General features: G+C 45.3%; 8 protein-coding genes across 8 annotated transcripts in view; 3 read left to right on the plus strand and 5 right to left on the minus strand.

Annotated features, from left to right (window-relative positions):
• Positions 1–38,944: 38,944 nt before the first annotated feature.
• On the plus strand, positions 38,945–49,680 carry LOC308172064 (MAM and LDL-receptor class A domain-containing protein 1-like; the record flags this gene model as incomplete). The annotated part of the gene is made up of 13 exons (XM_080546975.1): positions 38,945–38,968; positions 40,181–40,265; positions 40,731–40,871; positions 41,554–41,633; positions 41,838–41,999; positions 44,542–44,650; positions 45,201–45,413; positions 45,633–45,814; positions 46,365–46,596; positions 46,832–46,991; positions 47,339–47,453; positions 47,641–47,719; positions 49,580–49,680. The coding sequence occupies 13 exons, from the start codon at positions 38,945–38,947 to the stop codon at positions 49,678–49,680; spliced, it is 1,683 nt and encodes a 560-aa protein (XP_080403101.1).
• A 2,383-nt stretch (positions 49,681–52,063) lies between these two features.
• LOC308171385 (N-acylneuraminate-9-phosphatase-like) lies at positions 52,064–53,883 on the minus strand. The gene is made up of 2 exons (XM_080546226.1): positions 53,760–53,883; positions 52,064–52,985 (listed from the first exon to the last, which is right to left on the minus strand). Exons 1-2 carry the CDS (start codon positions 53,847–53,849, stop codon positions 52,335–52,337), a joined length of 741 nt encoding a protein of 246 aa, XP_080402352.1. The 5' UTR covers positions 53,850–53,883; the 3' UTR covers positions 52,064–52,334.
• A 3,975-nt stretch (positions 53,884–57,858) lies between these two features.
• On the plus strand, positions 57,859–64,967 carry LOC308172065 (plexin domain-containing protein 2-like; the record flags this gene model as incomplete). The annotated part of the gene is made up of 11 exons (XM_080546976.1): positions 57,859–58,098; positions 58,294–58,437; positions 59,133–59,202; positions 59,853–59,975; positions 60,264–60,382; positions 60,699–60,798; positions 60,935–61,030; positions 61,193–61,274; positions 62,206–62,279; positions 64,368–64,531; positions 64,734–64,967. 11 exons carry the CDS (start codon positions 57,859–57,861, stop codon positions 64,965–64,967), a joined length of 1,446 nt encoding a protein of 481 aa, XP_080403102.1.
• Positions 64,968–66,213: 1,246 nt separating this feature from the next.
• On the minus strand, positions 66,214–101,035 carry LOC308172066 (rab effector MyRIP-like; the record flags this gene model as incomplete). The annotated part of the gene is made up of 19 exons (XM_080546977.1): positions 100,905–101,035; positions 94,500–94,660; positions 85,609–85,830; positions 81,065–81,201; positions 77,585–77,665; positions 76,420–76,517; positions 74,175–74,255; positions 73,465–73,635; positions 72,913–73,066; positions 72,080–72,660; positions 71,756–71,864; positions 70,943–71,062; positions 69,549–69,859; positions 68,725–68,910; positions 68,009–68,170; positions 67,193–67,264; positions 67,046–67,106; positions 66,602–66,778; positions 66,214–66,224 (listed from the first exon to the last, which is right to left on the minus strand). Exons 2-19 carry the CDS (start codon positions 94,607–94,609, stop codon positions 66,214–66,216), a joined length of 2,844 nt encoding a protein of 947 aa, XP_080403103.1. The 5' UTR covers positions 94,610–94,660; positions 100,905–101,035.
• Positions 101,036–113,819: 12,784 nt separating this feature from the next.
• On the plus strand, positions 113,820–114,947 carry ackr4a (atypical chemokine receptor 4a; the record flags this gene model as incomplete). The annotated part of the gene is made up of 1 exon (XM_080546777.1): positions 113,820–114,947. The coding sequence occupies one exon, from the start codon at positions 113,820–113,822 to the stop codon at positions 114,945–114,947; it is 1,128 nt and encodes a 375-aa protein (XP_080402903.1).
• Positions 114,948–118,932: 3,985 nt separating this feature from the next.
• Positions 118,933–128,591, minus strand: e2f5 (E2F transcription factor 5; the record flags this gene model as incomplete). Its single annotated transcript, XM_080546978.1, has 8 exons — positions 118,933–119,051; positions 119,203–119,241; positions 119,342–119,512; positions 119,699–119,987; positions 120,252–120,371; positions 120,790–120,940; positions 125,300–125,409; positions 128,463–128,591. The coding sequence occupies 8 exons, from the start codon at positions 128,589–128,591 to the stop codon at positions 118,933–118,935; spliced, it is 1,128 nt and encodes a 375-aa protein (XP_080403104.1).
• Positions 128,592–129,202: 611 nt separating this feature from the next.
• Positions 129,203–139,127, minus strand: lrrcc1 (leucine rich repeat and coiled-coil centrosomal protein 1; the record flags this gene model as incomplete). The annotated part of the gene is made up of 19 exons (XM_080546979.1): positions 129,203–129,320; positions 129,628–129,763; positions 129,874–130,011; positions 130,320–130,528; positions 131,066–131,229; positions 131,500–131,674; positions 132,130–132,315; positions 133,216–133,417; positions 133,589–133,728; positions 133,864–134,056; positions 134,897–135,045; positions 135,333–135,405; positions 137,003–137,229; positions 137,358–137,585; positions 137,704–137,870; positions 138,014–138,181; positions 138,396–138,461; positions 138,702–138,907; positions 139,084–139,127. 19 exons carry the CDS (start codon positions 139,125–139,127, stop codon positions 129,210–129,212), a joined length of 2,982 nt encoding a protein of 993 aa, XP_080403105.1. The 3' UTR covers positions 129,203–129,209.
• A 3,008-nt stretch (positions 139,128–142,135) lies between these two features.
• LOC308171512 (RNA-binding Raly-like protein) overlaps positions 142,136–144,179 on the minus strand; it is a gene marked incomplete at both ends in the record, with an annotated part of 14,803 nt that continues 12,759 nt past the window's right edge. Inside the window, 4 exons of the mRNA XM_080546383.1 lie at positions 142,136–142,168; positions 142,446–142,603; positions 143,056–143,169; positions 143,572–143,768. Coding sequence (XP_080402509.1) covers positions 142,136–142,168; positions 142,446–142,603; positions 143,056–143,169; positions 143,572–143,768 — 502 coding nt within the window. The remainder of the gene's footprint in view (positions 142,169–142,445; positions 142,604–143,055; positions 143,170–143,571; positions 143,769–144,179) is intronic.

The raw sequence follows: 144,179 nt of genomic DNA on the forward strand, positions 1-144,179 counted from the left end.
GCTGGCCTTTGGCCACCTGATCTTGGGTTTCCGGTCTGGCTTCTCTGGGGTTTCCTTGGTGGATTCTCTACCTGGCGTTCTGCTCTGATGCTCCTGTTGTGGGTCGTGCAGATGTGGTTGCAAATCCTGCTGGGGAGGCTGTTCTTGCTCTCTCTCACCGGATGCAATGGTGGGATCAGTAGCACTGTGGTGCTCAACCTGGCTCTGATTCCTCCTTGTCTGACCTGCTGGCGCAGTGCAAGTTTGCATCTGATAGCTGCCGCCGCATTTTGTCCTCCCCTGGTGGATCCGCAGGCCCAAGACACTATTTAGACAACCATTTACAGTAGAAGAATACTGATTTCATAATGTCATTCTGAACTCTAACTAATCACTTGTTTTACTTACATCTGTTCTGTCAAAAAGATGAAAAACATTATTTTCGTTCTTCACTTCATTGTCAATTAGTTCAGGTTCGCTGCTGCTGTGGATACATTGATACATGATCTATTATTACCTCCATCACCATCACTGCATACATCAGAATAACCATTAGTACTTTGCAAACAAAAATATCATCATCGTCATCAACAACGACATTACCATCAGCATCATCATCATCATCATCATGAAAAACATTACTAAAAACATAATTAAGAGCTGCTTCATCATCATCATCGTCATCATCATCACGTACGTGATTGAATATTTCCGAAGGACATAGAAGACCGCGACGATGATACATCCCAGCAGCAGAGGGAGACACACTCCTAACCCCACAGCCAGCTTAACTGTACACAGAGGAGCCCACCTGAGGGTGAAACAACACTAGCAGTACCAACGTCAACACCGCCATCAAATTCCCATTCATAGTGACAACATTTGATACTAAAATATGAATACTGTGGATGAATTAGTTCAAGCTTGAGGTAGCACAGAAGAGAAAGGGGGATGCCTACCGTCTATTGCAGGGGGAGGGGGAGGGGGAGACAGAGTGGGAGACAGACAGGGGCCCGGTCGGACTTTGATGTCATCCAGAGCCACGTCCCGACCGGGACCGCGGCCCTTCTGGTACACAAACACAAACTGTGGAGAATGAAGAGGTCAGAGGTCACAACTACACATCACACAACTCATAAACATAAAACCAGGAACAAAACATAGAGGAACAGTGCATAGGTAGGTATATACAGTAGTTATGGTTTTATATCTAGTGATCATTCTATGTCCTAAGGAAAGCCAATCATAGACTTCTATTTTGACTACATATGTGTAGGTATGTGCAATATGTCTAGCGTATATGTGTACAGTTTGACCTGCTGCTCATTTTGTATTGTCATAAAAACTTCAATAAACACAGTTGTGAAAAAAAATCAATCGATCAATACCCTTCTCATTCTAGGACCACAAGCAGACACTTTACCCAGAACGGCTCCTCTGTGTCCACCGTCACACTCCCCTCCAACCAGACGTCCCCCTGGCTGCCTGACTGCGTCCACAGCAGGATCCCTCCATCATCTCCGCTGGCCTGCAGTTCCCTGTGTGTCCGGAACAGAGGAGGGGAAGACAGACGGTCTCCTTCATTACACTGTGTTTGGTCACTAATAATATAACATCTATGCCTTTTGGCTGATGCTTTTATCCAAAGCGACTTACATGGCAGTGAGTGCATACGTTTTCCAGTATATATGGTCCCAGCAGGAATCGAACCCACAACCTAAGTGTTATTAGCATCATGCTCTACCAAGTGAACCACAGAGGACCAGTGTCAGCCTACTCCAAATGTCCGGTGTCATGAGGCGACATTATGTGTTTTTCCACAATAAGAACGTCCGATCTACTATGATACGCGGTCTAGAGCGTTGTTCCATCGACAGTGTTAACGGCGTACCTGTTGTTTCTGTAGAGGTTCAGAGTTCCGACGTGAGGGCCAAACATGTGGTACCAGAATGTGACACAGTGCTCCCTGCTGGTGGGCTGGAGTATGTCACTGAGCAGCATGGCCCTGTCTCCCAACATGCCGACAGAGCTGTCCACATAGAGGTAGTAACCTGGAGGTGGCATTAAACAGGGTCACATTACACCCCACCGAACACAGTCACCGAATCCTAATGCAAACTACAGAGCTGAAGTGGCCGGTGGGGTTATACACCCAGAACAGTTGCTGAACGTCCGTGTGCTCGTCTGACATGTTTTTGCTGAGCTATGCTGCAGTGAAACATGGAGACTCCACGTGTCTGAGAAAAAGCTACGCTAGGCTCACCCACTGATGAGTTGGTGGTGTGGTCCACGCTGGGGCCCGTGTTGGGGTTAGCAGAGGCCCCTCGGCCCCTCAGCCAGTCGTCCTGGTCCACCCCCCCCAGGTTAGTCCAGTCACACAGGTTGGTCTGGAAGTCACAGTCTCCAGGCTCCCGTCTCCAGCACCGGTTGTTGGTCACCAGCACGTCATCAAACGCCATGACCTGGCCGGACCCCTTCACCCCCTCCACCACAATCTGAAAAAAAGAGAAGAAAAATACCTTCCCTCCTTATGAGCATCATCTCTTGAGACAGATATTGGTTATTGGCTACGGAGCAGAGACGGCAGAATCTCATAGTGGATGAAGCAAAGAACATTGGCTTTGTGAGTCACAGTCGACAGATAAGATACAACGATCAGTGACAAAATGCTGATTTCATTTCACTGCATGTTTTACTTTGTATTTCTGTGCATGTGACAATTAAAGAAACCATGGGCACTTAGGTGGCGTAGCGGGTTAAGCGCTGATCATGTAACCGCAGGGTTCCCGGTTCGATTCCGGCCGGGGACATAACCTGCGTGTCATCCGTCCTCTCTCTCTCACCCATCCTTCCTGTCTAAATCTTCACTGAAACTGTCAATAAAAATGAAAAATATGAGTGGGACTGCCCCACTCAGAAAATAAATAAATAAATAAATAAAAATAATAATAATAAAGAAACTTTTGAATATCTAGGTGTTTGGCTGAAATCTTATAGGAGGATGCTAGTTAAAGTGTTGACACGTGTGGCCCAAGGAGGGTCCCTCACCCTTTTAACCCCTACGAACGGCAGACTGGCCTGGGCAAACCTCCACACATTCCCCTGGTCCCCTGTCTGGGAGAACCGGAGCATTATGGTGCTCAGATGCGAATCCTCCATGTACACCTTCAGGGTTCCACTGCCGCTCCCAAACATGTAGTACCACAGCTGAAGACACCGTCCACCGTCATCTAAAGGATGAAAGATTACTCATTTATTGGGCCATAGTGAAGGAGATGAAGAGACAAAAGGCTGGTGTACTGTTAACAACAGGCTTAGATGGTGCTGCTGTGGTCAAATAAGAGTGGCATCCACGCCATTTTATCAATACAACAACAGGCTATTCTACTTCCAGAATTCCGTCTTTGTTATCTGTAGGGGATGGTCACCTTTCTGGCTCTCTCACCTCCAGGAAGCCATGGGGAGACCATTCTGGCTCTCTGGCCCGGCTGGTCAGAGGATGGGAGGTAGAAGTAGTGTCCACTGGGAGTGTTGGTGGTGTGGTCGAGGACAGGTCCTGTGTTTGGGTCAGTGGTGGACCCAGAACCTCGGACCCAGTCATAGTCTGTCTGCTGGGTCCAGTTACAGTTACCCTCCTCAAAGTCACACAGAGCTGGAGGACAAAACACACATGTACACACACACACACACACGCACACACACACACACACACACACTCACACACACACACACACACACACACACACACACACACACACACACATACACAAACACACACACACACACATACACAAACACACTATTACTACACACACATGTTAATTATATCTGGAATAATAATATGTTTCACAACTCCTCTTGTCGTTGCTGAGCTCTCATCATTTATCAGCCTTGGCGAGGAGGTGTGTGTCCCCCTCCGCTCCAGGAAGTCCTTCAACAACGACAAGCCCTGGTTTTCATCCCAACTCAGGCGTCTGAGGTCAGAGAAGGAGGTGGCTAGGCGCAGTGGGGACGTGGACCGGGTCAAGCAGGCCAAGTACAGGTTCGCCAAAGCGGTGAAGGAGGCGAAGCATCGCTTTTCGGAGAAGCTGCAGAAACAGCTCTCTGAGGGGGATTCCGCCTCCGTCTGGAAAGGCCTAAAGACCATCACCAACTACAAACCCAGGTCCCCGCTGATGTCCGACAACCTCCCCCTCGCTAACGAGCTGAACGAGTTCTATTGTAGGTTTGAGAAAGAGAGGTTCCCGCCCACCCCCGCCCTCTCCCTCCACACCCCCCGGCTACAACCACCACCCCCGTCCCCCAGGGGGGCCAATGTCCCTCCTGCTACCCCCACCCTCCCCCCTCCCCCCCCCCTCCCTCCCCCCTCCTCACCCGCCCCGCCCACCCCCACCCCCCTTTCCCCACCCCCTCTCTCTGTCACAGTGCGAGAGGTAAACAGACTGTTTAAGAGGCAGAATCCCCGGAAGGCAGCTGGTCCGGATTCCGTCTCTCCCTCTGTCTTGAAGCACTGCGCCGACCAGCTGGCCCCGGTGTTCACCAACATCTTCAACGCCTCGCTGGAGCTGTGTCACGTCCCAGCGTGCTTCAAGGCATCAACCATCATCCCCGTCCCCAAGAAGGCCAAGGTCACAGGCCTCAACGACTACAGACCCGTCGCTCTGACCTCCGTCGTCATGAAGGTCCTGGAGCGCCTTGTCCTGGCCTACCTGAAGCTCATCACGGACCCTGTGCTGGACCCCCTGCAGTTCGCGTACAGAGCCAATAGATCCACGGAGGACGCCGTGAACATGGCTCTGCACTACGTACTAGAACACCTAGACACTGCAGGCAACTACGCCAGGATCCTGTTCGTGGACTTCAGCTCGGCCTTCAACACGATCCTCCCACACATCCTGGAGCACCAGCTATCCCTGCTGCAGGTGCCGGTCTCCACCTGCAGGTGGATCACGGACTTCCTGACTGACAGGTCTCAGCGGGTGAAGCTGGGGAAGAGCATTTCCAGCTCCAGGACCACCAGCACGGGCTCCCCGCAGGGCTGCGTCCTGTCTCCAGCACTATTCTCCCTCTACACCAACAGCTGTGTCTCCCGCCACCCCTCGGTCAAGCTCCTGAAGTTTGCAGACGACACCACCCTGGTGGGCCTCATCTCCGGGGGGGACGAATCTGCCTACAGGGGTGAGATCGAGGGGCTGCAGAGATGGTGCAGCTTAAACAATCTGGAGCTAAATGCTCTAAAAACAGTGGAGATGGTGGTGGACTTCCGAAGGAAAGCAGCCCTGCCCCCTCCCATCACGCTGGGAGGTTCCCCGGTGGCCTCCGTGGAGTCATGCCGCTTTCTAGGCATGACCATCTCCCGGGACCTAAAGTGGGAGCAGAACACCGAGGTCCTCACAAAGAAGGCCCAGAAGAGGATGTTCTTCCTCCGGCAGCTGAGGAAACTCAGGCTGCCGAGGTCCATGATGGTCCAGTTCTACACGGCCATCATAGAATCCATCCTCACCCACTCCATCATCACCTGGTTCCCTGCTGCAACGACCAAGGACAAGGCCAAGTTGCAGCGGGTGCGACGTTCAGCAGAGAGGGTGATCGGCTGTCCCTTGCCCTCCCTCAACTCCCTGCATGACACCAGGGCTCTGAGGAGGGCAAGGAAGATCATGGCTGACCCCTTCCACCCCGGCCACGGCCTCCTCACCCTGCTTCCCTCTGGAAGAAGGTTGCGGCTGCCTAAGGCACTTAAGGCCCGCCACAGGCTCAGCTTCTACCCCTCAGCCGCCAGGCTGTTAAATGACTCTGGCTTCCCCCCCCCCCCCGCCCCCAAGTCTGCCCAGGACTGAACTGGACTCACTGAAAAAAACTCTGCACTGCACTTTACTTTATACCGCACTATACAATGCACTGTTGTCTGTCCTGTGTTGTTGTTGTGTTGTCCTGTTTTTTGATATGTGAAAAAAGTATAAACGCACTTGCTGTGGTGACGAAGCAAATTCCTATATGTGTAATGCATAGTGGCAATAAACGTTATCTCAATCTCAATCTCAATCTCTCGACAACCTGATGGTGACTCTCCAGTGAGCATTTAGCTAAAACATAATTATTACATAATTTATTGTCACATGTTATCTGTCACCCTGGATGTACTATAGCCTACTGTATACCTGTACAGGGCATGAGTCACATGACATCAGATCACATCAAATTTACCACAATCAGGGTTTTTTCAAGTTGCGGCTGCAGTGTCGAAAGTGACACAGATGCTCTTGTCTGTCAAAGACAGTTTTTGATACTACCACAAACTGTAAGAAGGTTAGGTCAGGACATGAGGGAAAGTGAGCTAGATTTGTTTCTCTACTGTTTTTCCTGCACTGTGATAGAAATGTGAGAGGCAGCTCACCGCAGTTCTCCTCGTCCTCCCCTAGGGGGCAGTCTAGACGGTAGTCGCAGTGACTATAGGAATAAATACACACCACACCCTCTGACCTCCAGCAGAGAAACCCGAAAGGCTACAAGGAAAACAAACACTCAGGCTTTAGGACAACACAAACCTCATTATGTGTCTCTTATAACAGCAAAACAACTCTGTCAAGAGTTACTATGTCAACTAGAGAGGAGGTTGGAACTAACTAACTCTAGAGGAGAACTAACATATTCATCCACACTCATGTCGATCTCTGATTGGTTAGTGATAGTGTCAGTTATGTCTATCATACTACTATGGCATAGAAGAACTCACCCCACAGGGACCAAACGTAGGAGAGGGTGCCGGTGTGGTCTGGGGTGAGGATGTGGTTGTGGTCTGGGGTGTGTGGAGACACCCCTTGGAGAAGGAGATATCGTCCACGGCAACCAGCCCTTTAGGCCCTCCCTCTCCTCTCTCATACTGGAACACAATCTATTAACACACACACACACACACACGCACACACACACACGCACACACACACACACACACACACACACACACACACAATCACACACACACACACACACACACAAACACACACACACACAGGCACACACGAGCACACACGCATACAGTGTGTGTTTCATCCTTATCTGATTTCAATCATTAACTGATTTCAAATCATTAACTGTCTCTAATCATTAACTGTCTCTATTCATTGATGTATAACATATAAACTGATCTATACAGCACTACATCATAAACCAGTGGTTCTCAACCTTTTTTGGGCCAGCGCCCCCCTGTCCATTATCCAGGGGGGTATTCCATCAACATCGCTAAAGGAAAATCCAGGTTTAGTCTTATAAGTCTCGCGAGAGTTCTTAAAAATATCTAGGCATATTCTGATAAGTCTCGCGAGAGTTATCAAAAATAAGCCAGGATTTTCCTTTAGCAACGTTGATGGAATACCCCCCAGGTCTCTTACCGCCCCCCATCAAAAAAAGTAGGCTTATTTTCTTCCCTGAATATTAATGTTGACTAATATTCTGTGTTATATCACAGAACAACAATAACACAGCAGTGATTTCACACATGTCCGGTGCAGAACAAACAGTAGGCTACAAAACTGTACATTACAACTAACATTGTTTGTTTTTTAAGTGTGCTGGTGTTGCATTTCGCCAAATTGCTGTTTTATGATGCTAATATTTATTCATTTTTGATTGGACTTTGGGGGGGGGGGGGGGGGGTATCACAATATGGCGGCAAACGCTAGGGGGCTATTATTTAAATATTTTATTTAGTATTCTATGGTATTATTTTCATAAACTGACCACTTAGTTCGAATTTCTCATATCAAAACATAACAAAGTTCCAAAGTTCAGAGCTCTGCGCTCTGAGTTTTTAGCTTCTCCATCTTCTTGATGACACTCGCTTTTATTTTTTGGGGGCGCTGCGCTACATGTGTCTGCGTCACAGAGCCCGGCCAAGTTCAGAGCGCTCAGAGATGGGTGCTCTGACTGAAAACACGGTTTTGCCCGAGCAAACTGACCGTTCGTGCATTTACGAACGTACCGGTAATAACACTGCTGACAGCTGATCAATCGCAAGCAGAGTAGTGGTTTCCTATAGCAACAAAAGACGCTGACAGCTGTTCGGAGTGCTTATGTGTTCGTTTCCAGGACATCACAAGAGGAGCAACATATCACAAAAAAGCGATCGTATATTTTAGTTTGTAAACGTTAAGACAAACACATCGCAATGCTAACCTCAGAATGGCACTAGGGATAACATCCACAACAACACTTAACAGTAATACATTTATGTAATATACTGTAATGAACCTGCGAGGGGAGGGGACATTCGTAGCTGATTTCTCTAGGTTCGATTATTGGTAAGCGACAGAGAGCTTTCCGGACTGGTTACAATACGATCGCTTTTTTGAGATAGGTAGTTCCTGCTGTGTTGTTCTGGTATGGTGGTATGGTATTAGGCATTAGCACTCATTTTAACTAAATTAAATAAGCTGTATTGAAAGGAAGCGAACGCATAAGCGCAGAGGGTAGTGTGTATACGCGGGGAGTGAGTATTTGGCACGTCACTGGCGGGGACATGGACTGAGTATCACAACAAAAATAAGAAATGTTTCGCTTATAGCCAACAATTACAATGAGCCCACAAACTGAAACATATGTCACTCAAGCATAGCCTACAAGGAAAACACTCATAGAAGTTGGGCATTGAAAGTTGGCTTGTGCTAGCATTAGCTATGGTGCATCCATAGTCAACATGACGTTACAGATGGGATGAACCGGGGTTCTTTCTATCGTAGCATAGTATTGCAATTTCTGCACTGTACATGAACTGTCAAGATTCTTCTACAATGCAGCTTACCTGAGAGAAATAGAAACCAGACAGACTTCAAAGCTCCCGGGAGAAGAGTTGAACGCTCGGCCTGAGGCCAGTCTGAATACTCCCTTGATTATAAAGGGGAAGATCTGATTTTCGTTGACTCTCCTGGAATTTTGCGACCATAATAACAGTCAGTGTCAATGTCATCCCACTCATGATTGTGCACACAGAGGGAGGTAGAATGAGTGTCAGGGAGCAATGAATTTGTATTGATTCTTAGTTTATGCGGTTACCAAATAAAAAGAAAGGGTTATGGTCATGTATATGCAATAATGTGCTATTCCTCCTGTCCCTACTCAGGTGAACGTGGACTACACAGAGAAGAATGTTTCCATCAGTAACTACCCACTCTCTGCTGCTCTGACCTGTGCCAAGATGTGCTCTGCTTTGAGGAGGTCTGGGGCGTGTTGTGATGAGGGAAGTCGGTACCATAGCGCCGCTCCAGCAGAGACGGCACACAACATGGACACTGTTTTCATGGACTAGGAACGGATTGGACTGTATTATAAAGGAACACTGTTCAGAGACTGTCTTAACTCCAATGATGTCCTGTGGACTATGGTTTGACACCCTACTGTGGGTGTTATTGTCTGCAGTCTTTTGGGTGTAAATGTTGCTAAAACTTTTCAGCCAAGGAAATGTATGAATATGTATACTGTCTGTGTACACAATGTTAGGACATTTCACCAATTATAGACTTCTTCTTCCAAATGCATATGCATTTCCTTTTTTACATGTATTTACTATGTTTCCCATAAATATACAGTGTGATTAAACTGTATAGCCTAGTTATGGTTAAATTGTAATGTTTTGTGGTCCTTGTCAAAGTCGGTTAAGAGTATACAGATTCACATTAGCAGGAAACAATATCATTGAAGGCTCATGGACTATCCTAAAAACAAACTGCAAACATTCAGGGATGAGAATGTGCAAGAGGCAGGGAACACAGAATACTCCAAAACACTCAGAGGAAAGTAAAGTTTAATGTCACAGATAGTAGGTTAAGAGTATACACATTCACATTAGCAGGAAACAATATTGAAAGCTCATGCAAGGGCAGTTTTTTTTTTTTGAGTGTGTGTTACAGTGGCTTTGGGGATTATTTTATTCATTCCTTTCAAGGCCTTTCCTACTGGTTTTGGGGATTTTTTTTTGTGTGATTTGGGTGCTGTTTTGCCACCTTTGCCCACTTGTTTTGGTTCATCTCCCATTGCCTTCTTAGCCTTTCCTGCTACTTTTCTGCCTTTGCCTGCTGGTTTTGATGCCTTGCCGACTGGTTTTGATGCCTTGCCGACTGGTTTTGATGCTTTGCCCGCTGCTGTAGGTGACTTGCTCACTGGTTTGGCTGATTTCACTCCTGGTTTCAAAGCTTTTGTTGTTGGTTTAGCAGCTTTCACTTGACCTCTCGCTGGCTTCACAATCCGCTTTGGTTTCTCTGCTGCACGGTCTCTTATCCTCACTCTCTTCTCATCTGTCAGTTTCTTATAATTTTATAAAGACAGGAGAAACATTAATGACATTAACTGTTGAAATATGATAAGATAAGATGTTGATTGCCAGTGTACCTACATCACAAACACATTCAGCCAGCACCACCAATATGGCCAAACATAGAACACACTAGTCTCTGAAGGGTATACCGCCTGTCCACTAGGTGGCAGTATTTCTTCAGTCTCTACCTTCTTGTTGAGTTTATATGACCCAGAAGCTCCAGATCCTGTGGTCTGCACCAGTGTCTCTTTGCTCACAAGACCTTTCACTGACAAATTGACACGTTTGTTATTCTTGGTGACATCGTAGCCACCAGCGGCCAGGGCACGCTTGAGCTCCACCATGGAGATGCCACCTCGGTGCTTGCACTGTGAGACCACCCGAAGAATGAGGGTACTTCCAGAAGGCTTTGCATCATTGGTCTTTGGTGCAGACGCGGCATCCGCCTGGATCTGGTACTTGAACAGGCGGACTGGTGTCTCTGGATGCAAGATAAAGAGATAGAGGTATTTGGTTAGCCATAATGGAATATGCTTTTTAAAAAATTATTATATATTTTTTTATATAAAGATCTTCATTTAATAACAAAAAAACTATTTAAAAAAGAAGCTTATTCCACACTAAATGTATGTTTCTTGTAAGCCAGCAAGCAAACAGCATCTATGCAGAGAGGTACAAGTGCAAATCAGAATTTGACAGCTGTCTCTCGTTGCAAACTTAATGATGGTACAAAGGTAGATCTGCTAACTACTAACTTGGCAACAGCACTTTTTCGTTCCCTGTGACATTCTTCTTGTCTTGGATGGCACGCATCAACAGCTGACCCAAACGTTTGGCCCCTGCTTTACCAAGGCCTTGTCCTCCTGGGTTTTTGACTGGTTTCGCTGCCTTCTTCACCACCTTCACTGGCTGCTTCACCGCCTTCACTGGCTGTTTCACCACCTTTATAGCATGAATGAATGGACTTTATTGTCATTGCTACAGTACAGGTACCAAACAACGAAATTTAGGAGGGGTGGCTCCCCTGGTGTTAGGAAAAGAAAAGAAAAAAAGAAAAAAAAGCATAGCATAGAGTACAGCACAGTGTTTTATTTGTATAGTATAGTATAGTGGATAGTGTACATAGCCTTTATTTATGTAAACCAGCTATTTTCCCTTCTTGTTTTTAGTAAAATAAATAAATAATCCTAGCACCAGGGGAGCCCCCCCTCCTAAATGTCGTTGTATGGTACCTGTACTGTATCAATGACAATAAAGACCATTCATTCATTATTCATTCACCTTCACTGGCTGTTTCACACGTGGCTTAACCGGCGACTTGACCGGTGATTTTACCGGCCGTTTGCGTTTCTCTGGTTGTGGCCCGTTGATTACTGTTCCTTTAGATTCGATATTTACTTTCTTTTTCACCTGTCGTTTGGCATCTTTCCTGTTGCGACCTTTTCGCGGCATATCGTCAACCTTTTATTAGATATAAACGTTGAGGTCGGCAAGTAGCTAAAGATATTTGGCTGACTAGCACGTTGCTAGGGAAAGCTGCGATGTAAACATTGATTGACCACGTGACGTGTCATCGTATGATCGAAAAATAACAATTCTACTTTTCCAACGGTTGATCGAGAACGTTTGAACTGAGCTGTTTGTTCTACGCATGACCCCGGAGGCAACGTGATTGGGCACATTCATATTTACAATGTACATTTCATTTCATTTATTTTAATTTTTATTTATTTTTTACAACATACCATGATCAAAAGCCTAGGCTTCATGCAGCATTTTCAATGAGAAATGCTCTCCCATAAGAATGACAGAAAATTACTTTCACCTCAAAATTAACTTGATTTTTGCAGAAATATCAGCCACACGTACAGTTATACAATATTGTACATTGATGTTCATTTACATATTTACACACACACACAGGGCCGCTGCTGGACATTTGGGTGCCCAAATGGATAGCGCTAGCACTAATGGTGGTCTAAACATTTTCTAATGGTGCCTATTGTAGTTGTGCTTCATCTTAAATGTAAATAATTAATCATTAAGATTATTATGATGATCATTAGGTTGTTTTGGTGCCCCCTCCGGGCACTTGGTGCCTTACGCACAGCGGGTAATCATAGGTGTATTTATGAATGAATGAATGAATGAATGGTCTTTATTGTCATTAATATAGTACAGGTACCATACAACGACATTTGGGAGGGGTGGCTCCCCTGGTGCTAAAAACAAGAAGGGAAAAGAGCTGGTTTACATAAATAAAGGCTATGTACACTATCTACTATACTATACTATACAAATAAAACACTTTAGCACTCCTATATGCGGTATGGGCTGACCTGTATATGTCCTGAGTCTCAGCTTTGATGGGCTGATGGGCGGTAGGTTAGACCCCCATGTCTTCCTGTAGGTCTCCTCACTGATGACCGATGCAGTAGCCCCTGAGTCAATCTCAAACTTAACGTCCTGTCCCCTGACAGTGACAGTGGCATAATAGGGTTCAGGTGGCTCCTCATCTGTCTCCACTCCGAACATGTTGTATGCACACGCTGCCTCTTCGTCTGCTTCTTCCAGGTGGTGTGTGTCTGCCTGAGCCTGTCTAGGTTTCCCCTGCCACGGCTTGCCCTTGCTCATTTTATTGTCTTTTGAACTCCGGCACTTCTTTGCTAGGTCTCTTTTTATTACAATTATGGCAAACAGTCTCTTTAAATCTGCAGTCATTAGCATAATGTGATCCTCCACACCGAAAACATTCCACCCTTTTTGCGAAACTCTCATTTTTACCAGTCTCTTTATGGGTATGATCCCTCCTGACTTGGTGCACTGTCGCTGTCTGCGACAACCCACTCCCTCTCTGTATGTCTTTAGCATTGTTAGCAGCCATCACCATACCTTGGGAAATCTCCAGGGCCTTTTTGAAAGTCAGTGGTGGGGCTTCCCCCAGCAGGCGGCGCTGTATGGGGTCATTACTAATGCCGCAAACTAACCTGTCACGGAGCATAATGTCATCCAACACTGCCCCGAATTCACAATGCTCCGACAGCTGCCGTAGCTCGGCTACAAAATTGGCTACAGACTGACCTGTCTTCCTGAACAGACTGTGACATTTAAAACGTTGAACTATCACAGAAGGTCGTGGATTGTGGTGGTTCCCCACGAGCTTGACTAGGTCCACGTATGGAATTTCCCCCGGTTTCTGTGGTGTGGCTAAATTCCTTATTAGCTTATAAGTCTTTGCCCCACACACACTCAGGAGAATGGAGCGCTTCCTAGCCTCCTCATTAATTCCATTTGCAGAGAAAAGGTGTCCCAGCCTTTCCTCATACTCTGTCCAGTCTTCGTTTGCCTCCACAAACTCACTGATGGTCCCGAACGTAGCCATCTGAGCACGAGGCTCCTCTTCCTCACTCAGCTCTTCCTCCGATGCTCCCCCGTCCACGAGCGAATCCTCTGCAGTACCACTGCCGGTTAGCTGCCCAGCTAGCTACCGTTAGCCTAGCTCACACTAACAAAAACAAAACCGGGACGACTCGTCGAAAATCCAGTTTATCCCATCCTTGTCGCCAAAAATATGTGGTAAGCTTTAAACGTAATAAAGCCACATGACGTTTGATGTCCTTTCGGTTTGTACTTTATATAGAACGGGAGCATGGAGTCATACCTACATGTCTGTGCGTCTACATGACTGCGCACCTATAATGCTATATCTGAATACCGGATACGGAAACACATCCTGCCTACATCTCAGTGTAGTCCTAGAAATAATATCCCTTAACCCATAACTCCCCCTGGTGGGAAAACATAGATATTGCATCTCAATATAAATCCTAGGTATAATGCTCACATTATAACAATACGTTTCCGATGACACAGTATACCTAGGCTCTGTTACATTGACTGTGGCAATTAGCTGCAGTGTAATGCTGCAGTGTAAACTAGAAGACGTATTTAACAGTGTGTTTACTTGCATATGAAATATCAACAGCTACACAATAAAAGTGTGAAATTAAGTTGGTTTGGAAAATGACAATGTTTTCCGCAAACTCTGTGAAACACAACTTGTTTACAGACATTCAACTAGTTCAATGTTAAATCATATAAATCTGAAACATCCGCAAGTATCGGTCTTTGAGAAAGCCCCACTGGAACAGCATAGGCAATCGACGTTATCCCAGCTGCTAGTGCACGTAAATGCGACTCAGCTCGGGCAGAAACATAACGAACTAGGCCGCCGGGATGTTTTAAGTCAGGTGAGAGCTTCTCTTAAAGTTGAGAAGAAATTTGAGAAGAAATCTAAGAACTTTGTTTTTGAGAATCTCATTTGTTCTTAAGTTCTATCTTAGGACAAATCTTAAGAAGAAAGTTAAGAAAAAACAAAAGAAAAGATAAGATTTTTTTCATGAATACCAAATCTTCTTACACTTTGTCTTAAGAACAAATTTTGTTCTTAAGAACATTTTTTTTCTTAAGAACGCTTTGTGAATCCGGGCCCAGATTACCAAAGGACTGAAACTTACATTCGACACCACATTCTCACCAAATAGTGGCAAGAAGAGTGGCAAGGTGAAGGGCCAATCCCAATTCACCCCTATGACTTCGTTTTCACCCCTATGGCTTGATTTGCGCGTTCACGTTTAGGGGGAGAGCTGTCCCAATTCATATTTCATCGAGCCATGGCTTCATTTCGAGGGCTAACTATGACTTCGTTTCGAGCGATTCCAGGACCAGACTAGCTTTGAAGCCGTTGGGGTACGCTACCCCTTGATTCCAGGATGCATTGCGAATCATCTACAGAAATCTTATGTCGCTCTATTCAATGCGAAAATGTCATTTTACTTTCTCTGTAATTACTTATTAATAAAGATTTTAAAAATTATGAGAACCATCTTATTATCTTAGTTTAATGTCATTACAATGCATTATAGACCTTTTATTTATAACAAGCATAACCCAAAAAAAAATCGCTTTTATGTTGGTGCTGTGTCTAACGTTACAGTAACGCAACGCTGCATGCCAGTCGAGCATTTCAGAGATGTACAATCATAAATCAATTATTACCTGTGGCGTTTGACAGCGGATGATGGTACACATATGTAAAGTTATCTGTCAAACGTTCGGCTGACTTGTACATGATGCGTATTTTTACCTATTTCCATGTAGAGGCACCCGCAATCTAATCTGAGCAGTTGTTATTATGTAATATTATTAATGGGTTGTATCATTCATTTAAATGCATTATAGACCTTTTCTTTAACAAGCACAACAACAACAAAACGTTATTATGCCGATGTGCTGTGTGTCTAACGTTACAGGCTGCATGACAGTCGAGCATTTCAGAGATGTACAATCATAAATCAATTATTACCTGTGGCGTTTGACAGCGGATGATGGTACACATATGTAAAGTTATCTATCAAACGTTAGTTTAATGTCATTACAATGCATTATAGACCTTTTCTTTATAACAAGCATAACAAAAAAATTGTTATGCCTGATCACTTCCATTAGACTACTAAAGCAAGACACCGGAGCAATCATATCTGCGCGTTTGTCACAGGCTGACAGTCACCCAGGGGGCCATTCCACTAAAGGTGGATCAGTATAGCGGCGATTGAAATAAATGCGGCGATCAGGCAACTCGAGATTGGAATTCAAGCCTCAGGTGATTCCTCGAACGAGGATCAGCCTTGTGTCATCAGTGTTCACAGAAGACCGGCTTACAAATCTTCGATATGGGCGCGTGCACGCAGACATAAAGAGCCCCGAAGAGTCGATCTGTCGAAATGAAGATACTCCACTCTGCAGGGGTTCTACATTTGCGCAGCATTCCGAATTATAGATTTTTATGAAGACGGAAAAACAAGATGTAAAATAGTGCAATACTGCCGCAATTAACAAGGCGAGGGAAATGGTTTGGCAAGAAATTGCTGACCGATTAAATGCGTAGGTCATACTAGCCCCAGTTATTGTTATATGTTCATATTTTAATAAATGAATATTTACTACTGTGGTGATATCAGCAGCAGGCTACAAACCGTCATATCACCACAATGGCCTAGTGGTATCGACCGCTGCCATAGGATTTATTCGTCATTTTATATCGGTGGTTCAAATCCCTCTTCAGACGCACTATTTACTGCATTTCGTTGTCTGAATCTAATCTAAAATCTCATCTAAAAAAGTATGTAGGCTATAAAATTATGGTGCAGGCTAATTTACAAGAACTGACACGATTACAATGGTGTTTGAAACCTTTGCATGAAATCTTCGGTAAAATGTAAAAAAAAAGAAAAAAGAATCACTTAGTCAAGTCTCGAACTCGCAACCTTTGGAACTCCAGCCGGCTGCCTTAACCACTGCGCCAGCCAGACCGCTGTGATGACAGCAATGCAAGTTGAGACAATTACTTTTTTTTTTTACACTCTTTTCTTTATTGATCTATCGATCTATCTATCACACTTTCCAAATATCAAGTTATCTATCACACAATCAAACTATCTATCGATCGATCACACTTTCAACATATCAAATTATCTATCTATCACACAGTCAAACTATGTCATCTATCTATCTCGTGTGAAGTGGGAACTAATATTTCCTAAAAGACACGAGGAACTGTCGTTCGGGGATGTAGTTTCCGCCTGTGAGCCTTTTTTTGACGCACGTCTTACTTTAGCCTGTGTTTTAGCCTGGTCGCGACCAGGCTAATTATATCGGACTCAGAAGGAGCTCAACCAAGCAGCGAATTATTTGAGCCACATTGATGGAACCGAACGCAAGCTAACATTATCGAGGCTTAGAACTTTATCGAGCTTCGTGGAATAGCCCCCTGGTGTTCCTCTGCCCCGACAACTGACCCATAGAAATGTGCGCGATTAACATTTCAGAGATGTACAATCATGAAATAAATTGTGGTGTTTGACAGCGGATGATGGTAGACATATTTAATGTAAAGTTATCTCTCTAAAGTTTTCTATCCACAGGCTGATAATAATAATAATAATAATAATAACTTTATTTATATAGCACTTTCCGTCAAAGTGCTTTACAAGTACAATAAGTAAAAAGCAGCACATTTTAGACTATATAAAAACAGCTATTTCAATTTTAAAAACACACAATTTCGCACCACAAATATAATAGGTAAAAACAAAAATGTTAAACAAATTTAAAAACAACTATTTCAATATAAAAACACACATACATTACAACAGCACAAAGAACAGCCTATGACATGTAGACAACACAAAACAGGTGGGTCTTTAGCTTATTTTTAAACACTTCCACTGATTCTGCCTGTCTGATATCAAGTGGAAGACGGTTCCAGAGAGTTGGTGCCCGGAAAGAGAACGCACGCTCACCGATTGTCTTTCTTCTAACCCTAGGAATAGTGAGCAGGGCAGAGCCTTGTGAGCGCAGAGCCCTTGAGGGCACATATGGGACGAGAAGGTCCTTTAAATAAGAAGGAGCGGTGCCATTTATCGCTTTGTAAGTTAGCAGGAGCAACTTGAAATCCGCTCTAACATGGACAGGGAGCCAATGAAGGGAGGCCAGCACTGGTGAAATATGGTCGTATTTCTTGGACCCAGTCAAAATGCGAGCTGCAGCATTTTGGACCATTTGTATGCCATGGAAGCTCTTTTTTGGCAATCCCGACAAAAGGACATTACAATAATCTAATCTGGATGTCACAAAAGAATGGATCAGAACCTCAGCATCTTCAAAAGAAAGGATTGATCTAATCTTGGCAATTCTTCTGAGGTGAAAGAATGCTATTTTTATCACCCCCTTTATGTGAGGGTCAAATGTGAGGCTCTGGTCCAGAATGACACCGAGATTTTTAACCTTGTCCCTGCACTGGATGACACAATCATCCAAGGTCAAGACAAGACCATCACCTGGATGAGTTAGTCTAGCTGGACCGAATTTTATCATTTCAGTCTTGTCTGAATTTAATAGCAGAAAGTTCGCTGATAACCAGCCCTTCACAGCAGCCAGACAGGTCTTTAACGTACTTAAGTCTGAGACATTTCCTGCTGTTATAGGCATATATAGTTGTAAATCATCAGCATAACAATGAAAAGCAAGACCAAAAGAACGCAAGATCTGACCCAGTGGTGCCAGGTACAGTGAGAACAACAGAGGGCCCAGAACAGACCCCTGTGGGACTCCATACTTCACTGCCCGGGATGCAGACAATATGTTATTGTGTAGAACACATTGGGATCTATTTAACAGGTATGACTCTAGCCACTGGAATACTTGGCCTGAGATGCCAAACAGGTTCCTGAGCCTATCTAGTAATATGTGATGATCTACTGTGTCAAAAGCAGCGCTCAGGTCCAACAATAAAAGAACAGATGTTGAGCCTGAGTCGACCGTCAATAGTAAGTCATTTACCACCTTAGTGAGTGCTGTTTCAGTAGAGTGGTTGGTGCGGAATGCCGACTGTAGTGGCTCAAACAGATTATTTGAAGACAGAAAATTTACAAGCTGTTTTGAGACCACTTTTTCAAAAACCTTAGATAAAAAAGCCAAATTCGAGACAGGTCTATAACTTGCCAGTGAGAGTGGCTCTAGACCCGGTTTCTTTAATAGGGGTTTAACCACTGCAGATTTAAAACAGGCTGGGAAAACTCCATTTAAAAGAGATAGATTGAGGATAGCTAAGACATAGGCTCCTAGAGTTGACCAAAGATCCTTAATAACCCAGGCTGGTAGCGGATCCAGGGAGCAAGTTGTGGATCTAGAAGCCACGACCACCTTAGTCAGATCATCTAATGAGATGGACTCAAACTCAAAGAAAACATTTCCTGAATAAGGGGGCAAAATGGCACCAAAAACTAATCCCCCCATGGATGGCTGTGGTATCCTGGCTCTAATAGCCTCTACTCTGTCATCAAAAAAGTCAGAAAAATCATATGCTGACACTTCAGTACAGCTCTTTTTCTGATGGCCTTGTGTCAACCGAGCAACAGTGTCAAAAAGAAGTCTGGGATTGTGCTTATTTGTAGCTATCAGATTCGAATAGTAGGCTGCCTTCGCCGCATCCATCCCAGACTGATAAGTGATCAGATATGTGCATGATAGGCGCGAATCCCCCCACCATGGTGGTATAAATTGTATTGCGGCATACCAAAACAACTCGCAATCTAATCCGAGCAGTTGTTATTATGTAATATTATTGATGGATGTGAAACTTTTAACTAAAGTTCAGCCGCGAAGTTGTTGCACTGTTGTCCTAATCAGTGCAGACTGGCAGGGTAGGAGCACAGGTTTCATACAGGTTAGAGCGCGTTATTCTGTCATGGTCTGACAATGAAGCATTGTTCTTTTTTATTTGATGACTTGTTTGATCGATTGATAGCGTAAAAATTAAGTTGTGAATGAGTCGCGAGCGTCAATGCTTTTCTATGATATTCCTGATGACGTATCAGTCTTGAAGGGTTGTCCCTCTTCCATGATTTCTCAGGTGTGTTGATAATAAACGAAAAAAGATGCTTATAGCACACGTAACAGAAATAAACACAGCTGAAGAGGGCATTGCGAGATGTGAGAATTCGCCGGCAACATAACGCGTCACCCGTACCGCGTCTATTTAAACCACTGCTGACGTAGACGTCGTGAAGGGCTGTCCCAATTCATAGGGGTAGATTTGCTGCATGAGCTAACTACAGCTACATTCATGTCAGTGTGTACTGTATCCAAGTCTACTGACATTATAGTAATAGCTATTGTAACCAGGGAGTAGCTAAAAGGACTGTAGAATTTAGGAAGGGCTGGTTATCTAACTAACTCTGAGCTAAATAGGCAGTGTAGAAGGATAGAGGCAGGGGGCGCCAGCAAACCGTTAGACTAGCAGTACTATCGTTAGCATTAGCATTAGGATTAGCATTAGCATTAGCATTAGCGTTAGCTAACAAACAACTAAACACACAGCAACGGTATCCCATATGAACAAACACATTTATTTACACAAAGGATATATACATCCCCATATATATACTCCCTCCCCGCCGGCCACACACACACTCAATCACTCACTCACAGTACCTAGCCTGGAAAAGGCTTAAAGTCCCGGACTGCAAGGAGCGCGTTGAGGCCTGGTTGGAGCTCCCATGTGCTTCGAGGAAGGCAGCAGACAAAGGGGGGGGTGACGTAGCAACGCGAAGGGAAAGGGGCTTCTTCCTAGTCCACGACGAGGTGCTAATGGCTCAGGTCCGGTGGTCCACGGTCGGTCGCAATCCACTCGTGGAGGCGACGGCTCTGTCCAGCTTGGGTCTCGCTTGGTCCAACGTTCGCAGCCGGCTGCTGGCAAGGCTAGCTAACGGGGACACAGCTAAACGGGCTATCACAGTTGTGAACTCAATAATCACTTGGCGTCTTCAGCTTCAGCACGGTGTGCGTTTTACTGACTCCGCCATCTTAGGTCGACTTCTCGTTACTTCTCTCTCGTTACTCTCTCTCGTTACTCTCATCACTCTGATTCTCGTCACACTGACTCACAGAGCACTTCCGAACCTAGCATCCGGGTCACGGACACACCCCGGATATACCACGTCATTAAACATATACATACACATTACAATAACAATACATACACCTTCATAAACGTACAGGAATAGTATAGAAAATAATAAAGTAAATAACAGGGGCAAAATAGGGCTGGTTTGGGGAAACTAAACTGGCTCTAAACTGTGGGCCTTCACAACAGCCGCCCCATGAAACCCTCGGTTTCAGTTAACTAGGGAAGGCACACTGGCTAGGCTGCTCTAGCAGCGTGAGGTAGGAGGTGATTAGTGTCCTTCGTAATTTGAGGGAGCTCAATCAGGCGTGCCACAGGTCGGGTGTAAGTGCGACCACCAACGTCCACGATGGCCGTCCGCACCCTTCCATCCGGACCCGGCAGGACCTTGGTCACTCTGCCTGTCTGCCAGGCGGCGCGTGGAAGGGACTGGTCGATCACCAGTACCACGGCACCTTCGGACAAGTTGTCTCTCTCCCTCGTCCACTTCTGCCTGACTTGCAGGGTCGGCAGGTAGTGCAGTATGAACTGCCTCCAAAACTGGTCCGCGAGCACCTGGCTGTGCCTCCACCATCTTCTTCCGGTGAGCTCTGCAGGGTCGTAGACTACCTGAGGCAGTGCAGAGTCTCGCCGCCCCATCAGCAAGAAGTTGGGCGTGATGGGATCCAGATCTGCTACATCACTGGAGGTATAGCCTAGGGGCCGGGAGTTCAAGATGCCCTCAATCTCTGCTAGTACAGTCTCGAGCACCTCATCGGTAGGCACCTTCTGTCCGAGAATGGTACGTAGGACGTTCTTTACTGAGCGAATCTCCCGCTCCCAGGCTCCCCCGAAGTGTGGAGCATTTGGGGGGTTGAACTCAAACTTTACTTGCTGGGAGGCGAGTCTGTCACGGGCCTCCTCAGTCATCGCAGCGTAGCTCGCCCTCAGCTCGGCCTCACCACCGACGAAGTTGGTGCCTCTGTCCGACCGGAGGGTCTTAGGGGTCCCTCGCCTGGAGGTGAACCTCTTGAAGGACATGAGGAAGCTGTCGCTTGTGAGCTGGTGCAGAACTTCAAGGTGCATTGCTCTCGTCGTCAGGCACGTGTAGATGATGCCCCACCGCTTTTCGGAGGCTCGCCGGTTTCGGACTAGGAGTGGCCCGAAACAGTCGACCCCAGTAGAGTGGAACGGAGCCTGTCTCAGTCGCAGCCGGTCCTCGGGCAGATCGGACATCATGGGCTGCGGCGGCGTGGCTCGCCACCTCTGGCAGTCCGAGCAGGACCTTTGATATCTCCGTACCGCCTCCCGTCCATGGAGTATCCAGAATCTCCGTCGTACCTCCGCGAAGACACGCTCTCCACCCGCGTGCTGCACTTTGTCATCATGGTGCTTGATGACCAATCTGGTGACCTGATGCTTAGTGGGAAGCACGATGGGATGCTTCGTGTCTAGGTCTAGATCTTGGGCGCGGCGCAGTCTGCCACCCACGCGAATGAGAACACCGTCGAGCTCTGGAGCTAAGCCGCGGAGTCTACTGTCCGAGGGGATCGGCTTCCCTTTCTCGAGACACTCCCGCTCTCGGGAGAAGGCATCCTGTTGGGCACTCTGCAGCACCAGGAGCTCCGCCGCGGTGTAATCTTCGGCGCTGAGCGTAGTATCTAGGGGTAGACCGGCCTTGGAGCAGAACATCCTCTTCTGCAGCTCTTCGAGCGTCTCACACTCCTCTCCCGGAGTAGTCTCAGGGTCTACGACCTGGGTGACTCCGCAGAACAACGTCTTACGCAGCTCTTTGTCCTCTCTGTCTTCTGCTAACGCCGGCGTGGCTGGCCACTCTGACTCCCGCTCCTGTAGGAAGTCTGGTCCCGTGTGATACAGGTGGGGCTCCGCCAGATCCTGGAGAGTTGCCCCTCTCGTGATGACGTCAGCAGGGTTCCTCTTGGTGTCTACATAACGCCAGCAGTTCACCTCAGTCAACTCCAGAATCTCTGCGACTCGGGTGCCCACGAACACCTTATACCGACATGAGCTGGACTTCAACCACTGGAGGACGGTAGTGGAGTCTGACCACATGGTGACGCTCAGCAGAGGTAGCTGGAGCTCGTCGAGCAGGAACCTTCCCAGTTGCGCGCCGTTCAGGGCAGCACACAGCTCCAGTCTTGGGATGGACTGTTGCTTTTTCGGCGCCACTCGGGAACGCGCCAGGACAAACGAGACGTGGACTTCACCTCCAGGCTCTGCCGCTCTGACGTATGCCACGGACCCGTACGCCATCTCCGAGGCGTCGCAGAATACATGTAGCGTGATGACACTCCTCTCTAGGTCCGTGGAGGGAGGGAAGTAGCTCCGCTGCAGCTTGATGTGCTGGAGAGTGGGAAGTTCCTGCTCCCAGGCCTTCCACTTCTCTTCTAGGTGACGAGGCAGAGGATCGTCCCATCCTCGTTCTTGGGCCCACAGCTCCCTAACAAGCACCTTGGCCATCGTCGTGAAGGGAGCGATATATCCCAGTGGGTCGTACTGGCTCGCTAGAGTGCTGTATATCGTTCTCATCGTGACGCGTTGGGGCTTGGCAGGCTTATTGCGATAGCGTAGAGTGTCGGTCTGGAACTGCCAGATAAGTCCGAGCGTCATCTCCTGAGCATCATCTGGTGAGTGCGAGACCCAAGCCTCGCTGCTGGTCGAGGTGGCCCCCTCCGGGAGGTCTCTGATGACTTGCGGGTCGTTGCTGGCCCACTGGCAGATCTCAAATCCACCCTCCTGGAGATGAGCACTCAGGTCCTGGACTAGCTGGCGGGCTTCCGTGGCTGTCTTCGAACTGTGGAGGCAGTTGTCCACGTAAAAGCTCTTATGGACGGCGTCAAACACTCCAGGAGGTGCCGTCTCCTGCGCGGCGTGAGTCTGTAGCGCATAGGTGGCGCAACAGGGGCTGCAGGTTGTCCCGAAGGGTAGCACCTCCCACTGGTAGATAGAGGGGTCGGGGTCGCTCGGGTCCTCTCTCCAGAGAAACCTCATGAGTGGCTTGTCTTCCTCCAACATCCTGACCTGGTGAAACATTCGCTTAATGTCACCACTGACTGCGATCGGCTGCTGACGGAATCGCACCAGAACTCCCAAGAGGGCTGGGGTCAAGGTTGGACCAGGGAGAAGATAGTGGTTGAGGTTGAGCTTCCCCACCTGGTAGCTACAGTTGAAGACCACTCGGTTCTTCCCGTTGTGGTGAACATTGTGGTGCGGGAGGTACCAAGACTCGGCACTCTGGTTCGCCTCGGCTGGCTCAAGCTTCTTCACCAGACCGGACTCCGTCAGTTTCTTCATCTCCGCTCTGTAAGAAGCAGCAAGGACCTCGTCCTTCCTCATACGCTTCTCAGTGCTGGTCAGACACTGTAGGACGGTTCGAGGGGATACTCGAAACTCTGGCATGAGTTCTCTTCGGAGCAGTGGTGTGACGTATCTCTTCACGCCCTGGACTTCGATACGCACTGTCTTTGCTTTAAGGAGGTCTATGGCGTAGACGTCCTCCTTTGACCGTACGTAGAGCTTCTCATTCTTGTAGGGCGCAACGTCTAGCGTCCACAGCTTCTGGACGTTGTCTAGTAGCGCCGCATCCATGGAGTCCACACTGGTGTGAAGGCAGTTGATGGTCTGCACTTCTTCGGTGCGGACATGGAGGGATGACGTAGCTCTCCCGTCTCTATCTCTCCACTCGGTAGCGCCTTGGAGGGCCCACCCAAGCGCAGTCTTAACAGCCATCGGGCAGCCTCGTGGTCCTCTCAGCGGAGGACGGAGCGACACGATCAGTGCAGCGTTGTCCGAGCCGATGAGAAGGGTTGGCTCCGCTCCTTCTATCGGATGTAGGTCTACTCGCCGTAGGTGGGAATATCTTGCGCGTAATCTCTCCAGGGGGTAGTCGTAGCGGGAGAGCGCTAGCTGGTCTGCGGTGAAAACATTCTGAAGCCGATATCTATCCGACGGCCGCCCCGCCGGGGAGATAGAGAAGTTGATTCTCGCCCCGGTGACCTCTTTAAGGTCGCGACGTATCGTGCGCAGAGTCAGCTTCTCCTCAGTCCCGTGGAGCCCCAACTGGCGCACTGCCTCCTGGAGGAGGATGGTCCGTTCCGACCCGTCGTCTAGAACGGCGTACGTGTCGTACACAGCGTTGTTGTGGTGCAGTCGGACCTTCACTACCTTCAGTAGGACCTTGGAGCCGCTGCTCTGGGTTGGGTCTAGATAGTAGACAGGTGTTTCCTCTTCCGGTGCGCTACCGGACCTAGGGCTTCTGGTGCCCTCCGTGGACCTGGCGAGGGAGACCTCGTGTAGGATGTTGAGGTGGACCTCCTCACAGCGGTTGCACTTTCTCCTCAAGGTGCAGTTCTTAGCCAGATGGTCGCGCCCACAGTTCCAGCACCTCTGGTTCTCCTCGAGCCACCTCTGCTTGGCCTCGGTACTCAGGTTGTTGAAGTCACTGCACTCATTGAACCAGTGCTCGCTGGTGCAGTACGGACATGGCGGTGGACCTCTCCGTCCCCTTTGAGGGGGTTGAGAGGAATCCTTTCCCTCAGGTCGGGCTTTCCTCTCTCTCCGAGGCTCCTCCTCCGTGTGCAGCACTCCTACTGGGCGTCCTCGGTTCGAGCTCGGCCTGTCCCAGCGGTCTCCCTTCTCCCTCTCCTTCTTCGGCTCAGCGTAACCCATGGCGTCTACGTTGGTGTCATGCACTTCCTCCAGTAGGAACTCCGCGAAGGCAGCCATGCTCAGACCCAACTTCCCGGGGTTACGAACGCGCTGCTGTCGCCGGAACCTCTCCTGCCGGAAGCGTGGGATCTTGCGGAGCAGCCGCTCTACGTTGGAGGTGCTGTTGATCTCGCTGGCGCCAGCTGGGCCCTGCGTCTTCAGCATTCCAACCAAGGTGTGCACGCGGAGCGCGAAGTCATCCAGCGCCCGTTCATCCTTGATGGGGGCCTGCTGTTCGAGGGCTTGCAGTTCAGCAAGGGCGTGGTTCCAGGGACGACCGTAGCGGGCATCCAAGTCGGCGAGCGCTCTGGTGTAAGGTGTCGGTGCGGAGGCATGGGCCAGTACCATGTTGTGGGCTCTGGGGTTCCTCACATGCTGAAGGAGAATCGCATATTTGTAGGACTCTGAGCAGGAGTCGTCCAAGAGCGTGTCTAGGCAGATGCGTAGTTCCACATACTGGCTCCTGTCCTCGTCCTTGAAGAAGGGGAACTTGGGTCCCTCCACCTGGGGAAACATCCTGTAGTGGATGATCGGGGCTGGAGTGACGGTCTGGGTGTCCGGCCTGCATGCCTTTTGGTTCACTGGAGGACCTAGGGGTGTGCTACGCTCTTGGGGAATGGCTCCCCTCCCGGGCAGCGACGCTGGCTCCCTCTGGGCCGCGTAGCGGTCGGGTCCCTGGTCCTCTTCCTTCAAGGTGGTCAGCTGGGCCTGTAGTTGGACAGTCATGGCGGGGGTCATGGAGCCATCGGCGGGGGGTTCAGGAGATGGCACTCGAGAGGGCCGTGCGGATGATGCTCTGGAGCTACGGGCCGACGGAGCTCTGCTGATGCACACGTCGCGCATGGTCTGCATCACTTCCGCCATCGTCTCCGCGTGCAGGTGCTCTCTCTCCATCTGGAGGCGCTCGCTCCTCTCCGCCGCGCGTTCCGCCCCCTCCATCTGGAGGCGTTCACGCTCGAACTGGAGGCGTTCCCGCTCTAACGCCATCTCGGCCTGTTGGCGCATACATTCTGACAGCGCGGCACTACTCCCTCTGGAGTGCATGCTATCCGCCCCAGAGGCAGAACTGCCCACGGAAACCCTGGACCGGGAGGAAGCCACTGAACGGCAGGAGCTAGGTCTCGAGCGCGCCGTACTGGGAGGCAGATCGTTAAGGCTGAGGCCCTCCCTCTTCCGCCCGCAGGCGCTGTCAGACCGGGCCTCTCCTTCCTGCTCTTCCGTTTCTACGGCAAAACCCTGCTGTTCTGCCATCTCATCCTCAGGCTGGTGCTCTTTGATGGCTGTCTCGGTGCTAGCCACCCGCGCGCCGGCGGACACCTCGGCCTCTCCGACCACTGTATCCCGTGGAGTGCGCTCCTCACTACCACTCAGTGAGCTTTCGAGCTCAAGCTCATACTCTTGTAACCTCGGAGGCAACCGCGGGACTCTCTGTGGTCGTGGCTCTGGCTCAGGGGGCGGAGAAGGGGGGGTAACTGTCTTGTCTGGTTGGCTGCGCTCAGCCATGCTATCACTACACTACCTATCCGGCTCGAAGGACCAATTGTAACCAGGGAGTAGCTAAAAGGACTGTAGAATTTAGGAAGGGCTGGTTATCTAACTAACTCTGAGCTAAATAGGCAGTGTAGAAGGATAGAGGCAGGGGGCGCCAGCAAACCGTTAGACTAGCAGTACTATCGTTAGCATTAGCATTAGGATTAGCATTAGCATTAGCATTAGCATTAGCGTTAGCTAACAAACAACTAAACACACAGCAACGGTATCCCATATGAACAAACACATTTATTTACACAAAGGATATATACATCCCCATATATATACTCCCTCCCCGCCGGCCACACACACACTCAATCACTCACTCACAGTACCTAGCCTGGAAAAGGCTTAAAGTCCCGGACTGCAAGGAGCGCGTTGAGGCCTGGTTGGAGCTCCCATGTGCTTCGAGGAAGGCAGCAGACAAAGGGGGGGGTGACGTAGCAACGCGAAGGGAAAGGGGCTTCTTCCTAGTCCACGACGAGGTGCTAATGGCTCAGGTCCGGTGGTCCACGGTCGGTCGCAATCCACTCGTGGAGGCGACGGCTCTGTCCAGCTTGGGTCTCGCTTGGTCCAACGTTCGCAGCCGGCTGCTGGCAAGGCTAGCTAACGGGGACACAGCTAAACGGGCTATCACAGTTGTGAACTCAATAATCACTTGGCGTCTTCAGCTTCAGCACGGTGTGCGTTTTACTGACTCCGCCATCTTAGGTCGACTTCTCGTTACTTCTCTCTCGTTACTCTCTCTCGTTACTCTCATCACTCTGATTCTCGTCACACTGACTCACAGAGCACTTCCGTCCCTATATATACACCACCGAACCTAGCATCCGGGTCACGGACACACCCCGGATATACCACGTCATTAAACATATACATACACATTACAATAACAATACATACACCTTCATAAACGTACAGGAATAGTATAGAAAATAATAAAGTAAATAACAGGGGCAAAATAGGGCTGGTTTGGGGAAACTAAACTGGCTCTAAACTGTGGGCCTTCACAACAGCTATCAAAGTTCTTATTCACAGTTAGCTAGCTGGTTAAACATTTTAAATGACGAAGTTGAGAGAGCTAGTTGTCATGTCCATGATATTTCTAAGTTATTTTCTAACCCTTTTAAGGGAGAATGCCTTTTGTTTTTGGTATTTGTTATAAGTTGGTTTTAGGTGTTTTTTATTGGTTTTTATAAAAACACAACACCATGTATACAATCAATTAATCAATCATCAATCAATCAGACATTTAAGACATTACATTCAACAACGACCAACATTAACCTAACTAAAGTGCTCAGTGTTCAGTGTATTGTCCAGTGTAGTGTAATGTTCAGTGTTCAGTGTTCAGTGTCCAGGTTCCAGTGTCGGTAGGAGGCAGGGGTAAAAAACCTGTTCGCTGTGCATCCGGGAAAAAATTCCCCTGCAGCCCTCTAGTTGTAGAGCGACTACTATCCAGTTTGCCCACCAGTGCAAAGCCGTGGCTCCCCCACCTCCCTCCCCCGAGGGACCCCACACACCCGACTCACCCGACCCGCCCCACCACCGGCGCATCCGGCCCAGCCCACCAGGCTCAGGCTCCTGTAGCCCTTCACGAGGCTAGCCGGACCAGGCGCCCCAGCGGCGGAGCAGATCGAGCACGCAGGCCGACCGGAGGCCCCCGAGGAGAGGCCCAGAGAGCTCGGCGCATGGCAGGCAAGCAGAGGCGAAAAACCTGTACACAGCTTATCCAGGAAAAAAGCTCCCTGGCTCTTCTCAGCTTGTTCCGGGCTGGGGGTTGGGGGTTGGCGGGTAGGGGACTGGGCCTGTAGCTGGGGGCCTGGAGTTGGGGGGGGGGGGCCCGGAACAGGGGGTTTGGGGTCGCTGAGTTGGAACCTGGGGTTGGTGCTGGGGTGACGTGGTGGCTCCAGCCGGTCTCTGCTCCTGGGTCTGGAAGCCTGGGTAGGTGTCAGAGCTGGATATGACCTGAAAAGATAGGCGAGTGAGAGAAGGGAGGTGTGCATGGTTTGTGTAGTGTGCATTTTGGTGTCAGGCGGGTGATCAGTACTTCCCTGTGACCCAGTGGTGTTGGTCATCCTGGTGCTGGTGGTGCTGGCAGAGACGGCTGGTTCGGCTGTGGGTTGTGTGTGGTGATATTCTGGTGAGGGTAGGAAGTGGGTCAGTGCTGTGTACATGTGTAGGTGGTGGAAGGTGCAGTAAACTTCCCTGTTGGTGTTGTGCGCTGCTCCTCTCCTGGTCCTTGTGATGGTGATACTGCTGACCAGGGCTTGTGCTGGAACGGTGGTGAAGGTGATAGTGCAGGAACTGGTGGTGTAGTGAGGTAGGCCCGGGGTGGGGGGGGGGTTGGGCGATGCGGCGCGGCATGGGGGGCGGTTTAGAGGATGACGTCCTTCCATCTCTCCACCCCCCACACCTCTCTTGCTTGATCCGGGTTATTTTTAAAGTCAATAATAGCATGGTCCCTGAGGAAGAGGGTGATTCTCCTCCTCAGGGTTGTCAGGTCGACGCTCTGTTTCTGATAGACCCTGATGTTCCTCGTCTCCCAGAGTACCTGCTTGACGGCGCTGATGATCCTCCACTGTTGTTGTAGTTGGGGGGGTTGTGCACCCCCCGGGAGGACCATACAGGATGTTCTCGGCCGTCAAGCGGGGCAGGGTCAGCAGGCTGTTTAGGGAGACAGAGGGAACAAACAGGGCCCAGACCCGCCTGGCCACGGAGCACTCACAGAACAGGTGGTTAATGTGTTCTGTGTCCGTGCATCCGTGGGGGCATTTCTCAGTCTTTGCGATGTGCCGCCTATGCAAGAATTCCCTAGTGGGGAGACAACCATGAGCAGCCATCCAGGCAATGTCTTTTTGTTTATTGTTAGTACATTTATGATTAATGTTTTTCCATACCTGTTTGGAGTCCACGGCTGTGCTGGCCTTGGGGTGAGTAATGGTTTCCTTCGACCTTATGAAGGTCATAATGTCTTTGTATTTCCATGAGGCCAGCCCAGCCGTGGACAATCCTGTCCTGAAGGCAAAGTCCCTCCATATCTTGTAGACTGGAGGGGGGTCCCAGCTGTAGGGCACAGTGTGATTTATTAATGCGGTCACCCTGAGTGTCCGGAGGATGGGTGTGGCATAGAATATTTCAAAGAACCTGGCTTTCCTATCGTTGTTGATGTTGTTGATGAGGTTGGAGAGTCCCTGTGCCCTAATGATGTTTAGGATGTCTGGGACCCCTTTCCCCCCATTCTCCACTGTTTTGTACAGGGTGGTGCGTTTTAGTTTTTCCATCTGGCTCCCCCAGACAAAGGTAAACATGATCCTTTCGATGGTTTTGGATACTGCTCTGTCTGGGGGAAACACCCTGCCCAGGTAAAGGAGAATGGGAAGAACAATAGCCTTCAGGACCAGGATCTTGCCTGTCAATGTGAGGGGCCGTGCACTCCACTCACAGATCTTCTTTTGGACCTGGCGGATGGTCTCCTTCCAGCTGCCGGAGGCCCTTCCATCTTTCTGGTAGGTGATCCCCAGCAGCTTAATGTTTTCCGTCTTTACAGGGAAGGAGGTTGCCAGGTTCTCCTGCCAGTGCTGCAGGTTGCAGTGCTATAAGTTGGTTTTAGTTGGTTTTATGAGACTGTGTTGGCAGACTGAGATGTTGATGTTTGTTTCAAATGGCAATGTCTAATGGTTTTAATAGTCGTTTCTCATAGAATGCATGAACAGCTGCGCACGCGGGTGGTGCGCCATTGAACACCTTACTGTGATTGGAGTAACAAAATCCTTCAAGACTTACCAAAAACCTATAGGATCCAACAGGAATCTGATAGAGGGGGTGCAAATGTAGGATGTATAGACTCCTAAGATCCAATAGAACTACTTTTGATTAAGTTTAAATATTTTGAAAGGCCTTGATTTTGTTGGTGGTGGTCAAAGTGTATTTTGGGGGGAAATGTGTGTTTTCAATATATATTATATGATGTCATTATACAGCTATATTCACTGTGTTCTGATCTGGAAAAAAGGTGTTGCAATGAGTCAATGTTTCTGGCATTCTGAAGTTGCTGATCAAGCAAATGACATGGCGTGCAATATTCTGTTTTTGAGCAGAGGTATTGGATCTTGCTGACAGTTTGTCACAACTCTTCCTTTTCAATGCAGTCCTTTCATTTCCTCTTTTCTTCTTGTTTTCTGGTCTCTATTCCCCAAAACTCACCTCAACATTAGTCATCTCAAGTTAGACCAATGTTCCTCTCATAAACAGTTCTCACAGTTTTTTTTTTTTACATACCTGTAGTTTCTCCTCTCTTCCATGGAGGATTAGCTGGTGTTTTACCTCTTTCCTGCTGGGATTCAGCATCCCTCTTTAACAGGTGATACATTCTATTGTGAATGAAACGTTTTAGAAAACTGCCACATAAATGTTTTTGCCACGCACATCTTTACACATCACATTCTTTATTACTTTTCTGGTTTTCCTTGTGGCAAGGATCTTCTTAACCACAGACAGGCAGCCTAGAAGCCAGAGAGAGCCTCCAGAGGAGAGGCAAACTCAGACCTGTTGGACGGGAGGCTTGGATGATCTCAACACGGGCGAGAGATTAGGGGAGGGGGAGAGGATCAGCTGAGGAGGTGCCATGTGTCGGTACTCTTAAAAAAAGAAGGAAAAAAAAGATACAAAGAATGATAGACTTACTCCTGACTGAGTGACTGATGCATTGATAATACACTGACTTCCATTGTCCAATAGGAGAGGGAGGGCTTTCATCCACTCACCTAACACTGGTCCTCTGGAGCCATGTCTCTCTCTGTCATCCAATCATGAAGGAGTATCTGCTCCAAAACAGGCCTCTTGGTGGGATCTCGCTGCAGACACCAGCCAATGAGCTCCTCACACTCTGTTGTTAGGAAAATGATTGGGGAATGAGGGGTTAGGGGGGGCATCCTTGCTGACCCCGTATATGTTTTGTACATCATAGAAACCGAGAGGGGAGGCACAAAACTATCAAAGTCAATGCAACGTAATATAACAATTCAGAGCTAGCAAACTACAACATAAACAAAATCGCACCATTAACCATGAAGCCTCATTATGTAGCCTCACTTGGCTGTGTGCACCTTGTGCATATCTCTCATACATCCATAATCAGACATGCCATGGAGGCTGGTGGAGGTAGATATCAGAGGATGTGCTCATAGTAATGCATAGAACAGAATAAGGACTGGTATCTAACACAGGTTTGATACCATTCCCTATTCCATACCATGCGTTAGTGTGCTTGATACCATTCCTCATTCCGTTCCATGCATTACAATGGGCCCGTCCACCAATCTCTACCTCCGCCGGCCTGTACTGTACTGTACACGCCCACACATACCAAAATAAAGTCTCTTGTCCTCCCTCCCCAACCGATTTCCTATAACACTTCTTACCTTTACTGAGTCCTTTTCTGAAGCGTAGGCGTCCTGCGATGATGTCAGCTTCCTTTTTGAAAGGGAGGCGTCCACACACCAGGCCGAAGAGCAGTACCCCCAGGGACCAGATGGTGGCGTGGCGGCCCTTATAGGTGCCACTCAGGAACCACTCTGGAGGGCAGAACTCCTCTGTGCCTGAGGGCGAGGACAGTGTGAGAGGGATTTGACAAGGATGGACAGCAAGAGGGAGGACGTAAGGGAGGAAGTAGGGAAGGAAGGGAGGAAAAAAGGAAGACAATAATGGAAGGTAGGAATAAGGGAGGGAGGGAGGAAATAGATCATTCCAACAAGATGTTTTAAGTCATCATTATGAAGTATAACCCAAATGCATTTAGTAAAAATAAATAAATAGTGGTAGTGGTGGTCTGGTCTAGGGGATAGTGGTGATGGGTCATGAGTTCAAGTGCCACCTGGCAACACCACCACTAGTGTGGCACTAGTAAGGCACTTAGCATCTGCTATAATGGTTAAAATGTCAAATGAATTCCCTATGTTCCTAGCGCACCTGAATACTCTCTGTAGGAGGATGCTCTCAGCAGGTCCCCACAGCCAAAGTCAATGAGCTTGATGCGCAGGTTGTCCATCTGCACCAGCAGGTTCTCAGCCTTGATGTCGCGGTGCAGGACACCGCGGTCACGGCAGTGACGCACCGCCAGCACCACCTGGAGCATGAAGGCCCGGGCCAGGCACTCATCCACCCGGCCCCCGAGCCACTGAGTGAATTCAAACAGGTCCATGCAGGGGTAGGGCAGCTCCAGCACCAGGATAAAGTGCTCAGGCTCCTCAAACCACTCCAGCAGCATCAGCACGTAGGAACAGGCAGGAGGGCGACTCACGATCTGCATCAGAGCCACCTCCACGGGCAGGGCTTGCCGCTTACCAGGCTGGAGAGCGAAGTGTGTTGGGGTTGGGGCAAGAGAGGAGGAGAGGATGGTATGAAAGGAGAGGGGTGGAGGGGAGTAAGGTGTAGTTTCAACAATGTGCTTTTTTTTAATGGTTAATATGTAGGCCTTTGTTTTGACTTTTAAGGAATATTTCAATATTTGTAATATTTCAAACTCAAAACCTGGATACTCACAACCTTTACATATGGCTCTGCCATGCCTTTGCTCACATACTTGATAGCCACCTAAATAAAATAAAAAAAACAGCATTAAATGGCCTGTGCCAGATGTGGGAAACAGGTACATAAACAAATGCAGTCCTTTCTATTACTGTGTGCACTGATTGGGAGTTTCATCTCTTAAATTATGGTAACTAACTATGTATGACCAGAAAGAAAAGAAAGAAAATTATATATTCTTCCAAAGTTCACCTGTAGGCCATCAGTTTGGCGGATGGCGGCATACACTACCCCACACCCTCCTTCTCCTAGCATGCTTCCCAAGGTGTAGAGAGACTCAAAGCTGTCTGTAAAAAAAAGTAATCAATGGAGCACAAATAATCATAGATGAAAGATATCAATATGTCATGACCAGGGGAGGCTGGTGAAGGGAGAAATAGGAAGACTGGTTGTCATGGTTGTCATTGTCATTCATAGAATGGAATTAGGAATGGTTGAAATCCATGGAATGGAATAAGGAATGGTTGATACTTTCTTCCATTGCATTGAGAATGAGTGTTGTGAAGCCTTACTGTGGTTGGGCCCAAGGTTAAAACCACTGGAGTTTTGGGCTCTGGATGGACCCGCAGTGTTTCCGGTTGTGGGTCCTTCACTGGATCGAGGTCTCGATCTACCTTTTGCTGCTCTCCCCCTTGGGTAATAGGCTATTCTGTTAGTCCTCAATCTCAACGAGTATGGAAACGCTTGAGGAGGAGCTGCTGGCGTGAGTCTGTATTTAATCCCGGTGCTGGACGTTTCGCTTTGGCTCCGACTCTTTTTGGCTCTGGGCTCTTCGTCTCCACCGTCATCGTCCTCATTGCCTCTCTTTCTGGATCTGTCTTTGATGTTCAGCTTCTTTTCTCTGGTTTGGGCTCTGGATGGACCCGCAGTGTTTCCGGTTGTGGGTCCTTCACTGGATCGAGGTCTCGATCTACCTTTTGCTGCTCTCCCCCTTGGGTAATAGGCTATTCTGTTAGTCCTCAATCTCAACGAGTATGGAAACGCTTGCGCCTCTGTCTCACACTCACACTCCTGAGAGAGCTCTCTGTCTCTTGACACTGAACTCACTGTAGAAACACAGGCCTGATCCATCTCCTCCTCCTCCTTTTCTGCTCCTTTATGCTTTCCTCTCCTCCCTCTCTCTCTGGTGGTGGGGGTGGTGGAGGTGACAGCATCTCTATTGGTCTTATGCACAGGCTGTCCGTGAGGAGCTGCTGGCGTGGCTCTGAGTCTGTATTTAATCCCGGTGCTGGACCTTTCGCTTTGGCTCCGACTCTTTTTGGCTCTGGGCTCTTCGTCTCCACCGTCATCGTCACTCCCCGCCAGCTCTCTCACCCTCTTCCTGTTGCTCACAGGAGTTGGTTCATTCCTGATTTGGGCTCTGCGCCTCCTGATAGGGTTAGCTATCCTCCTGCTTCTGCGCTGGGGGGAGCCTCTCCTCCTTCTTTGCTTAGAGGCCCTTGATCTCCTAATGCGGTTGGCCATCCTCCTTTTTCGTAGCTCAGAGGCAGCTGGTGGAGATCTGCGTCTCCTGATAGGGTTGGCCTCTCGCCTTCTACGCTGAGGAGGGTCTCCTCTCCTCTCTCTTGGCTCAGAGGCTGCTGGTGGGCAAGGAGGAGCGTCCCTCCTCCCTCTCCCCTCTCTCCCCCTTCTTAACCTGGTCAGATAGTTTCTGGCCTTGAAGAGACGTCGTTTCCTGCACCCCCTACGCCTCTGACACACTGGGAGGCAAACAGATCAAAACTTGTGTAGACAGACAGACAGACAGACAGACAGACAGACAGACAGACAGACAGACAGACAGACAGACAGACAGACAGACAGACAGACAGACAGACAGACAGACAGACAGACAGACAGACAGACAGACAGACAGACAGACAGACAGACAGACAGACAGACAGACAGACAGACAGACAGACAGACAGACAGACAGACAGACAGACAGACAGACAGACAGACAGACAGACAGACAGACAGACAGACAGACAGACAGACAGACAGACAGACAGACAGACAGACAGACAGACAGACAGACAGACAGACAGACAGACAGACAGACAGACAGACAGACAGACAGACAGACAGACAGACAGACAGACAGACAGACAGACAGACAGACAGACAGACAGACAGACAGACAGACAGACAGACAGACAGACAGACAGACAGACAGACAGACAGACAGACAGACAGACAGACAGACAGACAGACAGACAGACAGACAGACAGACAGACAGACAGACAGACAGACAGACAGACAGACAGACAGACAGACAGACAGACAGACAGACAGACAGACAGACAGACAGACAGACAGACAGACAGACAGACAGACAGACAGACAGACAGACAGACAGACAGACAGACAGACAGACAGACAGACAGACAGACAGACAGACAGACAGACAGACAGACAGATAGATAGATAGATAGATAGATAGAACTGAACACATCAACATTTTGGAGTGGAATGCAGTGATTGAAACAGGAAAAAAGTATTGAACACACTAAGAAAAAGCAGTACACCACCATAAGGAAAGGCAAGGAACCAGCAGAAAACCATAACTAATTAGGAGACAACTCTACCTCCAATATGTGCTAATTAATGTCAGCTGGGTTAGAATATATTGATGGGCTATAAAAGTTTTTTTTTGTTACTAAGGTGCCACACAACAAACATCTAATGATGGGTAAAAGCAAACTGTCTCAAGACCGCAACCAGATTGTTGCAAAACATGAAAATGGAATTGGCTACTATACTATTTCACAACTTCTGAATCTTCCAGTAAGCACCATTGGGGGAATTATCCGTAAGTGGAAGCAACATCACTCCACCATCAACCGGCCACGCACCGTGTGCACTGTGTGTTCCAACAGTTTACCGCACAGCTGATTAATCAATTAAACCAATAGAGTGAGACAGGATATGTTCATCCCAGTTGCCTTTCAGGAAGTAGGGAGATTGTGCACCTAGCCTATTGGAAGCATCTGAAGATTCACCAGATTCACAAGAGGGCCCCCCGCAATCTTCAAGATTTAAAGACAATCTGTGTAGAGGAATGGGCCACAATCACACCTGAATACTGAGGGCGATTAGTTACTTTATACAGAAAGCGCCTTGAAGCTGTCATTACAAACATAGGATTCTCCACTAAGTATTGAATTCATTTCAGTTAGTGTGTTCAATACTTTTTTCCTGTTTCATTCCACTTTATTACACATACCTTTATTTACATATGGACTTGAAATGTTTAGTTTTTGTCTGGATTGTTTGAGTTAATAACAACGTCTGGTGTAAATTTCATTTGAATAGGCTCATTGGAAATACATTAACTGGACAAAATGTTGATGTGTTCAATACCTATTTCCCCCACTGTAAATGCTCTGTTTACAGTTTACATTGTAGCAGTTGACGCAGCAAGCATATAGTATGCTTATAATATGCTATGTGTACATGAAAATTCTTATTTGTTTTTCTTCGTTTGAACCTTGGAGTAGATATGTCCATGAGTATCAGTATGTACTTGTTATAATGTAGCTAAAGTATCAATTCTAATTGTTGAGTTTCTATTTGTTGTTTTAATGTTGTTAACCTCTCAACTTAGAAGCTCATTCAAGCATTCAGGTGCCCTAGGCGAGAGTATGATTTGATGCCCCCCCCCCAAAAAAAAATAGGACAAAAAAGGACCCCAAAAAAACGGTTTACCATGATTTAGCTAGCTGAAGTGAATTAGCTAGCATCAAGTGGGCTAAAACCATCTAAATTAATATCATACAGTAATAGCAAGGTGATTTGTTTGTTGTGAGCAGCAGGGACAAGCTAATATAAAATAAACATCATTATCACATCAACAGAGCTAGCTAGCTATGTTGCAGTGCAGCAGTGGGTAATGGAATGATGCTAGCTAGCTAGCGATTAGCGAATGTTTGCATAGCTTGATATTAACCAAAATAAGAAACGAAAATATTAATAAATGGACATGACATAGCCTACCTCTGTTATGTGTACGTTTCTCCTTCTCCTTCTTTCTCCGCTTCCTCCCCTGTGCACCCGAGGGCTTAGGCCTCTTCATTCTTGCTGATGTTTAATTTGCTAGCTGCTAGCTTGTTGTAATTATCAATGAACGTTCAGAGAGGGCACACGTTAGTTGCGGGGGGGGGGGGGGGGGGGAGGGGAGGTTCGCACGAGGCGAGTGTCGCGAAGCGTAATAGAGACAGTAGGCTGAGACATGTTTTCATAGAGACATAAAATTCATTTCATCAGAGACAAAATTATTTAAATTAAAATAACTTGGGGCATTTGGCGCCCGACCGCCTAGTTCGCCTATGCCTAGGGGCGGCCCTGCATTCAAGTTTACGTTATTCCTGCTATATCCTATGTATCCATACCTTGTTTCAATGTAGCCTACATGTTCTGGTTTACCTACCGGTACTTACCTGGATAATTACACAACATACTACCTGCCACGGACTATTGGTGAATTCGACGTCCTCCAAGGTGCCGCACCTCACGACTCACTGTCCCAACAGCCTCGGCCTTCTGTCTAGAACCCAGAGACATTCCGGCGTCACAATCAGCGACAGGTGCGTATAGGCGATTGTACAATCACCATAGTAACATCTTCATTGTTTTTAGAGGTCCATTCATTGGCTGCGTTCGTAAATGTGATCTGAGAGCGCCGGAGCGCACACTGGGTTCAACGTCATGGGACCAAATAATATGATTGGACAAGAGGCATTCCATGAGTGCTGATCAGATTTATAGAGCGTATTTACGAACGCAGCCCATTATCAGAATTGGATGTGTAATAGGCTAAAATGCGCGTGTTTAGACGAAAGTTGAAGGGCCAGTGTTTTTCTAAATAAAACAAGGGTTTTGGGCACGTTATACAAATTCAAAATGCACACGCATTATTCCGAAACGAGATGTAGGTCTACACTTTCCATTGAAATGGTTCACTGTGAACTTTACGTCGTGGATGGATTCGGACGCTCGGTCGAATTTCACTGTCCGTATTTTCAAATATCGTACGGAATCGATCAAATGCAACATTACGATATACTCGTGTTCATGCGCAGCTGTGTACATCGTGCAAATGGGGCGTAGGCCACTGTAGACAGGAGCTTATCGTTTATACTGCAAGGTTTACCTCTTGTGTGTAATTCAGTGTGCACTCAATAAATAGTGATACAATGTCCTAATCAGAGAATTAATGGTCATGATGACTGTGACTTAAGTTATCCTACACCTACAGTATATTAAAATAATATTACATTTGCATTTACAATATTCGAAATTATATTTGACTGGCATATTTTGCCTACACATGGCTGCATTTGTGTCCATACAAGTTAGTCTCCTCTACATTCAGCACGCCATCAAAACACGGCCCAAACCTTCTACAGAAAATCTATCAATGACTGCTGTTCAGTGTATGTTGCTGGGGGCATTTAACTTGGATCAAAAACAGTTCCTGCGCTGTTTTAAATCAACATATTTACGATCAAACTCTAGGAAAGTGCATGATGAAGATAAACAGATGGGATATCAAGGAGCAGACTCTACGGTTATGTAGTCCATACTGTAGTGATGGCATGCATGATAAGATATGCACGTAATACACTGTGGACCATAAAGCCAAGAAAAGGAAGTGCACTGTAAGTTGTAAGTGCAAGGTGTCACTGAGTTGACTAAGTGCACAGTGGACTTTACATGGTACATGATGTTGATAAGAACAAGCTGGGGCCTTGAGCTGCCATTCATCATCAGAGTTCATTCTGTCAGTAGAGTTCATTCTGTTAAGCAGCTTACCCCTTAAGCCTCTTTTTCTTTTTCTTGTTTTCATGTTTTGCTCAAAATGAGAAGATTACTGGTTCTCCTATCAGGTAAGGGATGAAATACCTTTCCTTAATGATTCGCCATATTAATCTGTTTGTACTGTCCTTGACCAGCTGATCATACGCACACATACACACATGGTGATGTGAAGGAAATGGTATTCAAGGGTCATCAGTGAAAGGGGCTTTATTTGATTGACAGGTGCATAGTGGGAAGTCCTGTGTGATTAAAGGAGGGAGGGTGGAGGGGCTTTCAGTATTCAGGAGATTTGAATGGATACAACTGTAATGCATTGATGGACTTTCCTTCAATGCATTTGAGCAGGACCTGTGTTCCTGTCTTTCTTCTCCATGTTTCATGTTGACATAATACAATTATAAAAGAGCCATAATTCTGGAAAGATCCACACCCCAACACAAACTTCCAGTAATTATGAGAATTGAATGGCTACAACTTTTAATGGGCTGCCCTTGGTAGAGGTGCAGCAGTACAGTATAATACACGTGTGTACAGTATGTTGGGAGGGCAGCATTCAACAGTATGCTTATAACGGTATTTTTATTCTTTGCATATTAATGTTTCTAGAAGACATACAGTAATACCATTGTGAAATAGCCATAATGGTGGAAAGATCCACATCCTTACACAAACCGTTCTAACAAGCATCACTCTGTTTTCAGTCTCTTTGGTCATTGTGTCCCCTTGTCCTACTGGACAATTCCAGTGTGGGACTGAGAAATGTGTCCCCAATGACGTTGTCTGTGATTTCAAGAACGACTGTGACGATGGCTCAGATGAGGACTTTTGTGGTACGTCAGTGTCCCTGGAATTGATTTCTATATCTGTAGGCTGTATGTGTCATGTGTTTAATGTTTTATATGTTGGTGGGAATTAAATTCCAAAAGACTTTCTGTCTGATAATCAAGCACATTCCCATTCCTTTCAGTCTCTTTTGTTTCTCAATTTATGTTTGTGTGTGTCTGTGTGAGTGTGCATGTGTGTGTGTGTGTGTGTGAGAGATTATCACCAACATGTATAATGCGCAGTATACACTGTACACTGTATTCTGTATGGTATGTATAGCCTATGGATATGTGGGCAGTTTAGGGTTTCTTGTGTTTGCATGTTTATGTGTGTGCTTTTCAGGAGGCCTCTTATAACCTGGAATCAATGGTTTAGGAATCTTGAAATGAGCCCTCTCTCTTTCTCCCTTCCTCCCTCCCTCTCTCCCTCTCTCCCTCCCTCCCTCCCTCCCTCCCTCCCTCCTTCCCTAGAGGAGCAGGGTTACGGGGAGCGCTGCAGCTTTGAGCAGGACCTGTGTTCCTGGGAGTCTAGTGAGTGGACCCTCCAGAGGGGGCAGGCCGTCTGGCCCGACCACGGACCCCCCAGGGACCACACACAGAACACTGCAGCAGGTAGGGCAGCTGAAACAGTAGCAGAATTACAGTGTCAGGAGGTCTGATTAGACATTTCTTTAGTAAAGAGCCCGGGGGATAATTAAGCAATATCACACGAGAGGTCATGCTGTTATACTGAATATCAGCACGGCTGTGATTCGGTCGTAGGTACAAGGCCACCGGCCCGAGTACCGAAGACAATCACAGCCGTGCTGATATTCAGTATAACAGCATGACCTCTCGTGTGATATTGCTTTTATACAACAGTTCTACGGCGCCATTTATTACTAAGCGACAACAGATTATGAATTGTTTGTTTATTTAATCATGAAAATAAACCAAAAATAGTTCCGCAACTGAACTTTAAATGGACTGCTGCCTAGTAACCTGAACACAAACATGTAGTCTAATTAACGGTCATTTAGTAGAACATCTGTGCGGCGGAGTGATACATGTAGTTAAAAGTCCCAATGCTGTTATACTGTATATCAGCACTCATGGAATGCTTCTTGTCCAATCAAATGACTTGGTCGGAATGAACTGTTGTATAACACGTGATAACATTATACTGTTGTAATGTTATTATAATGGTATTTAATGTTATTTTATTTAGTCCAATTGCAATATGTGCCACGTCATTGATTGTGTAGCTGTTTGTTTTTTGGGGTCTAACATCCCTTTAATGCTGGCCATGTTTTAGGTTACTATATCATTCCTGGGACTCAGGAACAGACATCAGAGATCCTCTCCAACACTCTACTACCCAGCTCCAACTGCACAGTGAGTCTTCATTCCAAACCAGTCTGTGAAATGTGTATTTATATGGTTTGAGAGTGTCATTCTCCCCCACTAGTTTGTGCCCACGGGCAGCTATTCTTGCAGAACCAGACAGTGCCTCAGGGTATTGCCTACTCTATACTCCAACCTCTGGGATCGAGGATGGTGAACATGCAGCAATACGGTGTTCTCTGTCTCCCCCTACAGGTGAGGTTCTACTACTACACCAAGGATGAAGATGAGACGTCCAGTCTGTCTGTGAGGCTGCGGACAGGGAGTGATGACACGGTGCTGTGGGTCAGGGACACGCCATCGAGCTTCAGCTGGCAGAGGGCAGAGGTCACCTACTCCTCCTCCGTCAACAGCAAGGTCAGGAGGGGGACTGTTTATGACATCGTTTCTCAACGGGGGCGTTCAGACAACATCGGGGGGCGCTGGAGCAAATATTTTTTAAAGGGGGGCGTTGAGGTGTTCTTGGGGGGCGTTCACGCATAAAGTATTTTTCTCATGAAAAACAGCTGTCAGCAGTGTTATTACGGGTACGTTCGTAAATGCACGAACGGTCAGTTCGCTCGGACAAACCGTCTTTTCAGTCAGAGCACCCATCTCTGAGCGCTCTGAACTTGGCCGGGCTCTGTGACGCAGACACATGTAGCGCAGCGCCCCAAAAAAATAAAAGTGAGTGTCATCAAGAAGATGGAGAAGCTAAAAACTCAGCTAGCAAAGGCAGAGCTTTTGATAGTTTCCAATGTGTCTGGGTAAGCTGCATTGTAGAAGAATCTTGACAGTTCATGTACAGTGCAGAAATTGCAATACTATGCTACGATAGAAAGAACCCCGGTTCATCCCATCTGTAACGTCATGTTGACTATGGATGCACCATAGCTAATGCTAGCACAAGCCAACTTTCAATGCCCAACTTCTATGAGTGTTTTCCTTGTAGGCTATGCTTGAGTGACATATGTTTCAGTTTGTGGGCTCATTGTAATTGTTGGCTATAAGCGAAACATTTCTTATTTTTGTTGTGATACTCAGTCCATGTCCCCGCCAGTGACGTGCCAAATACTCACTCCCCGCGTATACACACTACCCTCTGCGCTTATGCGTTCGCTTCCTTTCAATACAGCTTATTTAATTTAGTTAAAATGAGTGCTAATGCCTAATACCATACCACCATACCAGAACATCACAGCAGGAACAACCTATCTCAAAAAAGCGATCGTATTGTAACCAGTCCGGAAAGCTCTCTGTCGCTTACCAATAATCGAACCTAGAGAAATCAACTACGAATGTCCCCTCCCCTCGCAGGTTCATTTCAGTATATTACATAAATGTATTACTGTTAAGTGTTGTTGTGGATGTTATCCCTAGTGCCATTCTGAGGTTAGCATTGCGATGTGTTTGTTTTAACGTTTACAAACTAAAATATACGATTGCTTTTTTGTGATATGTTGCTCCTCTTGTGATGTCCTGGAAACGAACACATAAGCACTCCGAACAGCTGTCAGCGTCTTTTGTTGCTATAGGAAACCACTACTCTGCTTGCGATTGATCAGCTGTCAGCAGTGTTATTACCGGTACGTTCGTAAATGCACGAACGGTCAGTTTGCTCGGGCAAAACCGTGTTTTCAGTCAGAGCACCCATCTCTGAGCGCTCTGAACTTGGCTGGGCTCTGTGACGCAGACACATGTAGTGCAGCGCCCCCCAAAAATAAAAGCGAGTGTCATCAAGAAGATGGAGAAGCTAAAAACTCAGAGCTTAGAGCTCTGAACTTTGGAACTTTGTTATGTTTTGATATGAGAAATTCGAACTAAGTGGTCAGTTTATGAAAATAATACCATAGAATACTAAATAAAATATTTAAATAATAGCCCCCTAGCGTTTGCCGCCATATTGTGACACCACCCCCCCCCAAAGTCCAATCAAAAATGAATAAATATTAGCATCATAAAACAGCAATTTGGCGAAATGCAACACCAGCACACTTAAAAAACAAACAATGTTAGTTGTAATGTACAGTTTTGTAGCCTACTGTTTGTTCTGCACCGGACATGTGTGAAATCACTGCTGTGTTATTGTTGTTCTGTGATATAACACAGAATATTAGTCAACATTAATATTCAGGGAAGAAAATAAGCCTACTTTTTTTGATGGGGGTCGGTAAGAGACCTGGATAATGGACAGGGGGGCGCTGGCCCAAAAAAGGTTGAGAACCACTGGTTTATGATGTAGTGCTGTATAGATCAGTTTATATGTTATACATCAATGAATAGAGACAGTTAATGATTAGAGACAGTTAATGATTTGAAATCAGTTAATGATTGAAATCAGATAAGGATGAAACACACACTGTATGCGTGTGTGCTCGTGTGTGCCTGTGTGTGTGTGTTTGTGTGTGTGTGTGTGTGTGTGTGTGATTGTGTGTGTGTGTGTGTGTGTGTGTGTGTGTGTGTGTGCGTGTGTGTGTGTGTGCGTGTGTGTGTGTGTGTGTGTGTGTTAATAGATTGTGTTCCAGTATGAGAGAGGAGATGGAGGGCCTAAAGGGCTGGTTGCCGTGGACGATATCTCCTTCTCCAAGGGGTGTCTCCACACAACCCAGACCACAACCACAACCACACCCCAGACCACACCCTCACCCCAGACCACACCGGCACCCTCTCCTACGTTTGGTCCCTGTGGGGTGAGTTCTTCAATGCCATAGTAGTATGATAGACATAACTGACACTATCACTAACCAATCAGAGATCGAAATGAGTGTGGATGAATATGTTAGTTCTCCTCTAGAGTTAGTTAGTTCCAACCTCCTCTCTAGTTGACATAGTAACTCTTGACAGAGTTGTTTTGCTGTTATAAGAGACACATAATGAGGTTTGTGTTGTCCTAAAGCCTGTGTGTTTGTTTTCCTTGTAGCCTTTCGGGTTTCTCTGCTGGAGGTCAGAGGGTGTGGTGTGTATTTATTCCTATAGTCACTGCGACTACCGTCTAGACTGCCCCCTAGGGGAGGACGAGGAGAACTGCGGTGAGCTGCCTCTCACATTTCTATCACAGTGCAGGAAAAACAGTAGAGAAACAACTCTAGCTCACTTTCCCTCATGTCCTGACCTAACCTTCTTACAGTTTGTGGTAGTATCAAAAACTGTCTTTGACAGACAAGAGCATCTGTGTCACTTTCGACACTGCAGCCGCAACTTGAAAAAACCCTGATTGTGGTAAATTTGATGTGATCTGATGTCATGTGACTCATGCCCTGTACAGGTATACACTACAGTAGGCTATAGTACATCCAGGGTACATAACATGTGACAATAAATTATGTAATAATTATGTTTTAGCTAAATGCTCACTGGAGAGTCACCATCAGGGGTGTGATGCATTTGAACAGTCACGAGAGCTCAGCAACCACAAGAGGAGTTGTGAAACATATTATTATTCCAGATATAATTAACATGTGTGTGTAGTAATAGTGTGTTTGTGTATGTGTGTATGTGTGTGTGTGTGTGTGTGTGTGTGTGTGTGAGTGTGTGTGTGCGTGCGCGTGTGTGTGTGTACATGTGTGTTTTGTCCTCCAGCTCTGTGTGACTTTGAGGAGGGTAACTGTAACTGGACCCAGCAGACTGATGATGACTGTGACTGGGTCCGAGGTTCTGGGTCCACCACTGACCCAAACACAGGACCTGTCCTCGACCACACCACCAACACTCCCAGTGGACACTACTTCTACCTCCCATCCTCTGACCAGCCGGGCCAGAGAGCCACAATGGTCTCCCCATGGCTTCCTGGAGGTGAGAGAGCCAGAAAGGCGACCATCCCCTACAGATAACAAAGACGGAATTCTGGAAGTAGAATAGCCCGTTGTTGTATTGATAAAATGGCGTGGATGCCACTGTTATTTGACCACAGCAGCACCATCTAAGCCTGTATATTGTTAACAGTACACCAGCCTTTTGTCTCTTCATCTCCTTCACTATGGCCCAATAAATTAGTCATTTTTCATCCTTTAGATGACGGTGGACGGTGTCTTCAGCTGTGGTACTACATGTTTGGGAGCGGCAGTGGAACCCTGAAGGTGTACATGGAGGATTCGCATTTGAGCACCATAATGCTCCGGTTCTCCCAGACAGGGGACCAGGGGAATGTGTGGAGGTTTGCCCAGGCCAGTCTGCCGTTCGTAGGGGTTAAAAGGGTGAGGGACCCTCCTTGGGCCACACGTGTCAACACTTTAACTAGCATCCTCCTATAAGATTTCAGCCAAACACCTAGATATTCAAAAGTTTCTTTATTATTATTATTTTTTTAAATAAGTTCTTTTTTCTGAGTGGGGCAGTCCCACTCATATTTTTCATTTTTATTGACAGTTTCAGTGAAGATTTAGACAGGAAGGATGGGTGAGAGAGAGAGGACGGATGACATGCAGGTTATGTCCCCGGCCGGAATCGAACCGGGAACCCTGCGGTTACATGATCAGCGCTTAACCCGCTATGCCACCTAAGTGCCCAAGGTTTCTTTAATTGTCACATGCACAGAAATACAAAGTAAAACATGCAGTGAAATGAAATCAGCATTTTGTCACTGATCGTTGTATCTTATCTGTCGACTGTGACTCACAAAGCCAATGTTCTTTGCTTCATCCACTATGAGATTCTGCCGTCTCTGCTCCGTAGCCAATAACCAATATCTGTCTCAAGAGATGATGCTCATAAGGAGGGAAGGTATTTTTCTTCTCTTTTTTTCAGATTGTGGTGGAGGGGGTGAAGGGGTCCGGCCAGGTCATGGCGTTTGATGACGTGCTGGTGACCAACAACCGGTGCTGGAGACGGGAGCCTGGAGACTGTGACTTCCAGACCAACCTGTGTGACTGGACTAACCTGGGGGGGGGGGACCAGGACGACTGGCTGAGGGGCCGAGGGGCCTCTGCTAACCCCAACACGGGCCCCAGCGTGGACCACACCACCAACTCATCAGTGGGTGAGCCTAGCGTAGCTTTTTCTCAGACACGTTTTCTCAGACACGTGGAGTCTCCTTGTTTCATATGTTTCACTGCAGCATAGCTCAGCGAAAATATGTCAGACGAGCACACAGGCGTTCAGCAACTGTTCTGGGTGTGTAACCACACCGGCCACTTCAGCTCTGTAGTTTGCATTAGGATTCGGTGACTGTGTTCGGTGGGGTGTAATGTGACCCTGTTTAATGCCACCTCCAGGTTACTACCTCTATGTGGACAGCTCTGTCGGCATGTTGGGAGACAGGGCCATGCTGCTCAGTGACATACTCCAGCCCACCAGCAGGGAGCACTGTGTCACATTCTGGTACCACATGTTTGGCCCTCACGTCGGAACTCTGAACCTCTACAGAAACAACAGGTACGCCGTTAACACTGTCGATGGAACAACGCTCTAGACCGCGTATCGTAGTAGATCGGACGTTCTTATTGTGGAAAAACACATAATGTCGCCTCATGACACCGGACATTTGGAGTAGGCTGACACTGGTCCTCTGTGGTTCACTTGGTAGAGCATGATGCTAATAACACTTAGGTTGTGGGTTTGATTCCTGCTGGGACCATACTGGAAAATGTATGCACTCACTGCAGCTAAATGGCATAGATGTTATATTATTAGTGACCAAACACAGTGTAATTATTAGTGACCAAACACAGTGTAATGAAGGGAGTCCGTCTGTCTTCCTCTCCTCTGGTCCGGACACACAGGGAACTGCAGGCCAGCGGAGATGATGGAGGGATCCTGCTGTGGACGCAGTCAGGCAGCCAGGGGGACGTCTGGTTGGAGGGGAGTGTGACGGTGGACACAGAGGAGCCGTTCTGGGTAAAGTGTCTGCTTGTGGTCCTAGAATGAGAAGGGTATTGATTGATATTGGCTTTCCTTAGGACATAGAATGATCACTAAACCATAACTATACCTACGCATTGTTCCTCTATGTTTTGTCCCTGGTTTTATGTGTATGAGTTGTGTGATGTGTAGTTGTGACCTCTGACCTCTTCATTCTCCACAGTTTGTGTTTGTGTACCAGAAGGGCCGCGGTCCCGGTCGGGACGTGGCTCTGGATGACATCAAAGTCCGACCGGGCCCCTGTCTGTCTCCCACTCTGTCTCCCCCTCCCACTCCCCCTCCCCCTGCAATAGACGGTAGGCATCCCCCTCTCTCTTCTGTGATACCTCAAGCTTGAATTAATTCATCCACAGTATTCATATTTTAGTATCAAATGTTGTCACTGAATGGGAATTTGATGGCGGTGTTGACATTGGTACTGCTAGTGTTGTTTCACACTCACGCTCCTCCTCTGTGTACAGTTAAGCTGGCTGTGGGGTTAGGAGTTGGTCTCCCTCTGCTGCTGGGATGTGTCATCGGCGTGGTCTTCTATGTCCTTCGGAAATAATCACGTACGTGATGATGATGATGATGATGAGGAGGATGAAGCAGCTCTTGTTTTTAGTGATGTTTTTCATGATGATAATGATGGTGTACATCTTACAGATGTAAGTAAAACAAATGTGGCAGCGACTGGTGAACTTGCAAACACGCTCACTCAAAGGGGTCAAAAAGTGAAAGTGAAACTATCAACAATATCTAGTTTCTCAAATACCCACTCGATATAATAAACAACAGTTTAACGATCACTAAATACTTATAGTTTGTGGATTGGATTCACTATTCTCGTTTGCTGGAGGCTACCGGTAAGTTTTTAGCATGTCAATGTTCTCTCAGCATGTTGTGATGTTATTAAAATACAGTTTTGACCTTCATAGCGATGTGTTTTGTTAGCCGCTAGCTGTTAGCAGCGTTTGTAGTTGTGGCTGCGTTTAGAGTCACTTTTCTCCCATTCAGTGTTTGAGGTGTACCAACATTCAAATATGCCTGTCGTGAAATGACTTTAGCTACTGGTTGCACATTTCACCGGCAGCTGTCACAAATGATAAGTTAGAGTTCAGAATGACATTATGAAATCAGTGTTTTTCTACTGTAAATGTTTGTCTCTAAATAGAGACTGTAGAGACACTAAGCTTTTACATCCTTTTCCAGAGTTCAGAACGCATAGGAGAAGATGACATGTCGACAGGAGTGGAAACCTCTGCTGCTTAAAGACTATAGCTATATAGATTTTTTGGTTTTGTTTTTATCAAGGAGGAAAAACAAAACACACTTACAGTACTACAGTGTAAACTGAAGCTTATTATGTGGAATATGTACTGTACTACTGTAGTTTGCAACATCCATATAATGGACATGGTGATAACTATTCATTTAGGTTCATAACCATGAAAATAACAAACAACATAGTAAATTTTAATTTAGCAAAGATTAACCATAGATCATATCTGTGGTATTATCTTTGTAGATATTTGTTTGTATTCCCATTTGTGTATAATAAAGTCAGGCTACATTGTATACATTTGTCAAATGTTACATTTTTATTCATTCATAATAAATAAATGGTAAATGGTAAATGGACTGCACTTATATAGCGCCTTTTTTGCTGCTCCAAAGCGCTTTACAACGGCCTCTCATTCACACACCAATGGCGGCAAGCTGCCATGCAAGGCGCTGGGCCGCTCACTGGGAACAATTTTGAGGTTCAGTGTCTTGCCCAAGAACACTTGCCACACGACATGTGGCCAGCCGGGGCTCAAACCGCTGATCTGCCAACCTTGTGATCATTAGACAGCGACTCTACCTCCTGCGCCACAGCCGCCCCCTGGCTAATTTATATTTCTGGTACATGAACCAAGCATTCATTACACAATCATAGTAACAGATCACTTTCTCATTGGCCTGTCACTCGTGGAGGTTACTATAGTATTACTACGGTACCATGCAGACAAAGGCCAGCCGGTGTAGAGAGAGGACTGACCCCAGCCAGGCGATGGCAGATCCAGCATGGACGTGGTAGTAAACACCCTGACTTCCTCTGGCAGTGTGGTTCTCCCTGGCAGATAGAGGCCAGGAGGGACAGAGACAGAGGTCAAAGGAGCTGCAGGAATGTAGGAAGTGTATGGGAAGGGAATGGTTCGGAGACGCCATGAGAGGAGAGTGATGTATTGCAGAATTGATGAATTAGTGCAGTGTGGTGTGCATTAAAGATGGTAGAAAATAGAATATAATTAATTGTCTGTGCAATGTGGACATTTTCCTTTGGCTTCACCGTTGCATAGACATAATCACACAGGTGTATTTCATAATAAAAAGAATGTTCACGAGTACAAACTTCTACTACAAACTTAAAGTACTTCTCTTATCTGGAATTATAACAAAACACAAATAACTTGACACTTGACCACCCCACCAAACCCACTGTCGTTTGACATTAGACCACCAAACCCCTATGTATATTCAGTGGCGGCTGGTGGTGATACTGAGTGGGGGGGCTAATAAATCCATTAGGCCCAGGGTCTATATACCCATCAATAGTTCACACTGCAGCAACACATCCGAGATACAGTGCCGACTAAGTTATAGTAATAATGCTCTACAACAAAACTAGAGAAGTAGGCTACCTACAAAAGCGCTCTCTCTCTGTTTTCTTTCTCTCTCTCGATTACATTGTTTTGAATGAGACAATGCACACGGCGTGCGATGCAATATTGTCGCACGACAACATTCGGTGGTGTGAATTGAGAATCAAATGTTGACGTGCGACAAAATCGCACGCCGTGTGCATTGGGCTATAGGCTACATGACAGAAGAGACGCTCTATCATAGCCTAAGCCTACAATATCAGAAAAGTTCCGCTATGCACTACCAAACGTGGTCCAATTGTAACATCTGCCAACAACTCAATTGGTGCTTGGGCCTACCTTATTTGAAGAGAAGCTCACATTGCCTTTCTAGGACGCAAACAGGTTAATCACCATGTCATTGAAGTCCGGTGATTTTTGGATGGAGTCCCACTCAATAGACAGCATAGCCAGGGCGTTCAGCCTATCTTGTCCCATAGTACTTCTGAGAAATTATTTGATCCTCTTAAGTGTACTGAAACACCTCTCTGACTCTGCCGATGTCATAGAGGTTGTGATGGCTATTTTGCATCAATTTCAATGTCTCCGAAAAAGTGTTCTGAAAGTGTTCTCAGTAATCATCCTCAAAAGTGACATTGCAGATGTTAAACCCACAAACTCCACACTACTGTACATCACCATCAGCTCCCCTATTTCTCTTTGCAGATCATCGGGAAATGTTCACTTGCACTTAGCTACACTTGCCGTTAGCCAGTCCTTTCGTTGAAACCGAGAAACACAACATTTACGGTTTTGTCGTTTGACCTTTTGTGTTATTTGAACACTGTTTGGACGATGTCTCTTCACTTCCAATTTTTCCTACATAAACGAAAATGGATGAGAAAGTAAATAATCCACCTCGTTTAGCATGCTGATACCCGCAATTGCCGCTTCACTTCACTACTCTTCTCCCCCCTACAGTCGGCCTGCCCTCACTGTACTGCTATTGTACTGCTACGCCCTGTCATTGGTCAAAAGTCAGCCTGGGCTGAATTAATTTAGCCCACATTTTCAGGAAATCAAGGTGGCGCCAACACACCTGTCAATCACAATATGACAACAATGATTGGAAGATGATGCTAGGAGTTTGGGCTGTAAAAAATCAGCCCATTTATATATATCCTGAGTTTTTGGTGCTGTTGCTGCTCTAGGTTCCACCAAAATCAATCAGTTCTAAAGTTAACAATGATTATATATGAATTATATTATTCAACAATTATTATATTTTAATATGTGTTTAATTGAATAACTTTCTCATATTTATTGTAAAAGATAGGGGGGGCTTAGCCCTGCTGGCCCATTGATACCAGCCGTCCCTGCGTATATTACAAACACATGTACCACATATTAAATAATACCCAATGTAAAACGAGCATGTTACATGACACCGTGTGTGGTACGCAGAAGAAACATCCCAGACTTCTGTGTTTCAGTTACGTGTGTTGCTTAGTCTAGTCAAACCTAAAGGCTAATTGGAAATACATTTACTGGACAAAATGTTGATGTGTTCAATACTTATTTCCCGCACTGTATATTACCAAAGACACCTAACAAAAGGAACTAATGTCCCAATAATGTATAATCACTACCACATGACTCATTGATTGTACAGCCACGTACAGTGAACAGTGGACTTTGATACTGAATATTGACATGATAATAAATTCAAGGAGTACTGACATCTAGAGACCAACCAGACTAGAAAGTCAACCAGAAAGTATCTATATTGTATAGCTAATTGCAAATGAATTACAAATTGATTATGTAAAACACAAGTTATTCAAGTTAGCCATGACGCCCTTTTAACCCATCACCATTGAAGATTCAGTGAAGTGAAGTGAAGTGAAGTGAAACTTTATTTATATAGCGCCTTTCGTACATGAATGCAACTCAAAGCGCTTTCAGTAAGAAAGAAAAGCAGGTCATTAGACATTTGCAATCAAATGAGATTCAGGGTTTTGCCAGAGGCCTTCACTACTTCACCAGCGTGCTGCTCCTTCTGGTCAGTGGACTTCATATTCTTGAAATATTGCGTTGTATCAAACGAAATGATATCACTTTCATTTTCATGTATGTTGGTTCTAAATATGACAATATCACCACCAGGTTCCCAGTCCAAGGCCTTCCTTGACAACAGTACTCTTTATCTGATTGGTTGAGATCCCCTTTCCACCACTCGTAGAAGTCAAGAGCCTCATTTCATACTGGCTAGAATACCAGGTAAGTCCAGCACTGAGGGAATGGTATAGTCTGGTTTGACTGCTCCCTCAGGCAGAGAGCCCCCCCTATTGTTGATCCACACTGTGGCGCGTACCCCTGCGTCGAAGCCCCCGAGAACGTCTGTGTCCAGTGAGTCTCCCACCATCACACAGTCCAGAGCCGTCACCCCCAGCAAGCTGAAGCAGTGGGTGAATATTGAGAGTGCTGGTTTCTCTTCTGCATGTTCTCCCCCGACCACAACAGCGTCAAAGAGCTCCTCGCACCCCAGCGCCACCACCTTCTCCCTCTGCGTCTGGGTCTCTCCGTTGGTCAGTAGGAGCAGCTTGTGGTTGGTCCTCAGCTCTGTCAACAGGTCGCGTACCGGGGGCGTTATGGTCAGTTGCTCCAGACGGCTGTTCTTCCACAGGTAGTAACACTGCCTCCCCAGTCTAGTGGATGCTCTCCCATCCACTGCCTCCTGGATGCTCATCTCCCAGTGCGCGATCCGGAGCTCGTCTATAGTTCCTCTATAGTCTCCTGCAGGGTCAAAGGTCTCTCGAAAGAGCTTTCTTTTGAACCCGTCACAAATGTCACTGATGCTAGAGTGGTCGTCGTGGTCCAGTCTGGTCTTCAACAGCTCACTGACCTGTGGGAGACAAGATTTGAAAGTCACTGAATCTGAACATGATAGCACACACATAATAAAGCTAATCAAATATATAATAAAAACATATAATAATAACAATAACAATAACAATAATAATAATAATAATAATAAAAGTGGAATTCGAGGAGATCAATGGTGGCACGTGTATAACCGAGAATGAGGGGTTAAACTCGTTTGCAAACTATGCAGTAAAAATGTGGAACGCCCTTCCTATAATCTTAAAGGAGTGCAAAACACTGCCCACCTTCAAAACCACTCTCAAAATTTTTTTACAGGAGGCTGCAATCCGTAACTGGACCCTCTAAATCAAAAATCAGATTAAAAGACCCGAACTACCCACTGTACATACTTTGTGTTTTGTCCCCCGCCCCCACCTGTGGTGTATGTCCCCACCTGTCCTACCCGCTGTACATACCTGATGTTTTGTTGTATTGTTCTTCCCATGATGGATGTATTTTTATCTTGTAGATAGTAATAGTTATTTGTCTGTATTATCTTGTAGATAGTACTAGTTTGTTTTGTCGGTCTTACATGTAACGATGACTTGAGAATCAAGGACCCCAATTGAAATAAGCCAGTGGCTTTCTTGGGTTTTTATCCTGTTAGTTGACCTTGTATGTAATATGTACTTTCATGTACCTACTTCTGCAAATCTTCTAATAAAGTTTTCAATCAATCAATCAATCAATGTTAAGTAGAATCCAACGTTTGTTTGAGTTTAGTGCATAAAGTAGGCTACATTAGTCAACTCACTTTTTGTATGGCCACTCCACCGGCACCCGCTGTGTCAATGAGTGTGTTATCCAGATCAAACAATATGGCCTTGATATCTTCGCAATTCATTGTAGCAACAGTTATCAATATATTGTACAGAAATAACGAGTGGCAATGTTTTATAAATCGTAGACAGGGACGGTTCCTGGATACTTCCCAACGCGGAAACGAAACGGGCTTGTCACGTTGGCGTTTAAAAAAAAACTGCATGCATTGTGGGAGCTGTAGTTTTTGATAGAAAAAAAACATCCAATGATTTCGATGGACTCATTCATTTGATTGATTGATTGAAAACTTTATTAGAAGATTTGCAGAAGTAGGTACATGAAAGTACATATTACATACAAGGTCATCTAACAGGATAAAAACCCAAGAAAGCCACTGGCTTATTTCAATTGGGGTCCTTGATTGAGAGGTTTGTCTATGTTGCCCATGTTTAGATTATCATTCAATACATCCTATCAACGCTGAGACAGGACATGTGTAGGCAATGTGTATCTTATGTAGCCTACAACTGGAGGAATTGGAAGAAATTAAGTATTTTGAACATTTCCAACTGAAACTGAGAGGATCCTTGAGGTTGACATTTCCAGCCTGGCATCAGACTTTCATGCCTTTTAAGGCTTTTAAATGCTTTCCATGGTAACCATAAAACCCATGTGGTCCTAATAAATGTCCCACAGACACATTAGATGTATTTACCAATCCTACCATATCACAGCGAGATACAGTACATCCCCTCTCTCTGTAACAGTATGTGTCTGGTTGACTGTTGGTGGTCTGGAAAAGGGCTTTCCCCCTCAGCAGGCATCTATGTTAGCTTATCAGTATTTCCACTGTATCTATCGATTGGAGGCAATAACCCAGGACAACTATTTATGGACGGCACTCCATCTCTTCAGGTTACATCTTAACTGCTCCTCCTGAGAAATCTTCTGACCCTCACCACTACGTCTCCCAAAGACACCCGCTTTCCCCTCTACTGTGTCCCTAAGAACTTCTATTGCCCCCCTTGTACTGTTTCTCAGTTTCTCCAGTAAAAAAAAAAAAAGGTTTTAGCAGAAGGCGATCGGGAGAAGGTTTTTCCTTCTATCAGTGGCCCCGGGCCCGAGCTAGATTACTCTTCCTGCAACGAATGGTGGATTGCTGATTCACATGCTTAGTATTCAAATGTATTGATTGTAAGTCGCTTTGGAATAAGGCGTCTGCTAAATGCCAAAAATGTAAAATGTAAATATACGTTGCACCTTATTCCAAAACGCTTTACAATGACCTCTCATTCACACACACATTTACACACCATGTGTGCCCGCCCGCTCATTGGGAGTAATTTAGCATTCAGTGTCTTGCCCAAGGACACCTTGACAGCTGGGCATCAAACCGCCAAACCTCAATCCTTGCGATCATTAGACACCGGCTCTACCTCCTGAGCCACAGACACCCCACTATTGTGGAGGTGATTGGTGTACCCAACAGCCATGACAAGATGTTGCACATGAATGCTCTGTGCAGAATCATGTCTGTCAACACGACAGCAGGGTTGGCTACAATGTCTTTCATATACATCTTTAACGCTCGTACAAATGTATTTGTATTTGCAGTTGTTTTTATATTATATATTGCAACAAATGTTCCTGGTAATGGGATCTAACCTACAAAACCTGAATGAGGCTAGTACTTTCACATACACACACACACACACACACACACACACACACACACACACACCACACACACACACACACACACACACACACACACACACACACACACACACTGTAGTTGGACAGCCCTCTCAGCCATGTGAGACATGTCACACTCATCTAATCCATTGGATTCTCACAGGAACCAGCTCCCAAGCAGGTGAGCAAACACACATATGGTACAGACATACAGACAGTCTTATAGGCTAGTATGGAGACCAGGGGAGGCTGGAGGAGGTAGAAATCGGAGGACAGGCTCATTGTAATGCATGGAATGGAATGGGGAATACCAGCCTCTCCTAATGGGGACATCTCACCACTACAACTGCAATGCACTTACTGGCTCTCACAACGAAGTCAGCAGCACACATGCAAGCACACAACTCAAAGGATAGGCTACAGTATTGATATTATTTCTCCATAAAATGACATGACTTGATCGGGATTGTCTTGTCCATACAGTCATTAGGAATGTGAACAATAAAATACAAAAATACATAAATGGCAACAGGCATATTTCCACAATGTTCATGATTGAGAAGGTCCCATGATGATGAGAATCATGAGGACAAGGCGACATCAATGCTGTGACTTAGTTACACCTAGATACCACATAACTTCAGAAAGAGGTCAAATAAATAAAAGAACGGAGAAGGCATCGAGATACGCTACATTTTGCCAGGAATAATCGTCTTCTATCCACAAGCCCATGCTCTTAGTATCAGAACCAATTAGACTAATAATACAGTGTAGGCCTACTCACTGCGTGTCCTAATAAAATCCCCACAATATTATGCAAATCCGAAATTGAGGGTGAGTTGAGCTGAACTCACCGACAGGGGGCGCGTAAAACCGACTCGCAGCGCAGCGCCCCAGCCAAACTCCATCAGATATGAACTGAGAGTAACGGGGAAAGGTAGGATGATCGAGAGACAGACAGATATACGCTTTGCAAAGTGAATTTATTTAATGTATAATTTATCTCGGGACATTACATTAATTAGGTTTTAATTTATTCTGCATAGATATATAAGATTCTGATTCTTAGAAGTTTTGTATTCGTTGCAACAAGTTGTCATCATCATACCTTGATCGTTATTTTGGGTCCGAAAAGAATGGAATCTCCATCGTTTTGAAATACAGCCCTTCTACAACCCTTCGGAACCATAAACAACTGTTTTTCCACACATGACTTGAAAGCATTGTTTGAGAGGACATAGGGTGCTTTTCTGATAGTGGTCATAGGGGATTAATAGGCAACCGACTATGGTGAACACTCTGAACTTCTTCACTGGAATGCTGATCGTTTTCCAGGCTCAAATAAGCTCTGTGGAACGGATGTCTGCTTATGGTAAGTCAAGTCATTCTGACACAGTTATATGCACAGTAACAACAACATTGTCATTTGATAATTGTATGCATGGTATATGGAGTTCAGTGTGTGCCATCATCACACAAGTCCTATACCAAAAGGTTATATGTGTTTATTGTGGCAGTTGATGATGACAGGAGTCTTGCATGGTTAAATGGAGATATCTTTGGCCCTATCCCATTTCCCTTTTTTTTTTTACCCCTACCCCTCGTTTTGGAGTGCCACTCGTTTTTCGGCTTGCCCCTCGGGGTAGTGGTTGAAAATATTCCCCTATGTAATGGGATAACCTTTCAAGACCCTGATACGTCATCAGTAGTATGTATTATCATGGTCAAATGTTAATTCTACGATTCCTCATGGGTCTAAAAGACGAAGACTTGCCTGCTTTGAATGCCACCTTAATTTAAAGGCCTTCAGAAAATCAATCTTTTGAAAGCTCATGTTCCTTAAATGACTCCCCCGGATGGAGCCTGCTATCCATTAGATTGGAACGCTAGTGGAAGAGGGGAGGTTCTGTTATGGTCTCCATGACTGAATAACACTTAGGATTCTCCTGTAGGCAAAAAAGGACACATTGTGTGTGACATACTTTCTGTAATGTAGATACACACCCACCTACCCCATGTAAGAACGCCCCCATGCCATCACTGGGCCAGCTAGTGTGAAGAATGTGAGGCATGCTTTCACTGTCCCCTGTGAAAAAAAAAAGACTTTGGAACCCTCTGCCGTGACGTCACTGGCAACAGGATGGTGGGGTGACTCTCTTTTTTGTTTGCCCCCAATGGAAGAGATTGTGCTGGATGTTGTTTGTGTCCATCACATGTGGACACATAGCGATTGATTTATTAGTTGTTCTGTTCAACCTGTTTCTGAGGACATTCGACGTGTTATTGTGAAGCTAACATGGCAGATTCATGATCCAAATACTTCAGCTCTTTCAAACGCAGACACCAAAAACAGGGTACAAAATAGCAAAACAAGGCCCCGTCTGCTCTCCTCAGGGATGTTGTATGCAGACCTGCAGGGGATTCCCACTCAAACCCCTGCAGAGGAGAGCGTGCCTGTGGACCTGGCCTTGTCCAGACACAGGTGGAGGAGGTGGCTGCCCAGGCCCAGCCCCGGCCCCAAGCTTGTGACCCCCAGCTGGGCCAGTGACAAGCGTGGCCACTACCGGGATGGCGACCCGGATGCTGAGGAGTCTCCTGACCTGACCGAGGAGGGGCATGACAGCACCCAGATTGAGGTAGGAATCACAGCTGTGTGAAAAAGACCTTTTGTCTTTTAAGCAATTTAACTGGTTTAACAATGTTTGTAGTTGTTTTACAAATAAGGAACAACTGAATAGTATTATTGACTAGAATTAGCAAACCATTCCATTCCATTATTCATTCATATCATTGTTGTGTTTATGTTTATGTTTAATATTTTTCTACTACAGGACATGGATCATAGCTACTACACGTCCAAAATATACGGGCCGGGGGATTCTGCCAGCAGAGACCTGTGGGTGGACATGGATCAGATGGAGCAGGGAAGGCAGAGGGTCCATGGGCTCCTGTCCAACACCCACAGACAAGCAGCGGTAGGGACTGTTAGGGCAAGCCATGGTGGGGGGAAACAAGAGGTGAGAAGGGGGTAGTTAAGCTCCACATGTGTTGACCATGCATGTTAAGTAGTGGATTTGCTTGTCTCTCACTGACATTTTTGGCATTTAGCAGACGGCTTTATCCAAAGCGACTTACAACAAATACATTGTCTAAGTAAGTGAATCATCTGTCCATCAGTCTTCGCAAGAAAAGTAACCTCTGCTCCGGCCAGGGGCCATTGGCAGTCAAACATGCTTTTTACATTTTATTTTATATGTGACAGCAGCTGGTGAAAGCGGGAACAAGTCGGCAACCAATCAACATTTTTGGACATTGGTTGTTGAAAATCAATGACACACTCGTTAAGCCAAAATATTGCAATGCAATGGATTCGGTGAGTTATCCCCACTACTTCCTAGTTAGTTGTGGAGTAGTTGGGATTACTCACCAATTGCATTGCAATATTTTGGCTTGACTAGCGAGTGGTGTCATTGATTTTCAACAACGTTGACATTTATTAAAAATGTTCAGAATAAAAGTCCTAAAAGTTTTATTGGTTGCCGGCTTGGTTCCACTTTCACCAGCTGCTGTCACATATACAGTAGAGAAACTGAACAGGGGGATGGGGAGGTTTCAGGAGGGACAGTTAAGGTGTAGCTGTAACTTTAACCTTGTGTCTCTTGGCTTCCAGAGAGTGACTCTCTCCTTTGATTTCCCCTTCTACGGTCATGTACTTAGGGAAATCACTGTGGCAACTGGTGGTAAGTCAACAGAAGATACATCCTTTGTCCAGAATTACACTCTTGAAACATTAACAGTTCAGACATTCCCTTCAGATTCGAACACTCTCATTCTTCTTATTTTATCTGAATACGTCGGAGTAACATGGTTAAAAAAAACATTATCATGTATATAATTGGGGTGCTATTACTTTGACGTATTCAGACTGCCAGATGAGTAGTAAACGGAAATCTTACAGGTGTGTGTGTGTGTGTGTGTGTGTTTTAGTTGTCATATTTGGCAGCCTGGGCCATGTTCATAAGTTTGTTGTTAGAGGCCTTCAAATGGCTAGTCTATCTAAGAGAAGGGCCAAACAGTTAGCAAAGTATTGCTCACTCAGTATCTGCTGTTATTGGTAGCCGCTCAATATGGAGAAGGCGGTGCTTCTTGTACCCATGAGCTGGATACTGTCTGTTTTACAGTATTGATACTGGATCTGTCAACCCACTGGTATCATCATCTGGTGTGAATAACATCCTGTGTGTAGCATAACTGGTCGTTGGCTCAGCACTACTGTAACTGACTGTTTCCATAATGTGAAAATGCACTGATAGTATTTATGTCCTTTAGATATTGTAACATGTATGTGGACATAAATAAAGCATTTCAAATGTGTTATGCTTTCCACCAGGTTTCATCTACACGGGAGATGTCATCCACAGGATGCTGACAGCCACTCAGTACATCGCCCCCCTCATGGCCAACTTTGACCCCAGCGCGTCCAGGAACTCCACTGTCATCTACTTTGACAACGGTAAGACAGAGGGCAGTGTGTTGAGTGTGTTCCTCATAGGGTGACAGAAGGGGTTCAAACCCAGGTCTCCTGCGTGTGGAAGACCCAAGTGTCTACCATTAGACCAACAGGATATCCTCAGTATCTGAGGGCTACATTTGAGTGTGCACGCCCCAAGCACATGCGCTTTATTAGCATTTCAACTTTTTTGATTGAGTATGGCTCTAAGCCTTATTAATCATAGAGAGTGTAATATTAGAGGCTTCGTGTGGTTCTAACCGGCCCGGTGTCTCTGTCTCTGTCGGCCAGGCACAGCGCTGGTGGTCCAGTGGGACAATGTTCACCTGCAGGACAGTTTCAACCAGGGCAGCTTCACCTTCCAGGCCACTCTGCACAGCGATGGAAGGATCGTCTTCGCCTACAAAGAGGTGATTCTCATCTTCATCATTGTCTTCCTCTTCTGATAAGTAAACGACTCCCAACTACAACTACTAACCTGTAGTAGCCACACTGTATTAGTGGATGTTTTTTTTCCAGCAACTGTTACTCTGCGTTAACTGTGGCTCAGTTGGTAGAGCACTGTGCTAACCATATATTTTTTTTTTAAATGATGCACTCACTGAAAGTTGGTTTGGATAAAAGCATCAGCTAAATGGATATATTATTATAATATTAGAATTAGAGACAGTTGGCTCTGAACGAGGTTGCATTCATGTTGCTCTCACCATCTCCTGTTGTGTTTAGGTTCCCATTGACATCAGTGAGATCAGCGCTGTGCATCACCCTGTCAAAGTGGGCCTGTCAGACGCATTTGTGGTGCTGCATGAGATTGAGCAGATCCCCAGTGAGTACTGTAACAGCTTGTTTCCACTGTGTACACTAGGAGGACTTTAATGTAGGGCTTTAGAACATCTGAATGTTACCATATGTTGATCTATTACTGGGGAAACTCAAGAGCTACCATGTCTGCCTGGTCCTAGATGTTCGCAGGAGAACAATCTACGAGTATCACAAAGTAGACATCCTGAAGTCCAAGATCTCCAACTATACAGCCGTGGAGATGCTACCTCTCCCCAGTAAGTCAAACTCTACCCTGCTCTTTTCATTGCTTTATTTACCTTCAGCAGTGGACAGTAGATGCTAATCGCCAGTTTCCCCCTTATGCTCTCCCTTTCTAAACATCTCTTTTTTTCTCTGGCTCCTCTCCTCTCCTCCCTCCCTCCCTCCTCTTTTCTCAGCGTGTCTCCAGTTCTCAAGCTGTGGTCCTTGTGTCGCCTCTCATATCGGCTTCAATTGCAGCTGGTGCAGCCGACTGCAGAGGTGATAGGCACATGTGACAGTTCTGGTCGAGTTCCACTGTTGTCTCTAACATAATATGTGACACGTTCTAATGTTTTGGTCCGCATGTCGGCGTCTGATGTAATGTTCTGACTTTTCTTTCGAAAAATGTGAATACATTTCCGCATTGTTGAAAATCAATGACACGCTAGTCAACTAACACAGCTTGTTTTGTGAACCTGCTAAATGTTAAGTAGTGTTATAGTTAACTAGGTAGCAGTGGGGGATTACTCACCAAATCCATTGTGTTGCAGTATTTTGGCTCGACTAGCGAGTTTGTGTTGTGATTCTCAACAATGTTGAAATGTAGTTCTGTATTTCAAAATAAAAGAACATTTTGATTGGCTGCCGACACGTGGACCAAAACACTAGAACGTGTCACATATTGGAACCATGCCCGTCAAGTTCCACTATTGTCTCAAACATATTGGAACCAGGCCTGTCAAGTTCCACTATTGTCTCAAACATATTGGAACCAGGCCCGTCAAGTTCCATCAGATGTATTATATTGGATCGGCAGAGACCATGCATCATTTCATATCAATCCTACATCATCAATGGAGACAGATTCATTCCCTATGTAGATTAAGTATGCAAAGGGGTCCTCTCTCTGTCCCTCTGCTATCGAGGTTGATTGATGTACCAATTACCTCCTACCCACACTGCGGCTGTCAATAATTGAATGAAGACAACTGCCTATTTCACTTTTATGGTAGAACGCATTTGTGGAACAGAATGGGCCGAGGCTTCGTAATTTGTCATGCCCAACCGTTAAACTTTGGTCCATGAATCATTTGTCTTCCTCAATTCATTCACAGTTTGATTCCTCTGCCTTTTAGCGTCTAATTTCAGTGAACGGTGGTCATTTTAAATATGTATTATGTGCTTATAGTGATTGTTCTTTCCTTGTCAGGTGCTCTAGTGGTTTTGACAGGAATCGACAGGATTGGGTGGACCAGGGCTGTCCCGAGGAGGTGCTGTCATACAGTATCATGATCTGTCTATCATTTATGACGGCAGCAGCTGGTGAAAGGGGGAACAAGTCGGCAACCAATCAAATGTTCTGACTTTTGTTCTGAAAAATGTAACTCCCTGAATCCATTGCATTGCAATATGTTGGCTTGACTAGCGAGTGTGTCATTGATTTTCAACAATGTTTCAGTAAAACAATGTGTTTTTGAATCAATACTGTTTTAAAAGTGATTTGAAATAAATTACGTTTTACTGAAACATTGTTGGAAATCAATGACACACTCGCTAGTAAAGCCAAAATATTGCAATGCAATCGATTCGGTGAGTTACATTTTTCAGAATAAAAGTCTGAACATTTGGTTGGTTGCCGACTTGCTCCCCCTTTCACCCGCTGCCGTCACATTTGTATAGTTCAATATCAATAGAGACGCAAATTGCATTGCATCAGAAAAATATGGACAAATGGGATTCCATCCCCCCCATTGATACTTATAACATACTTATTTTGTTCCCCCTCAAACTAATATTGTCTTGATTTTGCAGGGCAAGGCACTGAGCTGTAACACAATAGTTAACGCCACAAATACCACACCTTACAACTACCCTCATACAACCACTCCGGTTGCCACAACAACAGTCAGGCAGAAGACACATCGGACCGCCACCTCCAGCCCCACAACAACGACGACATCAACAACAACAACAACAACCACCTCTACCACCACCACCATGACCACCACAACCACAACGACAACCAGAACAACTTTCTCCACCACTCTCTCTTCCAGCAGCATTCCAACTAAGAGTGAGTACTTACCGTAACTGCAGGGGAGGATGGTGAAGATTAGATTAGATTAGATTCAACTTTATTGTCATTGCAGAGTACAAGTACTAGACGAAATGCAGTTTAGCATCTAACCAGAAGTGCAAATAGTGATATAAGTACAAAATATATTTAAAAACATGATATAAAAACATGACAATGATAGTGATAGGTACAGTAAGGCATGTTTAGAGGTATATACAGGTATGTACAGTTAAGGACGTGTATGTACAGTATGTAATGTACAGATGTATACAAGAGGCTACATCAAAGAGGTGTGTGCAATGTGCAATATACAGTATGTGCAAAGGTAGTATTGTAAACATCAGTAGTGCCAAGGTTAAAGATGATCACATCAGAGTGAGGCAGAACTAGAGACAGCTAGCGTCATGGTTCATATATGAATTGAATGTAGTTGCTTCAATGAGAAAGCGTGCCGCGCTTGAACTCTGCACTCCTTTGATCAGAAGACATTTGAGGTGCTTGTTCTTATTGCTTGTTACCCAGTCTAACATCAAACACATAACTGACACAGTGACTGTGAATCCTGTGAAGCTATGCATGGTGCCCATGGACGTCAGGAGGGTCAAGCCTTTAGATATTTCCCAGCTTGCTGTCAGATAATTGTGCATCTTATACAACGCAATGACAAATACTACATACTGTCCTCACTCACTGAATCAGGCCTCTAGATGTATGTGTGTGTATGTCATACACTGAGTTAGACCTCTAGATGTATGTGTGTGTATGTCATACACTGAGTTAGACCTCTAGATGTCTCTGTGTATGTCATACACTGAGTTAGACCTCTAGATGTCTCTGTGTATGTCATACACTGAGTTAGGCCAAATGGGTCAGTGTTGGGTCCAGATGAGCAGCAATGGGCTGTAGTATGAAGCTAGTCTCTTTGGCTTGCTGTGGTCTTCATTAGGTGACTTACTGTTGTGCTTCAGTCAGGATTCATCATTGTCTTTTCTTAGACATTGGAGGGTGATTTTTGTGTGTGTGGGGGGGGGGGGGGCATCAGTGTAAATGTTCACCAGACAATTTACTGGATACTTTTGTCAAACTGCTTTTTCAGATGATACAAAGATGTCACTGCATATTAGAGAAAGCGCACGTAAGTTGTCCCCTGGCATTAATATAAATGTATTATCTCAAATCTAGCAGCTCAGTGTTTTAGCATAGCTTCTTATATGAAGAGATCAATCAAACTAATAATACTAATTAATTATTATTATTATATATGATAATAAAGTATCCATTGACTCCCTGTCTAGCTGCTCAAGTGGACAACAGCACAGAAGAGCAGAGCGAAGTCCGCGTGCAGACTGGTCTTCTGGTGGGGATCGTCCTGGTGATGGTCGCCATGGGAGCAGCTGTCCTCCTTACCGTGTACATGTACAACCACCCGACCTCAAGCGCCAGCCTCTTCTTCATAGAGGTGAGCAGAGCGCCCCCTACTGCTAGAATACATGTAAAATAGATATGTATGTGTAAAGATGAGGTTGAGGTCTTTGAGTTGAAGTTTGGGGTCAGGTCACGCAATAATGAATGAACGAATGAAATGCTTCATTCATTCATTCATTCAATCATTAATTTATCCATTCATAATCCAATATTTCTTCCTCCCTTCATTCCCTCAGCGGCGTCCCTCCCAGTGGCCAGCTATAAAGATGATGTTCCGGCGTGGTTCAGGGAACCCCGCGTACGCCGAGGTGGAGGCCGCCGCAGGGCAGGAGAAGGACAGCATGGTGGTCATCAACCCCGTCGAGGCCTTCATCATCATATCTGACCGACGGGAGAGCTTTGTCATGACCGACAATAAGGACTGCTTCATCGTCCCCGACCAGAGAGAGTGCTTCCTGGACCAATGCTGACCAGACCTGCACTCCAAGAAGCCTGTGATTGGCCAAGAGCTGGCTCTTCACCATGGAGAAACGTAGCATGAGTAAGACTTCCTTGAGAGAGATGATATTTTTATTCTGCGTATGGAACTTTTGGGGGTTTTGATCATTGAGCTGTGGACTAAACTAGCTTATTTATAAAGGACACAAGATGTTCTGATATCTGTGAAAAAGATCAAAAGCGAAATATGTCAGTAACGTATTGATCAGGTTTTTTATTTATCTAGTGGACGACGTACAGACTACAGCTGACTGTAGGTTGATAACCCAGCATCTCCTCTGCTTTGGAGAGGTTTCACAGAGTGACTGACCCCTATGACAATAGCTCATTGACTTCAATGTACTTATATGGCTCATTGACTTCAGTGGACTTACAATGACTTTAGCTATGATAGTTACAGGTGAAACTTGAACAGTAGACCTACCATGAAATTAAGTGCTACTGTAAATATGCTCTAATGTGTCAGTTTTTATCACAGATTTGTGTGAGGACCACAGGGCTGGATGGATGTTTAATCCATTGAAGTCACATGACATTGCATTGATAGAGTGGAAGAGAGGGGATGGTCTTGAATGTGTTTGTGTGGTGTCTTTCCATGAAGATGGTATATTTATTTACAGAATCCCTATGTGCAGATCCCAGCCTCAACACAGAGGAATGTCAGACATTGGTGCCATTTCCTCCCCTCAAAGATCCTAACAAAATTCCTCTCCATCTCTTTTACCTATTTGGATTTGCTGCTAGCTTATTGGATGCATGTATTGTACTCCATAAAGAATTAAACTATTATTTTATTGTACTCCATTTACAATGTAAAGTCAAACATCAGATGTATGCGGATACAAAGACCTAACAACCATAGACCTTATGGTGGGACTTTCTGTTTACCTGAAAATACATTTCAAATTCTGTATTAAGCATATTAAACAGATAATCAGTATGAGATGAATCACTGATGACTAAATAAGTTATTTATAACTTCTTGCAATAATAGTCTATCACTTCTTGCAACAACAATACAGATATGTCTATTTAGTGATTGTTCTAACCATTTAGTTTACTCAAATATGTTAATCACAGGTTAACATCGTAAATCAGTATTTATCACAGGTTAACACAGTAATCACAGGATTCAGATAAGAGCCACATAACATGTTTGTATTATCTTAATGATGTTCTCTTCTCTATTAGATTGCATACTGTAGATTATGGCTCTAGTCACCATTTGGCTGTAATGAGGAATAAGAAATAGGATGATTGACCCTATGTTTCAATGAACAACATAATAAGATAATACTCTATACAAAACCAGTTGAGTTCTTATTTTAACATACAGTATGCACTCAATTATTTTAATCTCCTCTTCAATCTCATCATTAGTTACATCTACAACACTTTTGTCCAGTGTCAACAATACTCGTTATACTGTCAACAATACTCATAATACTGTCAACAATACTCGTAATACTATCAACAATACCCATGATACTGTCAACAATACTTGTTATACTGTCAACAATACTCATAACAACGCCAACAATATTCATAATTCTGTCGACAATACTCGTAATACTGTCGACAATACTCGTAATACTGTCAACAATACGTGTAATACTGTCCCAAGGTCTTTGAGGTGTCTTTTCAGTAATATACTGGTGGTGGAGTGTAAGGCAGATAGCACCCATTGTGTAAGTGTGTTGTTGGGACACCGTTGGCTGAGATGGCCCCGGGGCTCCAGGCAGACAGCAGGGGCTCAAGGCACTGATGTGAGCGGGGGCAGATACTGTTGGGGAAGGAGCATAGTGGGGTCTCTTCAGTCAGTCAGACCAGCTTAGGTTTCCTTGTCTAAAACAGCATGTGGGTGAAGACACACTTTGCATTAAAACAGCAGGTAAGGCATGTTGCTTACAATTCAGTGGTCTTCAACCAGGTGTCTCTCGTAAAATAGATTTGATTTCTCAATAAGATTAATCTGGATAAATAAAGTAAGAAATACAAATTAAGATAGAAGATGAGACACTTAGTAAAAAAAAAAAAGGATAATTTGTACCTTTCAGTGGTGGTGCTGGTAGCCTCCTCCTCCGTTGCCGAGACGAATCCAGGGTTTGTGTCTGAAGTGAGACATGATTGATTTGTTTTCATTACGTATGAACAGTATTTGTTTTTTAAAAGGGAATTGAAGGACCTGGTACTGCACCTTGCGAGTCCGTGGCACCACGTTTAGGCCAGCGTTTTTCAGAGCGGCGATCCTTGCTGCAATGTCTGTCACCTAGAAAAGAGTCAAACACCAAGTAAACCATGATATTTTGAAACAAAGTACAGCCATAACCAAACTATAGTTTTGAAATGGCAGGCATTTCTGATATGTCATTACATGAGAGCTAAAATGCAAGCCTATATGCTTGATCAAGCCTGAAAGAGGTCATCAAGGGCAGCCACATTATCACACCATAATGTGACAGCAGCTGGTGAAACTGGGGACAAGTTGGCAGCCGAACAAATGTTCAGACATTTTTGTTCCGAAAAATGTACATACATTTCGACGTAAATCAATGACACAATCGCTAGTCAATGAACACAGCTTGTTTTGTGAGCCTGCTAACAATTATAAAGTAGTGTTATAGTTAACTATGTAGTAGTGAGGATTACTCACCGAATCCATTGCATTGCAATATTCTGGCTTGACTAGCGTGCCATTGATTGATTTTCAACATTGCTGAAATTGATCAGAAATGTTCAGAATAGAGTCCGAACATTTTGATTGGTTGGCGACTTGTTCCCGGTTTCCCCAGCTGCCGTCCCGTATAAACAGGGTTGTTGGCTTGAGTATAGGAGTCAGTGACGTGTGAGCTGTAAGAATCCCCAGAGGAGACTACAGACACTCAGAGGAGACTACAGACACCCAGAGGAGACTACAGACACGGGCCTCCAGGCTGAACAGAGGAGACTACAGACACGGGCCTCCAGGCTGAACAGAGGAGACTACAGACACGGGCCTCCAGGCTGAACACACCTGCATCTCTGACTGCTGCACCTGGGCGGCTGCAGATGCCATCTGGTGCTCCAGGAAGGACAGCTCCTGGTCGGAAGTGGCACCGCTGATGCCCCTGGCGCACGCCTCCAGGTCCCCCAGCTCCGCCTCCAGCCCAAACACCGTCCCCGCCGCCACGTACACCTGGGACACGTTCAGAAGACACACACACACAGGTGAACAAGGTTAAAATGTCTTGCTTGGTAACAGAAAATACTGCACAGCTAAGAGTGGCGAGCACATCTAACGAGCAATAAGCGTGATGGATTGGTCTTCAATTCGTATGCGACAGCGGCTGGTGAACAGGGGAACAAGCCGGCAACCAATCAAAATGTTCAGACTTTTACTTTGAAAAGCGGAAATACATTTCAACGTTGTTGAAAATCACAACACATACTGACCAGTCAAGCCAAAATATTGCAATGCAATGGATTCGGTGAGTAATCCCCACTGCTACCTATATGAACTATAACACTACTTTACTTTGTTAGCAGGCTCACAAAACAAGCCGTTAGTTGCCTAGCGAGTGTGTCATTGATTTTCAACAACGCTGAAATGTATTTACACTTTTCTAAATAAAAGTCAGAACATTAAATTGTCTGCCGGCTTGTTACCCCTTTCACCAGCAGCTGTCACATATTACAGAGGTTCCACATCACACTACAATGATCCCACTATGAATCTGAATCCTGACTTACATTCTCCTCCAGTCTGCTAAGCTGTTCATCCAGTTTCTTGGTGTCAGTGTTGGGGGTCAGTGAGGGGGGTTTGGGCTGGGATCTGCTGTAGTCGTACCCCTCCTCCCCCTGGAGGAGATCCTCAGTGGCGTTCAACACTTTCAGCACCTCAGTGGTGATACTGCGCAGTGACACCGCAGAGTACCGCTACACTCACACACACACACACACACACGTACACACATTGGGGAAATACATAAAGAACTATAAAACATATACACACTGTTGACTCATCAACGCAAAAACGAATTATCTTTACTCTCTCGCTCAGGTAGACACACCCTCCTACTTAAAAAAAGTGAGTTAATGATGAGTGTGGCCAGCCATTCTCTCATTATGAGTAACAACACATCCATTCATGTGCAAAGAGAGAGACCAGCAGCAGGGCTCATTATCATGTCCTGTATAACAATCTAAAAAGGGCAAAAACGTAATGATCGGTGGAGGCTGGTGGAGGCCGAACTCTGAGGATGAGCTCATTGTAATGAATGGCGTGGAGGTAGACATCCTTAGATGTTTTACCTCCACCAGCCTCACATTCACCCGCTCACCTGCTGTAACATAGTGGAGAAGAAGTGTAGTGTGTTCTCGAACTCCACATCGACAGGTCTATCCTAACCACAGACAGAAAGAAGGACAAAGGGAGAACGACAAAGAGACAAAGAGAAAAGGGATGGAGAGTACAAGGGCAAGGTGGCGAGCCGAAAGTTAGTCGATTGTTAAAAGCTGTGAGTTGCATTTCAGGAAAAAGAATCTCAGAAAGGCAGAGAGATCATGGTCCTTACATTCTGGATCTCCTCTGGAGACAGTATCGCCTCCTGAACAGAGGGGGCGCTCTCCTGTGGCTCGGCAAGGCTGTTGTTCTCGGTTTCTTTTTCCTCCTTCCCACTGTTCTCCCCGGCACTCCCTTCTACTTCTTCCTCTTTTTCTTCTTTTTCTTCTTCACTACCCTCCTTTTTCCTCACCTTCTCCTCGTCCGTCTCCTGCTTCATCTCTTGTTTTGTCTCATCTTGCTTTTCCTCTTGTCTCTCCTCCTCCACCTCTCCACCTTCATATCCCCCTCTTTCTTCCCTCTCTGTTTTATCCTCTGTCTTATCTATGTCTTGCGGCATCTCATTGGTTGTCACATCTAATGGGCGTTCCACTGTCTGATCTGGGTTCAGTAGTAGCGTTTGGTCACCAAGATCTGTTTCTGTCTCACTCTCCTGCCTCATCTCTCTTAACTTGTATCCACCCACCTCTTTTTCTCCAACCAACTCTCCATCTCTCTCCATGACACACTCTCCCGACTTAGTCCAAGTGATTCTCTCTCTATCCAACTCCACTGTATTCTCTGCGATGTTTCTCACAGGTCTCTCACCCCTCTCTGATAACCATTCTCTCATCTCCTCAATCTCATTCATTTTTATTGTATAATCACAACAATTGATATCCTCCTCTTCCTCTCCTTGCCAAAACTCTGGTTTGCTACGTGCAAATTCATTACCATCCTCATCTCTTTCCTCCCTCCCTCCCTCTGTCTCCCCATGTCTCTCCATCTCTGAGTCTTCCACTAATGCATCCTGCATCTCCTCCATTGCCATCACTAGGCTACTGATTATCCTGTCAAACTCCACCTCTCCTTCCACACTGTCTGTTCTCTCTCTCTCTTCTCTTCCTTCTGCTATCTCTCCCCTCCTCTCTCCTTCCACCATTACCACTGCTTCCCCTGGACTCTTCTCTTCCCTCTGACACTTCTCTTCCCATAGACCCTCCTCTTCCACATCTCCTTCTCTCTCAGTTCTTTTCTCACTCTCCGTCCCAGCGTCTCTCTGTGTTTGTTTCTCAGCTTCTATCTCCTCACCGTCTACCTTCTCGGATGTCTCTACCTCCCTGTCTCCTAATCCCTCAGTCTCCATCTCTCCCCCTCTCTCCCCCGTCACACACTTAACCATCTCTGCTCTTACCTTATACTCTGATATATCTCCATCCACCACTGTCTCCACCTTTGTGTCTGTCTCTCTCCCCTTATCCTCTAAGTCAAACAGTCTCACGTCTAGGTCTCCTATGCTGTCTTTCCTCTCCTCTTCCTTTACCGTCCCTTCTTCCTCCGTCTTAATCCCCATGACCCATGTAACCATCTCTCCCCGTCTCCCACCATCCAGTAACGTTCCCAACAGCCCATCCCCTTCCTTCCCACCTGTTCTCTCTTCCTCCTCCTCCTCTCCCACTTCGTCCAGCTCATCGTCTGTGGATGAGAACTGGGAGGCGCTGACTAGACTGGCCAGGTCACGCAGTTTAGAGTTCCGCTCCTCTTTATCTGCCTCCATCTCCCATAGGGTCTCCTCCTCTATCTCCTCCCTCACTCCTTCTCTCTCCTCACCTCCCTCCTCCTCCTCCTCCTCTCCCTCACCTCTGCCTTCTCTGTCCAACTCGTCCTCAGTGGATGAGAACTCTGCAGCGTTGACCTGATTGGCCAGTCTGCATAGTTTGGAGTTCAGCCCTTCCTTGTTTCTCTCCACCTCTCTTTCTCTCTCCTCCCTCTCTCCCTCCATCTCTCTATCACTGAGACCAACTCTGTCCATCTCCTTCCACTCCTTCTCACTCCTGCCAACTAGGTCCAACTCATCATCTGTCGATAAGAACCCCATCCCACTAACCTGGCTAACTAGCTTTAGCAGTGCAGATTTCAGCTCATCTCCATCCCTATCTCCTGTCATCTCCTCGTTATCTTCCTCTTCCACTTTCCCTCCCTCCATATCAATGTCCATCCCCCATGACCTCTCTTCCTCCTCCTGATCTTCATCCCTCTCTCCCTTGCTCCTTCCGTCCCTCTCTCTGTCGTTCCCTCTCATTCTGTTGATTTCGTCGTCTGTAAAGGAGAGCTGATTGACGCTGACTCGCAGCTTAGAGCTCAGTTCCTGGTCCATGGAGTCAACCAATCCTGGCCATCCAGGGGTTCCACAGCTAGGCTCCTCCACCTCAGGGCCCAGGGGTTCAGGGGTCGCCACACCTGAGGTCAGGGCGTCTGAGGTCAAAGTGTCAGGGCTCACAGCCTCAAGGAAGTGAAAGGATCGGCTTTGCTTGTTCACCAGTTCATCCAGTAGCCTGCTGCTGTACGCCTGTGGATGAAAGAGGACAGAATAACTTGGCAAGACTTTACATTAAGTTTCCTGTGTAGTAACGCTGTGATAGAGTAATTATTAGCATGTTGTTAAATAGAAACAATGTCATCCAAGATATGGAGAATGTGTCCGGTTTTGCCATGCCTATGCCATACCTAAGCTACTCCCCAATGGGCCTAGTCATGGCTATGGCTGAAATCTCTCTTTCTTACCAGTACACATGAAGACGGCGGCACCGTTTTGCCTTGACCACCCGGTGGCTCCTTCTTACTCCTCCTCCGTTTGTGTGACCTCCTGACCCTGCCCTCCTCCAGGTCCTCAGCACCGCTGCTCTCCGCCCCCTCGGGGTTAAAGTTCACATCCATGATGCCGATCCTCCGTGGTCCCGGGGGACGCCGGTGCTCCACCGGCACCTTCCTCTTCAGGTGGGAGGGCAGAGGCTTCTGGGACTTGGACCCCGGACCTCCATCGGAGTCGGAGTTGAGGGTGCCTGAGCTGGCGCCGCGGTCCGGCGTCGGGGAGACGAGGGTGGGTCGACGGCTGTAGGAGGACTGGGTTTGGTCTGGAATGTTCTGGTCGGAGTTGAATTTCCTGCGTATCTCCCGCAAGGCGGCGCCCCAGGCGTCCTCGGCCTCGGCCTCTGTGTCTGAGCCCAGCCTGTCATAGGCTGAGACCACGCCGGACTCCTTCTCCAGCTCGCTGAACACCAGGCTCTTCCTCTTGGTCAGCAGGCTGGGCCGGGACAGCTGGGCGCTCTGCAGCGCCATCCAGTTACCGTCTGTGCTCTTCAGCACTGAGGACGCACCTCCGGACGCACACACACACAGCACAACATGCACGCACACAGACAGACAGACAGACAGACAAAAACACAAGACGAGTAGGCCTTTAGCCAATAATGCTTTGCAGTACATGTGTTACAAGAGTAATTGAAACATGAATTAAAATGAACATAATATGAGGTAGTGGTGGCCTAGTGGAATGGCTTTAAAAGCTCTCTGTACAGGTTGACTAGAGGAGTCACGGTGGCTAACAAGGCTCTTACTAGAGTTGTCCAGCCGGTCCACACTCTTCCAGGAGGCCAGGTCAGACCCTCCCCCCTCCTTCTTCAGCCCCTGTGGGAGGTCCGGCCCCTTGGAAATCCCAGACTTCAGCTCAGGAGGGTCGTTGTCTAGCAGGGAGAAGGCAGAGCGCGACCTCTGAGGAAAACAATAGAAGATGACAAATACATTGTGTGACACTGAGACTTCTGGCGCTTCTCCAATCTGAACTAGTAGTATCGGTCGTCTCACATTCATGCATTTATCTGGCCTTGTCTGGCATTTATCTTCAGTGAAGATGCGGTTCAAACAACGAGCCAGCAGAGGTCAGCACATATCAGCAGATGCTCAAAACTCAACTGGCTGTGGACACGCACACGTGCGCGCACACGCACACACACACACACACACACACACACACACACACACACACACACACACGCACACACACACACACACACATGCGTGCATGTTTCTTCTCTCCTTTGCTCAATATGAATCATTGTAGTACACCCTCCACCTATGTGCCTCTACCCCTGCTCTCCCGGGGGTCTCACCCAGAGAGAGGCCTGGAGGCTGGCCTGGGAGGCGAGGGTGCTGCTGCTGCAGGGCTGCTGGCTGACGGGGGAGCTGGAGGCAGCAGGGGGCTGCTCACGGCGCTGCTCCGGGGGCCAGTCCAGGTCATACTCTGGCTTCATCTCACCCAGGTTTCTCCTCCTGCGGATGATCTAGGATGGAGAGGGGGATGGCATTAGACCGATGTGAACTCTAGAAAAAAAGAAAAAGACTTCTGCTTGTTCTCAGTGCAGGTAATAGAATCCACTAAGACCAGTGTGCTGAGATGCAAATAATTGCATCGCACTGTATTGTAAAGCACAGGAGGAAATAGTCCCCAACTGCTCAGTAGATCACAAAATAACAATCCATATTATTGCAAACCACTATACATTACCACCACAATGTTCAACATTATAATGTGCAACTTTATATACTGTGGTATCTAATAATAATAATAATATCTTAGTAATATCTTAATAATATTATCTTATATAGAGCCTTTCAAGGAACCCAAGGACGCTTTACAAATGTAGATATTAAAGACAGTCAGACAGACAAAAACAGAAAAACTGCCAAATAGCTAAACTAGGGGCCAACGGCCTCGTTTTGAGGGCTGATTTGTAGGTGTCCAGGGTATGGGGCGTTGCAGATCACTGTGGGGAGACTTTATCACTCTAAAGAGAGCATTTTGGTGGGAGTAGACACTTACTTTCTGCACAATGGTTGTGGCCAGTTCCTCGATAAGCTCCTCTCTGTGCTCTGTCAGATAGTAAGCCTCGTTCCGCTTCTCCTGTTGATAAACAAACTAACTAACTAACAAAATAACACAATAGATTTCACCACACTTCCTGAGAAGAAGAGAAGAGGAGAAAGGTAGCCACAGAGGACTCTCTGTCGTTGCTAGGCTATTCAGTTTATAGTTATATAGTGTTTTAGGGCATAAAGCTTCAATGGCTGAATGGACATTAACATGGGTGAAGATTCTCCAGACTAGGCCAGGTTCAGGTTCAGGTTACTTTATTTGGACCCATAGGTAGATTTGTTTTGCAGCATCCATGTTGACACATTTGAGAAACAACACAGGAGTGTAGACAAACATAAATAAAAGAACTTGATGTTCCAATCCTCACTAAAACTAAAGATAAAATAATAGAATAATCTGTGCAATTGATGGCAGCTGCTGGACTGAAAAATTCAGGTTTTTAAAAATAAAAGCCACCCCTCCTAAATGTTGTTGTTTGGTACCTGTACTGTAGCAATGACAATAAAGACCATTCATTCATGATTTGTTTATTCGAGTGACAGCTGCTGGAACAAAGCTATTTTTATACCACTTTGTTCTGCACTTTGGGACTATAAACCTTCATCCACAAGGAAGATGCTGAAATTCACAAGTCAAAGGGTGAAAGGGTGGGAGTCGTCATTAAAACATGGAGCCAGTTATCCGCTGTAACTGTCTGGTGTACAGGGACGCCGGGTTAAGCTGTGACTCACCAACCAGCCTACTAGACCATTTTGACCAATTGAGTCAGAGAGTTTCTGTTCTGTAAGGATAGGTAAGGATAGGTTTCTATCCTGAACCATGACACCAAAGAAAAAGATAAAAAAATGGATTCAATAAAAGCACGGTAGAATAAGGGCTTCATAGTTTTGTCAATGCTGAAATATTTGTAAAATTGCACACATTCCACCACTGTCTAACCCTTAATGGATGTGGTTTCATGTGTGTTGGCATGTCTTCTCAAATCGATTATCATGTTTTTTGTCTTAGATTTGTTTAATTGAAGATAGGACACACCACCTCACACCACCTGACAAAGTCGTCGATGATTGGGCCGTGGCTGGTCTCATTGTCCTGGAGCCGTCTAACAATAACAAAGTCATCTGCATACTTTAAGATGGACCTATTTTCACACCTGCTCTGACACATTGTGTAGACTCAGAGCAGTGCTTCTCAACCCTCTCCTCGGGGACCAACCAGCCGTTCCACATATTTGATCTGTTCCACCACCACCAGCACACCTGATTCAACTGATCAAGTACAAATCATAATTGCTTTGCACTTGATTAGTTGAATCAGGTGTGCTGGTGGTGGAACAGATCAAATATGTGGAACGGCTGGTGGCCCCCGAGGAGAGGGTTGAGAACCACTGGTGTAGAGGATAAATAATAGGGGTGAAAGCAGAAAGCACACATCCTTGTGGGAAGCCCTGAGGAGCAAACCAGGCCAGTAGCATAATCGCACAGGATTGCCTAATCTGCATTTACAGCTTAATGTGTAGAGGGGATGAGGGCAAAGACACAGGAAAGCAGTTAGATATTAACAGATGGTATTCACAGCCTAAGAAAATGGGGATATCTGTCAGCACTTTAGTGAAATCCCTTTGAAAGATGTGAGGATGAGAGGGTGGAGAGGATGGGTGGAGTTCATGACAGCCGTCAGAAGCTTATTGGACCCGTGGAGAGATCTGTCTTTTGCGGCTCTATGCACTTTGAATGCACTTGCAGTGTGCATGACATGATCCGTATTTATGACTTTTTAAAATAACAAATGCTTATGGATTTGCATAATCTGGATAAATCAGTACTTATCCTGTCGTGGATAGAGAGAGAGGCAGTGGGAGAAATGAGGAGTGAAGAACATTAAGAGGCAGGCAGACAGGCAGACAGACAGACAGGCAGACAGACAGACAGACAGGCAGACAGACAGACAGACAGACAGGCAGACAGACAGACAGACAGACAGACAGACAGACAGACAGACAGACAGGCAGACAGGCAGACAGACAGACAGACAGACAGACAGGCAGACAGGCAGACAGACAGACAGACAGACAGACAGACAGACAGACAGGCAGACAGACAGACAGGCAGACAGACAGACAGGCCGGCCGGGCTGGACAGAGAAACAGATATATAAAGAGATGGATAGAAGCCTCCCTGCAGTAGGTTACCTGACTGTCGGTATGTCTCTCAGCCTTGGTGATGGCCTCATCTATGGCCTCCTCTGCCACCCGCAGTGCCACAGTGAGGGTGTCTGCCATGCTGTGCTCTGAGAGGTGACATCATTACTACTGCATTTATACTGACATTCACATTTACAGCACAGAAAGACAATATGTGACAGCAGCTGGTGAAACAGGGAACAAGTCGGCTGCCGATTTAATGTTCTGACTTTTATTCCGAAAAATGCAAATACATTTCAGCGTTGTCGAACATCAATGACACACTCGCTAGTCAACTAACACAGCCTGTTTTATGAGCCTGCTAACAATATAAAGTAGTGTTATAGTTAACTAGGTAGTAGTGGGGACGCCACTACATCAATGTATTTGTTGTAAGTCGCTTTGGATAAAGGCGTCTGCAAATGTTGTCTGAGTAAGTGAATCATCTATCCATCAGTCATAGCAGGAAACAGTAATCTATGCTAGGGTCAGGGGGTCATTGGCAGTCATAATGCTAGAATGTGGATGACATTTTTTCTTCTCTAATCTGTTCTGTGCTTATAGACATACTGTATATCTGAGACACTTATCTCTCCGTTCATCTCTCTGGGAGGGCTGTATAATCACATCCGATTTCATTCATGCCCACATTCCGTCTCATCTTGTTTGTGCAGTGGACTGGGGACAGAGTACTGCGGTGTACCTTTAACTATTCATCTGTCTGCTCAATCTTTCATTGAGGTGGAGCTGCTGCTCTACTTGGGAGGGAACTGTACAGTTCTGGGCACAACTAAGGGGAGCCAATGAGAGCTTATCCATTCATGAGAGGATTACCAAGCTCTTGTGAAACCTCCTCGAGTAAGTATCACATCGGATCAAATGCCTTCCAGCCAGTGACCCAGACCTTGCTTACCTAAGGTGTATGCCATTTGCCATTTAGCTGACGCTTTCATCCCAAGCGACTTACATTGCAGTGTAAACGACATTTTTCAGTATACGTATAGTCCAGGCGGGAATCAAACCCACAACCTAAGCGTTGTTAGCGCCATGCTCTACCGACTGAGCCACAGAGGACCACCGGTGGGTTCAAATACCCTCCTTAAAGGACTGTCTGAGTATTACAATGTTACACAAAGGAATTCTAGGGATGTTATTCACTTAGACAGACTCCTACCTTCACTCTGTCTGTAGAAGGCTGAGTCGCTCCCACAGATGCTGCCCTCATTGCCGATGCTCTCCTCATACGTGCTGCCCTCTACACGCAGAACAGAACATGACAGTTATGGACACAGAATTCATACCATGCAGAGGCACAGGCTTCACTAATAAGGAGAGTTGCGGTAACCCTCCATAACAGACAGTTGCTTTGCACCAGGGGAGGCTGGTAGAGGTAGAAATCGAAGGACAGGCTCATTGTAATTGCATGGAATGGAAGGCGTCTTCAGGTTTCTATCTCCACCCCGTTTCCACTGCTTTGCACATAATCAAACACACATTAAACACACATTTTGGCACAGTGACGGCCACAAAGTCATTATGTCTCAATAGGACTGAGCGGGGTTTTGTCTGGGGTGTTTTTCTGTAGCTATAGCAAACGTCATAGATAGTCATAGATTTCACTGTGCTCTGAGCTCCATTTTGCGTCCTCGCATCAACATTCAACACAATGCTGTTATTTGCGGTTACGTAAGTGCATTACAGTGGTCTCGTGTGTGGCATTATCAGCCTGATCCCCACGCATGCCTAGCTCAGAGGTGGGTTGGGGGAAACACACGGGTCATTTCCAATCATTTTAAGGAACAGATAGAACAGAGATTGGAGTAACCTGAGTGAAAATGCACTTGATTTGAGAACACCATGTACTGTAGGACCTAGTGGTTCACCTAAACCCATACATTAACTGACACTCGAAATAACAACTCATTGTGGCTAGCGGAACATCCAGGGGCTTTTTCTAATACCACAGCCGTACGATCAACAACACTGTGACTTAACTCAGCCGTGGCCTGACAGGGAGACCAATCGGGAAATGAAAGCAAAGCAAAGATCTCTCCGGCTCGCCTTTATGACATCACTATTGTGTCAGAGGCCTGGCTTCTCTGTGACCCCCCCCTGTCAGAGGCGTGTGTGTGTGTGTTTGTGTGTGCAGTGTGCACGTGTGTGTGCGTGTGCGTGTGTGTGTACATGTGACACATGATGTCCCACACATCAGGCTGGAACCGTCCTCTTCAAAAGACTCCCGGTAGGAAGTAAAGGTCAAAGGTTAAATCATTACTGATGTCACCGTGACCCCGCTCAGGGATGTGGACTGTGCACACAGAAGTGCTGTCCCTGAACCTGCAGCCAAGCACACATCCACACAGACATACTGTATATATAGTATAGTGTATTGTACATTGACATTGAGCCAACTTTTCTACATTTTCCTACAGATTAGGATTTATTGGATTTCCTCCAGAACAAGGGATGGCGAGACAGACGGGTATTAGTTGTGTCAACTCTCAACTGAATTGTTTACACATTGTAAACAAACACCCTCTAAGCTGTGAGGTTAGAATTAGAACGCATTGTCTAACTGACATTTTGTATTGCGCTTTAGTGTTGAGACCAGGGTTTAAGAGACCCTGATGGGGCCCATGACATGTCACTCTCTCTCTCTCTCTCTGTCTCTCTCTCTCTCTCTCTCCCTCTCTCTCTGTCTGTCTCTCGCTCTCTCTCTCTCCCTCTCTCTCTGTCTCTCTCTCTCTCTCCCTCTCTCTCTCTGTCTGTCTCTCTCTCTCTCTCTCTCTCCCTCCCTCCCTCCCTCCCTCCTCCAGGTTACACAGGACTGCTGAAGTGGGTCTATCCAGATAAGCACAGGCAGTCTCTTATCTCCAGTGCCAGCTCTTCATCCATACTTAATGCACTGTGGCGTGACTCTATCATGCCTGCTCCTGTCTGGTCTAGTCCCTGCTCCCTTCTCCCTGCTCCCTGGTCTGGTCTAGTCCCTGCTCCCTTCTCCCTGCTCCCTGGTCTGGTCTGGTCTGGTCTGGTCTGGTCTGGTCTAGTCCCTGCTCCCTTCTCCCTGCTCCCTGGTCTGGTCTAGTCCCTGCTCCCTTCTCCCTGCTCCCTGGTCTGGTCTAGTCCCTGCTCCCTTCTCCCTGCTCCCTGGTCTGGTCTAGTCCCTGCTCCCTTCTCCCTGCTCCCTGGTCTGGTCTAGTCCCTGCTCCCTTCTCCCTGCTCCCTGGTCTGGTCTGGTCTGGTCTGGTCTGGTCTGGTCTAGTCCCTGCTCCCTTCTCCCTGCTCCCTGGTCTGGTCTAGTCCCTGCTCCCTTCTCCCTGCTCCCTGGTCTGGTCTAGTCCCTGCTCCCTTCTCCCTGCTCCCTTCTCCCTGCTCCCTGGTCTGGTCTAGTCTGGTCTAGTCCCTGCTCCCTTCTCCCTGCTCCCTTCTGCCTGGTCTGGTCCGGTCTGGTCTGGTCTGGTCTGGTCTGGTCTGGTCTGGTCTAGTCCCTGCTCCCTGCTCCCCGGGCTTAGCTGTCAACCCAACAGGACCCAATAGCCATTAACCTGTTAACCGGTTTCCAGGATAATCTGTGTTGTGTGTGCTCCTCAGGGGAACTTAGCTCCTCCGTTTGGTATTTGGAGATGTCTGGGAGCATGTTATCTATCTCTGTGTCATCTGGCTATGGATGTGTTGAAGAGGGAAATGCTTCGCTGCACAGCTAAATCAAGCAGTGACGTCCATCCACGTAGCTACAAACCCTAATATGTCACCATGTATCAGGATCTCAGGGAGACATTATTTATATTACTTATTCATTTATTTTGAATGAACAATGCCTAACGATTATTCTAAAGCGAAGCTAGCTAGCGTACAGTTAGGATCATATCTAATTACTGTACATTGCTTAATCAACAATGACTAGTACAGTAGCATCATCTAAGCGGCAGCTCGCGAGCTTTTCCCCACAAACATGAATAATTCTCTGAAATCCTTCATCCGTTAAATCCAGAGTGAGTAGGTGACCCCTGATACAGAAAATATCTAAAGAGTTAAAAATAAATCTGAATGCACGCCCACGCACACGCGCACGCACGCACACACTCGCTTCCATTTCCAGATGAGGGTCTTTGTGGACCGGCCGGACGCAGGCCGGGTAATCTGTTGAATTTGGTCTCTCAAATGAAAGCCACAGAGGCGCTTAATCCTGTTTCCTCTCTCTCTCTCTCTCTCTCTCTCTCTCTCTCTCTCTCTCTCTCTCTCTCTCTCTCTCTCTCTCTCTCTCTCTCTCTCTCTCTCTCTCTCTCTCTCTCTCTCTCTCACAGCTGTTGTTCTAAGTGTATTGCTGTTCTATAAGGGTTCAATGGAAGCAAACAAGAGGTGGTTATCGTGGCGATATGCTGAGGAAACACGTTATATAAACTAGTAACAAGACATATTAATACTGTAATAATAACACCATCCGTGTTGGTAGTAGTTTCTAGCCGTACTGTACATAGAAGCCAGGGGAGGCTGGTGGTGGTAGAAATCGGAGGACAGGCTCATTGGGAATGCAGGAAACGGAATGTTGGATACCATTCCTTATTCCGTCCTGTGCATTGCAATGTGCCCATCCTTCCGATTTCTACCACCATCGCCTCCCCAGAGAGTAGCAGTAACGCTACTCCTGACGTACCCGTCAGTTCAGCCAGAGTGCCGTGCCGTGCCAGGTGTTTCCTGTACAGAGTCTTCAGCACCTTGGCACTGCCAAACCTCTTGAAGCGACACTTCACATTGTTGTAGTACCACTCCAGTGACTGGGTCTTCAGTAGCCTGAGAGAGAGAGAGAGAGATTATATGAAAGTGTATGACAGTGATGTAGCTGTATAGACACACGCACGTGCACACACACACACACACACACACACACACATGCGCACGCGCACACACACACACACACACATCCCCTGGTGACATTTACTACAGTAAATCAGGCCAATAAGAGTAGCCTCTACTGACGTTTCGCTCACCTCTGAGTCAAGGGGACGGTGGCCCTGAAGGCACACACCACACACACTGATTTACGTAATCTGAGAGCACACCAGCCTGCAGTCTGTGTGCATGTATCTGTACAGTATCTGTCATTCTACTGCTGTTCCTACTGCAACAGCCCTGTCACGCCTGTTATGAGTCAAGGGAGGCTGATGGAGGTCATTGTAACGCATGGCACAGAACGGGGGAAGGGTATCAAAACACATCTTCCGATTTCTACCTGCACCAGCCTCCACTAGTAACAGTGCAGGTGTCTGATGTATCGGGCGTAAACGGTTATAGCAAAAGAGAAGCATTTATGATAGAACATTTTTAGAGAGGGGTAATACTATATGTTCCGATTATGGACACCGTCACCTCAGCTGACAGTATAGCCTCAAAGCGGGGCTTGAGCCGTCCTATCAGAATGAAGCTGTCGAAAGCTTTAAAAACGGATCGCTCCATGTCCTCAGCTCACCTTGAACGCCTGCCAGCCTGATCGCAGCCATTTCTTCCACCCAATCGATTAAGGCTATTTCACCCGCCCTCCTCTCTCCTCTCCCAAATTACATTGTTTATCTGTTCGCCTGTCTTCTGAACAGAAGGGATCAGTGAAGGAACACTATCCCAGAGACAAAGTTGTGGTCCGAAAAAAAACTATGAGATGTGGTCACCTCTCGGGCTCAATTACAAAACATCCACAATTACCAGACAGAGAGAGGTGGAGGGAGGGAGTTAGGGGGAGAGAGAGATGGGGCGGGGGGGTAGACAAGGGTAGAGAGAGAGAGAAAAAGAGGGAGGGAGAGAGACACCTACAGAATGTCTATTTGCATAATGTTAGAACTGTAGAGCATCTAAGGACAGGCTCATGAGCTTTCTGGAACACACAAACAAACACCATGTATACCCGAATACGTGTCTGAAATCCACGTTACAAACGCCTCCCCCCCCCCCCACACACACGCACACACACAGAACGGCTGGAGTGAACATTAGAGACAGCTGCTGCAGATTCCCCTTGCTGCCCTCTGGATACACTCTTTCTACTGTACAAACTCTCACTCTACGTGTGTATCCTGTACACATGACCACTTAAGCCGACCTAAATTGGCCTGGTTCAGTTCAAAGGAAGTGAGAAAAGAGGAACGTATTGATCAACGTGTTAGAGGGAGAGGGAGAGAGGAGACGATCGATGCCGACTGCCTGATCTCTAACATGTCGACAGGCGAGGAGGTAATTATCATCTGGAAAAAACAACACAGCGGGATCTGAGTCGTGGCAGACGGACAGAGCATCCGCCCAGAGGACACGCGCAGAGTCCCGAGACAAGTGGACGCATCATTTCTACATCCTGCCTCGTCGGCCCTTCCCGTCTCTGCACAGACTCACTGAGGCGTGGGAGCTCAGACACACCTGCCACTGACACACCTGCCACTGACACACCTGTCTCTCTGACACACCTGCCTCTGACACACCTGCCTCTGACACACCTGTTAATTTAATTTAATTAATTTTGCCATTTAGCAGACGCTTTTATCCAAAGCGACTTACAATTACGAATTACAGGGACATTCCCCCTGGAGTAACTGAGGGCTAAGTGCCTTACCCAAGGGCACACTAGTAGTGGTGTGGCTTCAGGCGGGATTTGAACTCACAACCTTCCGATCCCAAGTCCAACTCACTATCCACTAGACCACCACTACCCCCCACTACCCCACTACCTGTCTCTCTGACACACCTGTCCTCTGACACACCTGCCTCTGACACACCTGCAGGAGGAACCCATCTGAGGAACAGGTGGAGTCAAATGTTAATGTACGTACCACACTGACACTTTCATCCAAAGTAACTTACATTGCAGTGCAGTGAGTGCATGCATACATTGTTCAGTGGTTCAACAGGATCAGACATGAGCAATCACCTCCTGCTGTAGCAAAAGCACTCTGTATTTGATATGACTTGCAGTGGAGGCTGCTTGGAGGTAGAAATCGGAGGACGGGCTCATTGTAATGCATGGAACGGAACAGGTAATGGTATCAAACATACGTATTATATATATATATATGTTACGGTACATGTGGGAATACGGTACATGTGGGAAAACTAGGGTTAGGGTTAGGTGCTACGTCGATTTGGTACATGCTGGCATGTCTAACCCTAACCCTAATCCTATCCCTATCCCTAACCCTACCCCTAACCCTAGCCTTAACCATAGCACCCTAGTACCTAACCCTAACCCTAGTTTTCCCACTTGTATCGTCTTCCCACATGTACCGTAACATACAGTATATATATATATATGTCTTAGGATGTTTACAAAGCAGTATAGGTCATGCGTCATGAATAAATGATGTCCTTAATGAGCGCTGGCTACAACACCACAGCCAACAAGTGCCACTGGGGACACGCTTGATTTAACCTAGACATTCTGGAACACAGCAGTCAGGGATTAGAGGCAGTAATTGCTCCACACTGAGCACATTGTGTGAATAAACAGTAAATGATACCGACTTGAATAACCTCCTGGATGGAACTGTAGTAAATTATTAACGTACGGACTCATATGCAATTAGCTGCAGCTGAGGGAAATGAGTTAATTCCGTATTTCATTTGTTGCATTATTTACTAGCTTGTTTCAGAGTAAACACATAGATCTATCCATGTGGTACTGACAACTGGTCTAAGACCTACAGTACGCTGGGGGAAATACGTATTCAACACTTCAACAATTAATTAAAATGAATTCAACATATTTCTATTGCAACTATGTCACATGAAATGTAGACCAGACATTGGTATTAACTCAATAAAACTACACAGCTAAAGAAATTGTAACATTCCAATCCATTAAAAAAAGCTACGTGCAATAAAGTGGAATGACACACGAAAAAAAGAGTCTACATTTCATGTGAATAGCTGCAGTGGAAATAGTAATAGAAATTAGTGGAAATATGTTGAATTAAAAATGTGTTGATGTTGTTGAAATTGTTCATGTGTTGAATACTTTCCCCCCCCCACTGTGACGTGAACTCTATTTCATTTAATGTGTGGGACACGATACACTGTCAGCCTATTCCTATTTAATTAAAATTAATTAATTAATTAATTAAATTATATTCCACAAGGAATACAAAGCCTTAAGTCGAGTAAGGCAATGTACTGTAAGCCTTTTGTATATATAATATAGTAATATTATACACCATTTAGCTGATGCTTTTATCCAAAGCGACTTACATTGCAGTGAGTGCATACTGTACATTCTCAGTATATATGGTCCCAGCGGGAAGCGACCCCACAACCTAAGCGTTGTTAGCGCCATGCTCTACCGACTGAGCCACAGAGGACGACCTTTTATCATCTGATAAAGTCTTTCACCAACCTCATATACATTCAATCTATACACGCACGTTGAAAGCACACTGTGTACACAGTGTACACACGGATACACACCTCTCGGGCGGTCTGGCATCTCCAAACCTTCTCACTACTGCTAAGCACACACACAGCCCAGATCTCTGCTCCCATGCTGCAGCCTCTTCAGAGTCAACAACCTCAGCCGTTAGCCTGTAGCCACTGGCAACCCTCTCCTCCGTCAGCCTCCCCCCCCTGAGCCCTCGGCAAGTGGCATGAGCCTCGCTACCGCTAAGCACCCTCTCCCCTCATCTGACTCTGACAGGCAACACCTGGAAGACAACACTTATCCCTGGCAAACACACACACACACCCACACAAACACACATAAACACACACAAACACACATAAACACACACACATATACACACACACACCCACACAAACACAAATAAACACACACAAACACACATAAACACACACACATACACACACACACACACACCCACACAAACACAAATAAACACACACAAACACACATAAACACACACACATACACACACACACACACACACACAAACACACACACACACACCCACACAAACACACATAAACACACACAAACACACACACATACACACACACACACACACCCACACAAACACAAATAAACACACACAAACACACATAAACACACACACACATACACACACACACACACACACACACACACACAAACACAAACACACACACACACCCACACAAACACACATAAACACACACAAACACACACACACATACACACACACACACACACACACACACACACACAAACACACACACACACCCAGTACTGACCTGCTCTTCTGGCATGCGGAGCAGAGCCAGGCTCTGTCCTGCTTGACGTAGGCGCAGCAGGTCTTGCAGACGTTGTACTGGCAGTCCAGACACTGGCGCTTGGGGTTGAGCAGGAAGGTGAAGGGAGAGCAGCAGCGGATGCAGCAGCGTTCGTTAAACCTGTGCTGCCGGGACAGCAGGGAGCAGCGACTGCCCTCCTCATCCAGCTCCTGCCTCATCTCACTGAGGGAGGGGGGAGAGAGAGAGAGAGAGGGAATGGTGTGTGTGTGTGTGGGGGGGGGGGGGTAGGTGTTATGGAGGGAGGGAGGCGTTATGGAGGGGGAAGGGAGAGGGATGGGAGGGAGGCGTTATGGAGGGGGAGAGAGAGGGAGGGGGAGGCGTTATGGAGAGGGAGGGGGGGGACTGAGAGGGAGGGGGAGGTGTTATGGAGCTGGGAGAGAGAGGGGGGGAGGCATTATGGAGGGGGGAGAGAGAGGGATGGAGGCATTATGGGGGGGATGGAGACAGAGAGGGAGAGAGGGAGCAAAGTGAGACATCATTTGGTGGGTGACATTGAAAGTTGTGAGTCATCGGGGGGGGGGGGGGGGGGGTGCTGTACTGTAGCGAGTAGTAGCACATTATATGCGTCATATGGACACAACCAGCGATAGCCTCTCTGACGATGCTCTCCTGCAATAACAGCACGGGCGTCTAGATCATCTTCTCACTCAGCACCAACCACAGTTCCATGAGGGCCAAAAGCTTGACAAGGACTGAAATACAACGTTGCAATGTCGGTATAAAATCCTCCGAATTTAAAAACAACAACAAGTGTGCAGCATAATCATATGAAAAAAACTAATTGGTGAGCTCATCCCCCCAAAAAAGACGAGCAATTATTTATTCATTTGACCTTCAAATGAATAAGTAAACGCCTGCAGAATAATGACCACTGTGAACAGACTCGTGCCACGTGCTTCCAGCTCGTTTTGATGCTGTGGAGTTGTGTGTGTATAAAGGTTAAGGCAGGGTGGGCCTGATGAATAATACATCCTCTCATACTCTCCTTTAGCCCCACCACACGCCACTGCTGTACGACTACTGCTCCATCCCCAGCCTGTATGGAGAGTCAACACTAACTATCTAAACACCTACGGCGACTGCTACCATCCGGGGGAGGCTGGTGGAGGAAGAAATCAGAGGACGGGCTCATTGTAATGCATGGAATGGAATACGGAGTGGTACCAACACACGTGTGGAACGGAATGAGGAATGGTATCAAACACGTGTGTCTGACAACATTCCTCATTCCGTTCCATGTGTTCCAATGAGCCCCGTCCCTGGAGTTCTCCCTCCACCGGCCTCCGCTGCTACAATCAGCCTGGAGATTATTCCTCATCCGCTTCCACAGAGAGAACGGGGAAACAGTGGGAAGGATGGAGAGAATGGGAAAGAGGCAGACAGAGGGAGGAGAAGACAGAGAGGAAGGTGTGTGTGTGTAGGGCTGTGCATGTAGGGCATTGCACCCTGTGGGCGATACGTACGGGACAAGGAGTACGATCTGTGTCCCATCCGTCAGCATCATCCACTGTGCTGAATCATGTCTAGGTGATTACAGCCCACATTGAATGATTACGTTGGGCAGAGGGAGAGAGAGGGAGGGGGAGGAAGAGAGAGAGAGGAAGAGAGAAAGAGAGGAAGAGAGAGAGCGAGTGAGAGAGAGAGAGAGGGGAGGGGAGGGAGAGAGAAACATACAGTACTATACAGACACACACACACACACACACACACACAGGGAGGGACAGAGGATAATCTTACCAGATTAAATAGGGACGGAGAGACCATAGTAAACAAGGATTACATCATGTAATAAAGTAAGTACTAGTCATACACAATAAAAGTAGTAAGTAATACACAATAAAAGTGAGGATGTAACTGAGAGGAGAAGAGAACAGAAGGTGGCTCTCTATCAGACAGTGTTCGAGGGGGTGGGGGTGGCGTCTACAGTACCTCGAATGCTCCGGTCTGTCTGGCAGAGTGATGGCCCCCCCCCAAACCACACTGAACATGTCACGTCGCTGTTAGGAAAGTGTCTTCAGCGCGGCTGAATCCCTCCTACAGTTGTCTTATACGATATCCAAAGCGACTTACATTGCAGTGAGTGCATACATTTTTCAGTATATTATGTGGTCCCAGCAGGAATCGAACCCACAACCTAAGAGTTGTGTTGGTAATGCTGTAACAACTGAGCCACAGACGACCACACGTCTATGAGACATGCTAGATCCTGGCTTCACGAGCAGTGTGGCTCACGTGCGGCTTGCGGCCCAAGTTTAGGATGCAAGTTTATTTGGGATCTCTGTCCCAAGGCGCCTACTGTACCTACAGTAGCCATCCTGATGAAAAGAACAGAAGTTGAGTCTGTCTCAATGGCTGTTTCATCAAGCAAAATATCTGGGTGGAGGGTGGAGTTCTATGGCTTGCACTTATGAGTTCTGTCTGTGTGTGTGTGTGTGTGTGTGTGTGTGTGTGTGTGTGTGTGTGTGTGTGTGTGCGTGTGTGTGTGTGTATGTGTGCGTGTGTGTGTGTGTGTGTGTGCCCAAAGCATCGCCACGTTCGGGTTGCACAGAAAAATGCACACTTTTTTCCATTCCTTGAACCCTTTACCTCCTCTCATAGACTTTTGCCAGGGTTAGGATCAGGGCGAGGTCAAGGAAATAGCGACAAGGAAAGGAAGGAAGGATTCGGGACCGATCCGAACGCAGCCCTTCTCTCTGGTCTGCCGCTTGACTACACTGTACTTGTCGGCACGATTCTTGTTGCGAGCCTGGTACAGAATCCCCATAGCAACCCCTGACCGGGACACAACCCCAAAAGTTCCACTTATGCCCCGAGACTTGTCCAGTGTAGTTTGGGGGGTTAGTGTTCTGTTCTGTCTGAGTATTGCCGCCCTGCCCTCTTAGTAGAACAGTTAGCCCCCGTTACTGAGTAAAGGGATGTAGAAATAACTCCTACACAGACTAGTCTGACTCATCAAGAGTTACTGCACCAATACAGGGCACAGTGTAACGTATGTATGAGTACATGCAAGCACACTCATACATGCACACACATGCACACACACACACACGCACAGACAACCCTGCGCTGCTTACACACACACACAGACAGCCCTGCACTGCTTACACACACACGCAGACAACCCTGCGCTGCTTACACACACACACACACATACACAGACACACACACACACACATACACAGACAACCCTGCGCTGCTTACACATACACACACAGACAGCCCTGCACTGCTTACACACACACACACACACACACACACACACCACCCTGCGCTGCTTACACACACACACAGACAGCCCTGCACTGCTTACACACACACACAGACAGCCCTGTGCTGCTTACACACACACGACCAACGGGCCTTTCCAGCTCAAGGCAAAGAGCAAGAACAAGAGTTGAGCTAAGCTGTCAAACAGAATAATCCTCAGACAACTCGGGAGGTCTGCTGAAAACAACTTCGCTCCTACAGTCTCAATCAGTAAGGATTACCGTCAGCTGTGCGTTTGTGTGTGTGTGTGTGTGTGTGTGTGTGTGTGTGTGTGTGTGTGCGCGCCTGTGTGTGTGTGTGTGTGTGTGTGTGTGTGCACGTGCGTACATTCTCACTGCTCTCTGTTTCCTACACAGCCACAAAGCAAGCTACACAAATCATGCATGTATGTGTGTATGTGTGTGTGCGTGTGCGTGTGTGTGTGTGTGTGTGTGTGTTTGTGTGTGCGTGCGTGCGTATGTGTGTGTGTGCATGCGTGTGTGTGTGTGTGTGTGTGTGTTTGTGTGTGCGTGCGTGCGTACGTGCATATGTGTGTGTGCATGCGTGTGTACGCACGTCTAGAGGAGAGAGCTGGCACAGACGGTGGCACTGCCAACCGGAGGTGGAGTGTGCCACGCAATGTGTGTGTCCAGGGGAGGACTGCAGACATTTCAACCCTCCCTGCCCAGGTCCGGTGGGGAGAACAGGCCCAGTAACGCCGGCTGACCGTGACCATTTTAGGGCTCCGTTCTGACCCTAAGAACACTCAGCAGAGAAGCCTGCAGCCTCGCTACAGCAGGGCTGTGGAGACATACTGTAGGTGGTTGATCTTTTTTATGCCTTGCGAAATGAAACATGTCAAAGGTGTGCTTATGGTGTCTCTCACTGGTCAGAGAGAGGGAGAGAGAGAGAGAGAGAGAGAGAGAGAGAGAGAGAGAGAGAGAGAGAGAGAGGGTCGGAGAGTGATACAGCAGAGAGAAAGAGAGAGAGAGAGACAGAGTGGCTATTTACTGTCAATACTTTTGACAGTAAATGTCTGCTTCAGTCAACCATAACTGAAAGTAGTTCTTCAATTACCGGTAGGTGCTATTAAACCATGTTACACAACCCTTAATCCCAAATAGGAAACTCCTGCCATCACTTCAGAAAAACTGCCATTCACAATTCAGTCTTGAGCAACCAGGGGCTACGGCCGTGACAGACACTAAGGCTATTACAGACATTAGCCAGCTGACTGAAGAATTTGATTACCGGTAAATTAAAATTGAAACAGGCATGATTACTGAGCTTCATGGTCCCATAGGGCTTTCATCTCAATGGCTGTTTCATCAACCTAAATATCCTGGAATGGGTGGTGTGTGTGTGTGTGTGTGTGTGTGTGTGTGTGTGTGTGTGTGTGTGTGTGTGTGTGTGTGTGTGTGTGCGTGCCTGCGTGCGTGCATGCGTGCGTGCATGCGTGCGTGCGTGTCCTCCTCTGCCATCTTTAGTGCATTTAGTAATACATTATTCACTCCAAGCATTCTTAACCCAGTTTTACTGTTCCTCTATTGGCTGGCTCTTTTCACGAGCTCATCAATTACTACAGCACAGAGTGCACCCAATGATCTCTATCGGTATAGATCCGTGAGTGCATCAAGGTGAAACTGCATCTTAAAAACATGATGTTCAAACCATGTTTACATTTACAGCTTAGGGTATGTGAGCAGAGAGTGCTTGTTCATGTTTATTTCAGGGCAGTGTCTTCCAGATGAAATATGTGGTTCCAACTGAGTGACTGGCTGGCTGACTGGCTGGCTGGCTGGCTGGCTGGCTGGCTGGCTGAATGATTGACTGGCTGACCTGAATTCAACCAACTAAACACAGCATTGCTCCTAAACAATGACTAAGCACATTATTGAAGTATTAAGGCTACCAATCTTAGGTAGGATCTTTAGCTTAGCCACAGCTGTGGGTTCTGCTTACTGTAGATGGCTTTCATTGGAAGAAGGTGACAGCGAGGGCAGCGTAAATGCCACTATGAGTGATCATCACCCAGATGATTAGTGCCAGCCACTTACACTTATACTTATACTGTCAATGACACAGCAAGGCTTCGTCTAAATTGCTGAATTTTGTAATAGAAACATAGATAGAGGTTGTGGTTGAGAGTACGACAAGTGAAGCGTTCAGTGGTCTCAGATCCTCTGCTCAACACTGCCTCCAGCTGGCCAATATACAACAACACACCTCTGTCCTAGGATCATCTCACGGACAGCAGACATCCAACAAACAGAATCATGTAGCCCAGAAGGATCCATTTTTTCTCTAGTAAGATCCATCCTACTCTGCAGCATCATGTCCATACAGTATACATATATAATACGTATATATATATCATGTCCATACAGTATACAGATGTTTTGCTGAGTCACTGACTTGCTGGTTATCTCTATATTAGAGATAGGGGAGGCTGGTGGAGGTAGAAATCGGAGGACGGGGCTCATTGTAACACGTGTTTGATACCATTGCACCAACCTCCCTTCATTACAGAATATATAACATGCCCCCATCTCATCTACCAAAACTGAATAGGGTTGTTGTCTGGGGCATATTGGAGACTCAGGAACACCAGTGGATTACAGTCATGTAATGTTTTGGCTTGACTAGCGAGTGTGTCATTGATTTTCAACAACGCAGAAATGTATATTTACATTTTTCTGAATAAAAGTCTGAACGGTCCGTCGGTTGGCGACTTGTTCCCGGTTTCACCAGCTGCGGTCACCCATGGTCTCTCACTCATCCCGGTTCGATATTCTGTGACGCTCCTGCGGTGTCAGTGCAGAAATTGAACAGCAGGATGCGTGAAGCGGGCTCCCACTTGGGAAAAGAGAGACTGCGGGGAAACCGAGAAAAAGCCCAAGTACAGTACACTTGCTGCATGAAATGAAGGAGTTTAGCTTTGATACGATCACACTTGAAAAAAATGTAGGCCTAGTCTCTGAGTGGTGTCTGTGTGCACACATCTCATAACCCCATCAGGTGGTTGGAGGGACAAGACGAGGACAGAAGTACGTTGAAGAGGGTGCAAATTATTGACAATAATTAATAACAGATTTTATATTCACACTGAAGCATTTGAAAGGCGGGTCTGTGTCGATTTTGGATCTAGATCCTGCGGAATTAGACAAGCTTCAATAATCACTTGTTCCAGAATGATAGTGCAAATTAGCACAGTGTAAGTACACAACAACTGTCAAGTAGGATGTTTTCATTACCATCCAACCATCCTCGAAAAGGCGGTTCAGGACCTTGGCCGCAAGGACAAACAGACTGAAGAACAGCTTCTACCCCAGGGCCGTCCAGGCCCTGACCACAGCAAAGACCTAGGTTCTGGGCCCTGGACAGTCTGGACGGATTGATGGCAGCTGCTGGACTGAAAAAATCAGGTGTAGTGCTGAGGCACAAATATGTACATTTCAAGCCTGCAAACTGCTGTGCAATAACACTATGTGCAATATGACAACCCTAGTCGTCTATCTGTACAGTATAGTATAGTGGATAGTGTACATAGCCTTTATTTATGTAAACCAGCTCCTTCCCTTCTTGTGTTTTTTTAAAGTGTTTTTTTTCTTAGTTTTTTTTTTCTTTCCTAACACCAGGGGAGCCACCCCTCCTACATTTTGTTGTTTGGTACCTGTACTATAGCAATGACAATAAAGACCATTCATTCATTCATTCATTCATTCATTCAACGAGGAGAAATTCATCTGGTTAGATATGGTGGATGTTTGTTTTTTTTAAAGATTATTTCATGAGCACTAAGAGGCCTGCTCACTCTGCCCAGTAATTCTGTACAAATCTAGCGAGAGATGGAAAAACAACGAGATTAGTTGGTAAGCGCCTGATTACTTACCACACAGAGTTACAGAGCGAGCGCGCTTCCTAATTGCCATGGAAGCAGTGTCACGCTGACATATGTGGGAACAACGTCTGGTTGGAGGGCACTTAAAAGCCACAGGCAGGTTATGTTCAGGTCATACACCTATATATAGAGCATATGTCTGATCCAGGGGAGGCTGGTGGAGGTAGAAGTCGGAGGACGGGCTCATCGTAATGCATGTATACCATTCCTCATTCCCTTCCATGCATTACGACGATCCCGTCCTCCGATTTCTACCTCCACCGGCCTCCACTGGTCTGATCAACCAACATCAAATGGAGATCCAATCAAACAGTATAAGATTATTATTATAGATTACAGTTCATTTAGTAGTGGACCAAGCCCCCATGGAAGGAAGCCACCTCTCCATACAAGGTAATACATCAATTGATACAGTATGATCAAAATCATTTCAAATGATTAATTCTGTTCAGAACAGCTCTCCAATGCATGCTGGCCGACACAATAAAATGCTAATGATAACTTCCAATACATGGGTCAGTAACAGTAAAATGAGTCATACCATTATCCTAGCCTCGACCTCAGTATTCCAGCCAGCAACAGACACACCACTAACTGACAGAGTCAGTACCAGTCAGTAACAGACACACCACTGACCGACAGAGTCAGAGGGAGAAATAACAGCCCAGGTCTGTACATCCAGTAAGCGTGCATATTAGTGCATTAGACACAGTTGAGGCTGGTGGAGGTAGAAATCAGAGGCCGGGCTCATCGTAATGCATTGAATGGAATGTGGAATGAGGAACGTGTCTGATACCATTCCTAATTCCATTCCATGCTGATCAGTCCGTTACAATGAGGCCGTCCTCTGATTTCTACCTCCACCAGCCTCCCCTGATTCAGACGCCAGCAAGAGGAAGGCGATGCCATTCTTGTGTTATTCTTAACCTAGGAATGGTCACTCTCTCAGACTATGGTTTCCTACCATTATGTTACTTGGAGAGGTTGGAGTTGAGTCTCTGCCCACTTTCTCATTAGCACACACTCAGACAGGCTGGTGCTACGTTAGCGAGCCACAAGGACACCGGACCGGGCATTAGGAGCAACAAGTGCCACCTTTTAGCTTTATTATCTCACACTAAGACACTAAGCTCGTCACATAGAACACATACACTGGGGGAGTTTCTGTAAGTTGGTGTCAAGATGTAATAAAATATCTCCTATATGTAATGTATGTCCCTTTGAACCACATACATATAGTTGTTGTTTTTTTAGAGGAAGTAGGTCATAGTATAACAGGAAAGGGCAGGCTCTTCCTGTCTCTTGTTTTAGGGATATTAGAGAGCAGAGGCAGGATGGGAAATGGAACAATGCTCGGAATGCAGCTCCAACATCACACAGACAGAACATGCACTGTCTGGGAGAATGTTCATATCACTCAAACTAAACCCAACGTATTTCATACTGTCCTTTCAATGGGACAGTGGTGAATAACAGCCTAGCTTCACCAACAAAGCAGCTCTTTTCTATAGAATTAACCCAACATAAGATGTCCCATTGGCTATCAGTGACCAAGCAGAGTATGAGGAGGTGTGGGGAGGGTGAGGTGGGGTATGAGGAGGTGTGTGTGTGGGGAGGGTGAGGTGGGGTATGAGGAGGTGTGTGTGTGGGGGGGGGAAGGGGGGGGGGCGGGGTCCAAACCCACCTTAGACGCTTCTCCTCCTTCTTGCGTAGCCTCATGTCCCTCTGCACCACCTGCAGCACGTGCTCCGCCTCCCCGTCTGAGAGGCCTGACAGGTCCAGCTTCCACCCCATCTCAGGCTCAGGGGTCGCTGTCACTCAAACACTCAGACAGTCTCTAGTGAGCTGTGTGTAGGCATTGACGAGAACAAAAGGAAAGGTAAAAGTATTAAAGGGGTGTATTCAGGTGAGGTGAAACGTTACGCAATTCCGCAAAAAATGTGCTGTGTGTACGTAGAAGGAGGGAGAGGAGAGAGTCGAGTCAGCTTTATAAAATTAACATTTCTATCTGCAACGTTCCGAACGCTGCAACTCTACTAAACAGCCCCCTGATTTTGAGTGAAACAAAGACAGAGGGGACTGATTGGAAGACAAGTGTGGTCTGATTACTCCTTGGTTTATGGAAGGGATGATTTCACTCTTCAGATTGAGTGCATTGAGCTGCTCCGACTCTTTAGTAGCAGTGAGACACCCACTACTCTCGATTATGGTACTTTACAGCAGGTGATTGTCTTTATTATAGAGCAAAGCACTCTAAACGCCATTTGAGAGAAGACTCATTTCAATGTGATAATTAGGGCTCAGTCACACACTGAGTCAAGTTGTTCACCAGCCCTAACCTGCATTTTGTTTATCTGTGGTCTGCTATCTGTTCCCCAGGTGTTCCTTTGTCATGTCTCCTTCTGACACAAGGTGGCTTAATTTTGCAGACCAACAGTTCAAAGACTTCATATTTTACACAAAATCAAAACTCTTCAAAGGGATTCAGCAGACAGGGTTTAGCCATGTCAGCCTGTGGAATTACTTTAGGCTGATGTCTTACTTCCACTCATACAGTAAAATAAAATAAAAGTTTAGTCCTGATCTAAAGCATCTGCATAGCTGACAGTGAGAATAGCATAAACATTCTCCTCCTAGAAGTGTCATAGCCAATGTTGGCTGTGTCTGTACAATCCACTTCACCCATAAGAACATGACAGCAGCCGAGTCATTCTATAATTAGGGGTACATTTCAAGTCCATGGGTAGTATTTATACATTTGACCAAATAGTCACTTCAAGCAATTATCAATTTCATATTGGGGCACATTTCCCTTTCATTTAATGCAAAAGGTCAACAACTTCCATAATTTATTTAGCAGAAAATGCACATGTTATACTGGAATTTGCTGTTTTTGTGCTGTCCGATTTGCTGAGTGTCAAGTTTTGCTCTTCCAAATAACACTAGGATACATGTATTTGTATATTATTTTCATCATTATTTGTTCAAAATAATAATTAAAACATGACAAAGATGTTTTAAAAACAATTTCACTCATTAATATACATGAAATTATTCATTTGTGTCCGAGAAATCTCTGTCCGAGAAATCTCTGTCAACTGTGTTACCCATTGACAAAACCCCTGTAAATCAGCAATGGTTTGCTCCAAAGTCACATATCCAACACCACATGATGTCACTTCCTTTTTGGAGGGAATCTTGAATACAGTGAGGTATGTTTCTACTCCTCCTCTTCAATGTTTCATAACATATTATTGCTTGCACGTAGAGTGGGTTAATTGCATGTCAACCGTGTTATCAACATGTTCTTGTGTACTTGCTTTAAATTATATATTTACAAAAATGTAGAGAAAGTGTATAAAAACATGAGTTGAGCAAGGCCTTGTGGTGACATGCTAGTAGCTAGCAGTTAGCACAAGGGCCTAAACTGAAAGAAATGTCAACTGTGTAACCTGTCAACTGTGTTATCCATGAAGTGTAACACAGTTGACAGGGTTTAACACGGTTGACAATGTTGGAAGGGTTTGTTATAGTTATGCTTAACTATTGTTATTATACTTATTTTATTATATATATATTATTATTATGTTATTAGTGATTTCAGGTGTACCCCTCCTAAATTTCGTTGTTTGGTACCTGTACTGTAGCAATGACAATAAAGTCCATTCATTCATTCATTCATTCATTCATTCATTCATAGCAACTTTCAAATACTCATGTCGTCTTCAATTTGTTTCCGATTTCAATGTATGATGCATCATTTGAAAGCTTACAATCTGTAGTTTAAGCACATGTAAAAAACAGAAAAATGATTTTGCCTACAGGTAGCCCTTTTCATTGGGAGTTGTCACATATGTCCTGCTGCTGAAAAGTCGCTCGCTATCTACACTTGTGCAAGGTGCACCTAAAACTCACGCGCTAATAGTTGTTGCTATGGGCCAAGTGACTTCCTGCTCGCGGGGTCACATGACGTCGCTGCACACTACCTACACTACGCTCGTGAAGTCGTGCTGGAACTCTGACCAGCACTCGTGGAACGCCTCTCGTCCAATCAAAGCACTCGGTCCCTTTATGACGTCGAGCCCAGTGTGCGCTTCGGCGCTCTCTGAGCGAATCGACGAACGCAGCAAATGCCGTATGATATACGCCATTTTGTAAACTGATCGGTCGTGTTTGATCGGCCGTTTTGAGAACATCGATAAATGTAATATCGATATAATATAGTTATTAAACAGAGTGATTTGTGTTTTAGGGAGATGAGGTTATCTGCTGCTGAGAAGCAGCGCCGGTACAGGGCTCGGCGTAACGCTGATACTGAGAGAAGGGCTGAATATTTACAAAAACACAGAGAGACATGGCATGAGAACAAAAAGCAAGGGAAGGTGAAGGCACAGAAGGATTTAAGTGAGAGGGAAAAGAGAAGGAAACGAGCATATTGGAGATCAGCCCAGCGCCAGACCAGAGAGAGAAAGCAAGTGGTAGAGAACCAGGTTACTCCACCCCAGAGTCCTGAAGTTGATCCACAGCCTCAGTCAAGGTAAGAAAGGTTGAACAATAGATTATGGAATGATGGTAATACTAGAGTAATGACTTGTCCTTATTCTGTTCAGTCAGCATTTAAACAAAGGACACAATCAATAATGTATCAATGCTTTGTGTATAATTTCAGACAGAGAAGTGCTGGAAGGAAGAAGGTCAAGAGAAGGGAGTCCAAGTTATACAGGGAGATTCAGACTTTGAAGGAATCACTTTTACTACAGAAAAGAAACACAGACAAATACAGAAAAAGACTTGCCAGACTACAGCAACATTCAGAGTCACCCAGATCAAAAACTAAGCGCATGTTAGGAAGGTTTCCTGTGCCTAGAGAAGTGCAGAAAACATTAGTTTTCCACCATGCCCTAGTGGACAACATCCGCAAAAAGTATGCCTCTACCAAACACAAAAAAACTAGGCAGGTAATCGCAGGTCTAGTGTCAGGAAGGATCTTGAAGAAATACAAGTGCAAAAAAAGAATTCAGGAGACTCTAGCAATTTCAAGAAAACAACAGAACCACAGTGATATATCCATCATCTCCAACAAGTTAAAGTACAGATCCCTATGCTATAAACTGCGCAACAAAGTTTTGTCCTTCTTGACACAGGATGAGAACAGTCGCCTAACAGCTGGGAAATCGCAAACAATAACAAGAGGGAAGATAAAGAAACAGAAAAGGTTCCTAAACGACACCATGAGAAACCTGCATAGGAAATTCCTCCTTGAGAGTTCCAACTGCAGCATCTCATACTCTTTGTTCTGCCGTATGCGACCCTTTTGGGTGGTCCAGCCATCCATTGCTGACAGAGAGACCTGCTTATGCAAGGTACATGAGAATCTCTGTTTTCTTGTAGAGAAGCTACATTCTCTCCGACTCATTGGGAGCAAAGACTTGGAGAAAATGGCAGAGTCAATATGCTGTGACTCAAATCTGAAGGACTGCATGTATAGTGAATGTCCCAACTGCAAAGAGAAAGACTTTCCAGTTGCAACTGAGGGGGATTTGCAAGCAAGTGTTTTTCTCACACAGTGGACAACAGAGTCTGTTCTCAGAGAGAAAAAGAACAAGGCAGGTGAAAAGGAGAAAATGTCTGTCAAAATCACAGTGAAAAAGAGGACGGAGACAACTTTAGAGAACCTGCTAGAGCTCTTCCAATGCCAATTTAAAAACTTCCGAAGACACCTCTTCAACATAAAACGCCAATTCGCTTATCACCGGGAACTAAAGAGGAGTATGAAAGATCATGAATGCCTAATTCATGTTGATTTCTCTGAAAACTATGCTTGCAAGTACTCCACTGAAATCCAAGCCGTACACTTTGCATCGAACCAGCAGCAGGCAACGCTCCACACTGGAGTTCTACATGTTGGTGGAGGGGAGGAACATGTGTGCTTTGGCACAATAAGCTCATCGAAAGAGAAGGGCCCCGCAGCCATTTGGACCCATCTATCCCCAATACTCAACCTGGTCAAGGCTTCCTATCCCAATGTGACTGTGGTGCATTTTTTCAGCGATGGGCCGTGCACACAATACAGGCAGAAAGGCAATTTCTATCTGTTTTGCACTATGCTGCACCAGTATGGCTTCCAATCAGGCACCTGGAACTTTTTTGAGGCAAGTCATGGCAAGGGTGCTCCAGATGGCGTAGGAGGCCTCCTCAAACGGACCGCTGACAGGCTTGTCAGCCACGGGAAAGATATACCGAACGCTGAGCTCTTCTTCAATGCACTGGTGGATGCACAGACCTCACTAAAACTGTTCTACATTACTGAGGATAATGTAGTTGAAGCCAAAAAGAAGATGCCAGAACGTCTCCCAGTGGTGCCATCAACCATGCGCATTCACCAAGTCGCAACAGTTACCTTGGGAGAAATTAGTTACCGTGATGTGAGCTGCCTTTGCTCAACAAGACAGATCCTGGAGTGTCAGTGTTATAGCACCAAAACCTTTACCTTTGAGGTTCAGGCAACAGCACCCACACAGAAGGATAACAATCAGAAGCAGTCTGAAATTCCTTGGCAAAACTCAGACATCATCGGCCAGTGGTGTTCTCTGAAATATGATAATTTAATTTATCCTGGAATTATTCAAGAGGTGACCGAAACTCATGTTGAAGTTAAATGTATGCACCGGATTGGAGTCAACCGCTTTTTCTGGCCAAGTCGGGATGATGTCCTATGGTATTTGCACAATGATATCATCAGAATGATTCCTTCTCCAACACCTGTAACGTCACGTCATGTGGAGATCGACAGAGACATATGGTCCAAGATCTCAGAAGAAGGAGAGGAATGACAAAAGGAAGCTGAAAGGAAAGAAGAAGAGGAAGGAAAGAAGGAAGGAAGGACAGAAAGGAGGAAGGAAGGAAACAAGAAAATGATGAAAAGAACACATGGGAGGGGAGAGGGGAGATTTAAAAAGATGTGTTATTAAGTGTCAATGCAGTTAAGTTGATGAGTTCAATTGAATCGATTTTTAAAATATTGTACAACATTAACATTTTGCTCACTTTGTTTATGGAAGCTCAAACATAGTAAACATAGCAACATTGAGCAATTTTTATCCATAATGTCTTTTGGTATCAGAATAACAAGAAAATGCTTTACATTTGTGGCATCAAAATTAAATGTTTTTATCTTAAATAAAGGTTTCTCTTTTTCCCCTAATGTGTCCTGTCAATTGTGTTACTCCTCTCAACTGTGTTACTTTGACTGTCAACTGTGTTACAGGTGAATTTTGTGTCATAAATCTTTTAAATGTTGGCTAAAACTGTAATAACAATGATGGGGGACATTTCTAGAGAGGGAAGTCTTACATAAGGATGTTGAACAACTCTACATTTAGTGTAATGTGGATTTATGTTGAAAAAAGCTTTATCCTTGATGATAGCATCCCACAGAATACCCATTATCCAGCTCAAAATTCATATTTTCAAATCAGTTAGACAGACAACCTCAAAAACCCAAAGTGAATAGATTTAAGACCTTTCAAACAAATGTTTTATCAAATGTGTAGTACTTCATTCTCGTCTTCTATGACACAACTTTTGTCTGTAACACAGTTGACAAAATAATGATTTGCATGTCTATTTTCATTTAAATATTTAAAAAGTAATTAGAGCTTAAGCTTGGCAATTAATGAATTTAGCACATTGGGGGGGTATATTATGGAAACAACTTGATTATTTAGTAAAAAAGCACACTAATTTCTTACATTTTTGGTTGATATGAAATGTACCCCTAATTATAGAATGACTCAGCCGCACTGGAAAACCTTCCAGTAGAAAAGATTCAGGTCTAGAGTGTGATAGCTGATCGGGGGTCTGATATACAAGTTGAGTACACAGTACAGTATTCGAAATCTAACCAAATCAACTTTGTGGAAAAACTGTATTGTTACGAGTGAGACAGAGACATCGATAGATAGATAGACTTTCATGCGGTGCTGAAACATTTCGGTTTGTTCAGCCAAAAACACAACACAGGCAATAACACCTAGACGGTTTTATAAAGAGAAACCTTGTCTAAAAAGATACTGTAGTGTAAACTCACCAAACTCGATCCTGAGTGACCTAGGACCTGAGTGACCAGCTACCGTGCGCGCATTGACAAAAAGTATAAAAGGGAAAGACGTAATAATATCCAAGTTATGTCCATTTCTTTCTTTCTTGAAAAAAATTAAAATTAAAAAAAAGGAGCTAAAATCCCCTTCAGAATATTAACTAACTTAGAGCAAATTCACTAAATCATCCTATCAAGTAGTGGGCTACCACGTTACTCGTACGGGGCGGGTATCTGAGCTACTGCCAACACCAATGCCAAGGCAGGAACACCTGCGCTGGGCGCCGGGAGCGCTTTTCGCGGAACAGCCAATCGAGAGAGACTATTTGAGAGACCCGTTATTTCCCTGCGGGAATGAATACAAGGTACACAGGGTTCGAGTTATAAGCTGATCTCTGTGGGGGTCTCCAAAATAACAGTGCGAAATGTTCTCATGCACGCGCGAATCATGCCCACACAGCGATGGGACTTACAAGTTTTAATTAGCTATAGGCAGTAGCGGATTAAGGTGGTCAGTGGCCCTAGGCTACTCCTTTGTGTGAGGACCCCCCGCCCCCATACACAAGCCTCCCCCCTCCCCAAAATATACAACTCACGAGCACCCTGCACACACACCACTCATAATGCTTTACCATAAAACACTTAAACACTTTAATAACACAATAACACAACAGTGTTAATAATGCAAAGAATTAAAAAAAAAGTTCAGTGCATTCAGTTCTGTCTCTATTGCTCTCCTCTCCCGTTGTCTCTCTGTTACTGTCCTGTTGTCCGTCTCTCTGTTGCTCCCCTCAGCTCTAAATGACAGAAATGAATTAGCTAATTAGTTGGCATGTAAACATATAGTTAGGGTTGGGTACAGTTTGGGTTTTATTCGATACCGGTGACAAATCGATACTTTAAAAACGGTACCGGTACCGAAACATCATCCTCATCCTCATCCTCCTCCTCAAATACCAACATATCCTGACGCTACAGCTGCAGGCTACTCATTTCACCACATCAACAGCCCCACATGAAACAACAGCTATAAAAGCGATAGTCACACATGTATCTCGGCCAATAATTGTGTTATTTTTGCTATACAGAAGGAGCGAAAAATACATGTACACTAGGTTAGTAAAAAGTAAAAGCCACCTTACCTTTACGGAGACAAGATAGACCTGTTTGGTCTGTTTTCAGTAGGCTGCGGTCGCGGTCCTGGAACCCATGATGCTGACGTCCGATGTCTTTTCTTTATCCAAGATTGGATGAACGGGAGAGGGTCAAAAAATGGCCTTTTTTTGGGCGGCATGGTAGCTACTGTATGTATATACTCCTGTATAGCTAATGAATGAATGTTTGCTTCTCAATAATAGGCTAGGTGCACGATCTCACTACTTCCTGAAAGGCAACTGGTATATGAACATATCCTGTCTCACTCTATTGGTTTAATTGATTAATCAGCTGTGCACTGTGTGTTCCAACGGTTTACCGCACAGCTGATTAATCAACCTTTTGCTGTTGCACAATATTCTACTGCGCCCCATGGTGTCTTGGTGGTGAAGTGCAGGCAGTCAAAGGCCTACTGTCATTCACAGGAGATTAATGGTGCGCGTAGCTCTTTTGGAAAACGTGTTTATTTTACAATATTTATAATATAAATTAAATAATATTCATTACATTGACATTTTGATCAAATAATAGTTGTGGTAATGTATTATTAGCGACCCCCACAGATTTTTGATTTTACTGCCTTCATGGGAGCTCAGAGAGTCTCAGACCATCTCTATGGGAGCTCAGCTCCCATTGGCTCCCACATAACTCGAACCCTGAAGGTACACATCTGAATTAGCGCTTCTCAACGAGCCGTTGTGTGGACTTTTAGTTTCGGTACAGTCAATTCCCATCACTTCCACATCGTTACATTCCAATTATAATCCTTTTTAAAATAGTGTTTCACAAATTAAGCAGGCCTATTATCACTGAGTTACACTCTACAATCCCAATAAACGGGCAAAAGTATCTGTGGTCACATTATGTAGGCTATCACTCGTTGTTGTTACTCTCCCATGCAAACACATTGGAACCCCATTCTCTCTGCTATTCATGCTTAACCTACCACTAAGCCCTGAGAAGAAAGGAAACAGTCAGTGTTTGGAGACTAAAAGCTAGACTAATGACTGAAGGCCAGTCACATGTGAGTTCAGTCAGCTGGAGCTGTTGCTAAATGTCAAATGGAATACAGATTAAGATGTCGTAGATTTTACTTGAATACTTGAATAATAACAATGAAAACAATCCAAGAAACCGGAGCTGTTGAGGATCACATGAGAACCTTTATTGAAAACAATGCCGGGCCTGAGTTAGTTCGTGAAGCAACTCCTGACCTACTCAAAACCTATCACCTTTATAGAGTCCCACCTGAGGACCCCTCCCAAACTGCTCATTTACATACTCATCCACAGTCCTAGCTCCGACCCATAGTCCCTCTTCATGTTGACTCTGGGCATCATAAAAATTGATTTCCTCCTGGCTGGCTCCCTGAATAACAGATGGTACCATCTGTTGCTAAATTCCTATCTCTGAATTAATCATCGTTAGAGTTACAATCATCACAATTTAAACCAATTAAAGGAGAAATCCACCCTAAGGCCAGAGGCACACAATAGCCTACACATAATTCTCTCCGATACTTAATTTTCACCATAGAGCAACGTGGTGAAAGTGTTCCAATGTTCTAGTGTTCCCAGTTTGTTGATAAGCAGTGTTTCATTTGATGGGGATGGGGGGTCTGTCATTCCTTAGATATAGTAGAGAAACTATTGTAGAAGGATCCTCTGTTACTCTGCTTATTGTTGAGCATTTTTATACACACAACATACCATTAGCCCAATTTTGTCATGGAAAAACGATTAAAATGTTTTAATCTGGGTTTTTGTTTACTCAAGATGTGAGGCAGACAAGTAACCTTTGTCAGTTGTGAGAACAGGCTTGGAAAAACACACTTCAAGTGAGTTGCATGCACAGTATCCGAATTATGAAGGAGGGTTTAAGAGATTTACAGTTTGTTCATGCACTCACTTATGTAATATGAGCAAAGTCTGTAACAATGGAGGGCTTTTGTAGGCTTGTGTTTCTCTAAAGTATTTCCAGTGTAATTCTAGATAACTCTCCTTCAAGAGCCTGGGGAGTAATGGCCACCTATCAATCATTTATTTAAGGACATTTCAACCCAGTGACTCCAGTAAATGCCAAAAGTTGATAAACTGCCTGATTGGTTCAGTGTGTGGAAAAAAACTAGCCAAATATTGACAGATTGTTTTCCTCAACAGTTTACATTTTTGTGTGATCAAGATAAGATAAGTGTGTGTGTGTGTGTGTGTGTGTGTGTGTGTGTGTGTGTGTGTGTGTGTGTGTGTGCGCGTGTGTGCGTGCGTGTCGGGATTCCACAGTGTTCCCTCTCCTCATCTGGAAGTCGTTAACTGTGTGAGTATAAATGGGTGAAGTGCGTAGCCAGGCTCTTCAATGCATCAGTATGGAGCAGGCTCTGTGGCTGGCTCTCCTGTGTCCGCAGGCTTGCCTGCTCACCACAGCACAGAGCATAGATAGCCAGCGTTTATCTTCAACTATTTTTAAGCTGTACAGATAAGTGCTAAAAACGAATTAGTAGATACTGAATGATTTACTGTTTTAAAGGCCTATAATTGTTGTTAACGCATTGTTGGACACTGCCGAAGGTCAGTAAGTTTTCAAAGTTCGTTCAAAGTCCAGTTTGGCAAATCCACCATGCGGGTCACGGCACCAACTGATAGATATTGATATTGATTATGATGGAGGATATTGATCTCTGAGAATAGTTCAGGTAAAGATGTCTCTCGTCTCTGCGTTGTGTAATTCCAACCATTCAATGTAAAATAGCACCCTCAACAATACGGTCTTCAGGTTCAATGATAGACTTCAAACACGGGTCTCTGGGTCCTCAGGAGAATAAATGTATTACCAAATTGCCGCATATAGGATACAATGCACATTCTCTCTCTCGTTCCAGCTCGCAACAAACTCCAACCCAACAACAAGATCTTTTCACACAGACAGAAGCATAGGCCTATAAGACATTCCCCATCAGACCATTCTGCAGCTGGTATCTGAAAACATTGATAAACTGTCAGTCTGGTAAACAGCCCTCGATTTGTGAGACTACATTTTCATTGTTCAAATCCTTCAGTTTACATTTTTGTGTGATCAAGATAAGATTCCCTCTCCCTAGCTGGAAGTCGTTAACTGTGTGAGTATAAGGGTGAAGTGCGTAGCCAGGCTCTTCAATGCATCAGTATGGAGCAGGCTCTGTGGCTGGCTCTCCTGTGTCTGCAGGCTTGCCTGCTCACCACAGCACAGAGCATAGATAGCCAGGCAGTAGCACAGCAAACAGAGAGTGTTCCACTCCATGAAGCCATGGTAAGGCGATTTAAGCATCTGTATTGTTCACTGCTCAGAATGAACTGTAAACTGAATTACCGTCTCTGTAGATTCAGTGGGAGTTATCATTGTGTGTGGGTTTGTGACTTGACGAATGTATAAATGTTGTCATCATTCTTTGAACCCCTTCTTGAGAATGACACAGATAATATGCCTGTAATATTCCGACGTTGCGGTCGCCGTCGAGCAGGGGGGTGCAGTTCAATGTTTAAGGTAAGAGGTCTTTGTAGCAGAAGCTGAGTAGAGTGATATGGGAGTGGAGGCTTGTGTGTGACTTGACAGTCACATCGTATCATTGTTGCTTTTTCAGCGTGCTGCTGAGCCTATGAAGAATGTTGTGAGGAGAGAGTTAGAGACTGTTGCCAAGCCACCATTAAGCAACACCCAGGTAAGAGTAGTGATAAGAGGGGGGTTTGTATCTTTCAATATGTGAGTTTAAATATTTGTTTATACTATATACTCTATAGTTTTACCCCATGTAAGAGGTCTTTGCAGCAAACATGAGAAGCAGTTTGTTCATAATTCTCTTTATTGCAACGATTAAAAAACCCTCCAATGAGTAATAAGAATTCACAAATAATGTGATGAACATTGTTAATAGACTGTTCATAGACCATTTTCACTATAATACCTTTGAAAATTTTTGAAATACATAATGTTCATTTTAGATGATGTTTCGAACATGCTCTTTCTGAGTTCCAGATGCTTGTTTTTTTCTCAGGTTCACAGAGAAAAGAGACAATCTCAGAAGAAGAGGAAATGGAACCAGAGGATAGGAGCCTTCGCAGGGATGACCATCTCTGACAGCACTGAAACACACTCAGTACTGTAAGAGTCTTTGCAGTCTATATAGAATCATTACACAATCGTATGTCAGTTTTTATAATTGAGGAGGTTTTGGATTTGCTGTGTTACTAAAGACTCTCTGTCTCTCTGTCTCACTCTCTCTCTCACTCTCTCTCTTTCCACTCTCTGATCATTCTCTACTCTGGCCTTCAGCCCTCCAGGACTAAGAGAGAAGAAAAGAAAAGAAAAATCTCGCCCCACTCTCGCCTCCTCTGGTGAAGGTGAATGACAGTCCTCTGTGTGGATTAGGAGGTCAATGCCGTACTCTTTTAAAATAAAGGGTTCCTGAAGGGATATTTCTTAAAGCCTTATATGCCTGAAATATTTTTTTAAAGAGTCTTCTTTAATGTGTGTGTGTGTTTGTGTGTTTGTGTGTGTGTGTGTGTGTGTGTGTGTGTCACCTCAGTGTCACCTTACAGGAAAATTGTCCTCGAGGAGAATCCTATCGATGTTTTGAGAACATAGCTTAACATCTGTAGACGTAGCATCTCCAGCTAGCACCCACTAGGCCTCTTTATCCATAGTGTAGGAGCTCTCACGGTCCTCGACCCGGTAGACTTGCGCTCAGCTAACGGGGCCTGGGGGTAGGGGGGGTCCAAGAGGTCAGGTTGACCAGGGGAACTGATCGTTTATGACCATGACATTAGACCTGTATTCTATCTGTTTGTAATAAACTGTCTACCCTGAAGAAAAACAACTCAAACCGGAGGACTTTGAGTGATCTTCTTATCACTCTGCCTGTGTCAATCTATCAATATATATGACCGGGATCACTTTGCCTGTAACCGATGAGTCTTTCACAAGCCCCACAAGTCGGGATCACACAATACTCGACACGTAAAATCTGTAACATAAGCTATAATACTGTGCTAGCATATATCTTCGACTGTCTTTAAGCTGTACAGATAAGTGATAAAAACGAATTAGTAGATACTGAATGTTTTACTGTTTTAAAGGCCTATAATTGTTGTTAACGCATTGTTGGACACTGTATCTTGCGCTGTTGTATCTAAGGGGTAGAAAACTCCCTCACTGAAACTCCCCGCAGCCACTCAAGGACAGGCGTCCCAGCTGAAACTGCATCCAGTGGTCGATGGTCAGCAAGTTTTCAAAGTTCGTTCAAGGTCCAGTTTGGCATCCCCAGTTTTGCACCCCATCCGGGCCACGGCACCAACTGATAGATATTGATATTGATTATGATGGAGGATATTGATCTCTGAGAATAGTTCAGGTAAAGATGTCTCTCGTCTCTGCGTTGTGTCATTCCAACCATTCCATGTAAAATAGCACCCTCAACAATACGGTCTTCAGGTTCAATAGACTTCAAACACGGGTTGCTGGGTCCTCAGGAAAATAAATTTCACCGCATAATAGGATACAATGCACATTCTCTCTCTCGTTCCAGCTCGCAACAAACTCCAACCCAACAACAAGATCTTTTCACACAGACAGAAGCATGCATATAAGACACCCATCTCACATTCCCCATCAGACCATTCTGCAGCTGGTATCTGAAAACATTAATAAACAGTCTGGTAAACAGCCCTCGATTTGTGAGACTGCATTTTCATTGTTCAAATCCTTTGGTTTACATTTTTGTGTGATCAAGATAAGATGTGTGTGTGTGTGTGTGTGTGTGTGTGTGTGTGTGTGTGTGTGTGTGTGTGTGTGTGTGTGCGTGCGTGCGGGTGTGTGTGTGTGTTGTCGGCATTCCACAGTGTTCCCTCTCCTCATCTGGAAGTCGTTAACTGTGTGAGTATAAATGGGTGAAGTGCGTAGCCAGGCCCTTCAATGCATCAGTATGGAGCAGGCTCTGTGGCTGGCTCTCCTGTGTCTGCAGGCTTGCCTGCTCACCACATCACAGAGCATAGATAGCCAGGCAGTAGCACAGCAAACAGAGAGTGATCCACTCCATGAAGCCATGGTAAGGCGATTTAAGCATCTGTATTGTTCACTGCTCAGAATGAACTGTAAACTGAAATACTGTCTCTGTAGATTCAGTGGGAGTTATCATTGTGTGTGGGTTTGTGACTTGACGAATGTATACATCTTGTCATCATTCTTTGAACCCCTTCTTGAGAATGACACAGATAATACGCCTGTAGGAGGAGATGTGGTTGCCGTCCAGGAGCGTGCGGTTTAGGGTTTAATGTAAGAGGTCTTTGTAGCAGAAGCTGAGTAGAGTGATATGGGAGTGGAGGTTTGTGTGTGACTTGACAGTCACATGGTATCATTGGTTTTGATGTTAGGATCAGGTTTTGGGACGGCTGTGGCGCAGGAGGTAGAACCGGCATCTAATGATTGCAAGGTCGGGCCGGTGTCTTGCCTGGTAGCTTGCCGCCATTGGTGTGTGAATGTGTGTGTGAATGTGTGAGTGAAAGGCCATTGTAAAGCGCTTTGGAATAAGTCAGTCCATTTACCATTTACATTTACCATTAAGCGAGCTGCTGAGCCTATGAAGAACACTGTGAGGAGAGAGTTAGGTAAGAGTAGTGATATGGGAGGGGGTAATGTAAGAGGTCTTTGCAGCAAACACGAGAGGCAATTATAAAATAAACTCACTCCAGTGAGTAATAAGATCTCACAAATAATGTGATAAATATAGTTTATAGACTGTGTGACCATGGTGATTTTCACTACAATACCTTTGAAAATGTTTGAAATACATAATGTTAATTTTAGATGATGTTTCGAACATGCTCTTTCTGTGTTTGAGTTCCTGTTGCTTGCTTTTCTCTCAGGTCCACAGAGAAAAGAGACAATCTCCGAAGAAGAGGAGGATAGGAGCCTTCTCCACATTAAGTGTAAAGATGTTTGAGTATAACACACATCGAGCACTGCAGAGGTGTAGTTAGTTCTTCAATGTCAACTTCCCTTGTCTCCCTCACAGGTTACAATGGATGGAGGAGAAGAAGAGAAGGAGGCCCCTGCCATACATTTTTCGGAGATGACCATCTCTGACAGCACTCAAACACACTCAGTACTGTAACAGTCTATGGAGTCTATAGGATCATTACACAATCATAATCATAGTCAGAGTTTATGATTGAGGAGGTTTTGAGTTTTCTGTGTGACTAAATTCTCTCTCTCTCTCTCTCTCTCTCTCTCTCTCTGTGTGTCTCTCTGTCTGTCTCTCTGTATCTCTGTCTCTTCCCTTGTCTCCCTCACAGATTCCAATGGATGGCAAGAAGGAGGCCCCTGCCATATATATGTCAGGGATGACCATCTCTGACAGCACTCAAAAACACTCAGTACTGTAACAGTCTTTGCAGTCTATAGGATCATTATTACACAATCATATGTCAGTTTTTATGATTGAGCAGATTTTGGATTTGCTGTGTGACTAAAGACTCTCTGTCTCTTTGTGTGTGTGTGTGTGTGTGTCTCTTCATCTCTCTCTCTCTCTGTCTCTCTCTCTCTCTCTGTGTCTCTCTGTCTGTCTCTCTGTCTCTCTGTCTCTTCCCTGGTCTCCCTCACAGATTCCAATGGATGGCAAGAAGGAGGCCCCTGCCATACATATGTCAGGGATGACCATCTCTCAAACACACTCAGTACTGTAACAGTCTATGGAGTCTCTTTGTGTGTGTGTGTGTGTCTCTTCATCTCTCTCTCTCTCTCTCTCTCTCTCTCTCTCTCTCTCTCTCTCTCTCTCTGTCTCTCTCTCTCTGTCTCTCTCTGTCTCTCTCTCTCTCTCTCTCTCTCTCTCTCTCTCTCTCTCTCTCTCTCTCTCTCTCTCTCTCTCTCTCTCTCTCTCTCTGACTCTGTACTCAGTTGCTCATGCCTGTTTCCCCTCTCTGGTCCTTCTCTGCTCCGGCCTTCAGAGCTCCAGGACTAAGAGGCAGGAGAAGAAGACAAAAGGACCCAGGAAGCCTCACCCCGGAGCCCACTCTATCCTCGGACTAGGAGTTCCTCCCACTACGGTGGATTTCTCTTTTAATTGGGTTAAAAAAAAAGATGGATGTTGAAGAGTTTAAATTGTGATGATTGTACCCCTAACCCTCATGAAATCAACATACTATGTGTGCCGGTCAAAGCAAAGAGACAGGAAGAGTTCATCTTGAAAAAGGGTCCTACCAACCAACACGTTGACGCGCGCGCGTGTGTGTGTGTGTGTGTGTGTGTGTGTGTGTGTGTGTGTGATGTCTCTCTTATAGGAACAGTTGGAGGTCCTTGACAGCCATACTGAGGAACACTACTGAGTGGAAAGACCACAAGCCAGGTGAGGGGTCATCGGTCATACTGTCGGTACAACTGGATCTCAGTGTGTTTTATAGTGATAACTAGGGAACTTACTTTGTGAGCTGTCATTTCATTTCTATTATTGATATGCCAGCATTTCTTAAACCCTGATATATGTGTGTGTGTGTGTGTGTGTGTGTGTGTGTGTGTGTGTGTCTGTGTGTGTGTGTGTGTGTGTGTGTGTGTGTCTCTGTGTGTGTCTGTGTCTGTGTCTGTGTCTGTGTCTGTGTCTGTGTCTGTGTGTGTGTGTGTGTGTGTGTGTGTGTGTGTGTGTGTGTGTGTGTGTGTGCGTGCGTGTGTGTGTGTGTGTGTCTTCCAGACCCTTAACAGGACAAAGAGAGAGGACAAAGACTTTGCTGAGAGTACCTTGAAAAGAAGGAATAGGCATAGGCCTCGTGCCTGCTAAACCCATCCCAACAGCCAAGCTAAAGGCCATGTAGGGGGATATCCTACATATAAATCCCAGGCGTCATATTTGGTCTAGGAAGGTGACATGTTAAAAATGATGTTGCATTGTCACAAGGGGAATAAGAAGACGAAGACCATCCGTCGCCTACCTATTATGATTGTTGAATAGAGGCAGTTCCTTCTTTAGCCACAGGGGGGCAGCAGTTTACCACACTAGGACAAACAGTGTAACGGTGTAGGATCACTCAGGGAAGAAGAGGAAAGAAACGTACATCATCAGAACATTTTGCGTTCATTGTGAAAATTATACAAAATCTGACCACACAGTAATATGACGTACTGAGAAAACAGCTCAGTCAGACAGCTTGCTCTTGAGAGCAGAAATGGACAATTAAGCATTTTGAAACTAGAGTTCTGTCTGCATCTAGTAGAATAGCTTAATGTATCATCTCAGTGCTATCCATTGTGTCAGAAAACAGAATTCAGTAGGAAAATATTTACAGAACAAGTCCTCTCAGCCAATCCTTTTTAAGATAAGAAGCGGGAAATCACTAAATACCTTATAACCGTATAACTTGATCAGTAACCAGATCTTCAGACTCCTCTGTAGCTTTCTTCCTCATTGATTTTGATAATGCATATCCTCTGTCATGATCATAATGTAATGTGATTTATATACGGTTCTTGACTCTGGCATGAGACTGTACTTTCAATATTCCAATTAAAAACGATATACTCATTCATGAATCAAACTGGCTGTCAAACCATGTTGTTTCTGTAAACTTTTTTTTTACAAGTTTTTTTTCAACTGTAAATTTACCGTATGTCCTCTCTAATAAGACTTGTGTTTGAATGCCTTCAAGTTCATAAACAAAGATTGTTTTTCATAAATTCATTAATTTATATAACACTGTAACTGTAACTGTAACTGTTCCGCTTATTGTATAGGCTACACATCATATTCCCTGTCACTGCCTGTGTAGATCTACACGCATCAGTTAGTCGCCACTTCTGTATTACAACCACTGCATGACAGTGTGTCGACCACAGAATCCTTCTCCAGCTAAGCCACACATATCTTGTGTGGAGTGTCAAGAATCACCATCTGATGTATCTGATTGGCTATGATCACCGTGAATAAATAATAATAACTATAAATGAATAATGACTTCCTCCGTTTTGGCTCTAATATATTCGTTTTTTCATCTTTGTTATTTTTGTTTTAAGCACGTATGGTCTTGGTTTTCACTATGCATCCGATTGCCTGTCTCAACTTAATTTGATCAAGGAGTGATATATTACTTTCTCAAAGCCCAATGTGTGTTTATATTGTATGTGGTTCACCATCAGTCAACATAATCTTAACCTGATAGCTGCTTTGATCTCCATCTTCAATTACATATTACTAACAATCAGACAATGCAACAATTCTGGAGTGCTTGGAGTTTCTGGTGGCATAAAAAAGTGTTATAGTGTCTAGCAGAGGTGTACTGTAACAGTATTTGCAGTCTATAGGATCATTACACAATCTGACACAATATGTCAGTTTTTATGATTGAGCAGGTTTTGAGTTTGCTATGTAACTAAAGACACCTACTGGACAAATCTATCTATCTCTCTCTCTCCTGCCATCTCTCTCTCTCTCTCTCCCTCTCTCTCCCCCCCTCTCTCTCTCCCCCCCTCTCTCTCTCTCTCTCTCTCTCCTGCCATCTCTCTCTCTCTCTCCCTCTCTCCCTCCCTCCCTCTCTCTCTCTCCCTCCCTCTCTCTCTCCCCCCCTCTCTCTCTCCCTCTCTCCCGCCATCTCTCTCTCTTTCTCTCCCCCTCTCCCCACCCCCCCCTCTCTCTCTCTTTCTCTCCCTCTCTCTCTCTCTCCTCAAAAAGTTACACCCTCCTCTGAGCGAGCACACTAGTGGCTTAAGCCAAGAGCATAACAGAGAGATTGAGACCAGTGGATGTATTGGTCAGATCAGTAGTACAGGAGAAATTCAGGAGGTAAGATTTATTCATCTGTTGATTTTCAGATTGACCTTTGTAACCTTTGCTGTTTAACTAAAGACACCTACTGGACACATCTTTCTCTCTCTCTCTCTCTCTTTCTCTCTCTCTCTCTCTGTCTCTCTCTCTCTCTCTCTCTCTCTCTCTCTCTCTCTCTCTCTCTCTCTCTCTCTCTCTCTCTCTCAGTAGTACAGGACAAACCCAGGAGGTAAGATTTATTGATCTGTCGATTTTCGGGTTGACCTCTTTTACCCTCATAAGTTACATGTTTATCTTGCCTCTGTCACCTCAGCCCTACAATGCATTTAATTGGTTGTTGCTTTAGCTCCTCAATACTATCTAGGCAGTCTTTGTATAGAAATGCTTGAGAAATAGAATGAGTTTGATCACATTTATTCACATTCCTCAGAACTTTTGCTGAAATTGTATTACATTTACTTGATCTGATACACAATTTACGGCCTAAGTAATTCTTACCGTGTCTTACTGTGTTGGCAAAGGCTAGCAAAAATGATCGGAGGTAGATTTAGTTGGCATTCCGATAGACATCTCCACCAGGACTCCACCGTGGAATGTTGTCCACATAATTGTGCTCCATTATACACACAGTGTTGAACTGCAGAGGGGAAACGTCTGGGAGGTGGCCAGGGACGTGCCTGAGGCCCACACTCTCTCTCTCTGTCTGGCAGCCATATGCTCACTGGAAAGTTTGAATCTGTGCATGGCATTCTACTTAGGTGTTGCTAGGTAACTCCTCTTCCACCGTTATTGGTGACACTAACGCTTCACTTTTTCCATGGAACGGGAATTTCTTCGTCTAGGTCAAAACAGACATACTGCATGTTCAATATCTGACTCCACATAGCAGATTGAAAACTGTGAATTAAGGAAGCACCCTCTCTGCTAGACTACAAGACATCCAAATGCTCCCAGTTCTGTCCTGCAGGTATCCCATAAGGATGGATCTAACTGAGGAGGACGACTACGACTACCATGACAACATCAGCCTGAACTACAGCTACGACGACTACCACACGCTGTGTGAGAAGGGCGACGTGCGCTCCTTCGCGGGCGTCTTCCTGCCCGTGGTGTACACCCTCTGCCTGGTGGTGGGGCTGGCAGGGAACGCCCTGGTGGTGGCCGTGTACGCCTACCACAAACGCCTGAGGACCATGACCGACGCCTTCCTGACCCACCTGGCCGTGGCAGACCTCCTCCTCCTGCTCACCTTGCCCTTCTGGGCAGCGGACGCGGTGCAGGGCTGGGAGCTGGGAGCGGCTCTCTGTAAGATCGTCTCCGCCTGCTACACCGTCAACTTCAGCTGCTGCATGCTGCTGCTGGGCTGCATCAGCCTGGAGCGCTACCTTGCCTCGCTCAGGGCTCAGGGCAGGCATCGCCGTCTAGGGAGGGTCTTCAACCGGAGGCACTGTGCTAAGGTCTGCCTGGTGGTGTGGGCCGGGGCTCTCCTCCTGGGCCTGCCAGACATGGTGTTCTCCACGGTGAGGCCGATGACCGACAGGAAGGCCTGCATGGCTATATACCCTCCCGGTATGGCCCGGGAGGTCAAGGCCTGCCTGGAGGTGGTGGAGGTGCTGCTGGGCTTCCTGCTGCCTCTCCTGGTCATGGTGTTCTGCTATTCCCAGGTGGGGATGGCTTTGAGGGGGCTCCCTGAGGAGAGCAGGGGCCGGAGGTGGAGGGCTCTGAGGGTGCTGCTGGTGGTGGTGGGGGTGTTTGTGGTCACCCAGCTGCCCTATAACACAGTGAAGATCTTCCGTACCATGGACTCTGTCTACACACTGGTGACTCATTGCGGTGTGAGTAAGGCGCTGGACCGGGCCGCTCAGGTCACAGAGAGCCTGGCCCTGACCCACTGCTGTCTTAACCCCATCCTCTACGCCTTCGTGGGCTCCTCCTTCCACCAGCATGTGTTGAATGTCGCCAAGGCGCTAGGAGAGAGAAGGAGGAAGAGGAGGAGGAGGACGACAACGACGACGACGAGAGAGTGGATTCAGAGAGAGGAGCCAGCAGTGGAGATCTCCCTCAACTCTCACACAGGCTCCCAGGAGACCAGCACCTTCTCTATTTAAGAGAGAAAGACTACTTTGGAAATGAGAGACTCATTCCTTTTGTATCACATAAACTGTGTCAAATGTATCAGCTTATCCATTGTGTCAGTGTATTGAGAGTCCCCCGTTACGCTGTCGTGTTATTAGATTGTAAGCATCTTGCTGTGGTTAACTGGTTGAGTCCATTTTCTTGGACGAGCATTGCAGCAATCCAAATGAACCAGGCAGAGAAGAGAATTGTTGATGTTCATTGTTGATGTTCTCTCAAAAACACATTTGTTTTGATGCTGTTTATTTGTTTATTTGTTTATTTAAAAGGATCCCCATTAGCTTATGCCGTAGCAGTTTGCTAATCTTCCTGGGGTCCACATATAATCAACAGACAAACACCTAATACATTAATACAACATATAATACATTAAAGGGACAATGCGTGACCCTCCGCGACATCCACACACTATCCCCCCGATACAGTAGTAAATACAACAAAATAAACTAAAATAAATAAAAATTTACAAAAAGGGCAAATATTATTAATCCATTAAAATATAAAGACCTATAAAGACATGATCCTAACGCAGTCATCTCTTCTATGAAAAAAGGAATCAACCAAAATAAACAAAGTGAAATAAAACAGCTCCTGTCATCAGCCACTTAATAGGTGTGACGGGGTGACACGTGACACCAGCACCACTTTCTGGAGAGGCGTGGTCGACCATGACCCCAGGCCTGTAAACAGTTTACATGTCTGTCTATGTCTGTCCTCCAGTAACACAACAACACAACCGCCAGATGGAATTCATCGAGAAGGAAGTAAACATGTAAATAAATAATTACTTAATGAAGGATGGAATGTACCAACTTACCCAACTCAATACAGTACCAGTCAAAAGTTCTGTAAACACATGTCTGAGGACATGTTGTACCGTGTCTCTGACCCAGAGGCATTAGCTCATGCCAAGAAAAGTCATGTGGGATGGGTGGGGGCACTGTCTGATTGCAATCTCATTTTCTCATTCCTCTTTCGATGCCTTGTCATTCAGGCAAGAAGACTAATCCTAACTCTAAAAAGTAACACAATCCTCTCTCTCCACTTTCAAAACAGTTACTCAAAAACAACTTACTGTTAGTCAGTAAACAACATGTCCAAGCTGTTCGAGGAAGTCACTGTTTATCATGATAATGACTTATTATCCCTCTCCACCCCCACATGATCATTCTTTTTGAGTGAGGTTGACTTTTTCTTCAGTCAAAGATGAGTCCTATCAAATTCCATAGTAGAATTGGTCGGGTCAGGTAACAGAGCATCATTGTTAAAACTAGAGATGTTGCCCACTTACATGTCTAACTGTAACTGCCTCTTGCTGTGTAAATATAATGAGTAACCATTTATATATTGAGAAACCATTTACTGAAAGAGGAGGCTGTGAGGATTATTGTGAAATGGGTGCAAGGCACGCAGGTAGCCTATTATTTCTACTGTGTCTGTCGGTGTAACTTAATGAAAACGTACAGCAGAGCCGAGTCATGTAGGCATCCATTACCTTTGTGAAGAGCTCTTTTTTGTGGCCTCCTCACACTCTGAAACCAACATTAACCCCTTAATCACCACCCCACTCTTCGCTGTGCAGTGGATGGGAAATGACAAGTAACAACATAGTTCCCCACAGGGTAAACAACAGCTTTTTCGCTAACAGGATGAGGCAGAGTGGCACTTAGGGTTTTTATTACAGATCAGTGAGTACCAGTATGTTGTCTTTGAGGTCATCCTTCACATACCTCAACACCATAATCACTAGGGGAAAGGGGTTCATTTAAGGAATCTTTCTTGGGAACAGTCCCAATATCAATATACAATATATCATCGTGAGTCATGACAACACCATGATTAAGAACTTGTTTTGAACATCTAGTTTGGAGCCCACCTCATTGAGGTTACCATAGGAATATTTTGAATATTTATAGAATGTCCTCTAATTTGCCCTAGAGGTCATTTCTCAAAGCAGTGTTGTCAAATCAAATCAAATCAAATTTTATTTGTATAGCGCATTTCTTACAAGATGCAACTCAATGCGCTTCATAACATAATTATTCTTATCAGTCGAAGCTCTTAGCCAAAACAGATCATCGTATGACTGTTGTGTGGATAAAGGATCAAGGACATTCTTTCCTCCCTGAACAATTCAAGAAATGTGAAGTGTTTATATAATATTCAGCTGCAAGTCCACCATTTCAGAAATTCACCTCTTGAACCAGAAAGGCCATCTAGAAGTACTGCAAGTCATCTACAGCTTCTGAAGGGAATTGAATTAGCTGCAACGACTTCTCTTTTTCTGATTCAGAGGTCAGTACCAGTAGAGACGCTGTAAAAAGTTGTATTAAGATCTTGTTATTCAAACGCCATGTGGCTTTACACGTGGAAGCTATTCAGTCTGTTCAATATTCTGTCAACCGAGGAAACAGCTCCTGACAAAATGAACGCCTGGAATCTGAACAAATTATTCACATGCACAAGATATGAATGGGACTGCCAGTAAGAAGATAAAGTTCTCGTTTAATATAATTAGTGAATACCTTAACGACAGTGTACTGTATGGACATTGGGTGAGACGCAATATGTAAAAGTGACATGACAGAACAAACGTATTATGCATGAAGCAATAAATAACAAGTAGCCTGCAGCAATTAAATGTGTTTAATATAAAACTTTGGTCCAACAAATGTGCAAAATAAACAAAATATAAAAAAACACAAAACAGTACTCTTTTGATTAGGATAGAAAACTATAAATATGCAAAAAGTGCTATACAAAGGCACTTCGTTTTGGTCTATGAAAATTCAGACCAAAAATTGTCATACGGCAGATCAAAATATTAATCATAAGGCAGTTAAAGAACTTCAAGTACTGCAAAAATAACTACAACCAAAAATATTTTATTTTTAATTTAAGTTACAAAAATCAAATGTATATTCAAATATAACTATAAATAGTAATTAGGAAAAACAAACAAACATGTAAGCCCCAAATATGGCAGTGTCACAGTTATTTAGACAAGGAAGAAAGAAAATGATAACATTCATACACAAAGTTGGCTTTCCAACAGCTCAAAAGGAAACTGTGTTATGGGAAATTAGTCACTTTTCACATAGCAGGGTGAAGATGAAGGAGACATTATGTCAAAAACCCCATACCTATGTAATTACATACATTCTGCTCTAGATACAATCACCCTGTATGACCAAGCATATGGAATGCTGGAAATGTCATTGGCCATCCCTTTCAGTACTGAAAAACAACAGCCAAAGATAACAATTAGAGTAGCTAGTCGTCACAACAATGTCACACAATCTTTCAAAAAAGTAAAAAAACAAAAACAAAACAAAAACACTGACATTAAATGTGAAACAGTTGTGGAAAATACTTCAAGGCCTTTAGATGCTATTGATGCCGTCGTCGGATGCAAAGATGCACACAAAACACAGAGGCACAAGGGTGAAGGATGCACTATATAAGGACATCCACTCAGGCACATACATATCACTGCCCTTTTCTTTTCCTCACCCGAGACTGAAATACGGCCGCATCATTGTCAATACCCCTTGATGAACTAAACTGGCAACTCCCCATATGAGCACCATTACTCCTGGTTTCCTCAATCTAGATCCTATGGCAGATTAATTTAGGTGCTACATTTTTCATAATTTGTTCTTTGCATACTGTATTCTGGTGACTGTGTCATAACAGGCGGGTGGAATCTGTGGAAGTCAATGTTCATAGAATCAGAGGGATATTTAGGAGTGCAGCAATTGGCTCCCGTATTGGCAGTGCACTAAGGAATCTCAATACAAGTGAGGAAAAGTAAAATCACTGAAACCTCAGGGGGGGTATACTTATCAGAATAAGCCTGGATTTTCCCTTAGCGACGTTGATGGAAACCCCCCCCCCCATGTCAGTTACAAGAGGGAAAAACAAAAACCCTGCTGATTTTACAGACATTACAGCCGTTTATCCTTTCCAATAGTTCAGAATTTGCACGTCAAACAGATCACAGACTCCTTCGTTGTCGTCCAGGTTGAAGTTGTAGTCCACACCTGCGTTTGGAGAGAGTCGCAGCAGAGGGAACACTATGACACAAACACAGGGACAGGAAATAATAAATATCAGCCCTTCTAAAACTGTTGTTGAGGATTACATTAGAGGTATGAGGTATCAATAAAAGAGGACAATAAAAGAGACAATGCTCAGAGCAGAAAAACTGTCTACCCTAACACTTACCATCAGAGGACATCAACTCATCTATTAGGTCAGCGACTCCTGGAAAACACAAAATAATCAGTGCATCAACATCACACAATTACGCCAACCGATGACAACAAAAGAAATGCGCACACACAGGCCTCCTACCGCCACTCACCCTCTGTCTCCTCCTTCATCTGATCCCCTGCGTTGAGCTTCAGCAGGCTGTCTACTTCCAGCATGGACTGGAGCTCCTGCCCTCCCATGACCCCTTGCTGCTGAGCGCCGGTCACCATGCCAACCAGACCATGCTGCATGAACAGCCCGGGCACTGACTGGGGGTGGCACTCTACAGGAGGGGAAGAGGGACAAAAAGGTCATCAATGACCTGACAAGTGACAACTTTGGAGCATAGCGAACATGAAGATCTATGCTCTCACCAATTTAACTCATCTCATTTTTAGAGATAAATATTATTATAAATATAAGTGTAGATTCAGATAAAAGGTGAGCTCTGAGTTAAATCCTCCCTCACCCATCTGTATGTCTGGAGGGGTGGACGAGGGTGTGAGATTGTCGTGTTCTGGCAGCGCCATCTTGTGGTCGGGGAGGTCCAGGATGGGGGACTGGGCCAAGCAGAGGGGGAACTGCTGCAGGCCCGCGGGGGTGGTGGGCGGGGTGGGCATGGCTGAGTTGTCCTCTGTGGGGGGGATAGAGAACACTATGGGCCTGGAGGAGCGGGACTCCTTGTTGATCAGCAGCACCTGGATGGGGGCAGACTGGCTTTTCAGGGTCACCTGGTACTTCTTCTGTCCACTCGGACCCTGCAGAGGAAGAGGAGCCGTTAGTACACTCCACCCACTCACAATACACGGCTAGAGCATGCCCTGTACAGTTTCTCTACTGCTTCTCTGCTTCACTTACTTAGACAACATGTATTTGTTGTAAGTCACCTTTGGATAAAGGTGTCTGGCTAAATGCCAAAAAATGTGAATGTAACTATTACACAGAAACTTGAGTCAGACCAAGGCAGAGGGTTCAATTGTTAGTCTCCTAGGCAGTAAAGGAAGGGGCTGGCACAGGCCTACCATCTCAGGCACAGGCACCTCCAGCTGAGTCCCTGAGGGGGCCACCACAGCCAGAAGTGTGTCTCCATGGAAGGCACTGCATACGTCCTCATGGGTCACATAAGTGTGTGCCGTTAAGGAAAGGGTTCAGAACGACACACACACACAGAGCGCACACAGCGCGCGCACACACACACACACACACACACACACACACACACACACACACACACACACACACACACTAGTGGAAGGGGAAAGGGTGGGGGGACGGGGGTGGTGAGTGTGAAACAGAACCATAAACAGGAAAAACAAGACCGTGAGCATTGCCCAGGGGATTTAAGCATAATTCAAAACGGCACTGGCACAGTAATTACATACATGTACCCCGCCACTTAGCATTACCTCCATTCAATAAGCAAACAGGAATTAAATAGGGGGCCCCAAGAAGGTCATAATCCCTTCTACGAGCTTTCAGGCAGCAAACAGGTTAACAAAACAAAATAGGCCAATTTCCAATGTGTCATGGAGCTTGATGTGAAGGATATGTGCTCTCCACGGGGTCGTCGTTCATGTGTTTTATGCTGTGCTCAAGCCAGACCTTCTGGCCGTCCAGCTCCTTCTCCTGCATCTCCAGCTCAGAGATCTGGGCCTTCAGCAGTTTCACCTGGTCCAGAACCTCTGGGGTCTGGCAGGCCAAGTTCTCTCCCCTGACAGGACATAGGAAGAGAGGTTTAATGGTGTGTGTGTGTGTGTGTGTGTGTGTGTGTGTGTGTGTGTGTGTCAGGGTTTCCGTTAGAAAAATTTGCCGTCGGACATCGTGTCCGGGAAGAATTCGATTTACCGGACAAACGTGATATATTCCGGTCATCATATTAAAATATAATTTAAAAAAAATCTTCAAAATCATATTTTTTTTTCTTCCAAATCTAATATAGCTGTTTGTCGCGGTGATTACTGTTGTGTAGCGGCCTATATATGCCATTTAATGTCTATTTCTCATCCGATACGATTAGATGCGAGCTATATAATATATAATAATATAACATGATTTGACGCATGCGCGCTATGCCATGCGTCAAATCCAGCGCTGAACGGGTCCAGCGCTGAACGGGCGCCTCACTGGGAACTGAACAGACAGCATCGATCAATGAACGGACTCCACATTACGTTAACTGAAGTTTGTTAAATTGTTTGGGATTAATGTGAGTTTTCTATTTTCTCTTTACAGTTTTACCCTTTTTTTTTTAAATCAATAAAACAACGTCATTTCTATAAGTCTCGCTGGTTGGGAAGGCATTTCGTTTAGCTCGGGAGTATGACAATGGGAAGAACATAACTGTATAACTGAATGACAACAAATGTATGAGTAATGAGTAAAACAATGTCACTTTTATAGTATGTTGTTTAACTTGCCGTTCGGTCGCCATGGCTCTGGTGTGTGTAGCAGCTTCAGCTAGCTGGCTAGAAACTTCTAGGGGTGCGTTCGTAAACACGCTCTGAGAGCGCCGGAGCGCACGCTGGCTTCGATGTCACAGAGCGACCGAGTCGTTCGATTGGACGAGAGGCGTTCCGCGAGTGCTGATCGGATTTCCAGAGCGTGTTTACGAACGCACCCATAGATGGGAAATCAAGAAACCGTATTACTATGGTGGACGGGTTGGCAGGGTTGCCAGATAGGTATGAGTTTATATCAAAAAATCACCAGACCCAGCAGAATCACACCCCATTGTGCCACTTTAATCGATAACATATTCACCAATGACATTGAAAACAATACAGTGAGCGGTCTATTAATCAACGATATTAGTGACCACCTACCAGTTTTTTCAGTCTATGACTGCAATTACAAGAGAAATCAGCCAGATGAAAAACTAAAATACAGACGAGTGAGGACAGAGGAAACCATGAATGCATTAAAGAATGACTTACTAGCACAGCATTGGGAAATTGTATATAAAGAAAATGATACTGACAATGCATATGAATCATTTTTAAGAATATTCACTTCATTATATGAGAAAAACTGTCCATTAAAACAATATAGCAGAAAACAAAAATACACAGACCGACCATGGATCATAAAGGGACTACAAAATGCCTGTAAAAAGAAAAATACACTTTACAGAGAATTCATTAAACAAAGAACTAAAGAGACAGAAAATAAATATAAAAAATATAAAAATAAGTTAACAAATATTATAAGGGTTTGTAGGAAGGAATATTATAGCAAAATATTGAATATTAACAAAAACAATATTAAGGGAATATGGGACATATTAAATAGTATTATTAAAAATGGTTCTAGACAACAGAGTTACCCTCAATATTTTATTGATAACAATATTATAAAGGATAATATGCATGATGTGGTTAATAGCTTTAATGATTTTTTTGTAAGTGTTGGACCAAACCTGGCAGAAAAAATTCCTGATCCATTGTCATCTGAGGATAGGGATGACAACCTTATAGATAGGAACCCTAGCTCAATGTTCCTTACACCAGTAGAAGAAAAGGAAATAATAGATATTGTTAATAAATGCAAATACAAAACATCTAGTGATTGCAATGAAATTGATATGAAAATTGTGAAAAAGGTAATTGAGGGGATTTCAGAACCACTGACATATATCTGTAACTTATCGTTCCAAACCAGTACATTTCCTAACAAAATGAAAATAGCTAAAGTTGTACCGCTGTATAAAACTGGGGATAGACACCACTTCACAAATTACAGGCCTATTTCTTTACTTCCACAATTCTCCAAAATTCTAGAAAAACTATTCAATAACAGATTAGACAAATTCATAGATAAACATAAATTACTTTCTGACAGTCAATACGGATTCAGATCAAACAGTTCAACATCACTGGCATTAATTGAATCAATCGAGGGAATTACAAACGCTATAGACCACAAACAGTATGCAGTTGGAGTATTCATTGATCTTAAAAAAGCTTTCGACACAATCAATCACAACATATTAATCAGTAAACTGGAACGGTATGGGATCAGGGGGGTAGCATTGCACTGGGTGAGAAGTTATTTAAGAGACAGGAAACAATTTGTGAAGTTGGGAGAGTATTCATCGTCATGCTTGGACATTGCTTGTGGCGTCCCCCAAGGGTCAGTATTGGGTCCGAAATTGTTTATTCTTTATATAAATGATATTTGCAAGGTATCAAAAACATTAAAATTAGTACTATTCGCAGATGATACAAATATTTTTTGTTCTGGGGGGAATTTAAAGGAGCTAATGGAGATGATTACTTCAGAAATGTGCAAATTAAAAAGATGGTTTGACATAAACAAATTATCATTAAACCTAAGCAAAACTAACTACATGTTATTTGGTAATTATAAAATGAATACTCAAGTACAGATACAGGTAGATGGTGTGGACATTGAAAGAGTTCATGAAATTAAGTTTCTTGGTGTGATAATTGATGATAGAATAAGCTGGTCATCTCATATAAAAAATGTCCGAAATAAACTGTCAAGAAGCATTTCAGTACTGAGTAAGGCAAGACACGTTCTGGACCATAAATCACTCCACACTCTCTACTGCTCACTGCTTTTACCATATTTAAATTATTGTGCGGAGGTTTGGGGCAACACTTATAAATGTAGACTACAATCACTATTAGTATTACAAAAAAGAGCCATAAGGTTAATTCATAATTCCGGTTATAGAGATCACACAAATTCATTATTCTTAAAATCAAAAACATTAAAATTCACGGATCTGGTCCACCTTCTAACAGCACAAATAATGTATAAAGCAAATAACAACCTACTCCCTAGGAATATTAAAAAATTGTTTTTTGATAGAGATGGGAGTTATAATTTGAGGGGGGAGTTAAATTTAAAACATATTTATGTACGTACAACGTTAAAACGTTTTTGTATTTCTATATGTGGAGTGAAGCTGTGGAACGGATTGAGTGTGGAGCTAAAGCGGTGTCCAAGCATGACCCAGTTCAAAAAGCGGTATAAAAAAATGGTTTTCACCAGGTACGAGGAGGAAGAAGGGCTTTGATAGTTGTTGTTTTCACAGATTATTTGTTTATTTACATGATCTGTTTTCTATTGTTGGTCAATATGTAAACATGTAAATAAATGTGATTTAATTTAAAATATATATATTATATTTATATTGAAGTCAACTGCGGTTTATTAATTATTAATCTCTGTTTATTGGAGAAGGGGTAGGATTAAATAAGCTTATGCTTCTTCCTACTCCTTTTCGGACATGTGAAGTAAATAGTGTTTTTTGTTTTGTTTTTTGTTTTGTTTAGTTTTTTCTTGTTTTTGTTTTGTTTTGTTTTTTTCTTGTTTTTGTTTTGTCTTTTGTTGTTATAACTATTTCTCTCTGCACATGTTCGAAATAAATGCTTTCATTCATTCATTCATTCATAGGCATGGGTTACTGTGTTTAAGCGGTAATAGACTGGTTAAGCTGTAATCCCATCTGGCATCAATCCCATGTGGCACCTGTGCGCTGTTTCGCATAGGCCGGCCTACACATTAGGAGTCATCATCATGCCGGTGTCAAATCATATCATAATAAAAGAAATACATAGCCTATATATTCGTCTTTTTTAAAATAGAAGGAATCAGAATGTGAACTTTAGCGAATTGTATTCAAAGGGAATTATTTTCACCGGACAATATGTCCGACGACTTTTCAATTTGTCGGACTTCAACAAAATTTACCGGACAAAGACCGGTAATTGCCGGTTAACGGAAACCCAGGCCTATATATTCGTCTTTTTTAAAATAGAAGGAATCAGAATGTGAACTTTAGCGAATTGTATTCAAAGGGAATTATTTTCACCGGACAATATGTCCGACGACTTTTCAATTTGTCGGACTTCAACAAAATTTACCGGACAAAGACCGGTAATTGCCGGTTAACGGAAACCCAGGTGTGTGTGTGTGTGGAGGGCAGGTGCAGAGCATTCAGATATATAGTGATTTGACTTCCTCTCCCTTGCACATGTGTCTCATACATACATACAACATCCTGACCAACCTGTTACCTGCAGATAGCAGTTGTCCCACTAACCTCCATCGGATGATATTCTTGGTTTTCTTCTCAATAAGCCCCACCCCTTCGAGCACATTTGTGATGTCGTATATCCTCCTCTTCTGTTTCACCGCCAAGCTGTCAGCAGCCTGTCAATGGAAACAAACAGACATTTCATATAAAATAAAATATGCCCGTTAGCTGACGCTTTTATCTAAAGCGATTTACATTGCAGTGAGTGAGTGCATACATTTTTCATATATGGCCCCAGCAGCATTCGAACCCACAACCTAATCCCATCCTCTACAACCTCTACACCTACGACTTCACCCCCGTCCACCCCAGCAACTCCATCGTAAAGTTTGCAGACGACACCACCGTGGTGGGATGCATCTCGGGGGGGGACGAGGCGGCGTACAGGGATGAGGTAGAGCAACTGAGCAAGCTGTGCAAGGTTAACAACCTGCTGCTGAACAAGTCAAAGACCCAGGAAATCATCGTAGACTTCAGGAGGAAAAAGTCCGAGATCCAGCCCCTGCTCATCGACGGAGAGAGCGTGGAGAGAGTCTCAACCCTCCGATTCCTGGGGATGCACATGCGGGATGACCTGTCCTGGAAGGACAACACAAAAGCCACCATCAAGAAGGCACAACAGCGGCTATACATCCTGAGAGTCCTCAGGAAGGAACACAGCAAGAAGGAGATGCTGGTGGCCTTCTACCACGGCGCAGTGGAGAGCATCCTCACCTACGGCATCTGCAACTGGTTCTCCAGCTGCACAACCCCGGAGAGAAATGCGCTACAGAGAGTCGTGAGAACAGCACAGAAGATCACCGGCGCCCCCCTCCCCTCTCTGGAAGAGCTGTACAACACACGCTGTCTCAGGAAGGCCTCCAAGATCTCCAGGGACCCAACCCACCCTGGGTACGAACACTTTACCCGGCTGCCCTCGAAAAGGCGGTTCAGGACCTTGGCCGCAAGGACAAACAGACTAAAGAACAGCTTCTACCACAGGGCCGTCCAGTCCCTGAACACAGCAAAGACCTAGGTTCTGGGCCCTGGACAGTCTGGACGGATTGATGGCAGCTGCTGGACTGAAAAAATCAGGTGTAGTGCTGAGGCACAAATATGTACATTTCAAGCCTGCAAACTGCGACACTTTAAATAAATGTGCAATAACACTATTGTGCAATATGACAACCCTAGTCGTCTATCTGTACAGTATAGTATAGTGGATAGTGTACATAGCCTTTATTTATGTAAACCAGCTCCTTCCCTTCTTGTGATTTTTTTTAAAAGTTTTTTTTTCCCCTAACACCAGGGGAGCCACCCCTCCTAAATTTCGTTGTTTGGTACCTGTACTGTAGCAATGACAATAAAGACCATTCATTCATTCCTAAGCATTGTTAGCCACACAGGAACATAGAAAGGACAGCTGACACCAAGTTCGGCCAACAGAATAGCCTACATCAAAGTTGGCATTAGAAAACCATTCCTGTCGGAAAACAATGAAGGAAGGATGCAAACGGCCAACCGATTGTATAAGGATCGAAGCACTGAAGGTATCCAGGGCTCTGATAAAGTACACAAACAAACCAACCCCCCCCCCCCCCATGTGAAGAGAAAGCTAAGTCACAATGGGAGGGAGGAGGAGGGAGGGAGGGTGAGGTAGCCTGCTGTGTAAACATCACCCTACTCTGGCGGGCAAGTAGAGAGGGAAACCTCCTAATCATTACAGGAGGACTAATGGTAAGAGAAGAAGGAAGACTTGGCAGTTTGGCACCTCAGAGGAACAACCGCAAGGCTGTCCTACAGGTGGCAAGACAAGACAGAGACACTGTTCTGCAATGTGCATCTTTCATATTTTGCTTGGTGCTGTTGACAAGGCCAGCTCAAAACTCCCTAAACCACAAACAGCAAGTCAGTCAGACACCTTGAGGAATCCCACTGATGCATGACAGGGTAGCAGGTATGGCCCAGGTGTTCTAAGCTGAACTAGTGTGGCAGTGGCACTGGTCACCCACGTGTCAGGATAACATGGGTGATACATACCCAGCCATCTGATCACCTTGTCTTGAGATGTCTTAAGAAGATGTCTTAATTAACCAAAATAAGACATTTTGTCTGTCAAGATGTCTGTCTGTCAAGATGTCTTAAGATGTCTTAATTAACCAAAATAAGACATTTTGTCTGTCAAGATGTCTGTCTGTCAAGATGTCTTAAGATGTCTTAATTAACCAAAATAAGACATTTTGTCTGTCAAGATGTCTGTCTGTCAAGATGTCTTAAGATGTCTTAATTAACCAAAACAGGACATTGTGTCTGTCAAGACAAGTCGTCTTAAGACTTAACCTGAAGACATGCACTCACTTAAAACATGGAGCATAGTAGGATTACATGTCTCACCAACCAGAATGGGCCACACGGGAAACCTCGCTAGACGCCTGGGGGCAAATCAAAGTACCTCTCTCCCCGTGACCATCATCTATGCTGCAACATCAACGCACCTCTTGACTGGCACTTCGTGAGCTTAGAATTATAAGGTTCTATCTCCATTTTTGTCCAAATTGAGTTTTTTACATAATCTGATCCATTAGGTGTTTATTAATGCCTGTGTGCTGTTATTTTTTAAATGTTGACATTTTAAAGTTAGTAATTCATAAAATACAAAGGTTCCATCTCACAGAACATAATGGAATGTAAAAACTTTGACGCTCAATATCTCTGAACTGCCCTAAACGGAGATAGAACCTTATCATTCTAAACGGAGATAGAACCTTATCATTCTAAACGGAGATAGAACCTTATCATTCTAAACGGAGATAGAACCTTATCATTCTAAGCTCACGACTTGACAGAATACAACTTTGATGTTTCAACCTGCCAGCCAGCTTAACGTTAGTGGGTCATGTCTCTACCTTAACTGGTTAAGACACAAACTCAATAACGGTGTACCAGCCAGCTAGTTTGCAAGCCGTGTCTTTTAGATTCAGCCAAATCAAATCAAATCAAACCAAGTCAAGTTTTATTTGTATAGCGCATTTCTCACAGCACTGATTTGTGCAAAATGATTGAATGGGAGAAGCTCCTTTGTTCACTTTTGTTGGCTGGAAGATGAGGTAAAAATCGAATAATATCATATGATTGACACACAGGTGTTGACAGTATGAAGTATTAGATAGGTACGAAGTAATAAACTGACCACTTTCAGATCAAGGACGCCGTCCTTCGCCTCCTGGAGGAGAGACACGAACTTGATCGTCAGGAGACCCAAACTTTTCTCATGGCGCCGCAACCCCCCGGTCTGCCCCGAGGACACGGCCGCTGCCATCGTCTCTGTGTCAGGCTGACAAGGTTTCTACGTCCTGGCCAGGTTATGGCAATGTTTAGCTTTAATTTACTTCTTTGGTCTTCGAATGTTGACTGGGAGAAACTGAACTCTTCTCCATTCAGTTTATTTACCTCAGGAGTCCTCAAAGGCGACTCTCAATGTTTGTTTTTTTTGTTTTTTTTAAATGAAGGGAAATGACGTTGGATTACAATTGCCAAGGCAACCACACCTCCCTCCCCCTTTTGCCCCCATGTGCCCCCCCCCTTCCACACTCCCATTCGTCAAAACCAGGCCAACCCAAACAGTCAAATTAGATTAGATTACATTACAAACTTTAATCAAGTGTTGTTAACAAAATCATGATATAAAACATACCTATTTCATTAAAAAAATATTGAAAATAAAATATTTACACAACTGATCATTTCCAACTTCTGAAATGTGATTGGTCTACAATCAATAATTTGCAGCAGCCCCTCAAAGCAATTAACCTTGAGTTTTCCTAAAATACCAATAAATGCTGTCATCCGTGTGATTATGAAATAACCTTTTAGAGGGCATTTTAAAGTGACCATGAGAGCCAGGTGTTATACACCCAAAAGGCACTATCGGCTGCAGTTAGAAGTCTTTCAGCACACTGGTGAGACGTCTCATTTTGTCCTCCGTCATTCTCTTGTTACTTTCTGTCTCTTCCAGGAGCTGACGCATCTCCTCCTCCACCTGATACACCTGAGCAACACAATGCACATACAGTATTACCCTCATATATTATTATTATATTATATTACACTTTTACATCAATCAATACATTTTATTTGTAAAGCACTTTACATAAAGAAATCTCAAATCCGTCAGCTGATCAATATGAATAATGTCCCATTTTGACACACTTATTGTAAAAATAAAAAATAAATAAAAAAAAAACAGAAAACTAATTATTTTCAAGAACAAACCAACAAACCTCTTGCATCCCTTCCACCTTCCATAATGAACACTATGAACCCAATAGTGTGTAACCACCATTACTAAACTGTACCTTCTGGTTGGTCTGTTCAATCTGCTTCTGCTTATCATTGGCCAGACGCAGGAGCTCGGCCTGCTGGGTAGTCTGCACAGACTCCAGTTGTCTTCTGAAAGCGTCGTCCACACAGTGCAGCTTCTCCACCGCAGCCCTGGAGGGGAAACAACAGGCAGTGGTTCATTGCAGCAGACTAGATCCGTCGCAGTTATGCTGTTTCCTATGAAAAGCCGGACCGAGGAGTTCACGGTTGTTGTGGCGTACTTGTAAGCTAGCGAGGCCTTGTCTCTCTCCTCCAGCAGCAGGCTCTCTTTGGCATCAAAGCCCTCCTTCATGCGCTTCACCTGGCTCTCCAGACGGGTCAGCAGGTCTCCTTTGTCCTGCCACTTCTTATTGGAGGCACTGCAGAGCAGATAATATAAGCAGCAACGTTAAGAATGTAACGAGACCGCGGTGTGTGTGTGTGTGTGTGTGTGTGTGTGTGTGTGAGCATTGTGACTACCAATGGCCCCTGGTCCTAGCATAGATTACTTTTTCTTCTGATGACCGATGAACAGATGACTCACTTACTTAGACAAATGTGTTTGTTGTGGCTAAGTTGCTTTGGATAAAGGCGTCTCAAATGCTAAATGCCAAAAATGTAATGTAATCTGTGTGTGTTTATGCGTGTGTGTGTGTGTGTGTGTGTGTGTACACATGTTGTGACCTGCCTGTATGCCCTCTTAACCTCGTCCAGTTCCACCTCCCTCTCCGCCACCTGTTGCTTGAGCTCCTCCTTGCGGAGGCTGAGCTGCTCCACCCGGTCCCGGAGCTCCCCCAGCGGGGCCGTCTCCTCCTCCAGCTGCTGCTGGAACCTCCGCTGGGCCTGGACACCCTCCTCACGCTGCCTCCGGCTCTGCTCGTCGCGCTCCTGCAGCCCCTGGGGGAGAGGTTAGAGGAAGAGAGAAGGGAAGACGGAAGGTAGAGAGAGTGAGAGAGGGGAAGGAGAATGAGAGGGGAGAAAAGAGAGAGAGAGAGAGAGAGAGAGAGAGAGAGAGAGAGAGAGAGAGAGAGAGAGAGAGAGTGAGTATGAGGAAGAAATTGAGAGTTTAACTGAGATGGAAAGAAATGCTAAAAAATTACTGCCTGAGACAGGACTTGAAGTACTTGAAGAGTGTGTGGCCACTCAGCACATACAAATTGATTGGATGCATGACTGCTTTTACATTTTTGGCATTTAGAAGACGCCTTACTCCTAAGTGACTTACAAATACAGCAGTCATAGCAGGAAAAAGTAATCTATGCTCAGGCCTGGGGCCAGTTGTCGTGCTAGAAGATGGAAGATTTTATTTTTTGAAGACACAGGAGAAACAGTACAGCGGGGTAGTAGATGTCTCAGGAGAAACAGTACAGGGGGGAAGTAGATGTCTCAGGAGGGAAAGTTAAGGTGTAGCCTGCAGCATGATTCACACAGTACCTCTTTGAGCTTGCGTATCGTCTCAGTCTGGTCGTCGATGACCTTGACTTTGATCCTCAGGGCGTCGTTGTCTCGCTCGTTCTGCTTCTTCTGCGACTCCAGTTCAGCGGACAGAACCTCGATACGCGCCTCCAGGCGCCCCCTGTCCTGGGCCAGACTGGACCCTGGTAGGTGAAGAGAGATGTAAAGAGGCAGCGGCAGGAGAGGAGGAGAAGAAGAGGAGTCGGAAAGGCGGAGATCAGAAAATCCTAAATCCGTCGTTAAAAGTAACATTTCGGGATGAGAACTGAGGTATGTGGATAGGATTATGTGTTAGAATAGTCCACCAGGTGGCAGTAACGTTTCACTTGCTGGGCAGCACTGTCGACTCACCAGTGACTAAACGTTTTAGTGAGCCTTCTACTACGTGGTAATGGACAGTATGACTACCAGACCTTGTTGTGCCAGCTCTTGTCCCCAGATCCTCCTCTCTGCTCTGATGCCGTCTATGACAGACTCCTGGGTGGTGAGTTGGGAGAGCAGCTTGGACCTCTCCTTCTTCAGCAGCTCCGTCTGCAGCCCGAGACCCCTGTCCTGCTCCACCCGCGCCTCCAGAGAACGCATGCGGCCCTGAGGACAGAGGAGAGGGGAGAGAGGAGAGAGGAGAGAGGAGCGGATTGGAGAGGAGAGAAGAAAAGAAGAGAATAGAGATACAAGCCTTGTAATGGGATACTGCAGACAGGGATATAAATGGTCAGCTAGAGCCTGCATGTAAGGAGGTTTTGTTCCTCACAATTGAGCCTCTTTGAGCCTACAATATAGGACATCGATTCCCATTTAAATATCATTTTTATGGGCATTTCTGCTTTATTGGAATAGAGACAGTAGAGATTGACTGGAAGGATGGGTGAGAAAGAGAGGGAATGACATGGAGGATATGTCGATGGCCGGAATCGAACCAGGGACCTTGTGATGATATGGCATGCGCCTTAAGTGTGCTACGCCACTTACGCGCTGACTAAACTTTCTAATACGAGCCAGGCGTAACAGTCCCTGAGCTGCTGTGTTGTACTGCAGCTAGCTACCTTTAGCTCAGCAACAGAGTCCCTCTTGGCCGTGATGAGCTCAGCGATGCGGCTCTTCTGCTCCTTCACCATGGCAGTGAGCTCCTGCACCAGAGAGCCGGACTGCTTCCCTCTCTGCTGGGATTGGGACAAGACCGCCTTGACCTCCGACAGCTCGGCACCCAGGTGCTCACAGACGTCCTTCACCTAGAGCGAGAGACGGACACGGCAAGTCAAGCAGGAAGTTAATGCTTTGATCCTAACGCAAAGTGCAATATTCATCTAACCAAGGATTTAATCCATCAAAGTTTTACGTCTTGAGCCTGGATAAGAACTGTGAGTTTGATGTATTCAAGAGTGTAATCTACACCGCTGTCTTTCGCAATCTGATCAGCAATCTGTATTTTCTTCAAACCCACTCACTCAGGTTGAAGTTCAAAGTTACAGAACTGAGACGAAGATTGGATTTCAGAGTGAGACAGAATGACAGGGTTGCATTTTCGATTGAAAATTTCCCGACTTTTCCAGACCTACATTTTCAGTCTGCTCAGTTGATTTGTGGGTTTATGTTTCGGGCACATCTGTGTGTGTAGTGTTATCCTGACGAATATAAAACAGGCTCTACAGTGGCTACTGTATATAAAGCAGCAATGCAGATCTGTGTAAATTATCCGGCTCTAAAGAAATACTCAATTAAATCCTGAACTCTTCTGGTATGAATGTGGCATAGGTCTGAAATCAAAGATGTTTTTTCAGACTACTGTATGTCAATCGTTTTTTTGTTTTTCATACTTTCCAGGCCAATATTTTATACAATACTTTTCCAGACTGGCAACCATGGAATTAAAACGTTATCCATCACCAGCAGCAGGCATACATTCGTTGGTTCATCCAATCTCAAACGTCATCAATCTAGGATCCAATCACCCTACCCCCAATCTTAATCTTCATTGGGGATGAAAAAATACATGACCCTGAATCAGTACTTAGTACTGAGTACTCCCTATAACCCAGTGCTATGGCTTTTTTACTCTGGCCAGACCACAGTTCATTTAAATCATGTTCATTTGCATTTGGAGTAAACTATCCCTTTAACTCAGTCCAGACCTCAGTGAAGCGTGCTGCCTCGATGGTGAGTGCCATTCGGAACTCGTCCTCCAGGGCGGCGTACTGCTGCCTGGCCTCCGCCACCTTCTCCTCCAGCTCAGCCACTCTCTGGCCGTGTCTCTGCTCCACAGACGCCACCTCCCTCGCCACTGCCTCGCGAAATTCCGCCCCACCCGGCATCAACCGCGACTCCAGCTCCTTCCTGTTGAACAGGAAATTAGAGAGCGCGAGAGAGAGAGAGAAGGCTAAGGTTAGACCGAATGGAAAAGACGATCTGAAGGAACATAATGACCCCTGATGAGTTTCGGATTGTGCTGATCAACCATTGTATTGTCACAGTGTCTCTAGTATAGAGGTACCAAAGACAGCCTACCTGTGCACTTGTTCCCTAGAGGCCAGCAGTTCGTGAAGCTGCTGCAGCTTTTCTTTGTGTTGCCGTAGCGACGCTCTCTGGATGTCCACCTCTCTCTTCATGGCTGCGGCCTTGTTCTCCAGCTCCTGGGTCCTCTTCATCTGAAAGGTCACAATCAATTCACCTGAGAGGTCAAATCCTACTCTCTCATCTAGGGACCATGACTGAGCTGAGGTCATATAACTGTTTCATGGCGTATGTGGTGTGTTCTGGTTATATGAAGCATCGGTAGCCACCTCCTCAGCCTGCTGGCGGGCCCTCAGTGCTTCACTGTCCTCCAGGCTGCGCAGCGCCCTCTTGTGTTGGTCCTCCCGGGCGCGGGCCTGATCCAGCTGCTGTTCCAAGGCCTGGCATCTCTCCTCCAACTCCCCCACGCCCGCCTGCAGGCCTTCCCGCCCCGAACGCTCCTTCAGCAACATCTCTTTCAGCCTACAAAAAGAGCGAGGGAGGGAGAGAGAGAGAGAGAGAGGGAGAGACAGAAAGAAAGAAAGGGAGTGGGTGGATTAAAAAGAGGAAAACAAGAGAGTAAAGTGAGGGATGAAAAGGGAGTCATAGAGATAGAAAATCTTGAAAAATGCTAATTATACCTGCTATATCCCACATCTCATTATTTCTGTGTAATTGCCAAAAAGTAACACATCTAACAGACTTCTTACTACAGTCTTGCTGTGTGGTAAGGAGAGGGTTAACTCCAGTACCCTCCCCGCACCCCTCCAGGACTAAGAGGGGCACAGTCATTAGTGCTGGTGTGCTGCAGCGGCGATGGCAATTAAGATTGATCAATGCGTCACTACTGACATATGCTTGTCACCATGACTTTAATCTCCATCATAACGACGATTTATCTCTGGCGAGGGCAAAGAAGGCAAGGACAGCGCACCAGAAACAACACATGGCTAGCTATCTGTGCTCCGTCGAAGTTAGGATACACTCAGCTGGGAGTCGTTAGTGTAGTTTTGGAGAGTGAGATGAAGACATTTGGATAACTTTGAATTATGGATAATTGTTCCTTTCCTTTGGTACTGAGGCCCAGGTATCTGTAAACTGATTAAGGCTGGAGCTCATGCAAGGGACCCACCGTTAATTATATATATCAGACACGTAGAGATATTATTTAATGAAAAGAAAGTGGTTGGCTGAATTTATCCAAAGTTGGATCATTTTCTTACGAAAAAGAGTGTACGGAATGTTAATGGACTGAAGACTTATCGATAGGGTTCAGTGATCAAACACAAGTTAATCTGGTGTGTGTGTGTGTGTGTGTCTCACCTGTCTGTGGTGTGCAGTGCCATGCTCTGGAGGTCTTTCTCCTCGCTGGCGCGTGTCTGGAGGGTCTTCATCTGCTCCGTCAGCTTTCTCACAGCCTGCTCTGCCTTCCAGCGCCTCTCCCTCTCCTGGTCTCGCTCCTCCACTATGGCCTGTCACACACACGCACGCACGTACGCACACACACACACACACTTCAGAGTGATGAACTAGGCGCATAGTGAATGAACCCATCCATCAGCAGTGCTGTGACATCACCAATGCGGAAAAGTTAAATCATACATCGAACCAACTGCAATAAATCCGTATCGCCCTTTTTTCTTCACAGTGGAAATTAGCTTTTCGCTGTGCATGACCCCCATGTGGCCTAGATGGTCCCTACAGAGCCATAAATATATCATTGTATTCAATTTCTAATATATGGCTAGATGGTCCATACCCTATAGGTTTCCTCCTCCACTGTCTGCTTGGTGCTCTTGTCCCCCGCCCTGGTGGTTGTTTTGAGGCCTCTCCTGGCAGGCCCCACTGTGTCTACACACCCAGGGGCATGGGGGCCGTCTGCCTTCCTCCGAAGACCAACTGCACACTTTGAACCTCTCTGTTTGCGGGTGTCTTGATCGCTGCGCATTAAAATAAATAATAGGTAGGTATCAGAAACAGCTGAAAAATCAATCATAAAACAGCCTCGGGCCGTCTCTCATCCCATAAAGGTCAGAGAAGAAGACAACTTATTCAAGCTTTATAGGGTTCAGAATGAGTTGAGAAATCAATCAAAGTTACAGCCTCTGAGCAAAAACAACTCCTGTTTTTCACAGCTCCACCAAGGCAGTTTGAGGGCCAGTTTCGGAGCCAGTGCCTGAACTCGAACCAGTTCTTTCCATTTCGACAACAAAAGGACCGGCTCTCAGCCACGAAAACTGGCTCCTGAGTGGTACCAACTCTTGGCGGGTCTAGAACAAAAAACCGCTTACGCTGGGAAAGCGGAGACGTATACAGAAATACACCGTGACATAATGACGTCACATCTCTAGCCTGTGGAAAAAAGCAAACCGGTTCTTAGAAGGATCGCAAGTTGTACCAACTGCGAACCGGCACTAGCACCAGCCCAGAACCAGAACTAGGTTCGCGTTGTTGGAAAGGGGGTAGTAGTAAGTAGTAGTTCCACCTCACTAAGAACAAAGTGACTGTGAAACTATGCAGATGTCCTAAGCAACTGGCGAAGTAAGATGAGGGGCAGAGCAGAGCACCAGTGTCATTTATCACATGTGAGGATGGCAGGAGCAATTTCATACAGAGAGGACTAATTAATATCAGTCCAAGGGGATGATTAATCACCGTGTTCCTGAGCGGTGGGAGCACTTATCAGTTCACTTCACTTAGATCAGTGAAGTATCTCATTATGATAATGCATGGTAAACAATGGCAAGGCAACAAGGAGAGTCTGCTACGGCATACTGTATCACATTTAGCTGTGGCACAGTATCATCACGGATATCAACACTGTCAATAACTACATCATAAAAGTATGTGCGAGCATGTTGACGACGGTGTGCATTTCCCTTCAGGGATCAATAAAGTACCTATCTAGTATTTATCTATTGACTTCATCTGTCTTAACTAACTGTCAAGGTCAATGATAACTGTATCATTAGATTTTAGGTAAATGGTAAATGGACTGCACTTATATAACGCCTTTTTTGCAGGGTTAGGGTTAGGGTTAACTCCAAAGCTGCTCCAAAGTGATTTACAACGGCCTCTCATTCACACACACATTCACACACCAATGGGGGCAAGCTGCCATGCAAGGTGCTGGCCCGCTCACTGGGAGCAATTTTGGGGTTCAGTGTCTTGCCCAAGGACACTTCGACATGTGGCCAGCCGGGGCTCGAACCGCTGATCTGCCAACCTTGTGATCATTAGACGGCGACTCTACCTCCTGCGCCACAGCCGCCCCTCAGGTATAGTAGGTGTATACCATATCGTAATAGTACTATCTGTAAAAAAGTATTATCGGTGTTTTTACATTATCTGTCACAATTTGCAGACAAAAAGCCGCATTGAAACACACAGACACAGAGCACAGCGCCAGTGAGTGAGGCGGGCGGTCACCTGTCTGATCTCCCGGCCTTGGCCTCCTTGGCGGAGGTGGGCCTCTTCACCGCTGCGCCGCTGCCGCTGCCGCTGCTGCCTCTGTGGCGCGCTGTTGGGATCCTGGAGCGTCGCCTGTTCTCCTTCCCACTGTCACACTCACTCTCAGACGTGTTGTCGATGTCCCTCTTGGGCTTCCGTAGCACCACAGTGGGGGCGGAGCTGCCTGGGGCATCACCTGCAGGTTTCTGGGGAGCGTTTTAGGAATTATGAGTCATGTGGATAGACAGACCATATTCAACCCTGGAATATAAAAACAACTATTATTATGTTTTTACAGCATCAATCAAAAGTATTTTTCCGGTTCCAGACCCACCTGTTGGAACAGCTGGGACACCTGATGCTCCAGTTTTTTTATGCGCTGTTCGTTGATTGGGTCTGCTGCTGTGCTCAGGCTCCCTGTAGCCCCACTCCACAGCGAACCCGGAGGCGCGGTCCGTCTGGCTAGTTCTGTGACCTCTACTGGGCCTGGCACAATCCGCTGGCGAAACTGGGTCAGAACCTCGTCGACACGAGGAGTGGTGAGATGGCCGTCACCCCTTGCCTGAGTGTTTACAGTACATGATATATCTGCTATTACACATCCAGACATCCTACTCTGTACACATACCATTCTAATGGACAGGAACAATGACAACACCAACAACCAACAACCTACTTACCAGCTCGTTGGCGCTAGTGTCTGAGGAGAGCAGAAACTCCACATAGTCTTCCAGACCGGGGATGTCGATGGGACTGTCGTCCCCTAGAGAAGCAGGGTTCCCCAGCCGGTCCACTCCATCCAGGGTGGAGATCTGAGCTAATGACTGGAGAACCATGTCCCTGTATCCTAGACACACACACACACACACACACACACACACACACACACACACACACACACACACACTCAGCAGGGTTAGCACAGGTAACCTGGCAGACAAAGAGCAGATACAACACCACTGCAACACCACTCTATTCACAACAACCCACCTGGTAAGCTGCAGACTGGGTTGCCTTTGCCATCCACATTCAGCGTGATGTCACTCAAACTCTGCAGCCCCAACGTGCACTGCAGGACTTGGTTGATGCTGTCCAGGCGGTTGCTATGGAGATGGAGGTGTTTCAGTCTGTATTCGGCCCCGTGAAGGTACAGCAAACCTGGGCACATGATGGAGTGCAGTGTTATGGTGTGATAGAAGTCTTAAGGCCAGTTTCCCAGACACAAATTAAGGACTAAATAAAATGTTCAATAGAAAATCTCTATGAAGGTGCATTTTAGTCCAGGATTAGACTTAACCTGTGTTCGAGAAACCAGGCCTTGTTCTGTTTAAAAACTTGGTAAAAAGCATGTGGGTCACATGATGTCACGCACCTGTGAGGTCACTTATCTGATTATAAGACAAGTTTAATCTTGTCAGGTTCACAAGTCCATTCAGCCCTGAGAGCAAAGGAACATTTACAATTTAAGAACAGAAAAGCTGATTAAGCAATGACAGCAGGCAAGGTGATGTCAAATAAACTAAGATTGTGAAAATTGTGCAATAATGTCTCCCTCGGCATAAACTGTTGTTAACAACAACTCAGAATCAGATTGTTTCTCCTGAATCAAAATCTGAATTATTTTTATTGCCAAGTATATGCACACATATACAGGAAATTGACATGGTGTCAAACTCACCTTCAACCTTAGTGATCAAATTGCAGGATAAGTTCAGGGTTCTTAGTGAGGCAAGAGAGTTGAGTCCCTCAATGCGAGAGATGTGATTGGATGACAGATCCAAGTGTCGGAGGTGCCAAGCGGTGGTCAAGCCCTGTATCTTTGATATTCGGTTGCAGTGGAGATTCAGTGACGTCACACCGGTACTCAGTGGGACCTTCAACAAACTAGACAGAGGGTGGTTGGGTAGTGAGAGTTACTACTACTGAGATTTTAGACAATCAATTCAATTAAAATGCTTACTTGGCATGGACTGGTGGGCACAAATAATATACAATCGAGCAGTATAGAATCCTTACACTGTCTCATTAGACTGGTAGCCGTTTCAGATCAGTGTTTTTACCTTGATATGTTCTTGTCTATCAGACACAGCTCTCCATCCGCCATAACTTATGTGACATGCACATACAGCATGATAAAGTTAGCTGGACGCAAACAGAAGAAAGAAGTATAAGCAGTTACAACAACAGGGTATATACAGGAATCTTGAGGTTAATTTCAATACCTTTCTAAGACTTTTTAAAGACCTTGTCAATATTTTTCCAGACCTCACCGCCACTTGGAGCTGTAACCGTTTACATCAGTGACACCTTTAACTAAACAGTTTTAGTTTGCAATAGACTAGACCACGATCATACAACACGATTTCCGGCTCATCTGTTTTTTAATAAAACTAATACATTCACGAACTTTTACTAAACGTTTTTAGGACTCAAACTCTTTGGACAGAGACTAATTCAGAAAAATACCTACAAAATTCAAGACCTCATAAAATCGTGATAAGACTTTTTAATACTTATTAAGGGTCTTGATTTTCCCAAAATTAAAATCAACTTTTAATACTTTTCAAGACACCGCGGATACCCTGAACAATGTTGCATTGCTCTCTACTTCTGCACAGTCCCTGCGATCACTGACAATCACAGACTTTCAGTAAAAAGTCGCTCCTCCTAGACAGTCAAAGCGGATAAACAGCAATAACAGAACGCTTTGTTTAGTAACGTTAGCGAAGACGTTGTTATCATAACGTGCAGCCCTGACAACTTTACCAATAAGAACCTCCTCCGATGAATGTTGTTAGATTGAAGTTTGTTGGCAACATCAGCCCAAATGATGATCAGAACTCACTATTAGAAGCTACGTTGTTCTCCAGCTTGCTATTCAAAGAATCACACTTCTATATAACCAAAAAAATAAACCTTTCCGACAAGTGAGATCATTCTAAAACTACGAGTGCAAAGTAAATTGTTGAATTGTTCAGAGTGCCATTGTTATTGTTTTGCCGCCGCTCTGCTTAAACTGTCCGCTTTCCGTAATCGCACTTCCTGGTTACGCCTAACATTTGTTACCACTTCCGTCCGTCAGTCATTCTCCTGGTAGATGCTAAACGGGATCCTTGGGACGACTTTCTTGTCGCTTGATTTCACAGGTTGTGTGCAGGACAATGTCATAAGATGCATCATATTTTTTTCATTTTAGCAGAGCTGAGAGTGGACCTGATAGATTACATTATTGTCACTTGCATGCATAATGCACATTATCTTTTATAGGGCTTTTTTCTTTGTGAACTACCATCTTAACCTCTATGAATAAACATAAAACCTTACTTATGTTTGAGAGATTGTCCCCAATCCCAAATGTCACTGTTAAAGATTCACTGCAGCATTATGCGCAGGCCTGATCCCTATTAAGGTAATCATTTCTCTAACTGGTGCAACACATACTGTCTGCATTAGAGCCACTGATAATGGTCATTGTTGGCTCCGGGCCAGGAATGATATAACCAATTAATGTGGAACAGCCACTGACCCTCATTAACCTGAGGAAATGATGATCTTGTGCTAATGAAGTGAGTGAATTAGACCATCTGTTGCTGCCCTTCCACCACTTACCTCTCAATCCTCACAAAATGTCATGCACAATTTCAAGGGCATTATTTGATTGCTTGAATCAGGATGAATCAATACCTAGTACCCACATATTTTAAACTCATATATTATTTTGGACAGGGAGCCTTCTTGGCATCAGTCCAATGTGGTAATTAACTGGGCTACAGATTATATTTTCAGATACAAATGCTCTATGATTCTCTCTACCACTGCTACATCTGATATTGAGCATCACCAATGCCCTTGAGAATGAATTCAGCATAAAAAGGAAGAGATTTATTTCAAAAACTTTAATTGTGTTTTTATCCCATAGATAATCTTACAGCCGTACAACAGTTGCAATGAATACAAATGAAAATACATATTAGTCACAATTCCAATTACATGCTGATCATAAAAATAGTTGTTTTTTTTAGACCAAATCTCCAAAACAACAAAAAATGCTCATCCCATCAGTCCATCCATCTCCTCTTCACCTTGGAGAAATTACTTTGCTTTGAAAATCCTGTCCTTTGGCTTAGTGTACATGTCGGCACCCCGACACGACACCCCATGCTGTAGACATAGTAGTAAAAATAGACTGAGGATGACGCAGTAGTGTACAATCATACATGAATCATAACGGATGTTTGAAGAAGGATAAATCATTGATGAGGAGAACAAATGTAATAAATGAATTGATACTTGGATGTACAGTCGGAGATTATTTACTCAGAACAAAAGTGTTGTGGAAAATCTGCATTTTAAGAACACACAAGGCTCATGTCTTTATAAGCACACAAACACATAAGAGTTCATATGAGCCTTCTTTAGTCTTTTTCCTTTCAATGTAAAAGGTCCGTGTCCTCTATTAATGCTGCTGGTATCACTTCTTCAAATTCCAATAAGGCTTCATTTTCTCACACTAAGGAACAGACAAATAACACACAAACAGACCATATTCATCATCATCATCATCATCATCATCCTCATCATCCTCATCATCACCATGAATGTCTTCAGAAAACACACTCCCGACAACAGCTTTTGAGAAAACATTAGTGGGTTCAGAGAGGGTTCAGTACTGAGTTGTTTTTGCATCCAAAGGAGAATCGAGGGACACTGAAATGCAAACAAGCTATTTCAGGGGAAAGGCGGGATAAGATAAGAGTTGATCTGTTTGGCTGCTCAGACGGTGGTAACAGGGGTAAGTGCCAAGAAACTGCTGTTCTACGCTCACAGTCATTGGGAATGACAGGCCATTTAGGGAAACAGTGTGGCGAATTAAACTAGAAGATGATGATAGCCTTTTTCTGATTCTCACTCTCCTTTTAAGTAAAAAACTAAGTCAATTTTCTAATCTCAAATGGAGCATGGAAATCCTTGGGGGGGGGGGGGGGGGTTGTGTGATAAATGTTTTTTAGTTTGTTCCAGTTTGACAGAAACTAAATTGAGCTAGAATTGTTTCAATTTGTTTGTATCAATACACTTGTATTTGGTTCAACCAAGCATGAGTACGGACCTTGTTCAGTTGTCTATGTCTGATATGTGATTTTCAATCTGTAAAAAAAGAGAAAAATACAATAAGCAATGATGCAGTTCCCTCGCGCATTTTTCCCCCTCAAGCAGTCGTACGCTTAAACTAGGTATGGCTTTCTCTCAGAGGCATTCAACCTGAGAATGCTGCTGTTGAACCTGACCAGATGTCAATCAGACAGACTGTCTATGACAGCTCAACAGTCGATCCATTTCCTGACATTTCCTCACAGGAAGTCATTAGGACAGCAGAGCACCCTATGACCCCATTCAGCCTTGACAAATAAATTGGCACATTCACCATATTGTTGATGCCTTCATCATCATAGTCATCCTCGCCTCCATCTGTCATCTCGCCAGCCTCCATCTCCACAGGCCCCTCGTCCTCGTCCTCCCCAGAGTGTTCTGCTGTGTCATGATGGAGAGCCTCGTACACCTCTTCTTGTTTCTTCTGGACTTCTGAGAGAGAGAGGGAACGTGTGTGTGTGTGTGTGTGTGTGTGTGGTGAAAGAGAGAGAGAGAGAGACAGAGAGAGAGAGAGAAAAGAGAAAGAGGACAGAAAGGGGGCATAAAGGACAACTTCAACGTCAGAGGAATATAATTGAATTCAACTGAACACGGCTAATTCCTGTGGGGTGTAATTGGTGACTAACCACTCATGTAGAAACCTCTCTTTTCTCCATGCACTGTCAGCCAGGTCTATCCGGAGGCACAGATTCACCCATTCCACCATGAACACTAGTCACAGTGTGTTGTTCAGTGGAACACTCTGCCTGTACTTTCCCCTGCCCCCTCCCCCCTCCCCCCTACCCCCTCCTCCTCCCCCCTACCCCCTCCCCCCTACCCCCTCCTCCTCCCGTCCAACCATCCCAGCACTCTGACAGGCTCTCCTCCTAAGCCCCCTCTCTTACCCGCCTCTGAGCGATGCTGCTTCTCAATCTTCTCCAGCCGCCCCAGCAGGGAGTCGATCCGAGTCTTGATCTGTGACAGCTCCCGCTTGATCGTTACGAGTTGGTCTGACTTCACTGAACACACCATGGAAATAGAGCAGACAAATTATATCGTTTTTTGGAATGTGCCTACAGATGCATTTTCTAGAATGACTGCACTCATATTGGTGGACTATCTCAGCCCTTAGGACTGACACCATGCAATGGTGATGGGTGGGGTCGGAGGGTCATGGCTATGATCATGGAGATAGAGTATAATATCGTACAACGTGATGTAGGGGTAGGTGATGAGAATTCCAGTAATGGCTGGTGATCAGGGGGTGATAAACAGGACACGGGCAGATGTTCAAGGCTGGGCTGAAGGGACGAGGAAGACAGCGGGGGAGGCTGGGGGGGGGGGGGGGGGGGATTTGGGGAGGACAGATGGGGAAGATAGAGGGGGATGCATGGCAGGAAAAGGGAAAGAGATAGACATACGCTTAGGGGCCGCCACCGAGGAACCAGTGGTTAGAGGTCTAGAAGAGGAGGAAGAGGAGGAGGAAGAGGAGGAGGAGCAGGTCCTGACAGGGAAGGAGGATTTCACTCTGCGTGTAGATGGGGCGACTACACGGGAGCGCTTGATGGGAATCACTGCTCGAGTCTGGGGCGCGACGCGCCCGTGGTATTCAAACAGTCTGGGGGAGGGGGAGGGGGAAGGGGGTAAACATCTCAGGAAGCATACAAAGCCTAGTACAATGGTACCCTACAGGATTTAGCTACAACACAATTCAGAATATGCAAAGATGATACTTAACTTGATATGTATCTATGTATGTATGTATATATAAATGTGCAATAACACTATGTGCAATATGACAACCCTAGTCGTCTATCTGTACAGTATAGTATAGTGGATAGTGTACATAGCCTTTATTTATGTAAACCAGCTCCTTCCCTTCTTGTGTTTTTTTTAAAGTTTTTTTTAAAAGTTTTTTTTCTTTCCTAACACCAGGGGAGCCACCCCTCCTAAATGTCGTTGTTTGGTACCTGTACTGTAGCAATGACAATAAATACCATTAATTAATTCATTAATTCATTCATATTCA

Source organism: Nansenia antarctica, assembly GCF_963989245.1.
Source record: "Nansenia antarctica genome assembly, chromosome: 16".
In the NCBI taxonomy this organism is placed as follows: Eukaryota; Metazoa; Chordata; class Actinopteri; order Argentiniformes; family Microstomatidae; genus Nansenia; species Nansenia antarctica.

What these genes read in the sequence shown, in the direction of transcription:
- LOC308171385 (XM_080546226.1), bottom strand. Translation starts at nt 53,849, where the DNA reads ATGAATTGCGAAGATATCAAGGCCATATTGTTTGATCTGGATAACACA. An exon ending in GTGGAGTGGCCATACAAAAA is followed by an intron (nt 52,986 to 53,759) that starts GTGAGTTGACTA and finishes TGTCTCCCACAG; the next exon opens with GTCAGTGAGCTGTTGAAGAC.